The 120,446-nt window shown below is 45.0% G+C and overlaps 1 protein-coding gene across 12 annotated transcripts; it reads right to left on the bottom strand.

Annotated features, from left to right (window-relative positions):
* Positions 1-1,584: 1,584 nt before the first annotated feature.
* RIPOR1 (RHO family interacting cell polarization regulator 1) lies at positions 1,585-119,749 on the bottom strand. 12 transcript variants are annotated; one of them, XM_087877240.1, is made up of 23 exons: positions 119,518-119,749; positions 35,213-35,339; positions 31,887-32,039; positions 30,495-30,573; positions 29,348-29,371; positions 27,591-27,644; positions 26,558-26,710; positions 26,379-26,442; positions 25,438-25,481; positions 24,958-25,083; positions 24,709-24,857; positions 24,083-24,212; positions 19,413-20,111; positions 16,894-17,015; positions 15,624-15,804; positions 14,730-14,865; positions 12,731-12,892; positions 10,528-10,686; positions 9,142-9,338; positions 7,868-7,951; positions 7,050-7,140; positions 6,150-6,213; positions 1,585-2,631 (listed from the first exon to the last, which is right to left on the bottom strand). In XM_087877240.1, exons 2-22 carry the CDS (start codon positions 35,311-35,313, stop codon positions 6,191-6,193), a joined length of 2,931 nt encoding a protein of 976 aa, XP_087733366.1. In that variant the 5' UTR covers positions 35,314-35,339; positions 119,518-119,749; the 3' UTR covers positions 1,585-2,631; positions 6,150-6,190. The 12 variants fall into 12 exon arrangements, with proteins under 12 accessions (XP_087733366.1, XP_087733365.1, XP_034281682.2 ...); XM_087877239.1 differs by lacking the exon at positions 119,518-119,749 and adding an exon at positions 102,670-102,949; XM_034425791.3 differs by lacking the exon at positions 119,518-119,749 and adding an exon at positions 80,192-80,514.
* Positions 119,750-120,446: the final 697 nt, after the last annotated feature.

The raw sequence follows: 120,446 nt of genomic DNA, 5'->3' as shown, positions 1-120,446 counted from the left end.
GATGGGCATGGCCAGATCGACGTCACTCGTGTCGGGGGCATCTGGTGGCCCGTGTGGGGCTGGGAGGATCCTCCCTCCCTCCCTCCCTTTTCTTCTTCCTTCTCCTTTCTTCCTTCCCCTCTTTCCTTCTTTTTCCTTCCTTGCTCTCTTCTCATCTTTCCTTCTTTTTGTCTTTCCTCTTTCCCCTTTCCTATCCCACCCTCTGCCAGCAAAAACTGGCCCTGGTGGGCGCATGTGTTCCCTCAGACCCCATTTTTATCCACAATGGCCTCCCTACAGCCCTCTGCCAACAAAAATGGGGCCCGGGGAGCCACGTGTGCCCCCCTCAGCTCCATTTTCATTGGCGGAGGGCTGCAGGAGGCTGTCGCGGCCAGAAACGGGGCCCAGGCTCAGTTTTTGCTGGCAGAGGCACCGTGGGCCGGTCCTTCACTGTTTTCAGGGCAGCCCCGCGGGCCACATTCGGCCCGCGGGCCTTGAGTTTGACACCCCTGATTTATAGCCTTTTGAAACACACTGGTTAGTTTGTTCTTAACATTCTGTTCCCAACGTTTTCCGTTCAGGCATTGTCATTTATATATTTAATTGAATGTATTAGCTGTCTAAATCCAACGGGCTTCTGAGGACAGAACAGAACAGGAGCAAATGTTCTTGGGCAATCTGAAGTGATCTTAATTTTTCTTCGTGACAGTGGCAAAGATCGGAGACAATGCTCAAGAATTCTCAGCCGGAGGAACCATTTTCCTTGGTTGTTTTCTTTAGGATTTTCTTTTCTTTCAGATCTAGAATGCAGGTAGTCCTCAAGTTACGACTCTTTGTTTAGTGACCGTTTGAAGTTACAACGGCACTGGAAAAAAAGCGACTTATGACCATGTTTCACACTTACGACCATTGCAGCATTCCCCATGGTCACGTGATCCAAAACCAGCCACTTGGCAACTGACTCATATTTATGACGGTTGAAATGGCCCGGGGTCATGTGATCCCCTTTTGCGACCTTCTGACAAGCAAAGTCAATGGGGAAGCCAGATTCACTTAACAACCATGTTACTCGCTTAAGAACTGCCGTGATTCACTTAACAACTGTGGCGAGAAAAGTCGTAAAGTGAGGCAAAACTCACTTAACAAATGTCTCACTAACAGAAATTTTGGGCTTCATTGTTAAGTCGAGGACTACCTGTAGCGGCTCCTGAGAAGTCGTCTTTTAGGGAATCGGTGAAATCTTTTTGTAAGCGGTGAGTTGTGGGGTTTTTTTTTGCCTACATTGTTTTAATATCTTTTTTAAAAAAAACTATTTTGAATGTTTTAAAGGAAAACTAGAAATGAATATTGTATAGTTTTTCAGCCCTGAAAAATAGATATGCTGACTTGTGTGTTCAGTCCTCAAAATTGCCCATCTGCCTTGTGAGGGCAAAAGAAAAAACAAACGAACTTAAATGTCTTCTTTGTTTAATAGATGATAAAATAAAACTATTATGTTTTTGCTGACCAAAATTCATTTGCATTTCCTACAGCTTCTGAGGAAAGCTGCCCCACCCCCAAAAAAGCAAACAAAACAAAAAGACCACAAAATTACACACTTTCAACTCGTTTGCTCAAACTTCTGTTTATTTCAGGCTTAAAGTCAAAATTAGCCAAACCTCTTGATAATTACATTATATATATATATATATTTATAGCTATGTAGATGTACAGATAAATTTATAGATACTTTGTAGAAAACGACTTTTTGCTTCCATTTGGCTGCTGCCTCCCTCCCCACCCCAACACGCACGCAAGCACACACACACACTCACCCACGCACACATGTACATAAAAAAATATTAAAATAGCACAAGAAGAGGCAACTTTCGCCCGTTACGTTTCCATCTTCCATAGCATCGTCATTATAAAGACATTGGTTTCCCTTCCCTCGCTGGGAATAAAGGACTCCCCTTCCTGTCGTTTTTTTTTTCCCCTCTCCACCTTGCAAATCCAGAGGAGAAAATTCTGCAATTTATCCAAAGCCCTAACAGAGGATCTAGCTGGCCCCAATTTCCTGCAAGATTCACAGTCCCCGAAGGGTGGAGAGAACAGTGGAGAACAGAACAGGTTAAACATTAAGCAGGACTTTCAACGTGCATCTTCAATGTAATCTCATGCACTCGTCTCCAGTGTATCTCAAACCGATGACTTTTCCTACCGCTAGTTTTCTCCAGCAGATCCAAATAGAAAGGGATGTGTTTCGGTGGTGGCTATAATGATAGCATGCCCAGTTCAATACCATCCTCCGGATTCAGTAGGCTTCTGTAGGAGGAAGAAAATCGTAGAAGGGATCTCCTGGCCGTGTTGCTGCTGGAGCCAATGAGCATTTCTCCACATAAGGCAGTAGGCCAGCGGTACTAATACTGCTGTGGGCATGGCCCCACAAGTGACAGAGCTGCCCACTCTGCCAGAGGCCGATTTGACTTTCGGTTCGAAGGACTCCGCTGAAGTTTTGCGGCATGCAAGGTCCGTGCCCAACAAAGGATCAGCAGGTGGATGGATGCTGCATCCTTCAGAATGCAGTACTGGCCATGCTGCCCGGGGCAAAGATCCGTGGCAAATTGTCCAGGGATTCTTCTAGCCTTCGATGAGCTGACTTGCCATCGTCCCCTGAAAACACACACACAGAAATCAGGTGCCCATCAGGATAATTTCTGCCTCAACTTTGGACACAAGTCTGCCAATGCTAGACTGCAGGCGCTGACCACGGCGTAGGCCGGGGTGTCAAACTCGATTTCACTGAGGGCCGCATCAGGGTTGTGTTTGACCGTGGGGGGCGGGGTGGGGTGCATGGTCAGTGTGGGCGTGGCCAGCTCAACGTCACTTGTGTCGGGGGCACCTGTGGCCTGAGTGCACTGCCAGCGAAAACGGGCCCCAGAGCTCCGTTTCCGGCTGCGACGGCCTCCTGCAATCTTCTGCCAGTGAAAACGGAGCTTGCGAGAGCAGCGTGCGGCCCTCCCAAGCTCCGTTTCTGGCCGCAATGGTTTCCTGCAACCCTCTGCCAGTGAAAACTGAGCTTGGAAGGACCGCAGAGGCACCGTGGGCCGGTCTTCTGCTGTTTCCAGGGTGGCCCCGTGGGCCAGATCTAAGCACCCCTTGAGTTGGACACCCCTGGTCTAGGCCCTGTACAAAAATCTGACCTGGGCTTTTTTTAAAAAAAATCTCGTACTTTCTTGGGTGTTTCCTTTTCTGGCTGCTCACTTGCAGTCAAAATAGTGGCAGCTTTTCAGGAACATTGTTTATTCAATATAGTGGTCTAATTGCCTCTTGAATTTTGACCGTGGTCCATGATCCAAATATAATAATCATTCACAATGTAAACGTTGACCGTCAAACTCCCTCTTTTAAGGAAGTGTTTGTCTAAGTACCTTGTTTTCCCCCAAAATAAGACATCCCCTGATAATAAGCCCAATCAGGCTTTTGAGGCATGGCAATAAGGCCAAGTGCTTATTTCAGGGTTCAAAAAAATATAAGACAGGGTCTTATTTTCGGGGAAACATGGTATGTGCTCAATTCTTAAGCATTTTTGGTTTTGTTGCCGACTGTCTTATTCTGTGCTAAGTCTCTAATATACTTCTTACATCTTGTATGTGAACACAGAATTTTGTTTGAGAGGGCCCCCGCCAAACATATTATATAATGTGATGCGTGAAGACCTTCAACTGAGCACGTGTTTCACTGTTTCTGCCCTCTCTCGCTTACGTTTCAGCTAGGGCTAGATCTATTTATCATTTGTTCCATGCTGATGTTTCTTTGAGCCACATGCATGTAAATACGGGAAGGATGGTTGGGAGACATACATCATTAGGCTGACAATCTTGAGAACTTGGTGCGTAAACTTCACAGCAAGGGACATCTCGGCATGCTAAGCGGATAACTTACATTTGAGAGCACAGAAAATGGCTGGGTAGACATTGTAAGAGAATCATGTATAGCAGGGGTCTCCAATCTTGGCAACTTTTAAGCCTGGAGGACTTCAACTCCCAGAATTCCCCAGCCAGCTTTGCTTCAAAAGCTTTGCTGGCTGGGGAATTCTGGGAGTTGAAGTCCTCCAGGCTTAAAGTTGCCAAAGTTGGAGACTCCTGATGTATAGCATGTGGATTTGGAAATTACACCTCTCATTTAAATGCTTTGATCAAGCATTTTGTTCAATTTGTACAAACACATCCTTGGGTGGCCCTTAAGTACCAGATCCATGTTTGTTCTTCAGAGATAAGGAATGTTTAGCACAATCACCCAATACTCCGATGTCTTCCGAGACACGTGAGCAGCGATTCTCAGAATTCCTAGGAACTCTTGATAATTTGAAGGTTTGCACTAGATTGGGGGAGGCTAATAATTGGCCCAGGGGAAATTAAATCATCTTGCTTACTTTTCCAAATTCTGTAGAATTTGGGTGTAGCTCCATTCCATATTTTGAAAGGAATTAAATGTCATAAACCTCTTCCGGCTGTCGGCAGACAACTTTAGAGAATTTGCAGATGAATAAAACAGTAGGTAGATTTTACAGGATATTAGTGTGTTGCACTTCTCAAGCCAAGGATCGTATTTGGCTTTTGAGTGGCACCACACCCTAAAAGAGCTGGGCAAGGTCATGAAAAAAAAAATTAATCCAAATTTACTTTAATTAAATATGGTCTCCTTGATAAGTATTCCTAGCATTGACAAGCATGGGGAATTTCCACCCCATTGTTTCCGAGCTTCTTCTTGGCCAGGGTTTAAACTAGCTTCTTTGGGTATCAGGATTGGGAGCAATGCAATTTGAAGGAAGGAGCCAATCTATTTTCCTCTTGCTCTCCCACTCCTCAATAAATGAGGCTCCCGTGCAGAACTTTTACTCTGCCGAACTTTTCTTAAAGTTTCTTAGAAACGCAAAATACCCTGAGTTGAAAGGACTGCAAAAAAAAAAAAAAAGTGCTTTCCTTAAAAATCAAGGGACAATACAGAGAAATTGGGTGTGATTTGCCTTCAGAAGAATTGGATTCAACATCTGACTTCTCTGATTAAAAAGATCAGGTGAAGGTGAAAGTGAGTTCTGGACATCCGAGCATTCAAGTATTGCTTATTTCTTTGGGTCACTCAATGTTTCTGAAATAATCTTGGGATTCTAAAGGTAAAGGTAAAGGTTCCCCTCGCACATATGTGCTAGTCGTTCCTGACTCTAGGGGGTGGTGCTCATCTCCGTTTCAAAGCCGAAGAGTCAGTGCTGTCCGAAGACGTCTCCGTGGTCATGCGGCCGGCGTGACTCAACGCCAAAGGCTCACAGAACGCTGTTCCCTTCCCACCAAAGGTGGTCTCTATTTTTCTACTTGCATTTTTTACCTGCTTTCGAACTGCTAGGTTGGCAGAAGATGGGACAAGTAACGGGAGCTCACTCCGTTATGCGGCGCTAGGGATTCGAACTGCTGAACTGCCAACCTTTCGATCGACAAGCTCAGCGTCTTAGCCACTGAGCCACCACATCCTGTTGGGATTCTACTGTAACTTTCTTTATGATCTCCTTTGATACCGTGCAGTGAACTGAAATTGGTTAGTGTTATTGGGCTGAAGGAAAAGTGTTGTTTGAAATCCTGAATCCTGCTTAAGATGAGGCTTCTTCTCAGTGTGTGGGATCCAATCAAAAGTCACAGCAAGCCAAGGTTGCATAGCATGGGCAATGCAGTGCTAGGTGGACAAATAATCACTCGCTTCAGACCACATGCTAACTCTTAAACCCAAATTAACACAATACAATTTACTGGGTTCGTACCGCATGCAACACCTGCACAACTAAACCACATTTAGGGTGAATGGGAGAGCGTAGTTCACTTCTACTCAAGACAGTTATTAGATTCACAATGACACACACGGTTATCCAATCTCATTTTAGTCGTAGCATCTTGTGTGTGAACCTTTAATCTGGGACTAAAGCGGAGTCCCTCAACCAGCGTGCCATTCCATATGCAACGAAGACAGAGACGTGCACAGCCAGGACACAAGCACAGCTGGAAGATGCCTGCAACTCGGGGGCCACAGGGAAGACGTAAACCCAACCACATCAGGTCCGATGAGACCCAAGACAAGAGACACCGGTTAGACATGCAACGGGCAGGGAAGGGTGGCTAACCGACTGGCTATGAGATCCCGACCTGTGCAGCTGCTGTCGTGACCCAGAAGTCTACTGAGCCCATCAGAGGGTTCTTTCAGTGCCATCTATCAAAGGATAATAAACAGCAAGGACTACATAAGTGCCTTTATTCTCTTCCCAGAATAGCACTAGCACTTAGATCAGGGGTCCCCAAACTTGGCAGCTTTAAAATTTGTGGACTTCAACTCCCAGAATTCTCCAGCCAGCATAGCTGGCTGGAGAATTCTGGGAATTGAAGTCCACAAGTCTTAAAGCTGCCAAGTTTGAAGACCTCTGACTTAAGACTCATATACTGCTTCACAGTGCTTTTACAGCCCCCTCTAAGCGGTTTACAGAGTCAGCCTATTTCCCCCCCCCCCCGACAATCTGGGTCCTCATTTTACAGACCTCGCAAGGATGGAAGGCTGAGTCAACCTTGAGCCTGCTGAAGATTTGAACCGCCAAATTGCAGGCAGCCGGCAGTCAGCAGAAGTAGCCTGCAGTACTGCACTCTCACCACCGCGCCACCGTGGCTGAAAAGATTGTTTTCAGATGGAAACAGGCTGAGCCCACCTTGAGCCCGTCAGAATCGAACTGCTGGCAGTCAGCAGAATTTAGCCTGCAATACTGCATTCTCGCCACGGCTGTGGCGGATCATTTTTTCTTTAAGCAAGTAGTGCTGATATCGTGGGAGGCCAATCTCGGCTGTGGTACCAGCAGAGATCAAGAGAAGGACTGGAGATTTAGGAAGGACAGGGCTTTCCTACAGAAGCACTGCAAAGCCGTCGAGTATAGAGTCAACTGAACTAGTTCTTTGTGTAACGAGACCCCACGCCCTCCGTCCCACCAGCAACAAGCCCTTCTCCTAGGGTAGGAGAAGATTACGGCTGTCTGGAAAGAGAGCAAGGGGAAGCGCACTTACCACACATAAGGAGGCTCTGTTTGGCTGCGTCCCGCACGGCTTCCTTGTCAGTTTGGCACAGATATACCAGCTGTTCAATGCTCTCCTTGGCCTGTGGGTTGGGGGGAGTGTTAAGATAAAGGAAATGACATTGTTCCTTAAGGAACTGAAGGGAGCTTAGGTAGATGATAGATAGATAGATAGATAGATAGATAGATAGATAGATAGATAGATAGATAGATAGATAGATACTGTATTTTTCGGATTATAAGATGCACTGGAGTATAAGACGCACCAAGATTTCAAAGAGAAAAACAAGAAAAAAGTTTTTGCCCTTTCCGGTCTCCCAAACCCTCTGAGTGCCCCATTTTTGCGAAAAACGAGCCCGTTTTTCAGCTCCCAAACCCTCTATGCATCGCGTTTTTGCCCTCCCCAGCCCCCAGGACCACTCTGCAGGCCACCCGAACCTTTTGCGTGCCCTGGTTTTATGAAAAACAGGCCTGTTTTTGGTGAAAATGGGACACACAGGGCGGGGTTTTGGGAGACCAAAAATGGCTGTATTCAGTGTATAAGATGCACCAACATTTCCACCCTTTTTTTGGGGGGGGACTCGGAAAAGTACGGTAGATAGACAGACAGACAGATAGCCGGATAGAGGGACAGACAAAACAATATTCTCTAACATTCAGCTTCTTCCAAGTGCTGTCTCCAAAATTTATTGCTGGTTATTTTGAATATTAAATTTTGAATACTGCAGAATAAACAAATTTATTCTGAGAAGCACCAGCCAGTAAATACCAGGAAAGACGCGGAGCTACAGGTGATTATTCAGCCCTCACCTTAAGGCAGCCCAGAGCTGCACAGGCAGCCACCCGCGTCTGTGTCTCATCATCCTCCAACTGCTCCAGGAAGCAGATCAGGGCCTGAGAAAAACATCAAAACAAATCACTCTGCTTGGCCTCAAAGGAAAGCAGCCTCTTCTTTTCAGAGTGATGTGTGTCCTCGTGTCTGTTTTGGAACCCTTGGCTTTGAAAGTTTATGCAAATAAAGAATAGGGAGGAATGGATTTTATAAATGCCTTCCTTTCTCCAGCGTTAAAACCTACGCCATGAGATCTGTCGATCCACAATACTGTTCCCTATGGCTGACTAACAAGCCTCCTCTCCTCTCCTCTCCTTTCCATTCCTCTCCTCTCCATTAATCTCCTCTCCTCTCCTCTCCTCTCCAATCCTCTCCACTCCTCTCCTTTCCACTCCTCTCCTTTCCATTCCTCTCCTTTCCATTCCTCTCCTCTCCATTACTCTCCATTACTCTCCTCTCCTCCTTTCCACTCATCTCCTCTCCTTTCCATTCCTCTCCTCTCCATTCCTCTCCACTCCTCCATTCCTCTCCACTCCACTCCTCTCCTCTCCTTTCCATTCCTCTCCTCTCCATTCCTCTCCTCTCCATTAATCTCCACTCCACTCCTCTCCTCTCCAATCCTCTCCACTCCTCTCCTTTCCACTCCACTCCACTCCTCTCCTTTCCATTCCTCTCCTCTCCATTACTCTCCATTACTCTCCTTTCCACTCCTCTCCTCTCCTTTCCACTCCTCTCCTCTCCTTTCCATTCCTCTCCACTCCTCTCCTTTCCATTCCTCTCCTCTCCATTCCTCTCCTCTCCATTCTTCTCTCCATTCCTCTCCTCTCCTCTCCTCTCCTCTCCACTCTTCTCCTCTCAGCCTACCTGACTCCGCTGTTACATCCTCAAACCCCCCACAGCTTCAACCTTAAACTGTCTACCATGGATCTCACCCCATTCCTAAGAGGTCCATAAAGGCATGCATAAGCGCACCAACGTGCCTACCGTCCTCCTCCTCCTGTCCCCATTTATTTTAGTCATTTCCTGTGCTCATGTCCATGTTTATACGTATACCTGTTATCTTGTACATGTTTGACAAACTAACTAAAATAAAATATACAAAATCTCCCCAAAATTGCAGCAATCAAATTTCATTGTAAAAGCCCAAGAAATGAAACAATTCCTTTAAGAATGTGTAATGTGGCTGTGTATAAGAATGAGGTATCCGTTCATCTATCCATTCCCAGGCCGCAGTAAAAATTAAAATACTTGCCCGCTCCCGAAAACTGGGGTTCTCCGACAGGTTGCGCAATTGTGCCGTTACAGCCCCAATAACTTTGGTGTTTCCTTCCACAAGGAGCAAACTCAAAGCTTTCAATCCGTCCTTGCGTAGCCGGCTTTCGGGGACTCGCTTCAGCGCCTTCAAGACCACATCTTGGTCATCAGAATTCAGGTTCTGTGCTAGCAGAACTGCGGGGCCAATGAAAAGACAAGCATTGGCGTTAACGACAATACGATCCAAGGTGGATCTTGTCCAAATCGGCTGATAATATTCCAACTGGGGAAATCTCCAACCCAATCCCATCGCTTTCCTTCTGGGAAGGTTTTTAAGACGGTCCACGCTGAAAATTCTCACTTTTTGAGATCACAACCGAAACCAATTTATGGCATTTAATTCATGGCAGCTATTCACACAAGCAAATCAGCTTGCCATCATACCCTTAACTGGTGTCAAGCATACTTGGGAATTCTTGTATCCTAAGAGAGTTATCTATGGTGGCTCTACCGTATTTTAGGGGTGTTCAACCTTAGGTAAAAGTCAAGGTTCCCCTCGCACCTATGTGCTAGTCGTTCCCGACTCTAGGGGGCAGTGCTCATCTGTGTTTCAAAGCCGAAGAGCCAGTGCTGTCCGAAGACATCTCTGTGGTCATGTGGCCGGCATGACTAAACGCCAAAGATGCACGGAACGCTGTTACCTTCCCACCAAAGGTGGCCCCTATTTTTCTACTTGCATTTTTTACCTGCTTTTGAATTCCTAGGTTGGCAGAAGCTGGGACAAGGAATGGGAGCTCACCTCATTAGGCAGCACTAGGGATTCGAACCGCCTAACGGCCGACCTTTCAATCGACAAGCTAGGCATCCTAGCCACTGAGCCACCACGTCCCACCTTAAGACTTCTCAACTCCTAGAATTTCCCCCAAGTCTTAAAAGTTGCCAAGGTTGGACACCTTTGCTTTAGGTAGAACCACTGAAACTCAGTACCAACACACTGATCTTCAGCAATACATTATTTTCCTTTTTTTTAAAAAAAAAATAAAAATTGATTTATATGCCGCCCTTCTCTGGAGACTCAGGGCGGCTTACAATGCGTTAAGCAATAGCCTTCATACTTTTGTATATTTATACAAAGTCAGTTTATTGCCCCCACAAACTGGGTCCTCAATTTACCTACCTTAGAAAGGATGGAAGGCCTTGAGCCTGGCGAGATTCAATCTTATTTTAATTGCAGACAGCTGGTGTTAAATTACAGAGCTCTGTCTGTTGAGCTATCCAGGCTCCAAAATTATTTTCCTTTTTGGCCTATTAGACCTTTTCCTAGTGTCCCCCAGCTGCAAAACAGCTGCCCACCCCACTATAACGTTGGCTAAACACACGTTACCTTCTTCAGCCAGCTCCATGATGTAGGAGTCCAGTGTAACCACAGGCAGAACCTCAAAGTGGCTCCAATATTGAAAGAGGGTGACCTGCTCGACTTGACAACTTCCCTGACGCCTGGGCAGCCTGTGCCCCAAAAGTTCTTCCACCAGCTTTACACACACTGCAACAGGAAGAAGGGCACAAGCAGAGATACTCCGTGCATTAGTGTCATTTCTAGGAACAGAACTCGAAAACTTCCTGGAGCCACACCTAAGTAGTATGTAAGTCCCCATTTGCTCTTCGATAAAACTAGTACCATAGACACGAATCTTAGCAACGAAGGAATAATTGCTTCTTGAGTAGGACTGAAAATATATAAACGATTGTGAATCCGTCTGCTTATGCCTCGAAACTAACAGTATCCAACAAGTATAGGTAGTCCTCACTTAGCAACCAGTCATTCAGCAAATGTTGGAAATTACGACAGCACTAAAATAAGGGACTTTAGTTTAGTTTAGTTTAGTTTAGTTTAGTTTAGTTTAGTTTAGTTTAGTTTAGTTTAGTTTAGTTTAGTTTAGTTTAGTTTAGTTTAGTTTATTTGATTTGTATACCGCCCTACTCCCGAAGGACTCAGGGACTGAGTAACTCACAATTTAGATCAGTGTTTCTCAACCTTGGAAGCTTGAAGATGGGTGGACTTCAACTCCCAGATTCTGGGAGTTGAAGTCCGCCCATCTTCAAGCTTCCAAGGTTGAGAAACACTGATTCAGATGCTTGGCAACTAACTCACAGTTATAGCCTTGCAGCCTTCTGTAATTATGTGACTGTCATTTGTAATCTTTCCCCAAATCAGTGGGGAAGCCAGCAGGAAATCACAAGTCACAGTTCTGTGACACCACACTTGATTCATTTAATTGCAGCCGGAATCGACAAACTGACACCCTAAGTTGCACACGGTCACAAGTCATTTCATGTAATGACCACATCAATTAGCCCGTCCCAATTGTGGTCAGTAAGTGAGGATCCCTTACTTATATTGGCTTAGCTGAACACGTAAGTCTCACAGGCTTCCTATAGGTAATGAAATATTATTTTTGGTAGCAATGTGTTTTGGATCTGTTTGTTGAAATAACACCATGCCAGAGAGAGACTTAAAATTATCCTCAAGGTAATTCCTTTATAAAAGCTGAGCTGGCTACTTATGTGCTTATAAAAAAAAGAAATTCATTAGGAAAGTGTAAAATGTTGTCTTTGGCTCATAATTCAGCTCTTTGGGAGTCCTAGCTTAAAAGAAATCCCAAATATTCACTCCCTTAGGTCCATGGCATAGGACCTAGTTATCTTCGAGACCGCCTGCTGCTACCGACGGCCTCCCATCGACCTGTGCACTCCCACAGAGAGGGCCTCCTCGGGGTGCCATCAGCCAAACAATGTAGGCTGGTGACCCCCAGGGGGAGGGCCTTCTCTGTGGGGGCACCTACCCTCTGGAATCAGCTGCCCCCAGAGATAAGGAGAATTCAAGACCTCGGTGCCTTCCGCCGTGCCTTTAAAACTTTCTTTTTCCAGCAAGCTGGGCTGGCTTAACATTTTTTAAAAACATTTTTAACTGGTTTGTCATTTTAAATTGGGGCCAAATTAATATATATCCTTTTAATTGTTTTTAATGTTTGTATTGTATGTTTTTAGCTGGCTGTACACCACCCTGAGTCCTTTGGGAGAAGGTGCGGTATATAAATTCAAAATAAAATAAATAAAATAAATAAATAAAAATATAAAAATGCAAGCAATTTCTTGCAACCATCCCAAAAGAAGAGGGGAAGAGAGGAAGGAAGGTGGGTGTGGGGTCTTCGTTGCTCTCTGAGTTTGGGTGATTTCCTGCAGATGTTTTATTATCCATCAGTGATCAGTGATGTTACTTAGCTGGGTAATGCAACATCTGTAAGAAAACAACCAAGCTCAGAGAGCACCAAGGACCCCATAGTTCAACTCTAAGCTATACAAATATTCTCTCCTATTGGTACTCAGAAAGCTGCCTAGGACTTAGCAATTTGTCCTTCCCGTGTGACTCTGTCAATCATACATGATCTGCCTGTCCTGCCTCCCAAAACAGATCTATGCTTCCATGGCAGACTAGATTCAGAGCACACCATTTGAAAATCCAGAATCTGGAGAGGGGAAAGAGAGAGAAACAAGCAGGAATTACTTTGAATGTAAAACACACTCACCTGAATCGGCCAAGCCCGGCTGACGGTCATTGATGCGTGCTGCATACTCGGCCTTAAAGTTCTGCATGAACTTTTCTACGGAGCAGGTATACACATTAGGGACAGCCACACATCTGTCCCAGAAAGAGAAAACTCCTTCTTTCCACTTTGAGAACTGTACCACTGAGAACAGAAACAAAGGTCCAACAATTAACCCTTCTGGTTATCCCATCGCCATCCAAAGGAAGGTCTTCGCCTCGATTCACAGCCTTGAGTTTATGCAACGTCTTCCATTGTCCTATGGAAGTACCCAGCTATAAATGTTAATCCCATCCCATTCATGTCAGAGGCACCATTTAAGGGGCTTCCGGATTAAAAAGATTAGCCGGTGACATCGCCATTGCCCGTGGCATATCTGTGGCAGCTCCTTTTATGTCCTCATCAAGGAGCTGGAGCGATTGATGGGAGCTCACCCCCACCAAACAGCACCACTGGGGTCTCAAACGCGGGCTTCAGTGGTGGGTTGCTCCCGGTTTGCCCCGGTTCAGGCGAACCAGTAGTGACGGCTGCGGGAGGCTTTTCCCACCCTCCCAAACGTCATCAAAAACACTCTGCACATGCGCAGAAGTTTCGTGCGAGCGTGCAAAGCGAGGGCATGCGCCTGTATCAGGCCTGTATTGGAAAATGGCTGTGCCCAAAGCTGATTGGCTAACAGTTTTGAGGTCACAAATACTTAGCTTAGAATTGGTCCTAAAAGTTTTTTTTTTTTTTTTTTTAAAAAGTCTCTTGATATGATGTATACAACAAATGCAAGGAGTGGACAAAATAAACAGATGGACCCTTGGAAGGCAAAATAGGAAAGTTCGCCCACCACAAGGAATTATGGCAAAAGTGGAACGGCTAATAACAATCCCAAATAAGTAGATTTTCCCCATAAATAAAAATAAGAGGAAAGCAAATTCCACAAGGAAAGAGACACGTGTCCCTATTGTGTTTTTTGATGCCTTCAGTTACACACCAGGGGTGAAATCTACTTACCTTTCTTACCGGTTTGGAAGTGTGTGCATTTCCAAATGTAAAAACACATTAATTCCTTTTTAAAACCAGGAAGTAACGACACCCGGGCGGATGGGCGGAGACTCGCGCAGCCATCGCTACCGGTTCTCCAAACCACCTGCCACCATCGCTACCGGATCACCTGATCCGGTCCAAACCGGGAGCATTTCACCCAGTGGTGAAATGTAAAATTTGTTACTACCGGTTCTGTGGGTGTGGCTTGAGAGGGGTAATGTGACTGGGTGGGTGTGGCCAACTATTTTTTTTTTTTACTTTTAAAAGCAGTTTTTCTACAACCTCTTTGGCCGAAGAGGTTGTAAAAAAAAAATGCTTTTAAAAGGCTCTGACGATCCCAGCTGAGTTGCCTGATCGTCAGAGGCTTTTGTTTTCTTTTAAACACATTTTTTTTTTGCTTTTAAAAGAAAAAATGCTTTTAAAAGTTAGGTATAGAATATGGAATATTTTATTGTATGTTTGTATATATGTACATATAATACATATAGTATATTTATATAGTATAATGGAAATTAGTCAATAGGTGACGTTTATGTATGGTATATGCAAATTTGTTTCTCAATTGAGAGAAACTTGTATGTTTTTTAAATGTTTTTTCTTTTAAACAATAAAGTTTAATTTATATAAAAAAAAAAGTTAAAAAAAATTGCCTCTGATGATCGCGTGGCTCAGCTGGGCATGTGGGGGGGGGGGGCACGGATTTTTGCTACCGGTTCTCCGAACCACCCGCTGCCAGTGCTACCGGATCAGGCGATCCGGTCTGAACCGGGAGCATTTCACCCCTGATTTCACCCGTTACACACCCTGCATGTTGTCTTCCAGGACAGGTTGGTTCATAAGATATATTCTACAAACATGTTCTGATTGTTCAAGTGTTGATCCCTTCCTTCCCAAGAGAGAGGGATGTCAGGGCTCGATGTTGCCATCTTCAGAGGGCCCATGGTCCTACCTTCCTCAGCGGAGCCGGCCACCCCTGCTCGGTCCACGATCAGACGACTGGCCATCTCCAGAATCTGCACGTCTCTTCCCAACCTGTCAAGAGCATACATTTCCTGGCAGCGGAGAGGCCCAAAGTTGCCCAGCTTCTATGAATCAAGACACACATCGCAAAAGATGGTCAGGAGCAAGAATGAAAAAGATGCGAAATCATATGGTTTTTATTCAGAAATGACAGATCCGGATAGGATATTCACAGGAACAGAAGATAAAATAATTTTAAATATATATATATATAATTACTTACTTACAATTGAATTAGAAGAAGAGCAGGTAAAAGAAACAATGATAGCCTGGGCAAAAAAACTTTGGATACACAACTGAGCTAGATAAATGGCAAGAGTTATGGGAAAGGAATTAGAAATTAACCATGTCCACAGCATATAAGGAGAACCAATATAAATGTCAAGTGGCAGTTATCTTGGGGTTTTTATAGCAATAGCACTTAAGATTTATATACCGCTTTGTAGTGCTTTAACAGCCCTCTCGAAGCTGTTTACAGATTCAGCATATTGTCCCCAACAATCTGGCTCCTCATTTTACCAACCTCAGAAGGATGGAAGGTGGAATCAACCTTGAGCCGGTCAGGATCGAACACCTAGCATTGGGCAGAGTTAGCCTGCAATACTGCAGTCTACCACGGCTCGTCCTTGTATGTTTTCTGTTCTATTCGTCTCTTTTACAGTTGTACTGTTTTTTTGTGAAATAGGTGGCTATAGGAATTGGCCAAATAAATAAATAAATAAACCACCAAATTAGGTCATTCCAGTCCATTGGGAAACTCAGGTTTTAAAAAGATAAGGGCAGACACACGCCGGACGTCAAAAACACACGTCTTTATACTCACTAGCAGCAAGCGGTTGCAGTGGTTCAGGTGCAAGACCAGGGCCTTGTCAAGGAATTCGTTGCCAGTGGTCAAGGGCTCCAAGCTGCCTTCCGAGCTCAGGCACCCAGCGGAGTCTTCAACTGTCGTGTCAGCAGTTCCTGGCATTTTGCCCACAGATGGAGCCTGGCCGTTGCTTGCCACCCTGTAAAGAGAGGCGTTGGGTAAAATATAAGCCACCTTCCTGTCTTCCATAAACCCCACCTGGCCCGTGTACTCGCTTTCCCTACATGGTGACCAGATCCAGCTTAGAAGGAAAACGCAAAGGCTCAACCTGAATAAATTTGCCCGTGATTTCTGTCCACCATCAGGGTGGTGTTGTGGTCTGCCAGCAGCCTGCGGAGCTGACAGCGGAGTCGGACAGAGATGAGGCTGAGGAAGAACATGGGCCAGTCCTGGAGGCTGGGGAAGGCCCGGATGAGGTCTCTGCATCGGAGGCAGAGATGGGGCCAAGGCCATCGGGGAATGATGTGTGGACTTCAGAGCCTCCGGAGGCTGACAGCAGAGAGGCAGAGGAACAGGAGGAGCCTGTTCCTAGTGCACATATGAGAAGAGCTGCCATACTGGTTGTTGGAAGAAATCATTAGGGCACAGAACTGGTTGTTAAATTACTTGAATCCCACCACTGCCCTGGACTCTATGCTATTCTATTCTATTCCATTCTCACTTGCCAGTAGAAGTGTGTGTGTGTAAGAGAGAATGAGAGAGAGAGGGGGGGGGGAAGGAGGGAGGGAGGGAGGAAGGAAGGAAGGAAGAGGGAGAGAGAGAGAGAGAGAGAACATATCTTGGTGGCAATGGCAGCCATTGGCCATGGAGTGGTGCTGCTGCTGCATTTTTTGCTGGCTTCCACCTGTTAGACCAGATGGCTTTAGATGGATTCTCAACAGCTGCATCAGCACCGTGAGAAAAAGTCACTAGCATCCTGTGGCAAAATCTTGCCAAGAAAATTGTTTGGAGGGAGCAGGGTCCAGCCAGACACAGGAGATATACGGGTAGTCCTCGACTTACAACCACAATGGACCCCAAAATTCCTGTTGCTAAGCGAGACCGCTGTAAAAATTGAAGCTATGCTGGCTGGAGAATTCTGGGAGTTGAAGTCCACAAGTCTTAAAGCTGCCAAGTTTGAAGACCTCTGCACTAAATGAACTATTGTAAGTCAAGGGCTACCGGTATGCGGTATTGGCTATGGGCAGTTGCGGGCCACTTTAAACCCGCCTTTAGCCAGTTTACTCACTTGTCTTCATCTCCGTCGGAGTCTTCTGATTCAGAAGCATTAAGGAAGCTAAAACTCTCGAGCGCATGTTCCACCGTCAAGCTGGTACTGGAGGCTCGGCTCAGGCACAGCCCTTGTTTTTGCTTGTGGGGTGGAAATTAAAAACAAGTGTTAGATAGATTCTCTTTTGGATCGAGCAATTTTCCTTTTTTTTAAAAAAAAGATTTAAAAAAAAAGTTTTTTAGTATAATAATTCCATACATATTTTGTGGATGGTGTACTGACTGGGTCAAGTTTTTTTTAAACAACGCTAACAATAATAATACAAAGAAGTATGTGTGAGCCTAATTTTCCAACTTCAGCAACACTTTTCTCTCTTCATAATCCTTTATCATCTTTCCCATTAATTCATTTAAACATAGATAACATTTGTTTGTTATCTCCTACTAAATCACCATCATTTAATATTTTAAGAGTTACTCATTATTCCACCATAACTTCAATATTCCAAATGTGTAGGATTACTAATAACGCCATATATTAACAATTTTTAATCATTCCTGGGTGCGTATCTCAAAATCCCCACAATTTCTAATCCTTAATATTTTAAATTCACAATATATAACACACTGTTATTATTACCCTGTGTCCCCGAAAATAAGACATCCCCTGATAATAAGCCCAATCGGGCTTTTGAGCGCATGCGCCAAAATAAGCCTCCCCCCAAAAATAAGCCCTCCCTGAAAATATTTAACCGCAGAGCTAGAAATCAGGTAAGATGGCAAGAGGAGCCCCATCTTGCTCCATGCGCCCCAAAATAATAAGACCTCCTCAAAAATAAGGCCAAACTTTTATTTTGGGGTCCAAAAAAATATAAGATAGGGTCTTATTTTCGGGGAAACACGGTAATAATACAATTAAATTACTTAATCCTAAATTTCCATCTACTAATCTTAACTTATTTTTAGTTATAATAAATTATATTACCTATTAATATATATACTACTATTGTCCCTGTTTGTATTTTCCCATTTTATTAATATATTTCCTCATTCTCCATCATCTCTTAACCTTTTTAAAATTATTGACATTTTAGCCAGCCTTTTATCTCTCTCTCTTGGAATTTTACTGCTATTCCTTTTGCAATCATCTGTCATAAATCTGGGAGATGCCTCTATTAGAGCAGTTCAGCATCTCAGCAAACCAAGTTTTCATTAAAATTCAAAGATTGCTAGAAAACCGTATTTGTATCATCCTTGGTTTATATGAACACGGAAGCCTAAAACTGCAGTCTATCTACAGCCTATGAACCATGCAGAATTCTCTGCATTTCTCTGCGATGGTTTTTTTGTATGTTGTTTTCCTTCTCAAAACAACCAGTATGGGCCTCTAATGTGTAGGCAGGAAGTTTATCTTGTGAAAAAAGACAGCGGAAGTGTGTTAGTTGAAGATATACCCTACAGTTGCCCTCCAAAGTTCATAGGAACAGATGTGGTGAGAAATTTAACTGAAAATAATTTACTACACACAGGAGGTGTATAGCTACATCAGTCCCTTCAACGTTTGCCTGCCTTCCTAGAACTGGTCAGAATTGTGCAAAACGTACATAAACATAAAACAAAGATGCACAAAGTGAGAGAGCTTGCATCATTCGGGAAAGTTCTCAAAGCCAGGTTTTGGATGGAGGAATTCCAGAACTCCTAAAGGGGAGCAGTCATGCAGAATGGCAATTAGCAGATCGCAAAACAGGAGCGGGGAGTTTCCAAAGTTAAATGCAGCCTTTGTTTTAAAGCAGGAAAAATCTCATGGAATCGCTAACTCTCTTGAGATTTTGACAGATCTCGAGGAGGTGACTCAGAATCTCGTGACGTCTGGAATAACGCCAAAAAATGTCCCCGAGATAGAAAAGCGATTGCTAAAATTTGCAATGTTCAGTTTTATTTCTTCCAAAATGGCAGCCAGATAATCCTTCTGATCTCCACTGATGAATTGTTCTAACTGTCAGGAAATTTCTCCTTAGTTCTAAGTTGCTTCTCTCCTTGATTAGTTTCCACTCATTGCTTCTTGCCTTACCCTCAGGTGCTTTGAAGAATAGCTTGACTCCCTCTTCTTTGTGGCAGCCCCTGAGATATTGGAAGACTGCTATCATGTCTCCCCTAATCCTTCTCTTCACTAGACTAGCCATGCCCAGTTCCTGCAACCGTTCTTCATATGTTTTAGCCTCCAGTCCCCTAATCATCTTTACCGCTCTTCTCTGTGCTCTTTCTAGAGTCTCCACATCTTTTTTACATCGTGGCGACCAAAACTGAATGCAGTATTCCAAGTGTGGCCTTACCAAAGCATTATAAAGTGGTATTAACACTTCACGTGATCTTGATTCTATCTCTCTGTTAATGCGGCTTAGACTTGTGTTGACTTTTTTGGCAGCTGCAGCTCACTCTCCTGGCTTAAAACAGTATGAGAAGACCTCTGGAAAACAGTGTTCAGTTTCTTTGTGTAAGTGCTATGAGAACCCCTCCAGCTTCTACCCACTCACTTACCAAGAGAATCTCCTCAAGATGCTTGAGTTCCTGCTCCAGAACCTGCAACTCAGGGAATTGGCCCCGATAGTCATCCAGAGCAGAAGCCAGTGTGTTGATGGCCTCCTCAAGGCCAGAGTCCACAGGTTTGGGCCTTGGAACTTCTGAGATCCCTGATGGCTGAAGCTGTCCCAAGGTTGATGGGACCAAGGAGGACTTGGGCTGTTGAACCTCTGGGGCTGGACCAGGCATGTCCTCACTCTCCTTTCCAACAGGAGTGGCCCCATCAGACTCATCTTCTTGCTCTTCGTCCTCACAGATCTGAGTGTCTAGTGGTGAACCCACACTTGGGGGTGAGGAGTTCGTTTCCAAGGGTGGGACATCCCAAGAGCTAGACTCCTTGGGGGCAGGGCACTCCCTCTCTTCTGCTATGGGCAAATCTACACTTGCTTCACTGATCTGGCTAAGAGTCCGGGCATACGGCACGTGTCCATTGGCCATGGCGGTCTCCTCTCGGATTGCCGGCTCTTTGTCCTCGGGTTGGGTGAAAGCAATTTCAATGGCTGGTGCAGTGGCCTGCACTGCAGGTTGCACAATAGGCCTGGGCAATGAATGTCGGGCACTTCCGGACAGCTGGGGGCTGGAAGAGTCATCGGACGACTCTGAAGAGATGGACCAGGCTGCCCCGTTCTCCAGTTCCTCCTGCTGCCGCAACATGTTCTGAAGAAAACGACAACATGGATGAGATACAACTGCAGCGAGCATCGCAGGTCAGAATGAGTACACAAGCAGAACCTCTTCCACCCACAAACACACTCATTCTTTCCACAGCCCCAACTTTGCCTTCTTCTGGAACATCAACAGTTCTTCTTCCTTGACCTGATGTGCCAACTCCAGCTAAACATAAGGCTGCAGCTGAGCTAACCAAAACCTGTTTCAGCTGCTTCATGTCATCTTGCAAATGACCCGGGGGCAAATATACATATTTGCATTTTTATAAGATTGAAACTTTACGCTGGCTATTAATAGCATACTTTGAAAACTTCTAATGTTGAGATAGGACAGATGCCATGGAGGTTGGGATAACACCTCCCAATCCCATAATAGTAATCTCAGCCCTATTCCTTCTTATTCTCCAGTTAGTTATCTACACACAGGAGGCTGTTCAGTTTGGGTGGAGAGAGAGAGAGCCAACTGTCAGTGGTTTGATCTAGTCTGGGAGAAGAACTGGCTTCTAATAGAATTCATTTTCTTCCATTGCTCCTCAATCTTTGCATCAGCTTGCCCTCTGGAGAAAACCATCTACCCAGATGTTGATGCTGGCATGTCTCTTGTAATTTGCTCTGCCTTCCATATACATTGGCAAACCCCCAGGGAAGAGTGACCAGCTATTTCTCAGCAACTGAGATGCCCTCCTGAATGATATGGGAGATTCTAGAGTTTTGGGGTAACCATTCCGAGTTGGGACTTGCTGTCTCATGCTTATATCGCCTCCAAAAGCCTTTAGTAAGAAAGAGGTTAGAATAAACGATGGCCTTATTGGTAATATTGAATTAAAAATGGCGTGCGAAATGCAGCCCTGCGAACAAATAAATCCCTGCTCAAAACTCCTATTCACACAATTTAAAATTCTCCTTAGCAATGATCCCTGGTTGGGGTTACATCCTATCTAATGACTCGTTTTAATCATACTTTCTTGAATAGACCTGATTTACCAGCCTCATTAAGCCATACAGCATGGTTGATAAATTACAACAGCTGAATTTATACCCTGGGCTAAGCCAAACCAAACAAGCCAGATTATGATGGTATGTATGATGATAATATGACTGTATTAATATTATTCTTCTCATTTTTCCTATTAAAGGTAAAGGTTCCCCTCGCACATATGTGCTAGTCGTTCCTGACTCTAGGGGTCAGTGTTCATCTCCGTTTCTAAGCCGAAGAGCCAGAGCTGTCCGAAGACGTCTCCGTGGTCATGTGGCCAGCATGACTCAACGCCAAAGGCGCACAGAACACTGTTCCCTTCCCACCAAATTTTTCTACTCTATTTTTCTACTTGCATTTTTTACCTGCTTTCGAATTGCTAGGTTGGCAGAAGCTGGGACAAGTAACGGGAGCTCACTCCGTTGTGCAGTGCTAGGGATTTGAACCGCTGAACTGCCGACCTTTCGATCGACAAGCTCGGCGTCTTAGCCACTGAGCCACCGTGTCCCTTTCCTTTAAGTAATCTTTCCTATTACTTATCTCCTTTTCTACTTCTGACTATAACTTTGTTGCTCGTATCTTTATGCTTTCTGTTGTTTTATTTAGTTTCCTAGTATGATTACTGTATGATACTAAGTGTTGTATGATGATTTATGATGAATTTATTTTTATGATGACTATGTTGATGATTTATCACTTATAGCTTTTATGTTCAATGAGAGTTTATGCACCGAAGACAAATTCCTTGTGTGTCCAATCACACTTGGCCAATAAAGAATTCTGTCCTGTCCTGTCCTGTCCTGTTCTGTCCTGTCCTGTCTTATCCTATCCTACCCTACCCTACCCTACCCTACGCTATATGTGAAGCAGTAACCATGTCTCTTTATCTCATCTCTTAAGCAGACTTAACAATACAAGAGTCAAGTATAACTTTGGGGGAAGCACCATATTGTCTCAACTATCAGCTTGTAGGTGGGTTAAGGTCAAAAATGGGCGAAGAGACCCATTCTTTCTCAGACATCTTCTCGTCCTTCTCCTTCTCCTAGACAGGATGTCATCAAGGAAGATGCAGGTAATCCTCGACTTACAACAGCTCATTTAGTGACCGAAGTTACAATGGCCCTGAAGAAAATGACTGGTGGCCGTTTTTCACACTTACGACCGTTGTAGCATCCCCATGGTCACACAGCCACTTGGCAACTGACTCATATTTACGACGGTTGCAATGCCCCGGGGGGGGGGGGTCACGTGATCCCCCTTTTGTGAACTTCTGACAAGCAAAGCCAATGGGGAAGCCAGATTCACTTAACAACCTGGGCAAGGAAGGTCGTAACATTGAGCAAAACAACTGTCTCACTTAACAGCAGAAATCTGGGGCTCAATTGCGGTTGTAAATTGAGGACTACCTGTAGGTCTTACACAAAGTCTGGATTGATCAACTTCAGAGGGCTTCTGAAAGTATGTCCAGAGTTACTTCTAAGTAGACCAAGGTTACACACGGCCCACGAACTATAGGTTGCCAACTTCTAATTTAAAGGAAGACCTTCCATGCTAAATTGTTCAACCGTGGTCCCTCCCGATTTCCCGGCCCTGCAGGGGTAGCGGATAGTAAACACACAATCAGGAGTGACTGCTACAAGCCAACAGGACAAAGGAAGCCCGTACAGTTCACTACAGTCAAGGACCACTTATCTACCTGAGCTCTGCCAGGTGCTACGGACTAAAGGAGAGGTTAAAGCAGAGGAAGCTCCGTTGTGGGGACACACCAAGCGATGCAACAGTGCGGGCACTTACGCAACCCTGAGACGCCTTTGTGCTGAGCTGCACCGAGGAGACGTCGCTGCACGAACAGCTCCACGGCAGCCTTTCCAGGACGCTCTCTTGGAAGACGTCCATCAAAGCCCGCCTCTGCTTGGGGACCGCCTCCCAAGGCAGGCTCTTGAGCGGAGAAAGAGGCAACCCATCAACACCCAGGACTTACAACCTCAGGTGGGCTCTCTAAGTTACCGCTTATGGCAGGGGTGTCAAAAGTCGATTTCATGGAGGGTCGCATCAGGGTTGTGTCTGACCTCGGGGGGGGGGGGGCTGGGGTAAGCATGGCCAGCTTGATGCCACTCATGTTGGGGGCGCCTGTGGCGGCCCGAGCGCTCTGCCAGTGAAAACAGGCTCCCGTACTCCCGTCCCTCGGGGAGGGCCACGAGCTCCGTTTTTGCTGGCAGAGGGCTGCAGGAGGCCTTCGTGACCAAAAATGGAGCCTGGGAGGGCTCTGTGCAGAGGCACTGGAGGCTGGTCCTTTGTTGTTTCCAGGGCGGCCCTGTGGACCAGATCTAAACACCCCGCGAGCCGGATCTGGCCCCCGGGCCTTGAGTTTGACACCCCTAGTTCAGGGGTGGGTTCTAAATTTTTTTTCTTACCGGTTCTGTGGGCGTGGCTTATTTTGTGGGTGTGGCTTGGAGGTCATGTGACTAGGTGGGCGTGGCTAGCTGGTCAGAGTCATTTCTGACTTACGACCAGTCCTCGCACTTACGATCCGACTCATTTGTTTGCTTTTGACACTGATCAGCTGTAGGATGGCCCTTTGAAGCCCCGCGGCAAGAGTTTAAACAGTTTTTTTCCCTCTAGTCATCAGCTGGGAATCAGGAGGCAGCAATAGATTGGGGGTGGGACCAAATAAAAGGTAAGAATAACGTGGTGTGTGTGTGGAGAACCGGTTCGGTGAAGTCATATCGTCACCGCTACCAGCTCGGCCGAACCGGACCAAACCGGGAGGAACCCACTACTGCCCTGGTTTATGGGATCAGGGTGAAGAACGCCCTACTACTCTGCAATAAATCTAGCTGTCTATTTCCTCCAGTTAGAAAGATCAGAGAATTGTTCTCCTTCCATTTAGCGGTGAAAAAGCTGGTGATGAAGCCGTAAAGACAAAGCGCTTTCCATTCTCCCCACATCTTAATAAACGTAGCACCCACTGAAGGTGTACTCACATAAAAGGCTTGTTCCCTCATGGAAGGGGTATCAGGAGGGCTCTGGTTGTATGTGGAGAACCGCTTGTTGACCGTCGATGTCTTGTTCACAGTACTGGCAGAAGACGGCTGGTCCTCTTTATCAAACGGACTGACGGAAGGAAAGCATCGTAGTTAGTGGAGAAGAAGGAAGAGTGAGCTGAAGGGAGAGGTAGCCCCACATCAGTGGTGGGTTGCTACCGGTTCTCCCCAGTTCGGGCAAGCCGGTAGCGGCGATGGTGAGGTGAGAGTGAACCGGTTCGCTCTGACTGTCAGCTGGGCTCTCCCGCCCGCCCCTGTGCTATACCGACCTATATTTGTTTGTTTTTAGCCCAGCTGATAGGCGCAGCAGAGTGGACTGCCGTGCCTCAGCTGCTCTGAAATGGAATGCGCTTGTGCAAATCGCGTGCACGAAGCGAACTGGTGGTAACACCGGTTGAAACCCACCACTGCCCCACATGCTCTTTACATCACTTGGAAGATCTTCAAGGAGACACTATGGACTCTCTCACCGGGAACCCTTCTCTCATTGTGGCCCCACACAGACACCCAACAACGTCCTAATGTTAGAGAAGAACAGAACAAGCCCAAAGGCCAAGAGAACTCACTTCCAATTGACCTCTAGGCTTAGCTTGATTGTGCCTAGGTCATTGATGTCAACTGCCACCACTTGGGGCAGGGCGGCAAAGAGATCCTTGGTCTCGCAAGAGACATTCCCCACCACTACATGGCTGGCCAAGCTCTTGAGTTCCGTCACCTGAAAGGAGAAAAGACAAAAAAGAGCAGAATTATCGTGAATAAGGAAAAGACATCTTCTTCTAGGTAGGAAGACATCTGACAAAGGAGACATCAATCACCTTGATAGACAGAAATTCTGTGATAAGGGGCAAGAAGATCATCTCCTCGCTATCCCAGACTTGCTTGCTGTTGGCTTCAATGCGACCCCGTAGTTTCCATCGCTGGCGCCCATACCTCATGAAGATCTACCATGAAGGAGGAGGAATTTGGGTATCGATTAGATGATTAGCAATAAGATTCAGACTCACAGGTTTAAGCCAGCTTGACTGCAAGTCTTCCTGTGATAACAAACAGAAGGGACAAATTCACCCGATTCCTTAAGTGATAGCAACTTTCCAACCTCTAGGATGACGCTAGATATGAACATCTGGAACACCAGGCAGTCACCCGCTGTCCACACCCCCAAGGCTGTCAGTGAGCAGAAAACAATCTCTTAACTAGCTCCCATTTGCAAATTCAACATTTTTCTTAATCCTACCCAACTCTAGAACTTGTACTTTTCTATTCCCTCCACCATCACCCATCTTGCTTTTACAAACCTCATACTGGTCGCCTGCACAAAGCCTAGCAAAGCCAGCCAATCCTGCAAGAGAATGACAAGACAAGGCAAGGCATAAGACATAACAAGACAAGACATGACAACTGTCAGCATTCTGATGCTGCCATAAAAAGACGAGGCTTGACTTTTCACCTACTTATTTTCTCTGTAGATAATATCCCCTAGGAGATGGGATGGGAGGGGAGAACATTCCTGTGGGGTGAGGTCAGAAGCTGGGGAGACTGACTTGGAAGATGGCCAATGAGAAGATGAGAATTGGGGAACGGAAAGGGAAGGGTTTGGGGGTCAGAGGGTTAGTATCGGCTACGACGAAGTCGGGGCCAGATCTGTCGTACTCAATAAATGGAATATTTTCAGCAAAGATTAATTGTTTGGGAGTGCAATTTATTTGAGATGACATCGAAACCTGACAACAACATTAGGACTACCTAGATGGCCCATCTAGGTAGTCCTTACGTTCCTTCATAAAGAATTAGAAGGTAATACATTATAAGGTCATCACCATCCCATCGCTTTTCTCCAGATGCACATTTATGAGAAAACTTTGCGATCTGGAGGAGACATCAAAAGGCAAAGTGTCAAACAGCCTTCTCTTTCTACTGCGCCAAACCATCTCCTATAGTCCTCAAGGGTGGTGTGTGAAATCTGGTCCTGAGGTGAGGGGAGGATGAAATGGCCGAGTAGCCTTGAGTCCCTTGTGGGGAGGAAGAGACTGAAGGGAGATCTTCCTTAAAACTTCGCAGTATTTATCTAATAGTTATGCAGTCCGTGCTTTAGTCGGGCAAGATTCCTGTCTATAGGCGAGCAGCAATAGACATACCACTCTAATTAGCTCATTGTATGATTTCTGATTCCTGACAAGGTGCTTTTAAAAATGGCCGACCAAGCTTCCTCAGGCAGATGTGGTTTGTTCCTTCCTACCTTTCATCTTGATATGGAACTCTCCCAACTGGCTTTCCAATTCACTCTCCAACAGACACATATTCTGCATGGGGAGAACATCGACAACCAATTGTTAATGCCGTCAACCCGGGAACTCTCCTCTTGTTCCCCCCCCCAACCGATTTCTTCCTCCCTGAGTGCCAGCCATCTTGACTCACTTCCGTGTACTCCTTGTAGCCCTTGCCAGCTTCGGCCAAGCTCTCCCGGGCCTCCTTGCTGCCAGGGGAACCGGCTGTGTAGGCCTTGACCATGTTGTGAGCTCCATCTCGGAGCCGTCGCTGGATGCAATACGCCTCATAGAGCTCATCGATCTATTGAAAAGAAACACGGAGAACGAGCGTGAGAAGCTGCAAGGTGATTGAGCAGAAAGCCGAGCCGGCTGTCAGGATCGCTGCTGAAGTATCCAGAAGGTGGACTCATAGACCACAGGTGTCAAACTTGTGGGCGTCAGGTTGCCATCATGTGATGTTTCGCGATGTTTTTCCCATTCACAAAGCTGGGGTGGGCGTGGCCTGCGTGTGACGCATTTGGCCCATGGTCCGCCAAGTTTGACACCCCTGTCATAGACCATCATAGACCACACAACAAACTACCCTATTTTTCGGAGTATAAGACGGACTTCTTCCCCCCCTAAAAGGGGGTGAAAATTTAGGTGCGTCTTATACACTGAATGTAGCCCTGCCCACCCACTGGCCCCCACCCTTTGGCCTCAGCCTCCCAGCAATTTACCTCCTTGCAAGCAAACAGCAAGAAAAAACAGTTCCTTTCAGCTTCAGCATAGCCTAATTAGCACAAGTTGATTGGATCGGCCTCCCGACTCTCAGCTGATTTGCTCTCAGCTGTTTTGCGCAGGGCTCTGCTGCTTGCTGCAAAGAGGTAAATTGCTGGAGCAGATTTTTTTTCCCCCTTGTGCTAATCAAGCTATGCTGAAAACAAAACTGAAAGTAAAGCAGTCTGTTTACTGTTTGCTGCAACAAGGCAAAATTGCTCAGAGGCAGAGGGAGATTTCTTTTTCTTCCTTTTCCTCACCAAAAAAGGTAGGTGCGTCTTATACTCCGAAAAATACGGTATGCAAAATTAGGCCAATATTTACACAAAGGAATAATTTATAAAGACATTTTTTAAAAAAAAAAATAGCTTTTCTTGGCACAGCAATCCTACAGGCATGGTAAATTCAGAAACAGCAGGTACCTTGCTAGCGTGAAACTCCAAACGGCGCAAGAAACGCTCGATGGACTTGACTTGCTGTGGAAAGAAGAAAGAAACGCCATTTTGAAGGATCTGGAAACTCAACTGGTAAAAGAATGTAGAAAGATAAAAAGTTTCTCTGTCCAGTCGTGTCTGACTGTAGAGCACGGTGCACTACAATAATGGCAGCGTACAGCATCCTGCAGTCACATGACTGAGTTTTATGAAGTTGCAAAAAATACCCCCAAAACCCCCAGCACTTCCAGTTTTAGGTGAAACTATGCCTGTAGCGAATCACTGGTTCGTTTAATGACCATTGCAAAAAAAGTTCTGATAAAGGAGAATATTTGTGGCTCAGGGTTGAAATGAGGGTTCCTGGATGCTCTCTGAGGTTGGTTGTTTTCTTGCAGACTTTTCATTCACTGGGGATGTTACCTAGTTTGGGTAACGAAACATCTGTAAGAAAACAACCAAGCTCAGAGAACAGCAAGGACTCTGCAAAAAAGTTCTTAAAATCAGATCGGTCACATGACGGACCTGCTTTATGACTGTCACTACATACGACCATAATGGGCAAACTGCATTGCGGTCTACCTGCTGGTAATCACCTCCTTTCTTCTAAACAGTTTTTTTTTTTTTTAAATCCAAAGGAGATAACAGTGGCAGCAGCCATGTACAAAATGAGGACTCAATAGGGAGAAACAGTTTCATCCTTTGCTCTCCATCCATTTAAAAATGGATTTCCAGAGGAAAAATGGCAGACTACAGGAACCATTAGCACTACTCAGGTGACCCTGAGGACACAGATTAAACCTCCAAGTGCTTCAAGGACCCTCCAAAAGGATGCAAATGTCCAGCTGTCTGCAAGGAATATAAATCCTTCCATTCCCCATTATCCTATCAGAGCTGAAGAAGCTTCTTGGATGAGAAGCAAAATGTCTTCAAAAGGAAAAACAATTAAGTCCAGTTGCCTCAGGGGTGAAATCTACTTACCTTCCCTACCGGTTCGGAAGTGTACACGCCCCGCGGCGGGGCCTCTGCACATGCGCAAACCCTTCTGCGCACGGGCAGAGGGTAAAAAACAGGTTACTTCTTGGTTAAAACCAGGAAATAATGATGACCAGGTGGATGGGCGGAGCCTCGTGCTGCCATCGCTACCTGTTCTCCGAACCACCCGCTGCCATCGCCACCGATTCGGCCGAACCGGTCCAACCCGGTAGCATTTCACCCCTGAGTTGCCTCCTGAAAAAGCACCTTTGGGACAACCATGACCTGGATGACTGAGAATCTCTAAAGACATCCATTTAAAACCTTCGGCCTTCACACCAATTTCTCCCAACAAGGGGGAAGAAACCAGGGTTTCTCTTTATTTGCTGCCCAAACACAAGAAAGTTGCACGACTTAGTTCAGCAGAGTTACCCTCGCCCTCATTCAGTTACTGATTCCAAGAGAGAGGAGCAAATTCCTACATCTTAGCTCTTTTAATCCTCTGAGGTTGCTTTGAGGAAGCAAAAGATTGAGGCAGCAAATCCTAGAGGGAGGAGAGGGAGGGAAGGAAATAGGGTGCAGGGTTTCCACTGAATCAATGAACTCAACCAATGTCAGCAAGATCGCTCGGCAAAGGCAGAGAAAGGAGATGGATTCAAGATCAGATGGGACAATATTTTGCATGCAGAAACGTATGAGATGCAAGAGTGAGGAATCCTGTCCCGCCTAACATAGTCCCTTGGGTTCTCCACTTCCTTCCCAGCATGTCTTACCTTGTCAAGGTCGTAGAGGAAGCCCTAAAGGAGAAAAAGAGAAGAAGGGGAAAGTCAGGAACTTGAAAGAACTGCTGAATACATGCCAATAGATGAGAATATTTGTAGCTCAGGGCTGAATTGTGGAGTCCTTGATGCTCTCAGAGTTGGATTGTTTTCTTGCAAGACCTTTTATCATCCAGCTAGTTGAACAATTGATGATGTTCCCTAGCTGGGTAATGAAATGTCTGCAAGAAAACAACCAAGCTCCGAGAGCACCAAGGACCCCACAGTGAATACATGGCATCATATTAAGCATTGCAACACGCTCTTCTGAGCATACTGTTTTAAAGCTGCACCCCCGATGTGGTGGCAAGAGGGAAGGACCATCTTTCCTGCCAGAGCAGTGATTTAAGAGCTGACCAGCTGCTACGATGATGCAATGATGCACTGATGGGAATGAGTCAGCAAGGTTTTTAGCTGTTATCCCTTTAAGAGCCTGTATAATAAGAAGAGGCCTTGTTAGGGCATCTCTCTTTCACCGTGTATCCTTTCCTGCTGTAATTTACCGATTGTTTGACATCTGCCTATAGTATGTGTATGTATAGCATATATTCTTTTGTAGATAAAACCACTATTTATTACAAACCTCTGTTTGCTCTTATTGCTCTTAGGTTGTCTCACATAGTAAAGTTGTGTGCACTCTGACATTTCCACAGACAGTGGGAAGTGTGTACCATATACGCATTATCTATATACATACTGTACAGTGCAATATTAATACAATATCAGGGGTTTTCAACTCAATTGTATAGAATGTGAAGGATGTTGTGTTTGTGTTTTAGTTTTATAGTTATAATATACACTGAAGATGGCATTTAATTTCGTTGTACGAGGTGCAATGACAACAAAGTAAATTAAACTACAGCATATTAGATATATGCAAGGAGGTATTTTTTGTGGGTGTCTATTGGGGAGATCCTGTACACAAAATGCATGTAAATCAGAAGTGTAGCACCATCACCATCTGGTCCACAGGAGTGACTGGAAGGTCAGCCTGTCTGCATGACTGAAGACCGGAGACTCTCCATTGAACTTTTGCAATTTGCAGGGAAAGTCTTGCAACCATCAGAGCTAAGTAGCGTCCAACAGGAACTGCGTCACTCACCAAGCGAGAATTCCTCTTGGATTCACGGATCTGGGTACTCAGCTTCTCCAGTTCCTGCTGGTGCACTTCCAGGTAAGCACTGCGAGGAAGGAGAGGTGGAAGGGACTGAGCACAGAAAGCAGAATTATCTCCCCATCATTTGGAGGATTAGAGCCGACAGCTTCCCGGCTCCCCAATTCAAGGGACTGCCCTAGTTCATGCAGGATGTTATCCTTGGCAGTGAAACCCAACAGCAGAACACTTCCTTTCAGTCGATTCCCAGCACGCTATCCATACTCTTGATCTCCAAGTTGAACTTTAGGGGGTGGGGAGGTGGGGAGGAGAAAATCCAAGTGTCAACTGCATTGACACAAAGCTGAATTGCCTTCGAGTCAATGTTGATTCCTGGCAACCGCCTGGACAAGTCCCTGCAGTTTTCTTGACAAGATTTCTTGTCAAGTTTTCTTGACAAGATTTCAAAAGTGCTTTGCTCTTGCCTGCTTCCTAGGGCTGAGAGAGAGAGAGAGAGAGAGAGAGAGTGACTGGCCCAAAGTCACCGGGTTGTGCCTCAGGTGGGACTAGAACTCACAATCTCCTGTTTCCCAGCTCGGTGCCTTAACCACTATATCGAACTCTTCGTTGTTTACCGCAGCTTTTGAGAGCTGACTAGCATTGCCCCAATACTACAGGGCAATATTTGAGTATTTATTTATTCATGTATTTATATCCTGCTTTTATTATCTTTGATAAACAATTCAAAGCAGCAAATATATCTAATGACTCCTTTCTCCTCCTCTTTTCCTCACAACAACAATCCTGTGAGGTGACTTGGGCTGAGAGAGAGGGACTGCTCCAGGGGTGGGTTCTACTTACCTTTACTACTGGTTTGCAATGGGAGTGCACACATGCTCTTCTGCGCATACGCAGATTGTTCATTATGACATCTGGGAGGGTGGGAAAAGCCTCCCACCAATTTTACTACCGGTTCGCAAGAACCGGACAAAACCAGGAGCAACCTACCACTGGACTGGGCCAAGCTCACCCAACTGGCTTTCATGGCTAAGGCAAGATTAGAACTCAGGATCTCCCCGTTTGTAGCCTGGATGCACTAGATCAAAGGTCTCCAAACTTGGCAGCTTTTAAGACTTGTGGACCTGAACTCCCAGAATTCCCATGGCTGGCTGAGGAATTCTGGGAGTCGAAGTCCACAAGTCTTGAAAGTTGCCAAGTGTGGAGACCCCTGCATTAGACCCAAATGGTTCTCAATATCCTGCCGAAGACACTCCGTTTCACAGTTACCCCTCAGGTACCAACATGGACTAGAAAAGTAAGCTTAGATGTCTGCGAACAGATGAACAGGTATCACTGCATGTCACAGGCTAAGCATGTGGTGGTGCCCGCAGCGAGGCTTACCTTAGGCCTTTCTTCAATGCTTCGTACACTTCATCGAGTCTCTCTGGCTGGGGCACCTTGGGTGGAGGGGACTTATGAGACATTGAAAACATCCTACTGACCCTGGAGCCAGACTTCCTGGAGACCGTGGGTGTACTGAACGCAGGGAAATTCCTACAAAAAAAATAAAATAAGGATGATAAAAGCCCCAGGAAAAAAGAGGATATCATAAAATAGGCTGGCCGGCTGATTCTTAATAATGCAGGATGGTATTCTGCGTAGTAATCTGGGTGGGAAAACAGCAGCCACTGTACACACCCCTGAGATAATACCCAAAAGCCTTAAAAAAAATGTTTCAAGAAAAATGTTTCGGTGAAGAAAGGATGTTTTCCCACGCTTCTCATTGCTAAGTCGATTGCACAATCTCGGACAGGGTTTTTTAAGCTGTGAAACCTGGGTGAACTTGATAGGGTTTGTGGGAGACTAAGAAAAGGAGGTGGGCAGGGAAATTGCCTCAAATGTAGCAATGGCCTTCCGTGGAAAGTTTTCGAAGGAAAAGCAATCAGATGCCTCTTATTGAATCTGGTGAAATTCAACTTTTAATTTTGGGACATTGGAGATGTTAAAACTCTTTTTTAGATACATCATCATTATTATCTATTATTCATTAAACATGAAACCCGATGATGATGATGATGATGATAATAATAATAATAATGTCTAAACAAAAGTTTAACGTCTCCAATTAAAAGTTGAATTTCACCAGATTCAATAAGAGGGATCTGATTACTTTTCCTTAGAAATATTATTATTGTTGTTGTTTTTGTTATCTTTTGTTCATTAAACATGAAACTCAGTCAACTGAACATTTAAAAATGTATCACAAATATTATTGTTGTTGTTGTTGTTATTATTCCATTCAATGGATGGAGGAAATTCTGGAACACTAATTGGGCCATCTGCTTTTGTGAAATGCAAGTAATTTTAATATATAAATTTACATAAAGACACTTCCTCGCGCATGAAAGCTTTTTATGGTTAATTTTTTCTAGGGTTAATTTTTTCCTAGGGTTAATTTTTCTATCACTAAAGTTTTGCCTCTGGATCATGGGGTTAGGGATTTTTCTTTTTCAGCTAACAGGCTTTGAGGTCTGAACAAAACCCCATCATCTAGGAGACTGCATGAACTAGAAAAGTGGCTTTGATCCCCTCTAAAACCCATCATCTAGGAGATTGCATAAACCAGAAAAGTGGCTTCGAGCTCTTCTAAATCCATTAGTGATACACCAAAAAAATATATGTTCCTCATCGTGTTGGAAAGCCAGCCATGTGGTGTGGGATTCTCTCCATGCAGGGAGAAGCAACCCAGAATGTAAGGACAGATCTCCATCCCACACTTGGCTCTGAAAGCTAGTGACAAATCGGCCAATTCTTTCCTTCTCAAACTAAGAGAAGAAATGTAGGCATGAAGATGAGTGGTTCCCACTTCTGCTTAAGAAGAAACCCACCCATCTCCAAAGCGCCCCAGTCAAATCACTCCTCTAGATATCGTCCAAGTCTTGTTCACCCATAGTTTGGTTGTAGGCCAGGATTTACTTGTCATCCCAACCTCCCTTCCACAGTAATTATGAGGGAAGAATCTTGTGTGCCACTTCAAGCTTCTGAGCCGAGACAAGAAGGATTAAAAGATCATAGACAACTGCCGGGCATCAGAGCTGACCTGGTTTCTTCCTAAAATGAGGCTCTCCGTAGGCCTTCAACCCCCAGGTTTTTCGTTGGCCATTGGAGATTCATTATTCTCTTCTTCAGTCCAAATTAAAACCTGGTTTCTTCCATCAGTCAGCCGCACCAATTCGTGCTAAGCCTGTTTACGAGCCATACTAGTTTAAACAGATATGGCTATCATGGGCCATTGTTTCCTGGTACCGCAATCAAGGAAGTCATGGAAGTGAGGATTTTTAATATCAATACTCTCAGCTTTGTGATGGCAACGGCTGCCAAACCCACAGGCACAGCTTCGTGGCGATGTTTGTAAAATCTTTTGAGCTATTGCTTTGAAGCCCTTTGGTGCTCTGAAAAAAATGTGAGATCCAAATACGGATTTGTAGAATGGTGTAATACACGGAGAACCGAGGAATTCTGACTCTGTGAATTTCAACCTGCCATCCCTGAGCAAAATGAAAGGACTCAGCTCTGCCTATATATAATGCAAGATCATAAAAAAAATTGTGGCCTGATGGTGTCCATTTGCTTCTAAATACACGCTTTAACTTCTGATTAAAGAAGGGCATTGATCTTCCTGCTCTGAACGATATCCAGCTTTTCACCTGTGCCGCCCACCAGCCTCCTTCCTGTGACACCAGACTGGCCTTTGAATTGATTTTTTTTTTCTCAGTAAAATAAATCATTGGCCATCTAGTTATGCATTCGTTTCCAAGATTCCCCCTAAGAAATAATACAGGCTTCACAGAAATTAAAAAGGATGCAGGAAGGTGTCCCAGGATTTTGGAAAAAAGGCCCCACCTGCCCAGAGGAATCAATGAAGGTGTTAGTTGGGAGGGGTGTGTGGAAAAAAAGGATTTGGAGAAACAGAGCAAGAGAGAGGCAAGAGGCAAATTGAAAATAATTTTGCTTTCTGGGTAAGAGAAATGTTGCAATTGCAATGGAGACCCAGGGGTCAGCTGCTGGGGGTTCGCAGGAGTTTGGGAGAACCTCTAGCTAAAATTCTGTGCAGTTCGGAGAACCCCCAAATCCCACTCCTGGCTGGCCGCACCCACCTCACCCCACCCCTCCCAGGAGTCCCTACGCGGCCCGTTTTGGATGCAGGTAAGTACAGGGCACGCACGGAGGCTCGAGGAGGGCGAAAAATGGGCCTATCGGAAGATCTGAAATGGGCCTATTTCGGGCCTCTAGATGGCCTCCAGAGCCTGTTTTCGCCCTCCCAGAGGCTCAAAAAAAGCCTCTGGAGCCTGGGGAGGGCAAAAACGCTTTCCCCGCCTCCCCCCCACCCCGCTGTGGTGCAGGAGGCCGACTAGGCCACACTCACCATGGCCATGCCCACCCAGCAACCGGGCAGAGAACCCATTGCTAAAATTTTTGAAGCCCACCCCTGTGGAGACCGTTTGGTAGGCACCTGTAAAATGTTCTTAAGTGTGTTTGAAGAAAACAAAGAGACCTTTGCAAAACTGAACAGGCCTGTCTTCTTATCCGGTTGCATTGGTTTCGTCCCAAAATATCCAATGTCTACCTCCCCGGGGCTTCCTTAGTGCCATTCACCAGCAAGAATCATGCCGTAAATCGGAACTTGATGATCTCCGTTGCCTGGAGACCTTTTTTGCTAAGCCTACCTGAAAGATTTGTCCTGGGAGGAGTTGACCCCGGCAAACGACTGGCTCCTATTGATCCTGACCACCAGACTGCGCCGCTGGGGTCGTACAGAGAGGGACATCGTGGAATTCCACCGGGAGGGACTCCCTACAAAACAAACCAGGAAGATTGAGCTGAGCTTCCAAATCGGTCACAACATTCCCCAAGCTTTTTCCCCACACATGGCAGTTTATGTTAATGGCGATAGCACTTCAGATTTATATACCGCTTCACAGTGCTTTACAGCGCTCTCTAAGTGGTTTACTGAGTCAGCATATTTCCCCCCCAACAATCTCATTTTACCAACCTCGGAAGGAGGGAAGACTGAGTCAACCTTGAGTCGGTCAGGATTGAACTGCTGGTAAATTGAGGAGTACCTGTATATTGTTATGCTATGCACAGAATTAGATGGGCAGCCATTTACATGTAGAGGCAGTCCTCGACATACGACCACAATTGACCCTAGGATTTATCTTGCTCAGTGAGAAATTTGTTAGGTGACTTTTGTCCCATTTTATGACTTTTCTTGCCACAGTGCTTATGTCAGGAGTCAGCAACCTGCAGCTCTGGAGCCGCATGTGGCTCTTTCACTCCTCTGCTGTGGCACCCTGTCACTCAAAATATGCATCACAACCACCAATGTGCGACACCTGCCAGCACGCGATTTATTGAGCTTTTCAACCCCCGGTAGGCCAACCATGGATAAATCCAAGAAAAGAAAAGTTTCAGAAGAAAGCAGAACGTTTAATTCAACTACATAGGCTAGTTTTGTGGCCGCTCAAGAAACAGTCAGGCACGGGAAGGGTTTTGTGGCTCCCGGTGTTTTCTTTTCTGTGGGAAACCGGTCCACATGGCACTTTGAGTGTTTAAGGTTGCAGAGCCCTGGCTTATGTCAATCACTGCAGTTCTTAAATTAGAAACACAGCTGTTATGTGAACCTGGTTTCTCTGTTGACTTTGCTTGTCAGAGGGCCACAAAAGATGGTCACATGACCCCGGGACACTGCAACCGTCATAAATACGAGTCAGTTGTCAAGCATCCGAATGGTGACCATGGGGATGCTGCCAACAGTCCTAAGTGTGAAAAATGGTCATAAGTCACTTGTGACGTTGTAACTTCGAACGGTCACTAAGCGAACTGTTGTAAGTCAAGGACTACCTGTATTGTCCTTTATGGCTTGCAGGCAAAGATATCCTTCCCAATCTCCACATACATTATCAAGAGTTGCTACCAGGAGTGAAATCTACTTACTTTCCCCACCGGTTCGGCAGTGTGTGCGCGGACCCTCTGCCCATGCGCAAACCCTTCTGCACATGCGCAGAGGGTAAAAAACAGGTTACTTCCTGGTTAAAACCAGGAAGTAACGACGACCGGGCGGATGAGCGAAGCCTTGCACTGCCATCGCTACCAGTTCTCCAAATCACCTGCCGCCATCGCTACTGGTTCGGTCGAACCGGTTCAAACTGATAGCATTTCACCCCTGGTTGCTACCCAAGCCAAGAGTCAAAAACCAGGCAAGAGGGAGAATTCAATCTCTTCCTGGATGAAGAGAACAACAGGCATGTTATGACCAATTCAGCAGAACTCCGGAGAAAAACATCCCAGCCGGTCTCTACAAACATATCCTCAGACACCTCATGCTGTCTTAACAAATTTAAATTTAACAGGGATGAAAATGAGTCAGTAACAAGGAAGGGGCCAAAAAAGCACTCTATGATTTTCCCATCAATATTTATAATCCCCGTTTCTCAGCTGGGAAAGTTCCGCCTCTTCTCGAACGATCTGCAGGGTGGGGTTGAGCTTGCCAAGAAGCAAAGACAAAGCACAGATGGACAAAAAGAAGACCCAGCACTCCATCAATTGGGTTTCAGGCAGTCCTCGATTTACGGCCACAGAATTCCCATGGAATTCTCATGGAATTCTGTGGCCGTAAAGGGATGTATATCTACAAAGGGGGTGTATTTTCAAAACCGTCAAGAAGTCTTCAACAACTTGCGGCCTGTGCTAACGGCTGGCCACCCATCAACTTAGCAATGCTTTGTTAAGTTGATGGGTGGCCAATTTTACGAATATATATATATATATTTTGGCCATGGTTGTTAAGCCAAGAGGGGCAGTTGTTAAGTGAACCATGCAGTCAAGCGAATTGGGCTCCCCTCTCCATTGACTTTGGTTGCCAACGGTGACCACGCGAGCCCATGTTGTGGCCCGTCAGCGGCCTGTGCAGCTAGTAGCTGATTCCGACAGCGAGGAGGCCGGTATGGTGCTGTGCCAGCAGCCTGTGCAGCTGGCACTCGAGTCGGACAATGAGGAGGCTGGGGAAGATGTGGTGCCAGAGGCGGGGATCCAGCCAGGGCCTTCAGAACCTCCAGAAGCTCCCTTAAGTGAAGAGGACAAAGAGGAGGAGCCTCTTCTCGATGCACGGGCACGCAGAGCTGCCAAAAGGCAGGAGTGGCTCCTCAGGAGAAGGTCTTCTCGAGAGTAAGGCTTGGGGCTAATTGGCCACTCCCTTAGCCTATTTAAGGAAGGACGACGACTGAGGCAATTTGCAGGGAACAAATTCGTTCACTCTCCTTTGCGTCCTGATCTTAGTTTTCTTATCAGTTTCCTGCAAATTGCTTCTGGGCTTTCTGCCAACCATAGTAAGATTACGATTATTTATTCTTTGGATTCTTGTAGGCTATTAAGAAAGTTAATTAACAGCCTTTGTTTGAAAAAGACTGATTTAATTTAGTAAACTAAGGTTTGTACAGACTTTGCGTGTGCTGCGTTCTTTGGGGTCCGTAGCTGGGGCAGAACAGCCCAGCGCACTGCAACCGTCATAAATATACACCGGGTGCCTGAGTTTTGATCACGTGACCATGGAGAAATTGTGACAGTCGTAATTGCAAAGACTAAGGTTCTAAGGTATTTTTTAAAGTGCCATTGTAACTTCAAATTGTCACTACCTGAATGGTTGTAAGACAAGGACTGCCATTATTGGATACCCAAATTCTTCTATTTCAGTGCTTGGGCCATTCTCTAATTTGCAAAGGTAGGTGATTTTTCACCTCCAAGCACGAGACATCTTTTCGGTGTCTATCTTAGTTTCTAAAATAAAAAAAAGCTACCCAAAGTTTAAAAGGCCAGGTTCTGTATCCACTGGTATGGTGAGCGTACAAAACTTACAACACACATTCAGCCTTGCACAAAGCAAGCAGTCCAATGAGAACACCCTTGCCCAATGGCATGAACCGAAAGGCAAAATAAAACAGAGCATCGCATGATGCCACATTAGCTTGAGCCATAAGGATGATTGATGATGTGTGTTTAGGAACAGACTGAAGTACACCGATGACACAACAGGAAGTAATATCGCTACAGTTTCCTATCAAGTATAACCTGTAAATCGAGTCTAATTATAGACAGTCAGATTTATTTTATGTATTTCCTACATGTATCCATCGAGATGTTTGCTTAAACTGTATTTGTTTCAAGTCAATACCGGTGCTTTCTGTATCACTTATTTTACTAAGCAGTCAACAGATCAAGTGTTTCTAATGAATGTTTTTGTTCTGCTTCTGTCTGGAATATTGTTTCATTGTTTTCTTTCCTTACCAGTTATTTGTTTCGATAATGCTAGTTCTTAGCCAGAGAGAAAGAGAGAGAGAGGGAGGGAGGGAGAGAGAGAGAGAGGGAGAGAGGAAAAAGCCGCCCATAAGTTTAACATCCTTATTGGGCCCTTCATGTGATGGCATTAAGAAGAGAAGGTGCTCTACAAAGGACAGATAGCAATTATTTCCTTTTTCTAAAGTGAGAAAGAAGGCCGGCAGATGAAGAAGTCCATTAATTCAGGTAAATGCACCCTTGCTTTCAAAAGAAAGATAATCCGGAACAGTCGAAGACAAAAGTCGGTGTGTTTTCCAATCCAGAGTCGGAACCGAGAAGGTGGCAATGCTCTTAAAAGCGAAGGTTTCTATAGCTATCAAGCAATCAAAACCAAGTGGCCTACTCAATGAGATGGATTACGTGAAATTGTTCTGAATCTAGCTCTTTTTAAAAAAATACTGATTGTATTTTTGTGGATTTTGGTGATCATGAGGATATATCCGAAGAACCAAATCTTCCTTTCTTATGTATAGCACAGGGTGAAATATTGTATATGTTGTTTGTAATGTTAGTAATTTAAAATAAAAAATTTCTAAAAATTAATATATATATATATATATATATATATATATATATATATATATATATATATATATATATATATATATATATATATATATATATATATATAAAAATACTGATTGAGGGAGGGAGGGATCCAGATAAAAGAGCAAATGGTGCACAACCAACACCAAAGTCAATTTACTTCTGGTCCAGAGCTTTGACATCTGAATAACGCCTTCTTGGCTGATAGAAGGAAATGAAGAGACAGCAAACCATACAGAGAAGAGCTGCCTTCTTCCTACTTACCCCTCACTGTCCCATAGAGTTGAACGACATCCAAATCAAGCTAACCCCGGATACCCAACCAATACACTTTGTTCAACGAACATCTCAGCTACCTCATGACAATCTAGCAGAGAACAGGGCCACGGGTATGCTAGCCTCCACCGCCCACAGAAAACAAGGCCCTACAAGAATCTGTGAGCCAACACGACCTCATTCTCGGTTTAATCAGAGCTGGAACCACGAGTGAAGCAGCGTTGGATCACACGTGCAACAGTGGCCCAATTAAACAATTAAGGAGGAGTAGCAATTCCGAGCAGGGTTTGACAAATAGCTTTTAGTAGTAAGCCTTTTAATTAGATCGCTCGGCAAATTGTGCCTGGTTTCTCCAACCTCTTCATCCTTACCTCTCCAATTTTTTTCGCCCCACTAATTCCAACTGGTCTTCAGAGGCTACGAGTTAGAATGAAAATATTACAAAGTCTGCATAATTCCATCGGCTGGCCTGCTCTGGGTGCCGGAAGCTTGCCTTGTACAGCAGAGAGCAAACATAAGAAACCAGCTTTTTCTTAGGTACAGTCTTTATGGGCCCAGCGTAGTCAACCAAGCGTGTGAAAGAAACAAGGAAGTAACTGTAAATTCCGAAGACCTACCTGGACGTTGAAAAAAATACCTGTAAGATCCTCGGGGGGGCCCCTAGGATGTTGTAGGACCTCAATCTCAAGGAGGTGAGGTTCTAAGATTTACTGCGCTCTTCCAAGTTCAGCGAGGAAAGGCCCTTTCCCATTTCTGAACCTACAGCATGCATACCGTTTGGCAAGTAAGAGGCCTCCTGGTGCTTTCCATCCAGGGCTGGGCTCCACTCGTACATTCTTAGCATTTCATAGATAATCAGCAACTGGTACTGTCAACAGCAGAGGTGTGGAAGGCCAATAGGTCCTCCTGGCAGGCTGACTAAGAGGCAGGTGAGTAAAGCACCAGCATTGTAGTTTACTACACTAAGAATAAGTTTCAGAGGAGTGGATTCTTTTGGACCGCAAGGATTTCTACATATTTCTTTAAAAAAAAAAAAAAAGTTTAGAAAATGATAGCTACAAACCTACTTGTATTATTTTATTTATTTATTTTATTAAATTTCTATACCGCCCTTCTCCCGAAGCACTCAGGGCGGTGAACAGCCACAAGATAAAACACATAAATACAAAAATTTAAAATAGATTGAAAACGAATTAAATAATTTGGCTGAATTTAAAATACCCCATAATTTAAAACAAATTAAAATTTACATTTAAAAAGGGGAGAAGATTTAGGCCAGGCCAGCTTGATGAAATAAAAAAGACTTAAGCGCGCGATGGAAGGTGCGCAGATCTGGGATCCTCCGTATCTCCGGGGGGAGCTCGTTCCAGATCGTAGGTGCCCCCACAGAGAAGGCTCTCCCCCGAGGGGCCGCCAGTCGACATTGTTTGGCCCACGGCACCCAGAGGAGCCCCTCTCTATGGGAGCGTACTGGCCGGTGGGAGGCTATTGGTGGTAGCAGGTGGTCCCGTAGATAACCAGGTCCTAAGCCATGTATCAGGATACCTTGGCAACAGGAGTTCATTCCCTGACCGTCACCTCTTTCGAACAGGGCTCCCCAACCTTTCGGACCTCAGGGACCACTAAAGTCATAATTTTAAATCCCGCGGACCGCTAATATGATCTGCCTAATGACCAGCTGGGTGGGCGTGGCTAGGTGGTCATGTGACTGGGTGGGTGTGGCCAACTCGATGTCACTCACATCGAGTGGCACCTCGACAGCCTCTACTCGCCCCTCCCCTCTCAGCCACTCCTCACCTGCCCGCCCGGGCTCCTTAGTGACCCAATAGGAAGCAGTTTTTGGGAGCTAAGCAGCCACCATGAGAAAGAGTTGGCAAAACAGCTCAGTTCAAATTGGATCTGATCAAGAAGGAGGCTCGGCAGAAGCACCTCACTGAGGACTAGGAGCGTAGGCTTTCCAAGCAGAGGGAAGACCTGCGGGAGTACAAGGCCAGGTACCGGAGCCTGGAGGCTCAGTGGGCTGAGATGGTCAGCCAGTTCCAGACCATGATGCAGTCCCACTGGAACAAGGCTTCCCTCCAGCCTTCGCCCAAAGCCCCCCACCAGGAGGCTGAAGCAGACCCCAAGTTAGAATTTCTGCCCCCCTCTGACCCGCACAAAAAGACCCTGAAGGGGGAAACTCTGCAGCAACACAAACGTTCATTGCACGTATCCGGCCCAGGGGCCGTAGTTTGAGGACCCCTGATTTAGTGCAATATAAAAAATGCAAATACAGAGAAGCCAATGACAAACCCAAAAGTTGGGTGTGATTTGCCTTCAAAAGAATTGGGTTCAATATCTGACTTCTCTGATTAAAAAGATCAAGTATCAGGTGAAGGTGAAAGTGAGTTCTGGACATCCGAGCATTCAACCGTTGCTTATTTCTTTGGGTTACTCAATGTTTCTGAAATAATCTTGGGATTCTAAAGGTAAGGTTCCCCTCGCACATATGTGAAGATGGGCGGTGCTCATCTCCGTTTCAAAGCCGAAGAGCCAACGCTGCCCGAAGACGTCTCCATGGTCATGTGGCCGGCATGACTCAAAGCCAAAGGCGCATGGAACGCTGTTATCTTCCCACCAAAGGTGGTCCCTATTTTTCTACTTGCATTTTTTACCTGCTTTCGAACTGCTAGGTTGGCAGAAGCTGGGACAAGTCACGGGAGCTCACCCCGTTACGCGGCACTAAGGATTCGAACCGCTGAACTGCCAACCTTTCGATCGACAAGCTCAGCGTCTTAGCCCCTGAGCCACCACGTCCCCTTTTTTCTGCACTGATTACCTTTCAAATCCCATACCGACCAGGTACCAGAATGCCTGGTTGACCATCCCTCCTTCCTTGAAAAGTTCACGGAGCACAGGCTGGATAAGAGACCTTCACGGTCATCTCCATCCCGACTGAACCTTTCAGAAGTAGGGTTCAAATTCCACACCATGTCAACGTGTTTTGGAGCCTAGTTGGCTGTAGAGACCCATCCTACGAATGATTTCATTTATATTAGTTTTTATTCTCGCTAGTGGGGAGTGTTTCCCTTGGGACTTGGCTGCCTTCACCACCTGAAATCCGTCAGGCGAAAAACAGGGTCAAATTTTTTTTTTTTTTTTTTTTTAAAGGGAGAGATAACAAAGAAGTCTCCATCCAGACAAAAAGATGTGGCCCAAATGTATTGCGCTGAATAATGTAGAGATGGATGGAAGGGAGGGTAAGGAACATGATCTCTCCACCCTGTGCTCCTTTTTGGAATTTATGAAGAATGAAATCAATCTCACTCCCCCACCCTTCCCTTAATAAGAGGGCGGGATGAGATATGGGCCTAGGTGTTTTCCTCTCTCCGTTTTATAATGGAGTGCTAAGAATTTCCAGCTGCTTAGCAACCAGGAGTTTAACCAGCAGCCCCAGGTTCACCTCTAAAATAAAGGAAAGGAAGAACGGGTGACTCTCTGGAGAGAGAAGCAAATCACCTCTATCAGCAACATGGCACCCACCCCAAGAAGATAAATACATGAGCCTTGGTAGTACAGGGGTTTAAGGCACCCTGTTATTAAGCTTATTAAGACCAGGTGCCTGCAATTACTGCAGGGTTCGAATCTCGCCAAGGCTCAAGGTTGACTCAGCCTTCCATCCTTTCTAAGGTAGGTGAAATGAGGACCCGGTTTGTGGGGGCAATAAGCTGACTTTGTATAAATATACAAAAGGATGAAGGCTATTGCTGAGCACATTGTAAGCCGCCCTGAGTCTTCGGAGAAGGGCGGCATATAAATCAAATTAAAAAAAAAAAAAAGATGTTTGAATAATTGGGTGTCAAACCCAGGTAGTCCTTGACTTACAACCATTTGTTTAGTGACCGTTTGAAGTTACAAAAAGAGAGGATTATGACCATTTTTTCAGGTTTACGACCGTTGCGGCAATCCCCCATGATCAAAATTTGGATGCTTGGCAACTGCTTCATATTTATGACCGTTGCAGTGTCCCGGGGTCATGCGATTCCTCTTTTGCGACCTTCTTCTGACAAGCAGAAGGGACGCGGTGCCTCAGTGGCTAAGACGCTGAGCTTGTCGATCGAAAGGTCGGCAGTTCAGCGGTTCGAATCCCTGGTGCCGCATAACGGGGTGAGCTCCTGTGACTTGTCCCAGCTTCTGCCAACCTAGCAGTTCGAAAGCAGGTAAAAAATGCAAGTAGAAAAATAGGGACCACCTTTGGTGGGAAGGTAACAGCGTTCTGTGCGCCTTTGGCTTTTAGTCATGCTGGCCACATGACCACGGAGACATCTTCAAACAGCGCTGGCTCTTTGGCTTTGAAATGGAGATGAGCACCGCCCCCTAGAGTCAGGAACGACTAGCACATATGTGCGAGGGGAAACTTTACCTTTTACCTTTACCTCTGACAAGCAAAGTCCATTGGGAAGTCCAGGTTCAGCTAGGAACTAAGTGTTACTAATTTAAGAACTGCAACGATTCACTTAACAACTGTGGCAAAAAAGGTCGTAAAATGGGACAAAACTCAACAAATACCTCCCTGAGCAACATAAATTTTGGGTTCGATTGTGGTCATAATTCGAGGACTACTTCTATCGTAGTATTTTCCCCGTTTGGGCTGCTAGCTGAGCCATGGTTCTGCATTCCCACTGCTTCTCTCTTTTACCACCAAAGGAGACACGCAGATTTTTATCTGCTGAAAAAGGTTCCACCTTGCTCCACTCTTTCTAACACATTGTGGCTTCAATTTGCATCAGGCTTCAAAGCCTTGTTTAATTAAGTCAATGCAAACCCTAAAGCCTGCTGAAGCTAAACACACACACACACACACACACACACACAAGATGTTTCAAAAGATGTGCAAACAAAGCTTCAGAAGGCTTAAGAGGCAGCACATCTTCAGATGAATGCAGTCAAACCAGCAAGCTATCTATGTTTGCTGACACTCAATCAGCCCATGAATTAATTGCTACTCCAGGCTGAGCCACCCAAGCAGTTTGGGGACGAACTGTGAAAACACAAAGCAAATTTTAAAAACTCACACCTTTGGTTTCAAGACTTGCTGTCTCTTTCTTCTTTCTTTCTTTTTTTTTTTGTAAAAGAAACGTGTTTGTTGTTTTTAAACATTGTCTAATCACCACAAACATTTAACTCGAAAGGAATACAATTAAAGCATATTTAGAACTCGACAACCACACGGAGGCTAAGCCACAGTGGAGTTTCTTAAATTTTGCACCTAACATCTTACATAAATCCATGGTTGGTAAATAATGGGTTCGTATGATTTATCGTGCCAGCCAACTATAAAGCAAACCATGGTTTAAGGCAAAAAAAGTGGACTTAACTATAATTATCGGTCTTACTGGGGCAATTACGAAGTAGAAAAGGTTTTTAGAGACCAATATGAGCTGCAAGAAACAATCGTGCCAAGCAAGGAGACAAAAGCATAATTTTCCTAGATATTCTTATTGGCTTTTTAGCAAAGGAATACGACTGTGATGGTGAACCTGTGGCACGCGTGCCACAGGTGGCACGCAACACCCTCTCTGTGGACACGCAAACCGTTGGCCCAGTTCAACTCCGCCGTGCATGCGTGTGCGCCTCCCACTGGCCAGCTGGTCTGTGGGTCTTTGCCATGCATGCATGAGGGGTAGGGTGCATGTGGGGGGCTGCGTGTGCATGCGGGGGTGGGGGGTGGGGCACACATTGCATTTTGGGTGTTAGGGCATGCATGCTCCCCCTGCATAGGCACACTTTGGGCACTCGGTCCGGAAAAGCTTAGTCATCAATGGAATGAGTTTGGGTAATGAAAGACATTGGGTATTTGCGGGACCGCCTTCTGCCGCCGATAGCCTCCCACCGACCAGTACGCTCCCACAGAGAGGGACTCCTCAGGGTGCCGTCAGCCAGGCAATGTCGGCTGGCGACCCCCAGGGGAAGGCCCTTCTCTGTGGCAGCTCCCGCCCTCTGGAACGATTTGCCCCCGGAGATTCGAAGGATATCGGATCTCCGGGTTTTTTGCCGTGCCCTAAAAACTTTTCTTTTCCATCAAGCAGGGCTGGCATGGAAACCCCCCCCCCCCTTTTCTAGCTTTTTTAGTTTTTTTTAATTGTCAATGGGCTTTAGTTTGAATGTTTTAAATTTTGGGGCCAAAGTCATGAAATTCTTTTAAAATTTTAAATTTTGTATTGGTATGTGTTTTAGTTTTGGCTGTGCACCGCCCTGAGCTCACTAGGAGAAGGGCGGTATACAAATTGAATAAAATAATAAATAATCCATAAGTTTTTTAAAATGAACCCACCTATGAGAGGAATCCAAAATACGATCCTATCTTTAACTGAAAGTGGTACAGGGAGTGATTATATTACTATATAGGGATCACTTTAGGGATTATTCTCCATACTATTTATGTTGTTTTGTATTTTCTGTTATGGATTGCACCAGAGAGGCTAAACCAATTTCGTTATATATATCATGTACAATGACAATAAAGGATGGACTATACTATACAGTCTATCTCAGGACTACTACATATCCCCTCATCCTGAGGCTTAACTCAGGGCTTCAAAGCCTCCTAAATAAATCTCTGAATAAGAAAAACTTCCCAACGGCTGGCACTCTACTCTAAGGAAGAGGAAAGCTGATTAAGATGGGATTTATACTAATTCAGCCTGCTTCTTTGCTCATTCCAAGTTTAGCTGCTTGAATAGACCGTCAAAGGCAATCATTTGGGGGGAAAAAAAACCTAATGTAGTTTTTTACTAAGTCCAATGAGTCACTAATCCTGATTTAATCAAAGACTGGCATGAATCATCCAGGGATTTTTTTCCTTTTTAAGGGATAGTGGGGGATGGCGAAAGGTGGGGGGTAAACAAGGAAAACGTGAGAAGAACAGGCTAAAGAAATTCTTGACAAAATGGAAGGGCAGGTCGTGAGCTCTTTCCATCCACACCCAGGGGCTTCCCTTATGAGTCCTCTGGGGGTTTGCAACTTAGGCTGTAGATAGAAAGTATGAATTTACTTCCAATGCTAGCAAAGCAAATGTGAGCCAACATGCCTATCTTTTATGGACATCAAGAAGGAGAAATGGGAAGTGCGAGAGAAAAAGGCCTCCAAAGAAGGGGTGAATGAAGAGCAGGGATGATCACTTGACACAGATACAGATTAACAGAGTTGGAAGGGACCTTGTAGGTCATCTAGTCCAACCCCCATCCAAGCAGACCCTGACTACATTTTTGACAGATGGCAGTCCAGTCTCTTCTTGAAAGCTTCCAATGATGAAGCTCCCACAACTTCCAAAGGCAATTTCTGTCCATCAGTTGATTGTTCTCACTGTCAGAAAATTTCTCCTCATTTCCAGGTTGAATCTCTCCTTGGTCAGTTTCCATCCATTATTCCTTGTCTGGCCTTCAGGTGCTTTGGAAAATAGCTTGACCCCTTCCTCTCTGTGGCAGCCCCTCAAATATTGGAACACTGCTATCATGTCTCCCCTGGTCCTTCTCTTCACTGGACTAGCCATGCCCAGTTCCTGCAACCGTTCATCGTATGTTTTAGCCTCCAGTCCCCTAATCATCTTGGTTGCTCTTCTCTGCACTTTTTCTAGAGTCTCAACATCTTTTTTATAGTGTGGTGGCCAAAACTGGATGCAGTACTCTACTGTAGGTGTGGTCTTACTAAGGCTTTACAGACCAAGCCCATCTCAGTGTATCTCCACGTATCTTCAGTGAAGCCTATCCTGTTCTTATTCCGCAGATTTACAATATCAATAAAATAACCGGAAGGTAGCATCTGCAAAGCACCAGCTCAAACTTTATCTTTCTAAATTATTACCCCTGAGCTTTATATACACCATTGATTGACAGACTCTACAGAAGCTGATCTTTGCAGTTACATGGACTACTTAGTACCGGCAGTAACAAGTTATCGCAGGGGTGGGCTGCTGGGGGTTCTCAGGAGCCCACCCCTGGAGTATTCTCAGGAGTACTTCTAGCTAAGATTCTGTGCAGTTCGGAGAACCCCCAAATCCCACTCCTGGCTGGCCCCACTCACCCCACCCCGCCCCTCCCAGGAGTCTTCACACGGCCCGTTTTGGATGCAGGTAAGTGCAGGATGCGCATGGAGACTCAGGGAGGGTGAAAACCGGGCCTACTGGAAGTCAGGGAAGGCCAGAAATGGGCCTGTTTCTGGCCTCCAGAGGGCCTCCGGAGCCTGGGGAGGCCTTTTTCACACTCCCAGGGGCTCAAGGAAAGGCTCTGGAGCCCGGGGAGGGCAAAAACACCTCCCCCGCCATGGTGCAGGAGGCTGACTAGGCCACGCCCACCATGGCCACGCCCACCCAGCAACCGGGCAGAAAACCCCTTGCTAAAATTACTCTGTAGTGCAATTTGAATTCCTAGTAGTCCAAGAGAAAATCATTGCAGTCGGGTGGATGGAATTTTTGAAAGCCGGTGTCACAGGGTCTGAGGGGAATGATAGGGATTAATTTTGCTGGTTAAATAGTTGGGAGTTTTCTTTTTACTTTGCAACATGCCGATCTTGTTTTCTCCGCAAACAAACGGCTGCCTTCATTTCTGCAGAGTATTTCTGTTTTTAAGGTCAAGGTTGTCTTTCAAAGGAGCCCTGATTTCTCCAGGAACGATGTGCTTAAAAACGCTGAGCTTTCTCCCTCGAGAACAGCTGGAGAAGGCAAGTAGAGGGGGGGATGATGTGCTGTGAATATGAACTGCTGGCCCGGTGGCTTCGAAAAAGAAGATGCTGTCATGCACAACACGAGTTGTGACCTCGGTGCACTTTGCTCCCAGGCCTCTCTTACCTTGGGAAAGGCATTCAACACCGTAACACATTCTCTGCCTGCACCGTAACACATTTTCCGAACCTGTCGTCAGTCATAGGTTCAAACCTTCTTTGCTTTCAGCTTTTTAAAAAAAAAGATAGGAATAACAGTGATTGTCCAGAAGCCTAACCTAATGGAATACCATGGCAGGACTCACCACCGTACATACATGACTAAGAAGATTTTTTTTCCCCGTGAGTTGCCCACTTGCCTGCTTTTCAGGTTTATGACCACAAGGAGTTCCAGAAAAACATCTACTTCTGCTTCATTGACTATGCTAAAGCCTTTGATTGTATGGATCACAACAAATTGTGGCAAGTTCTTAAAAGAGATGGGAGTACCAGACCATCTTATCTGTGTCTTGAGAAACCTATATCTGGGTCAAGAAGCAATAGTGAAAACTGGACACGGAACCACTGATTGGTTCAAAATTGGGAAAGGAGTCCGGAAAGGCTGTATACTGTCACTCTGCCTATTTTAACTTATATTCAGAGCACATCATGAGAAAGGCGGGGCTAGAGGAATCAAAAATTGGAATTAAGATTGCCGGGAGAAATATCAACAACTTCAGATATGCAGATGATACCACTCTAATGGAGGAACTAGAGAGCTTTTTGACGCAGGTGAAGAAGGAGAGTGCAAAGGTTGGCTTGAAACTCAACATTACGAAAACTAAGATCATGGCATCTGGCCCTCTCAATTCCTGACAAATAGATGGGGAAGAAATGGAGGTAGTGACAGATTTTATTATCCAAGATCACCGCAGGTGGGGACTGCAGCCAAGAAATTAAAAGACACTTACCCTTGGGGAGGAAAGCAATAGCAAATCTAGATAGCTTACTAAAAAGCAGAGACATCACCCTGCCAACAAAAGTGCGTATAGTCAAGGCTATGGTTTTCCCAGTTGCAATGGATGGCTGTGAAAGTTGGACCATAAGGAAGGCTGAGAAGGCCAAAGAATTGAGGCCTTTGAACTATGGTGCTGGAGAAGACTCCTGTGAGTCCCTTGGACTGCAAGGCGATCAAACCGGTCAGTCCTAGAGGAGATCAACCCTGACTGTTCTTTAGAAGGCCAGATCCTGAAGATGAAACTCAAATACTTTGGCCACCTAATGAGAAGGAAGGACTCACTGGAGAAGAGCCTAATGCTGGGAACGATTGAGGGCAAAACAAGAAGGGGACGGCAGAGAACGAGGTGGCTGGATGGAGTCACTGAAGCAGTCGGCGTGAGTTTAAATGGTCTCCCGGGGATGGTAGAGGACAGGAAGGCCTGGAGGAACATTGTCCATGGGGTCGTGATGGGTCGGACACAACTTTGCAACTAACAACAAACCGCAAGGCTACACCAGAAACAAGAACTCCAGAAGCCAGAAGAGAAAAACCTGCAGTGGGGATAGCAGATCAAATCACCCGATCGACCAAAAGTGGTGACTGCAGCCCTGAGATCAGAAGGCATTTGGAAGAACTGCAATGTCTAGGATGAATAACATCTGGAAGATTAAAGACATCAGCCTCACAGCCAAATGCAGATGAGTTCACCCGACATTTTTTCCCTCCCTCCAATTGCTATTTATGGCTACGAAACCCGGACTCTGGAAAAGGCTGATAGGAAGAAGGGTGGATGCCTTTGAATTGTGATGCTGGAGGCGACGATTACGCATCCCACGGACTGCAAAAACAACAAAGAAAAAAGTCCTAGACTCAACCTCACTAAAAATATCCCTTGAAGCCGAGATCGCCGAGTGGAGGCTGTCATACTTTGGTCATGTCATGCAAGCTGACTCACTCGAAAAGTCAATCATGCTGGGAGTGATCAGTGGAAAAAGGAAGGGCCGCCCTAATACCTATTGGCTGGACACGATAAAGGAAGACACTGGGAGGACCATGGTACAGGGGTGTCAAACTCGATTTCATTGAGGGCCGCATCAGGGTTGTGTTTGACCTCAGGGGTCAGGAGTGGGTGTGGCCAGTTCAACGTCACTCATGCCTGTGGCGGGCCGAGTGATCTGCCAGCAAATACGGGCTCCCGTGCTCCGTTTCCGACTGTGATGGCCTCCTGCAACTGTACGCCAGCGAAAACGAAGCTCAGGAGGGCCTACTGAGTTCCGTTTTCGCTCACAGAAGCACCGTGGGCTGGTCCCTCACTGTTTCCAGGGTGGCCTCGCGGGCTAGATCTAAGCACCCTAGGTGCCAGAGCTGGCTTACAGGCCTTTGATACCCCTGCCATGGTGGATCTGAAGGAGGCAGTGCGAGACAGGGGGGCATGGAGAGTGCTGACCCATAGAGTGGCCAAGGGTTGGACACGACTGAACGGCTGACGACAGGCATAGCAGAAAGAAAACAGGTTCCTGAGGAAGGACAATGCTTCTTATTCTTCTTAAGCGGTCATGAGCTCTCATTTCAACCTCTCCCTTGCCCAGTTCCAGGCTCTCACTGAAATGAGAGAAACCCAGTAGAGAAACTCTTTTTACAGGTTTTATTGGTTTATCATCTAAAGTACAAAACTACAAAAGCAAAGAGTTGGAAAAATAAGGGAGGGAAAAGGGAAAGGAGGAGTGTAGAAAAGTAGGGGGGGAAAAGAAGAAAAAAGACATTGACTTCCGACTTCCTCTAGTGAAGTAGAATAAAACAGTAACATCAAACCTCAACCTTTTTACTTTTACATAATAGTATAAACTAGCCATTTGTATAACAACCAATCTATCTAATCGGTAAAAAAACAAAATCAAAGTTTCCGATTTTTTCCCACCTCAAGTACAAAGTCCAGAAGCGGTTTCCAAGTAGATACAAAAGTACTTATGTTTCCCCCCCCCGCTCTTGGATTAAAAAACAGTCAATTTAGCCATCTCTGCTAGTTCCAGTTGTGGTATTCAGCCGGTTCGGGCGAAACGGTAGCGGCGACTGTGGGTGGATCAACCCACCCACCCCGGCGCTAGGCCATCCTATTTAGCCACGTTTTTGAGGCCAGGTGTATGCGCGGAAGGCACGTGTGCGTGCAAAGCACATGTGTGGAAGGCTGGGTGCATGCGCAGAAGGAATGCATGCGCGTGAAGCGAGAGTGCACACATGGTGTACCGGTGGTAAAAATATATGAAACCCATCTCTGGTTAGTTCCATCAACTTTTGCAGCCATTTGTCTATTGCGGGGATCGAAAGGCAGTAGGGTAACGGATGCAAAGGTGAATTGTGGGTTCCTGCCATCCAGTCAATTAAACCAGTGGGAGTGATAAGATCACAAACTTTGGGGTGTGTGAGAATGAAACAAGGGAATTGGGTTGGGAGGAAAGGCTGGTCTCCCTTTTAGCAGAGGGTAGACAAGGTTTTGTTTTTTTTTAAGAGGGGCCTCTCTCTCTCCCTCCTGTCTGGCTAAGTCCTTGCAAGCAAGCCGAACAATGGGAGGAAGTTGGGGCGTCAACAGGAGGCCGGCAGAGCGAAGGCGCCTGAGATGCTTGTTCTTCCTGCCGCACCAAAGCTTAAGTTACACCACCTTCTTCCGGCTCTGCTGGTTTGCTGAAACTCGTCTTGAAGGAGTCTTCTCCCTCCAGGCAATTTCACAGTCCTAAGGCCAACCATGTGGAGCAGAAAAAACTGAACTGCGGTCCCTGTTCAGTTGTGGAATCCCGGTTTTGCTCTGTTGCGTTTCCTCTCTTTTTCCGTAAAATGAGAACAACGTGTAAAATTTCTCCAGCTGCATGGACCTCTCCTCTGCACAACAGCTGATGCTTTTAAGGATCTGCATCATACCGTCCATCTTCCATTGCAAAGATTACCACTGATCACGTATAGGCAACTCAGATAATACTGCAATCTCCCAGTATCCCCAATTTGACCCATGATGAGGGATGCTGGAAAGGCTGTTTAGCATGATCTACAGTTGTGATGGCGAACCTATGGCACGCATGCCGGAAGTGGCATGCAGAGTCATTTTTCTGGGCTCACGAGCTGTCGCCCTCCCGGAGGCTCGAGAAAAGCCTCTGGAGCCCAGGGAGGGCAAAACGTCCCCCCCTGCCATGGTGCAGGAGGCCAACTACGCCACGCCGACCATGGCCACGCCCATCCAGCAACCAGGCAGAGAACCTCTTGCTAAAATTTTTGAAGCCCACTCCTGGGTGAGAGACAACTGGACCAGTGTGGGTTAGAAGGACCGGGTGTCGGATAATGCAGGTACAGCTGTAACCCGGGAAAGAGACCCAGGTTCACATTAAGAGGAGGCCAGCTTGTTCCCTTGCAGCGGAACGAGACTGCCCCCCCCATTCCTGCCAGCAAAGCTGAATCTCCTTGCCAAGAGGCCTGTCCATCTGCCATGGCTTCTGCCAGCGTTTATTATTGGTAACTAGCAATTTAACATGGGATGGGGGAGAAGCCTCCTAGGAAGGCAGGAGAGAGAAAATACTGTAGGAAGAAATATCCTTCTGGGTTCTGTTCCAAGTGGGGAAAAAGACACTGGAAACATGGGGACTGCTTGGAAAGATGGTTTAATGGTGGACAGGATCACATGGCTTGAGTTCCTGAACAGAAAAAGGGATGAGATACAGCGAGTCCCCGGGTTTTATGCCCTCTCTGGCTTTGAACTTCCTGGGGCCCCGAAAGAGTATCCTGATTGGTTTTCAAACTCCCAGGGGGTGGGGGTCTTAGCTAGCCTTGCTGGCTGATGTAATCTTCCCAGGTGCCATGTGGTGAGTTTCTGTCCTAGATGGGTCCCATTGTGCTAGTTTCTGTTGCTATTGTGTTGCAGATGGGTCCTATTGTCAAAGATTGAGTTTCTGCCTCTGGCCCATTAACAAAGGGGGGGGGGGAGGCAGGAAGGTGGGAGTTGCTTTGTCTTTAAAACATGATTCTCCATTTCTCAACCAGGGAAACATAATATTCTGCCTTTTTAATATTTCCTAAAATATTTCATTCTTCCAGGAAAGGGGTGGGTGGTAACTTCCTACAATACGAAGGGAAATTTTAAAGCAATCGATTCATAAGCATACCCTGGATTGCTGTCTTAACTATCGGGACAAAAATGGAGCACAGCTCTCCCTGCCCCTTCAAAATGAGACACACACACAGAGAGAATTGGTTGGAGGCAGCCAAAGGAGAGAAAAAGCAGGCAGTGCCAAAGAGCTGGCATGGAGAACATAGATCTGAAACCAACGTGAGGTTTTCAGTTCTACCAGTTGGAGGTTGTGGTCCACGAGCAAACAGAAAGGGGCCACCAAAAGGGCTTTTGTGTCCTTCTTTGCCTTCTTTCTGAATTCAGATCTCCGGCCACCAAACTGCAAAGTTCATAACGTTCATGATTTCCCTTTGTTTAATTTGGCAGCCAAGTTCAAAAGCTCTGCAAGACTCCTTTTCTGGATGCAAATTAAAGTTTAGGATCTGATCTATGAAACGTCCAAATGGCCTGAGAATCCTTAGGCCCATCAGAAACTGCCCGGCTATTAAGATCTTCTCTGCGAAGCTAACACCAACATCTGGCAGCTACCAGCACCCCACAATTCATAATGCGATTCTCTGCGGATGGCCCACCTTTATTCTCCACATCTCACCATGCCTAACATTCTGAGTTAAGACCACAGAACTTCTGCATCAAACACTAAGCGCCAACCCGGAGCACTGTAGAGATTTAGAAGATTGGATAGACTTGGCATGGCCATATTTTTTGGAGGCCTCCAATCACAATTATCAGGCACATCTGGCAGAATAAGAGGTCTACGAGAAGACACTTTGTTCCTCAATTCTGGAGTCAGCCCTGGCTCTGCAGACCATTCTCTTAGGGTTTCTACCTCCAGGGCTAAGGTAGGACTTTCTTTAAGATGGTATCTTAGAATTAGAATTAGAATTAGAATTAGAATTAGAATTAGAATTAGAATTAGAATTAGAATAGAATAGAATAGAATAGAATAGAATAGAATAGAATAGAATAGAATAGAATAGAATAGAATAGAATAGAATAGAATAGAATAGAATAGTAGAAGTAGAAAGAGTTAATGCTAATTCTTAGAGGGAAATGGTCAAAAATCTCTTCCTTCCTGCTACTGAGCACATCCTGAAAAAATGTGTTCTTTGGAGAGTTAGGATTAAGATACAAAGATATCTGAATTCTCACCCTTTCTCCAAAGAGAAAGAAGGAAGAGGATATCAAAAACGAACTGCAAGGACAATAGGGTTGAAGAAGAGATTTCAATCCTACCTTGTTCATCGGATTGCAAATACTACCATTTCCTGAAAATAAGACATCCCCTGATAATAAGCCCAATTGGGCTTTTGAGTGCCTGTGCTAAAAAAAGCCCCTCCCAGAAAATAAGCCCTCCCCGAAAATAAGCCCTCCCCAAAAATATTTAAACACATGCACAGCCGGTCCCCGCCATTTCCTCTGGCTAGGGTTAGGGAGACAGAACTGGAAATCAGGTAAGATTGCAAGAGGAACCCCGTCTTGCTCCACATACCCCAAAATAATAAGACCTCCCCGAAAATAAGACCAAGCACTTATTTTGGGGTTCAAAAAAATATGAGACATGTCTTATTTTCAGGAAAACACGGTATTTTTATTGTTCCTCAGTCAATTCTGTCTGCTGATAACACCAAGTAATTATCATTTGAAACCGATGCTTAAAAGCTCTGAAAAACTTCCCCTAAGGTTAACTCCTACACAGAGAATGGCCTTTTTAACATCAGGCTACGCCAAGGCCAATTATTAATTCTGTTGCACTGAAGCCAAGTCCTCCTTTATGGTCTTATTTCCTTGTGATGTTTTATTATACCGTGTACAACATAATGTAAGCTCTCTTGAATACTTTCCAACTCCAAAGGTGGGATTAAAAAAAATAAAGAAAGAACAAGCATATCCTGAAGACTCTTTTTCCTTCTTCAACAAAGTTTGGATCAGGCAACTTTTAAGACCCGTGGACTTCAACTCCCATGCTGGCTGGCTGGGGAATTCTGGGAGTTGAAGTCCACGGGTCTTAAAGTTGCCAAGGTTGGAGACCCCTGGTTTAGACGCTTCCAAGAATCATCTAGTCATAGGAGCTAAAAACTTCTTCTTTTCACAAACTAATAGATGACTTTTAGTGCTGTGTCTACTGTGGCCAGTGTCCAACTCTGCAGTCATGGAAAAGAATCACATAAACTCACAACCCTGGAATTAGCTAGTTAGCAAAAAAAAAAAAAAAAACACAAAACAAAACAAAACAAAAACCAAGAGACTTGCAAAACTGATGAATCAATGGATGCCTCATTCTTCATACTTCTTTTACCACCTTAAAGCCATAGTAGTTTATAGCAACCGCACTTACGACTTAAATACTGCTTCACAGTGCTCTCTAAGCGGTTTACAGAGTCAGCCTCTTGCCCCCAACAATCTGGGTCCTCATTTTGCCGACCTCGGAAGGATGGAAGGCTGAGTCAACCTTGAGCCTGGGGAGATTCGATCTGCCAAATTGTAGGCAGCCAGCAGTCAGCACAAGTAGCCTGCAGTACTGCGCTCTCACCACTGCGCCACCGCGGCTCTTACAGTTTATGCAGTGTTTATTCTCTTTTAAAAAAACATGGTAATTTCGAATGGTCACTAAACGAATGATTGTAAGTCAAGGAGTGTCTCTACTACATTGGGGAAGGGAGAGGAGGGAAGCCCTATCTTCCTTTAAAAACCACGGGGAATTTTTAGATTTTTATCCTTGATCATCTTGATGGATGGGTCCTATTGAGGAATAGGAAACGCAGCCCTATGACTGAAACTGAACATGGATCTTCCTGGAAAAATCTTCACCACGACACAAGACCAAAGCTCTGCTTGCTCATAACCTAAGTCAGGGTTTGTTTGTCCAACAAGCCATTGTCACAGCCCGTTCTGCTGATGAAGAAAGCAATCATCCTTTGTTTATCCAAACCCTGCCTTGTTTTTTTTTCCCCTTCCTCTGCCGGTGAATTGGGTGGGAACCTAAAAACCATAAACAACCTGAGGGACATGACACGATGCTGGGTTCAAACACAACATGCTTTAGATAAAACAAGTTCTGGATTGAGAAAAGAAACCCGGGGTTTAAATTCTGGTTTGTAGCCCAAAATAAACCATCCGCCCTTAAAATGGGCATGCGTAACACCTTCAGACAAAAGCAATTTTCCCTTTATAAATTAGCCCTGGGCATGAACGACAGATGCTCCTCAACTTACAACTGGTTGGTTTAGTAACCATTCGAAGGTACAGCAGCACTGAAAAAAGCGACTTATGACCACTTCTCACACTTTACGACCGTTACAGCATCTCCATGGGCATCCGATCCAAATTCGGGTGCTTGGAAACTGGCACGTATTTATTATGATGGCTGCCCTTTCCCAGGGTCATGCGATCACCCTTCGCGACCTTCCCCGTCGACTTCTGACAAGCAAAGACAATGGGGGAAGCCAGATTTGCTTAACGACCACACGATTCATTTAACAACTGCAATAAATTGTTTAACAACTATGACAAAAAAAAGGTGGCAAAGAGAGGCACGACTTAATCGACTGCCTTGTTTAGCCAACGGAAATGTTGAGCTCAGTTACGGTTGTGGACTCTCTGTAAATCTACTTCTTGCTCTTCTACCCTTCTTCTGCCACTATTCTGCCTTCTACCTCCCCAAGGAAACATTTCCTGGGTAGCACCGAACACTTTTCTACTGTTCATCAGTCTCAGCTAGTCGTGCCAGCACTTTTGGCAACCTGATCTCGTCCCGCCCAACTGGAATGGGGCTGCGCTAGTATCACCAGAACTCCCACGACGCTTCAAAGGAGCCCAACTGAATATTATGTAGGGATCCTGGCAAGGGCCAAGGAAAAGGCACAACAGAACTGGCACTGAAAGGATCCTGCCTTGAAAAACACAGCAGTCTCGTGGCATCTTGGAAGATCAACAAGTCCATTATGGGAGAAGCTTTGGTGCCAAGGGTTTTTGCCACATGGCCTTGTGCTTTTGGCCTGACCCCCCCACCCCCTGAAAAATGTTGGGGGGCAGAATCAACACTATAAAAATCTGCATGACAACCCCCAAAGAGACAAATGCATCGTATTATGGCCTAATCAGAGGCAGAATAGCGCCCTATAACCAATGCCTCTATAATACCCTCAGGGTCAAAATTTCCCCATCCCTCACTTTATAACCCAAAGTAATAATAATAATAATAGATCCGACTTGAATGCCACCCAATTCTCAACAACTCTTTCCTACCACCTTCTTTCAATCACCGGGAAATTTATACCGTTTCTCCAAAAATAAGACCAAACTAGAAAATAAGCCCTAGCATGATTTTTCAGGGTGCTTTTAATATAAACCCTAACCCAAAAATAAGCCCCTGTTAAGATCGTCAGCAGACAGAGGCATTTAGTACTGTATTTCCCCCAAAATAAATCCTAACCAGAAAATAAGCTATAATGCGTCTTTTGGAGCAAAAAATAACATAAGACCCGGTCTTATTTTGGGGAAAACATGGTAGATTCATATATTTACAACGATAACATGCATCTGCAGATAAACACATACCATTAAGCGCAATACAAATTTCATGTACCAGCATGCCACGAAAGGCCACATTTTAAACTGCCAACATTTATTTCATTTATTTGTCGCCCTTCTTGTAACCTTAACAACTCTGGGTTTACTGCAGCATTAAAACATTTAAAATCCTAACTTTAAAAAAGTTTAAATCATGGCAACTGGACCGAAGTTTGTTAACCTGAGATGTTTCGTTACTCATCCAAGTAACTTCTGCAAGTCAAAATAAAAAAAAAATAGTTAGGTAGAGAGTCAGAGTAGTTGGAATGTACCAACTCTTGCCACACCAACTACAGAGGTTTCTCCCCAAAACATATTGTAATACATCAATGAAGACTCAATCATCCAGGCCAAAAGTAACTAAAGCAGGTTAAAAATCATGGCAATCGGAACAGTGTGTGTTAACCTAAGACTTTTTGTTACTCATCCAAGTAACTTCTTCAGCCAAAATAAAATTTAAATGCTAACAAATTATCTCTAAAACCATAAAAGCAGGGAGCTTTTCAGCAAGAGGGCATCTCCTGTGTGAACTGTGCTTACTTCTTCAGCCCTCCCGATTTAAGCCAAGCCGAACGGGTCTGACAATTTAACACTACAAAGGTCTATCAATCTCTTGGGAGCAGAATCATCTGTATAGATTACCATTCGGAATAAACGCCCATGGAACATTAAGTGACAATCCACCAGCCCAAATTCTGTAAATCTGAAACAGCAACAGCATTTCGACTTTATATAGGTTGCTGCTGAATGATTTCCCCTGCAGGGAGGATGCTTTTCCATCTCCGTAGCAGAGATGACACCGAAACAAAACTCCACAAATTGCAGGATTCCAGTGCTTCAAGAACGCAGCTTTTGCTTTCCTAAAGTTCATCCCACTTTGGATTTGGAGATGGAGGGGGGGGAAAAAAGTCCTACTTTTTAAAGGAGCCACCATTACCTTTGTACTTCCCTCTCATCCTGAAGCTGGGGCTTACTTAGTCCATCCTCCTGAATTGGAGAGGAAGGGTCTGTCCCTCAAGGACCAGCAGGGGTGTCCTGAATGCTGGTGCCACAGCTTCTCTGCATAGTCCCCGCGAACTGCAGCAAAGACAGAAGTTCTGGCCGGCCAGTTTGTCTGTGTGTCTCCTCCCCATCATTCCTGACATCACCAGAGTTCCTGCTGCTCCCAGGGTGAGTCAAAAGCCACAAAGCCGTGGAGGAAGCCAGAAGAAAGGAGAATGGAACAAGATTTCCCAGGAGCAGTTGCTCTTTTTTCCACCACCTTCTACTGAAGACGTAGTTCTACGTGGAGTTCAGAACACGGCTCAACCATTTTTTTCCCCTTCTTCCTGCATCATTTTTAAGGAATTTTTTTAAAAAAAATAAAATAAAATAAAAGTCCTGGTATCCAAGATATGAGTCTGATATCTATTATTATTATTATTATTTTTTGGAAAAGTTCTAAAAATGAGAAGATGAAGCCACAGGTCTCAACACAGCCTATATTGAATAATGAGCATAGGGATTGAATGAATTATATACAATCCATAGTTCATATGTGTATGAACAGTTTTTCCTGCTAATTAGTTTTTCTTTTCTTGCCATGTTTAGACTTTAGTTACCATAATGTATCTGAGCTGCTTTTTCTTCTTTTTCTTCTTCCTTTCCTTCTTTCCTTTCCTTTCCTTTCCTTTCCCTCCTTCTTTCTTTCTTCCTTCTTCCTTCCTTCTTTCTTTCTTCCTTCTTCCTTTCTTGTTTTCTTCTTTCTTCCTTCTTCCTTCCTTCTTTCTTTTTCTTCCTTCCTTCTTTCTTTCTTTCTTTCTTTCTTTCTTTCTCTCTCTCTCTTTCTCTCTTTCCTTCCTTCCTTCCTTCCTTCCTTCCCTTTCTTCTCGGTACAACCACTATTTATGTTCCTTTATTTTTTTTTTCCCCTGTTGGTGCTGCAGTTGTTTGTTTTTTGCTATTAATATTTTTTAATACAAATACTGAAAATTCTGTAGTTTTTCAAAACTACATACGGGTGTCATTTCCAGATACCCAACGAGATTTAATGCACTGACCCTGCGTGCATTTGGATGAGATCCAGATGTGGAAGAGACCCCTGAGAATTTTAATCATCTTGCTTGGAGGCCAACAGGCTCAGGGTTTTGCTTAAGGTGACCACATGCAAAGGAGGGGAAATTGGCTTTTCAATAGGCATAGAAAAGCGAGACTTTGTTGGGTTTTTTTTTTTTTGTTTTCTTTAATCAACCAAGCTCATTTTAGAGGGGCGAGAAAACCACTTGTGAAAAACATCTGCTTCCGTTCAGCATTAGTAAAGGTAAAGGTTCCCCTCGCGCAAATGTGCTAGTTGTTCCTGACTCTAGGGGGCGGTGCTCATCTCCGTTTCAAAGCCGAAGATCCAGCGCTGTCCGAAGACGTCTCCATGGTCATGTGGCCGGCATCACTAAACGCCAAAGGCGCACGGAACGCTGTTCCCTTCCCACCAAAGGTGGTCCCTATTTTTCTACTTGCATTTTTTACGTGCTTTCGAACTGCTAGGTTGGCAGAAGCTGGGACAAGTCACGGGAGCTCACCCCGTAATGCGGCACTCGGGATTCGAACCACTGAACTGCCGACCTTTCGATCGAGAAGCTCAGCGTCTTCGCCACTGAACCATCGCGTCCCTTCTTTCTGTTCAGCATTAAAGATCGAGAAATACTGTCCTTAATGGATTCCATCAACAGCAGCTGCTTCTTTCAACTAAAAATCCCTTATCAAAGGAATTAATACTGATACTAATGAGGAACAGGGGGAGGAATGAGGAACGATGTTCTCCACCTTAGGGATGGGCACAATCCAGCAGTGAATCCCAGCATCTCTCTCTTCATAAATGAGATGTCCAGTTCTGCTCTCGTAACTGGGAGAAATAAATCTTCCCTGGGAATGCCACCCAATACCATCCAAGATGCTGCCCAAAATCAAATCTTATCAGACGCACCATGCTCCGTTTTGCTGAACACAACTCTACGCCTCCTGCCCATTTTATCAGAACAAACAGAAATAGAATTGAAACGATGCTTCAGATCGCTTTAGAGAAAGCCAACAGGTCAAGGGGGAAGAACAGGAAATCGTCGTTTCTATTGTTATTGAAGGGACAAAAGGAAACAAGACTTGGAAAATGTTGCATTTTAGGAGGCAATAATAACTTTTACCAGCCTGCTAATCCTTACTGGAAGGCCTCTTCTGTCAAGTTGCCAAAATCCTTCCAGGACAAGTCTTCGTCATCCTCAAAAAGGAAAAAAACAAACAAACTATCTTTCTTTGGAAGAGGAAAAAAAAAAGGCATTAGGGACCAATTGTGGGGGCAATAAGCTGACTTTGTATAAAAAAGAACACTGCTTATCGGGGGGCCGAAAGCCCTACTAAGCAGGTATATACAAAAAGTATGAAGGCTATTGCTTAACGCATTGTAAGCCGCCCTGAGTCTCCGGAGAAAGGCGGCATATAAATCGAACCAATAAATAAATAAATAAATTGTACTCAGAGGTCTCCTTGCTCATTTGCTGTGTAAAGCTAGAGCTGAGCTAGTTTTTTTTTTTTTTAATTTGATTTATATGCCGCCCTTCTCCGGAGACTCAGGGCGGCTTACAATGCATTAAGCAATAGCCTTCATTCTTTTGTATATTTTATACAAAGTCAGCTTATTGCCCCCACAAACTGGGTCCTCAATTTACCTACCTTAGAAAGGATGGAAGGCTGAGTCAACCTTGAGCCTGGTGAGATTCGAACCTGCAGAAATTGCAGGCAGCTGTGTTAATAACAGGGTGCATTAAACCACTGTACCACCAAGGCTCTGGCAGTGCTCCAGGTAATTCATTGGTAATTCTCCAATTCCTGCCATAAAATGCCACGGCTATTCTTTGCACGCAGCAATCAAGGTCCACAATGACAGACCCCAGATTTAAAATTCTTACAGAGTAGATGAGTGTTGCTTTCACCGAGAGGGGCACAATTTGAAGTACAGGTAGTCCTCGGGTTACGATGGCAATTGGGACAGGAATTTCTTGTCACTAAGCAATACGGTCATAAAGTGCAGTATCAAGTATCCGTATTGCTTAGTGACAGAAATGCTGGCAGTCCCAGTTATCGTCGTAATCTCAGGAGCATACGGGTCATTAACTGAGGACGCCAAGTGACATGGGAAGAGGCAGGGATTCCCAATTCAACATGCTGGTAGATAAAGGCTACGGATGAGAGCTACAGGCAAGGACACTATGGAAAGCGAATGGGTGAGAAAACAGGGTGGGGACAGGAAGAAGTGTGATTTCCTGCTGGCTTCCCCAATGTCTTTGCTTGTGGGAAGCCGGCAGAGAAAGCCACAAGTGGTTATCACATGGCAAGGGAACGCTGCAACTATCGCTAAGTGCAAGCAGGTTAAACCAAGCACTTGAATTGTGATCGTGTAAGCAGGAGGACACTGCCACAACTTTGAGGACCGGTCATAAGTCTTCCTCGTTCAGCACCACTGTAACTTTGAACGCCGCAGGACAGAGCCTGCACACACTGTTCTGCGGTTGGAAAGGATGTTTAAAGAGCAGATCAACAAAACGAACATCTGTCTGCCATGGGCATGTGCTCAACTGTAGATACAGGATGGAGAGACAGATGGAGAGCTAGAAGATCAAACATGCACCCTGTTCAGGCAGAGGAAAAAAAAAACTTTTGAAGTATAAAGAGAGCCACCAAATGAACATCCATAACCAGATGTCCAACCAGCCAACTACAAACCCCTTGAGGGGAGAGGGGAATTAGTACTTAACTCATAATACCTACTTCAGTCCTGGAAGTGACACAAGGGCACTTCTTGTCACTTTCTCCCATTCTCTGCTACTTTGGAGACATTCTCCTTAAGTAGTGAGATCCCAGAGCAGTGGTGAAATCCAATTTTTTTTTACTACCGGTTCTATGGCGTGGCTTGGTGGGCGTGGTGTGGTGTGGCTTGGTGGGCATGACAGGGGAAGGATACTGCAAAATCTCCATTCCCACCCCACGCCAGGGGAAGGATACTGCAAAATCCCCATTCCTTCCACACTCCTGGGAGAAGGATACTGCAAAATCCCCATTCCCACCCCACTCCAGGGGAAGGATACTGCAAAATCCCCATTCCCTCCCCACTCCTGGGGGAAAGATATTGCAAAATCTCCATTTGCACCCCACTCTGGGGCCAGCCAGAGGTGGCATTTGCCAGTTCTCCAAACTACTCAAAATTTCCGCTGCTGGTTCTCCAGAACCTGTCAGAGCCTGCTGGATTTCACCACTGTCCCAGAGACTCAATTTTAAACCGCAAATAACAACCTGGGTAGCGATTCTACAGCTTGCAAACCCGAACTGGCCAGTCAGCAAAGCTTCCTTGAAGCTCCAAAGCTTAGTTCTCCCACGATAAAAGCCAGAAGAAAACAAAAGCTGCTTCCTTCTCATTTGCAATCCGCGCCACCTTAAACCACACACATAGGATAGCTGAGCTGGCCCACCCTGATTCGCACAAACCTGATTGTCCGGAATCTTGTCGGCTGCCAACCAAGGGTTACACCTTTTTGCTAAAAGGTTAGCATTAAGTCAAACGTCTCCTTTTCTCAGAAGCCTCCCCTAACCAAGAAGCGGGATGGCACAGCGCTGTCTGGAGACACGCAAAAATTCAAGCAAAATGCAAGTCGCTCTTTGTGGGTTCTTTGAAATGCTTGAAGGCGGAGGAGAGATTAAAGGCGCCCCTTTTTTCTTCCTGGCTCACAGTGCCATCTAAAGGTTGCAGTCTTTCACCATTTTTTTTATTTTGATTTTTATTTTATTGAATTTGTATACCGCCCTACTCCCGAAGGACTCAGGGCGGTGAACAGCCATAGAATAAAACATACAAATACAAAATTTAAAATAAAAATAAAACAAATTAAATAATTTGGCTGAACAAATTTAAAACCCCAATAATTTAAAACCAAATTTAAAATTCCCATTTAAAAAGGGGAAAATTTAGGTCACGCCAGCTTGATGAAATAAGAACGTCTTAAGCGCGCGACGGAAGGTACGCAGATCTGGGATCCTCCGTATCTCCGGGGGGAGCTCGTTCCAGATAGTAGGTGCCCCCACAGAGAAGGCTCTCCCCCTGGGGGCCGCCAGTCGACATTGTTTGGCCGACGGCACCCGGAGGAGCCCTTCTCTATGGGAGCGTACTGGTCGGTGGGAGGCTATTGGGGGTAGCAGGCGGTCCCGTAAATTTTTAGGGCCAGTGGGGAAAAAAAATCACCTTCTCCAACCTGGCGCTCACCAGACGTGCTGGATTTCAACTTCCACAATTAATCATCCAGATGGCCGGGAAACATGAGGGGATGAAGTACAAAGATATCTGGAGAACATCTGGCAAGGGAAAGCTGAATCGAAGCATTTGGAAAGCCATTTCTGAGTTGTATAAGGTTGCAACGTGAAGAAAACTGAGAAGAAAAGATCTGAGATGTTCAGACCAGCGTTGGGTTTCAAATTTTTTTACTACCGGTTCTGTGGGTGTGGATTGGTGGGCGTGGCATGGCATGGCTTGGTGGGCGTGGCAGGGGAAGGATACTGTAAAATCTCCATTCCCACCCCACTCCTGGGGAAGGTTACTGCAAAATCCCCATTCCCTCCCAATCAGCTGGGACTTGGGAGGCAGAGAAGAGATGGAGGCGGGGCCAGTCAGAACTTTTACTACTGGTTCTCCGAACTACTCAAAATTTCCGCTACCGGTTCTCCAGAACCGGTCAGAACCTGCTGAAACCCACTTCTGGTTCAGACATAAAAATATATTGCTAAGGAGGAGGGAGGAGTGCTTATTAAGTGCTAATAAAAATGTATTACTGTTGACCCAATGCATGTCAGAAAACAAGAAAGACACAGTCTTAAATATGCAGTAGGTTATAAAATACAGTATGCATATATTATGAATCACTGGTACGGTATTGCTTATGTGTGTGCAGGTTTATCACATCTAATTTTCTTCCTTTAAATATTCAGTTTTTTCTTGCTAAATATTCATAGACTTCCTTCGTGTGTACAATTTTTCTAGTTAACTTGAGCAGCCCCTAAATTTAAATTACACTAGTTCTCCGATTTAAAAAACAACAACAAAGAACAAAAATTATTTTCATTATCTTACATGAGTAAGACTGAGGCATGCTTCAATAAAAGGAAATCCTTTGGGTGTTACATATCAACCAACACCAGCAAATACTTAAGAGGTCTCATGTGATTCTTCTTCATAATTCCTGGAATATTAATGTATTTGTATGTTTATTCACCCACAAGTCAGAACGGGCAGCAATTTTTAAGATCGGGCAAGCTCCCTGTAGATAACAAAAATTGCTTATATTTGTGGTCCATAACAGCTGCTTCTTTCTATACCTTTTATTTTAAGACTATAGCTGGAGCTGGCTGAACAAATACAAGATTCTTGTACCATGGTGGGGTTCAGCAACTCCCTAGTACAGGTCTCCTGCGTGAGCAGGGGGTTGGGCTAGATGACCTCCAATGTCCCTTCCAACTCTGTTACTGTTAACTTGTAAGATGTGTGAACTCCAACTCCTCCCAGAATTCCCCAACCACCATCGGAATTCTAGGAGCTGAAATCCACACATCTTAAAGTCGTTGAGGTTGAAAACACCACTAGAGAAGACTCTTTTTTTTTTTCATTTTGTTATCAAGCCATAATAACATGAGCCGTGGTGGCGCAGTGGTTAGAATGCAGTATTGCAGACAAACTCTGCCTACAGCCAGGAGTTCGATCCTAACCGGCTCAGCCTTCCATCCTTTCATCCTTGGTAAAATGAGGATCCAGATTGTTGGGGGCAATAAGCTGACTCTGTAAACCACTTAAGAGAGGGATATAAAGCGCTATGAAGCGAAATATAAGTGCTATTGCTATTGCTAAGCACACGTTTCCCAGTCAAAAGATTGCCCTGCGCTTTGAGCAGATGAGGCCAGGGCAAAGCTAAAATTAAATTTCAGTTTGACTTCAATTGCATTAAAATTAAATGTAATTACTATATCTGCTTCTCCAATTGCCTACTTATTTTTTTTCTTCTTTGGCAGTACTCAGAGTTGAAATATGGCAACAATTTTGGGAATCCTAAACTGGACTCCTTGGTGTGCTCTCTAATCTTCGCTATCTGCTGGCAGATGTTTCATTATACAACTAGATCACTTCAGTGCTACTGATCCTGGATATATTCAATGCACAAGACAGAGGGAACCCCAGAAATTAAGGAAAATGCCAACTTCGTAGCAGACACCGAGGAAACAAAATTAGGCTGCTCCAGAGAGTTATTTTGTTCTCCCACTGCTTCCAAGTATTTTATTTGTTAGATTTCAGAAGTTCAGGTAATATACCTAGCATCCCCTTCTCCAACTGTCACCTAACCTTGTGAGGTGGACTGAACTCAAAGGCCCAAAGTCATAAAACAAGGGTCCATGGTTGAGAATGGACATAAATCTGATTCTTCTCCATCTTATTCTAAAGACTTAAGCACTAAGTTCTGAAAACACAAGCTAAGAAAAAACTTGGACTGTTTAGGATCTGCATAATGTAGGTGGACAATCTGATACTAGTCCAATGGAAAACGAGAGTTCTCCATTCCCTCTTGCTGTATTAACGGCAATAATACCAAACATGGAAATTACATTTAGCTGGGGTGATCAGAACCTATCTAGCAGAAACATGTTGCGTTCCATAAGCAACATCAACAACACAACATCCTTTTCGCATTTCCTGAGCAAAGCAATTTCACTCGTAACAATTTTTCCAGTGCTAACAAAGAGTTCCACCAGGCTGTATGTAGATGCACCTATTTGATATGGTACATAGCATCAGGGGTGGGGTTCGCAGGGGTTCGGGAGAATCTCTAGCTAAGATTCTGTGCAGTTCGGAGAACCCCCAAATCCCACTCCTGGCTGGCCCCGTCCACCCTGCCCCGCCCATCCCAGGAGTCCCCCACACGGCCCGTTTTGAATGCACGTAAGTGCAGGGCGCGCACGGAGGCTCAGGGAGGGCAGAAAATGGGCCTACCGGAAGTTCAGGAAGGCTGGAAACGGGCCTGTTTCCAGCCTCCAGAGGGCCTCCGGAGCCTGGGGAGGCTGTTTTCGCCCTCCCAGATGCTCGAGGAAAGCCTCCAGAGCCCAGGGAGGGCAAAAACACCCCCTTCACCACGGTGCAGGAGGCCAACTAGGCCATGTCCACCATGTCCACACCCACCCAGTAACCAGGCAGAGAACCCCCTAGCTAAAATTTTTGAAGCCCACCCCTGCATAGCATGCAACATGCCACTGGTTCAGGACGCACATCGTAATTCCAAACTTCTCAGAAGTCACCTGGCGACACGTTGCGTGTCACAGGGATTGTGCAACACACAATCATCCCAAATTTTGAAACCTGCCTTCTCTCCCTTAAAATGGGCACAAAACACACTGCTGAAATTTAGCTATTTTGCAGCCAACTTTCCCTCTCTTTTTTTTAACAGTTTATTTATATTATTTTCACATTACATACGTAAGTGCTTAGTGAACAACGTATTGTCTGGATTAATTTATTTATATACAATAATACTTTTCCCACTCCTAATTTCTACCTCTACTGTCCAACCATTTATAAAACAAGTCCCATGCTCAAAAATACTCTGTATCTTCTTTTTCTTTTCTTTTTAATAAATAAATAAAATATTTTATTTTATTTTTAATAAAATCTGTCCATTTCTGCACAATCTAAAATTTTTTTTAATTACATCATCCTCCAACTTTCTCAAGCAGGCTGCGTGGATTGCAAATAACCCTCTGGGAAGCCGTGTGAGATGCTCACTCACTGTTATACAGAGATGACTAGCAACAATGATATAAAGACTATGTTTATGTAAATAATGATGCAATGTAACATGTGAAAGCAATAACAGGGCTGGTTTGGTTTTAGCTTCAATTTGTGTGAATGTTTGGCATTCTGGTCTGTAAGCCATTATTTATGAATTATTGCTTGACACACACACTGTACGTCCCCAGCTGATGGTGAATTGTTCAATGTATCAGAGTTAATCATAATGTAATTATAAATCCAGCCAATTGTGGATTAATCTACAAACCATGCTTTAGGATGCCACTGGTTAAATGCCATCTGGGCAGGTTGTCACTTAATGTAGGTATTGTAATCCACGCCTAGCCATCATAAAGGCCTACTCTTGTCTATAGTTACTGCCTGTCTGAAAAATGCTGTTCTTGAATGCTTTATCGCAGCAGGTGGCAGCATCTACCTGACCTTGGATGAGTCCAAACAATGTTAAGCAGGACCTGATTTGATATTTGTATCCTATGACTAGGACTAAGTGTTGTATCTTATGATTCATGATGAATGTATTTTTATGATGACTGTGATCATGATTTATCACTTATAGCTTTTATGTACAGTGAGAGCTTATGCACCGGAGACAAATTCCTTGTGTGTCCAATCACACTTGGCCAATAATTCTACTCTACGGTATGCTACGCTACACTTCCATTCTGTATTCTGTATTCTATATTCTATTCAGACCTGCACGGGAGATCAGTGAAACACCCCACAGCTAGAAAACCAGGATAATCACAATAAAAACAGCAAGTCCTATTTCAGCCCTGCTATCAAGAATACAGGTAGTCCACGACTTACGACCACAATTGAGCCCAACGTTTCTGTCGTTAAGTGAGACATTGGTTAAGTCAGTTTTGCCCCATTTTACGATTTTTCTTGGGTCCTGTTGTCAAGTGAATCCCTGCAGTTGTAAAGTTAGCAACCTGATTGTTAAGTGAATCTGGCTTCCCCACTGACTTTGCTTGTCGGAAGGTCGCAAACGTGTCAATCGAAAGTTCAGCGGTTCGAATCCCTAGTGCCGCGTGACGGGGTGAGCTCCCGTTACTTGTCTCAGCTTCTGCCAACCTAGCAGTTCAAAAGCAGATAAAAAATGCAAGTAGAAAAATAGGGACCACCTTTGGTGGGAAGGGAACAGCGTTCCGTGCGCCTTTGGCATGCGCTCATGCCAGCCACATGACCACGGAGACGTCTCTGGACAGCGCTGGCTCTTCGGCTTTGAAACGGAGATGAACACCGCCCCCTAGAGTCGGGAACGACTAGCACATATGTGTGAGGGGAACCTTTACCTTTACCTCAAGTCAAGGATTCTTATAACATCCAGGTCTAGATGTCATTCATATCCAGGAGTTAACATCTACTTGTTGTTGCTATGGAGTGATAGAAATAAAAATTTGCATAAATTAAAAACCAGACCAGGTTTCATATTCTTCCTTGAGAAATCCATAAAGTTTTCTCAATGTTCTACTTAGTCTGGTGTTTTTTTTTTGTTTTTGGATGCAACAGTGAAGCTCACACTGTAATCACAAGGATTGGCTCCTTCCAGATCCGAAGCCTATGGAAAAAAAACAAAAAACTTTGATCTACGGGCAAAGCTTCAAAGCAGCTTCTGAGACACGAGCAGCTGCAGGATGGAGAACAGATTGCAGCTTTTGCAAATCCCTCTTTTCCTCCCATCTCATCAAACCTTGTGGGGGTGGAGAAAGCGAAGGAGAACGGAGAGACTTTTTCCAAGAAAACCAATGGGCCATAATTTATTTTAAGTGCTAGCTACGGACCTGCCTCGGAGGAGCTGCTAATTAGCTATCTACTCCTATATTTATTCTGAGTGGAATGGCTCAGGACTCTCACCCGTGAAATTCTTACCCAGAAAACACAATATAATTTGAAATAGGGGGCAGAGGTTGTTTTTTTTCCCCCTAGGATGGCAGTGCCACCGAGCCGCCAGAAAAGGTTAATGATTTCAAATTGGCTTCCTCCCTTACCACTAACTCCCTCCAGATGGCTTTAAGAAGACAATGATATTCATTGCACCTTCACACATACACACAAAACTCATTGAAGCCCGTTCCTTGAATGTGGAACACTTTCCTCGACTTACAACCACAATGGAGCCCAAAATTTCTGTTGCTAAGGGAGACATTCATTAAGGGAGTTTTGCCCCATTTGATGACTAAGATTCTGCACAGTTCGGAGAACCCCCTAATCCCACTCCTGGCTGGCCCCACCCACCCCCTCCCCTCCCCTCCCCGAAGTCCCCACACGGCCCATTTTGGATGCAGGTAAGAGCAGGGTGCGCGTGGAGGTTCTGGGAGGGCGAAAAACAGGCCCACCAGACATTCAGGGCCTCTGGAGCCTGGGGAGGCCATTTCCGCCCTCCCGGAGACTCGAGGAAAGCCTCCGGAGCCCAGGGAAGGCAAAAACACCCTCCCACACCATGGTGCAGGAGGCCAACTAGGCCACGCCCACCGTGGCCACGCCCACCCAGCAACTGGGCAGAGAACCTCTTGCTAAAATTTTTGAAGCCCACCCCTGGATGCATCCACACCGCTCCTAATTTTATTTTCTCTCTGTGGCCTAACATAGTATTGGAATCATTGCCACATCACGGACAGTTCTGATCTGAGCACCCCAAAGGTTGGGGAGAAAAAAATGTCCAGCATACACACATTCAGAAGAGCAGCCAAATGGATTGTCATTAGACAAATGATCCTCAGATGGAAATAGTTGTTAAGCTCCGAGACAGAGCCGCACAAGCTGCAGAAGATTAAGAACAGGAGACGTTCAATGTACACGTCAGTAATTCTTATAGCAGCTCTATGAAGTAGGGCAATATTCCATTTTACTAAAAGGTCCAGGCAAAACCCCTATTATTTCAGCTTCTGACTTTCCTCCAAACTCGTACGACAAGAGACACAGTCTCATCTACCTTTGACTCAGGGGTGAAATCGAGCAGGTTCTGACAGGTTCTGGAGAACCGGCAGCGGAAATTCTGAGTAGTTAGGAGAACCGGCAAATGCCATCACTGGCTGGCCCCAGAGTGGGGTGGGAATGGAGATTTTGCAATATCCTTCCCCCAGGAGTGGGGAAGGAATGGGGATTTTGCAGTTCCTTCCCCTGGAGTGGGGTGGGAATGGGGATTTTGCAATATCCTTCTCCCAGGAGTGGGGAGGGAATGGGGATTTTGTAGTATCCTTCCCCTGGAGTGGGGTGGGAATGGGGATTTTACAATATCCTTCCCCCAGGAGGGGGGAGGGAATGGGGATTTTGTAGTATCCTTCCTCCAGGAGTGGGAAGGGAATGGGGATTTTGTAGTATCCTTCCCCTGGAGTGGAGTGGGAATGGGGATTTTGTAGTATCCTTCCTCCAGGAGTGGGAAGGGAATGGGGATTTTGTAGTATCCTTCCCCTGGAGTGGGGTGGGAATGGGGATTTTGCAATATCCTTCTCCCAGGAGTGGGGAGGGAATGGGGATTTTGTAGTATCCTTCCCCTGGAGTGGAGTGGGAATGGGGATTTTGCAATATCCTTCCCTCAGGAGTGGGGAGAGAATGGGGATTTTGCAATATCCTTCCCCCAGGAGTGGGGAGGGAATGGGGATTTTGCAGTATCCTTCCCTCAGGAGTGGGGAAAGAATGGGGATTGTACAATATCCTTCTCCCAGGAGTGGGAAGGGAATGGGGATTTTGTAGTATCCTTCCCCTACCACACCCACCAAGCCATGCCTACCAAGCCACACCACGCCCGTCAAGCCAGGCCCACAGAACCGGTAGCTTAAAAAAACTGAATTCCACCACTGCGTTGACTGCATTTCCTCTTCAGGGTTCCCACTCTAGAAAGCCCTAGTAAGTCCATATCTGGTTTTGGTCACCACATGATTAAAAAAAAAAAAAAAGTAGAAACTTTGGAAAGAGTGCAGAGGAGAGCAACAAAGATGATTAGGGGCCTGGAGGCTAAAACATACGAAGAACGGTTGCAGGAATTGGGTAGGTCTAGTTTAATGAAAAGAAGACGTGACATTCTAGCAGGGTTCCAATATTTGAGCAGCTGCCACAAAGAAGAGGGGAAGAGGGTCAAGCTATTCTCCAAAGCACCTGAGGGTAGGACAAGAAACAATGGATGGAAACTGATCAAGGAGAGAACCAACCTAGAATTAAGGAGAAATTTCCTGACAGTGAGAACAATCAACCAATGGAACTGCTTGCCTCCAGAAGTTGTGGATGCTCCACAGGGTGGATTTGATTTAAATCGAGTTGATTTAAATCACAATTTAAATCATGATTTAAATCGCTAGTAAAAAGGCTTGATTTAAATCAACTCGATTTAAATCATAATTGTTAAAGAGCAACTGTCATCTCTGCTACTCCTTTGACCCACTGTTGACTCACCGATAGTCCCGGTGTTGCAGAATATACAGCCTCATGCTACATAACCAGGGTGGATAAAAATCAATGATTTTTTAAAAAAAAAATCAAAAAAATCAGATTTTTTTGATTTAAATCGGATTTTTTTGATTTAAATCGGATTTTTTTTATTTTTATCAAATTTATTTTAATAAAAAACTTTTGGGGTAAAAATCTATCGTTTTCTATTTAAGATACATAAATAATTTAGTTTCTTCAGCATGAAATGGAGCTGAGTTATGTAGCATGAGGCTGTATATTCTGCAACACCGGGACTATCGGTGAGTCAACAGTGGGTCAAAGGAGTAGCAGAGATGACAGTTGCTCTTTAAAAATTATGATTTAAATCGAGTTGATTTAAATCAAGCCTTTTTACTAGTGGTTTAAATCATGCCGAAAAGGTTCACCAACACTGGTATAGGATCTCCTGCTTGAGCAGGGGGCTGGACTAGATGACCTCCAAGGTCCCTTCCCACTCTGTTCTTCCGTTACTCACCCAGAAGGACACCAAAGCACACTTTTCTTTCCTGATTAGCTCCCTGGACTCCAAAAACAGTCAGCTCCAATTCTGGAACGCCCTCCCGAGAGCGCTGCCACAATTATGTCACCTCATTAGACTGTCACTTGGTGGAATCCACGTGGCTCTTCTATATAATCAACCGTGGCGGTATTGTGTGGTATTGTGTCGCTCAAGATGCGACTGCAGTCTAATTATTCTCAAACCTCCCATTAAAAGAGCAAGGGAGGGGAAGGGAGAAGGAAAAAAAGAACTCGGATTCAGAGAATATTTAAAATCAGCCTTTGCAAAAGCCAGAAGTATAACAGATGGCAACTTCCATAAAACACAAGATAGTTGCATCCCTGCACATGTTAAAAACTGCGGTCTCCCAAAATTGAGTTAAATATCGGAGGATTCCACGAGCAACAGCTATTCAAATCTGCACTGTATCCTTGTTTCTCTGTATTTCAATTAGCAAAGTTATCAAACAGACCCGGATTGTGGGGGCAATAAGCTGACTTTGTAAAAACACCGGTTATGGGGGGGGGGCAAAATCCCTAATAAGCAGGTATATACAAAAGAATGAAGGCTATTGCTATAAGTGCATTGTAAGACGCCCTGAGTCTTCGGAGGAGGGCGGCATATAAATTGAACAAATAAATAAATAAATAAATAAATAAATAAATAAATAAATAAATAAATAAATAAATAAATAAATAAATAAATAAATAAATAAATAAATAAATAAATAAATAATCGGCATACATTAAAATTTCATTTTAATGTATGCCGATTAGTGTACCTTCAAAGTGACAATAAAGTTATTCTAAGTCTAATCAATACATTTAATAAAGGAATATGGGGCTGCCCTTGAAGACCACCTGGAGGCTTCAGCTGGTGCAGAATGCGGCCGCGCGGGTAGTGATGGGAGTGTCCCGATACTCTCATGTTACACCCCTCCTGCGGGACCTGCATTGGCTACTGGTTGCCCTCCGGGTGAGAGTCAAGGTGCTGGTAATTACCTATAAAGCCCTACATGGCTTAGGCCCGGGGTACCTGGCGGACCATCTGCGGCCAGCGACAGCTCCCCATCGCCCGGTGCGCTCTCACAGGGAGGGCCTCCTTGGGGTCCCGTCGGCCACACAGTGTCGACTGGTGACTCCCAGGGAGCGGGCCTTCTCTGTGGGCGCACCTACTCTATGGAATTAGCTCCCCCTGGAGCTCCGGATGGCCCCTGACCTTCGCTCTTTCCGCCGTGACCTCAAAACATGGCTATTTGGCCTGGCCGGATTGGACTGAAGGGGTTTTTAAAGGGGATTTTATTGGTTTTTATATGTGAATACTGAACTTTATGTGTTTTTTATCGTTGTGAGCCGCCCTGAGTCCTTTGGGAGAGAGGGCGGCATACAAGTTTAATAAAATAAAATAAAATAAAATAAAATAAAATAAAAAAATAATAAAATAAAATAAAATAAAATAAAATAAAATAAAAAAATAAATAAAAAATAAAATAAAATAAAATAATAAAATAAAATAATAAAATAAAATAAAATAAAATAAAATAAAATAAAATAAAATAAAATAAAATAAAACAAAACAAAACAAACAAATAAATAAATAAATAGCACCATTTCACTGAAGGAGTTGTATTCCTAGGACACTTGCTTCCCTGCTTCTCCACCCCCCCCCCCCAAAATCTTCTTCATTCAAAGCCGGGTGAACAAATCAACAACATTTGTCATTTCTCGACTACCAACGTCTGTGGGACAAGAGATCCGTTTGGGCTAACCCTTTTGTCCTTCTCCAACAAGTTCCTCCATTTTGTAACCAACCTAAAAGACAGAGCTATCCCTCACTCAGGAGCAAACTTGTTAATGTTTAGCAGGAAACAGACATTTGTTCAGACAAACCAACTTTTGACTTCCCCCCACAGCTGTCTTCTTGGCAGGCACAGACCGGGGGGGGGTAAGGGGGGGAGAAGGAAGGAAAAAAAAAAAACCCCTGAGCCCAGCGAACAAAGCGTGGCCTATTATCTTAATTCCCACCACAAATCAGAAACCGCAAAAGAGAAGAAAAAGTGGAACTAAGCCCATGGGTCAGGCTGCAAATTAGAAATGCTCTCCCTCCCTTTCAATCAGTTGGAGAGGCTCCATCCTCAATGGCCTCACTGTATCTTTACATCACCAGCTAAAATTGAGATGCAGCATTATTGAAAAGGTTAAGGTTCCCCTCGCACATATGTGCTGGTCGTTCCTGACTCTAGGGGGCGGTGCTCATCTCCGTTTCAAAGCCAAAGAGCAGCGCTGTCTGAAGACTTCTCCGTGGTCATGTAGCTGGCAGGACTAAATGTCAAAGGCGCGCGGAACGCTGTTACCTTCCCACCAAAGGTGGTCCCTATTTTTCTACTTGCATTTTTTAACCTTCTTTCGAACTGCTAGGTTGGCAGAAGCTGGGACAAGTAACGGGAGCTCACCCCATTACGCGGCACTAGGGATTCGAACGCTGAACTGCCAACCTTTCGATAGACAAGCTCAGCGTCTTAGCCAATGAGCCACCGCATCCCTGGTGGATTACCTGTAGCTAATTCCTCACTTTCGAAAGTCAGATATAGGTAGTCCTCAACTTACAACCACAATTGAGCCCAACATTTCTGTTGTTAAATGAGATATTTCTTAAGTGACTTTTGCCCCCATTTTACGACCTTTCTGGCCACAGTTGTTCAGTGAATCACTGGCAACTGTTAATTTACCAACCCGGTTGTTAAGTGAATCTGGCTAACCCATTGGCTTGGCTAGTCAGAAAGTCACAAAAGGGTATCATATGACCCTATGACATTGCAATGGTCATAAGTATGAACCCGTTGCCAAGCCTCTGAATTTTGATCACGTGATTGTGGGGAATGAAGGCTGGGACAAGTAACGGGAGCTCACCCTGTTACGCAGCACTAGGGATTCAAACCACTGAACTGCCGACCTTTCAATCGACAAGCTTGAAGAGCCTGTAGTACAGTGGACTAAAGCACTGTTATTAACATCTGCTGCTTGCAATTACTGCAAGTTCAAATCTCACCAGGCTCAAGGTTGACTCAGCCTTCCATCCTTTCAAAGGTAGGTAAAATGAGGACCCAAATTGTGTGGGCAATAAGCTGACTTTGTATAAATATCCAAAAGTATGAAGGCTATTGCTTAACGCATTGTAAGCCGCCCTGAGTCTCCGGAGAAGGGCGGCATATAAATTAAAGCCAAAAAAAAAAAAAAAAAAGCTCAGTATCTTAGCCAATGAACCACATTATTTACATTATTCACATTATTATTTAGCATTATTTACGTGGTTCTAAATTGTTCAGCATCTCAAGCTTTTTTCATGGGGCGGTTCAGATGTTCAGATCTCAGTTCCCAGAATTCCGAACCGGCCTGGTCATTTTCAGATTTTTTGGAAGTTGAAATCTACCCTGTTGTGGGTAGGTCTCAAAAGGTGATCTGATTCTCTCTCTCTCTCTCACACACACACACACACACTCCTATCCAAAGACATGTGGCGAAAAATTATTTTTTGAAGACTATATTGGGAAGCATGCGGTAAGGATTATAAATGCAGCAGCTGAACGCCTTGTATCTCTCCAGGAGTTCAGAATTTTCTGCTGTATCAGTGAGAAATACGCCAGACAGAGAGGCTCTGTTTCCCACTTAAAAGTTGCCAGCTCATGTCTTTAAGCATAAATTCGAACTGAGGATCTCGGTAAGTTGATCCTCCCAAGTTCCTCTCAAAACCGGGAACCGTTTAACCATGCTTCTGTTTCCTATACCAGCTGTCACCAATTGGTGGTCCATGAACCACTTGATGGTCCGTGAGAAAATTTTGGTGGTCCGCAGAAAAATTATTTGCATTTTTTATATTGCACTAAATCAGGGGTCCTCAAACTACGGCCTCTGGGCCGGTTCCGTGCAATGAACGTTTGTGTTGCTGCAGAGAGTCTCCCCCTTCGGGGTCTTTTGTGTGGGTTGGAGGGGGGCAGAAATTCTGACTTGGGGTCTGCTTTGGCCTCCTGGTGCCAGGGCTTTGGGCAAAGGCTAGAGGGAAGTGTCTCTGGTGGCGAAGAGCCAGAGGACCTTGTTCCAGTGGGACTGCATCATGGCCTGGAACTGGCTGACCATCTCAGCCCGCTGAGCCTCCAGGCGCCAGTACCTGGCCTTGCACTCCCGCAGGTCTTCCCTCTGCTTGGAAAGCCTATGCTCCTAGTCCTCAGTGAGGTGCTTCTACTGAGCCTCCTTCTCGGTCAGATCCAATTTGAACTGAGCTGTTTTGCCAACTCTTTTTCGTGGTGGCTGCTTAGCTCCAACAACTGCTTCATGTTGGGGCGCTAAGGAGCCCGGGCGGGGAGGCAAGGAGTGGCCGGGAGGGGAGGGGCGAGTAGAGGCCAGCGAGTCGCCCCTCGATGTGAGTGACATCGAGTTGCCTACGCCCACCCAGTCACATGACCCCCTAGCCACACCCACCCAGTCAGTCATTCGGCAGATCATATTAGTGGTCTGCAGGATTTAAAATTATGAATTTAGTGGTCCCTGAGGTCCGAACGTTTGGTGACCCCTGTCCTATATGACATAGTTACACCAGGAAGACCCTGCCTGCCCTTTAAGTCCAAATTAGCATGCCCCCCCCCATAACACATGATGGTTCATTAGGGATTTATAGCAGAGTGAAATGGCTGATGTCTACAGTAATGGCCAAAATTGTGGAAACCTTTTGGGAAAAGTGTTATTTTTGAGGTTTGATGACTAATAACACCACTTTTTTTTTTTTTTGGAGTTTCAAGATCATCCTATTCCACTGCTGGAACGGCCTGGGAATAGCCCAGACCTTAACCCAATTGAAAATCTATGGAGCCGACTAAAGAAATTTGTTAGTCAGAAGTGACCCAGCAATAAAACCCAGTTAACAGAAGCAATCCTTCAATCTTGGTTTCACATTATAATAGCTGCAGAACTAAAAGATTTGGTTCACTCCATGGGAAGACGTTGTAAGATTGTAACTGATGCTAAAGGTTACCTAATGAAGTATTATCTGACACAGTGGTGATTTTTGTATATCTCATTTTTTCTACAGTGTTTCACTTTTCTTCTTTATATTGTAACTGCTATTCTAATAGCAAATCCTTCATGAAAGTTATTGCATTGCATTCTTGATTAAATTATCTTTCCATTGATACATAATTTTATGGTACTACTCCAAAAAAAAAAAAAAAAGACTGGTGTTATTAGCTAGTTTTAAAAAATACACTTTTCCCAAAAGGTTTGCACAATTTTGGCTACTACTGTACACTTATCAAGAGGACTAATGCCAACACACGCTTCTTCAAACCCACAGCAAGGGACCTGAAATCTCTAAATGCTGACATATCCAAAGTTAGATTTTTTTTCCCCCTTGACCTTAACAAAAATAGTGGATCAAGCACGTCCTTCACTAATTCTCCTGGGGTTGTGCCGATTTTTCTCGCGGCGAGAGATTTTCTGCCTTCAGAAATACGTTCTGTCATATCACCGTTATGCTTTATATTTCCTTCCTCCAACTCAGGACAAAGGCAATAACGGTTTCTATGAGAACCGAGGATGGGTTTGATTAGACAAAAGATAAATCGCCGACTGGAATCGTCCTCTGGCCTCCCCCCCCCCCCGTTTCCCCCATGAAACAGAAACAAAAAATGTGCTTATGATTTAAGACAGGATAGATTACAGAGAGAAGATAGCCGTGATGCAACTTTAAAGGAAAGAGGTACATTTGTGATTGTCCTTAAAACTGCTATAAGAAAGATCAGAAGCTGCTCTTTTGCATTGTTTTCTTTCCCTTCTATTTCCCTTTTATTCTTTTCTTTCTTTCTTGCATTTTTAGCCCCTGGCTTCTCTCTTTTTTTTTCCTTCTTCCTTACTCTGTATTAGTTTGTATTCGCTTTCACCTTGGCTTTTAAAGCTTTTAATAAAATTATGCATCATGTGTAAAAATTAAAAGAAGCAAAGGTTGCAATGGACTGTCACGTCCAAACTAAACCCTGAAGTCTATAAGGTGAACAAATCTTGGGTTCGAATTACTGCGTGACTCGATTCAACGGACAATATGATCTTATTTCAAACCTCTCGCCACCAAGACCGAAGAGTTAGATACATGGACATGAAAAACCCTGCCTTATTTATTTATTCATTCTATTTATTTATATCTCACCTTTATTATTTTTATAAACAATTAAAGGCCATGCACATATCAAATATTCTTTCCTCTCATTTTTCCCTACTACTTGTGAGGCGAGATGGGCTGAGATTGTGTGACTGGCCCAAGGTCACCCAGCCAAGCTTTCATGCCTAAGGTAGGACTAGAATTTACGGTCTCCCAGTTTCTAGCCTGGTGCCTTCACCACCGGACCAAATCGTCTGTCTACGATATGGGAAAAGATTGGTCTGCTCTCAGGGTTTTGTCTCCCCATCAAAGATAAATCTCATGAGGGAAACTTTGTGGCTAAATGATCTGATCTTCTTTATCTACTGTCGACAAGAAGAGGGGGGGTGGAAATCAAATCATCTTCACTCTATCAGCCTCAACTGGGCTGCTCTGGAGGAAGAGAAACACAGAAACATGGTTTTAGAAGAACCAGGAATAAGCAAGTCACCAGGGTTTAAAAAATCAAGGCTAACTGGAAATAACAAAACTGAAATAAGTTTTCCCCATGACCCCGTGAAGGAAGGGGGGGCAAAGAAAATCCATTTGAGAGGACACTGGTGCAACTTGACCACTTCGGAAAAAACGGTTGAGATTTCCACTCTTAGTGGTGCAGATATTGTCCCCCATTCCTGCCAGGGGGAGATGGAGAGAAAAAGCTGTTAGAATCCAATGGATTCTGTTGTTTTTTTTTAAAGTCAATAAATGCCAAGATTGGTTTTAAAAACCTCCTAGATCAAGTTCTTAGCTACTCAAGGACACCCCCCCACCTTGGTGGACACCTGTGCCCTCACCTGGATTTCGAGAGAAACCAGGAAGATATATATCTGTATATAGTACATCCCGAATGCCAGAGTGATTCCCTCCAGGCAGAGCAATAACAAAGCTTTCCACCTATCCAGCTTGACAGTGTCCTCCAGGTGGTAGAGCTGACCGCCTGGGATTTACCTGCTTCCAACACCAACCTTTTGCACACACAAGCACACATACATCTCTGCTCCAAGCTCAAAAGAGACCCTACCTACAACTATAGAATTGACGTTCAGAAGAAAGCAAGAGGATCAAAACCAGGGACCCCATCAAAACCAGAACTCCTGCCCCACGAAAGAATTTCAGACCCTCCAAAGGTTCTGGAGATGTTGGAATGGGGGAGAAGACTTACATATCCACGTCCGGGGGGGGAAGAGTAAGCAGAAAGGGAAAGAGAGAGCGACAGAGCAGGATCCAGCTGTGATATTTCCTTTGTTCCACACTATGGACAGTGTGAAAAACACTGAAGTCTTCCACACGTTCTTGCTCCGGAGCAGCGCCCATCAACCCCACCTCCTTGCCTTCGCCATGGAAACCGGCCAAAGCCACGTGATTAAGGCAGGAAATTAAGGAGAAGCGCCTCCTTCCCACTTCTCCCGCTTCCCATCCGTCCGTCCGGATAGAAAAGAGAAGAGGCCGGAGGCGTCTGTCACACCACACGGAACGTTAACAAAGGAAGGCTTCTTAAGGAAGATCTCCGGAGATTTTCCAACTATCTGCACCAACATTGGGCAAAGCGTAATGGAAGAAACAAGGATGGACACACCTACCACCCATCCCATTGAATTTCAGGCATCCTGGTGGCCTTTTGCTGGAGGATCAACTTTAACCAGCTTGGAAGACAAGGGGGGAAAAAAATATTGGGGCATTTTTATCATGTTGTAAGAATTTGTGTAGCATCAGCATGGATGGGAAGGATTAGTTAGGATAAAATTCGGTCTCCGGGAAATAATTTACCTTCCTTCTCCAATTGGCTCAAATCTACAGGGTGAAATTTGGGATGGGGGGGGTTTCTGTAGGTGTCATCCCATATTCGTCTGACTCATTTCGTAAAAGCACTGAGCTTGCAAGGTACTCCTGATTTATTCTGGTACTCTGATCGTAGTGAGTATGAATAGAGGTACTTACTCTCGGAGGCTGAATTTGGGCTGTTTTTTTTTTAAACGTCCCTTTGACCCCCAAAAGGTTGTCCATCCTGACTTAAGAGCAAAACCCACAAAATTCTCATCAGATAATTTTAAACACAACTGCAAGGGCTTTTATAGTGTGTTCTTGCAAAGCAGGAGAGAATGGAAATTTTTATTCAACCATTTTTTTCCCCTGCTTTTAAGCTACGATTCCCAGCTGGAATTTTACCCCTATCATGGGTGCTGTGTAGAGGTTGTCCTCGGCTTACGACCACATTTGAGCACAAGATTTAGGTGGCTAAGTGAGACATTCGTTAAGTGAGTTTTGCCCCATTTTACGACTTTTCTCGCCGCTGCTGTTAAATGGATCGTTGCAATTGTTAAGTTAGTAACACGGTTGCTAAGTGAATCTGGCTTCCCCATCGACTTGTTGCTTGTAAGAAGGTCACAAAAGAGGATCCCGTGATCCTGGGGGACACTGCAAACATCATAAATATGAACCAGTTGCCAAGCATCGGAGTTTTGATCCTGTGACCATGGGGATGCTGCAACGGTCGTGTGACAAAATTATCATAAGTCCCTTTTTTCAGTGCCGTTGTAAGTCGAGGACTACCTGTATTCTCTTAAAAATGCAGCAGGAAGAAAAGCTGAAAGAAAAGGTACCAATTACCAATTCAAGGGCACTCAACTGAGAACAGAGTCAAGGGGAATGTGCAGGACAATCAACACTTGCCAGTTACAAACACAAAACTGAACCGAGGCCAAGAATTTGGCCATGGGCAGCCTCCAAGTGACTTGTGCGTGGCTGGCCGATGACAAGTTTGCTTTAAAATCGAGGCCCTGTGCCAAGCTTGGCCAACGAACACTAGCTTGTTAACTTGTGAATAAAAATAAGCATGCATCCACATCTCTCTCAACAACACACATGCAAACTTAGCAACCCAAAGCAGAATGTAAACAATCATAAAAAGAATCTCTTGTGGGCAGGAAGAGAAGCTTTCTCTTTCTCTCTCTCTCTCCTATCTCATCTATCTCTATCTCTATCTCTATCTATTATCTCCTATCTATCTATCTATCTATCTATCTATCTATCTATCTATCTATCTATCTATCATCTACCTATCTATCTATCTATCTATCTATCTATCTATCTATCTATCTATCTATCTACCTATCTCTATCTATCTATCTACCTATCTATCTATCATCTATCTATCTATCTATCTATCTATCTATCTATCTATTATCTCTATCTATCTATCTATCTATCTATCATCTATCCATCCATCCATCCATCCATCCATCCATCCATCCATCCATCCATCCATCATCTATATCTATCTATCTATCTATCTATCTATCTATCTATCTATCTATCTATCTATCTATCTATCTATCATCTATCTATCTATCTATCTATCTATCTATCATCTTCTTTTAACGACCCCATAATTCCTTGCAGGGTGGAGTCTGGGCAACTGAATGGAGCTAGTGGAGTGTTTTAATGGCCAGATGCCCTTCCTGTTGCCAATACGGAATCTATCTGTTTGTCTTTCTGTCTGTCTATCTATCACCTATAGATAGATAATCTATCTCCTATCATCTATCTCTATTATTTCTATTATCCATCTATCATCATTGTCATCATTGTCATCATTTCTCTCTCTCTCTCTCTCTCTCTCTCTCTCTCTCTCTCCCACTTGGAACTAGGGAATGTTAAACAGAGTGCTTCAACAACCTGCTGCCCAAATTTCTAGACACAACTGCTGAACATATTTCTGTAGGCGTAGTCCACCCACTGTTCCTGAGTTAAGACATGCCTAGCAGCTGGAAGTCGTGGGCATCGGTAAAGCATCGTTAAGCAAGCTTCCTTACGTGCAATTAGCAGCATCCTTAAAAATCTAGGAACAGGGATACTCTGTTCCAGAACCACATTTATTTATTATATTTATTTATTAATTGAATTTGTATACCGCCCTTCTCCCAAAGGGACTCAGGGCGGTGGACAGCCAAAATTAAAATACATACAATACAAAAGTTAAGATTTACCCAGAAGAAGGATGCTAACTTTTGGTAAGGTATAATGAAGCATCTTCCTCCACTACCAAGAACAAAGGAGAGTCCATAACTAAATGCAGGAACTGCATTTTCCTATTCCAAGTTGCAAGTAGCAGAAAGAGCTCACCCTCCTGATGACAACACCAAGAATTGACAACCCAGGGCCCAAGGTTTTATTTATTTATTAGATTTTTATTTTTATTTATTTGGGTTTATTTATTTAGGTTTGATGACTCTTGTTGACCCCTACAAGATTTGGAGTACCAATACCAAGAGATTTCAGCATTCTTGTTCAAGATCTCCGAGATGAGGCTCTCAATTTTTTCACATGGTTTTAGGATCTCGAGAACATTTTAAGTCACTGGGGAGAGCACCTGAACAGGCAATAGCTCAAAAGTCTCAGGTGACATAAAATAAGTTTCCTGCAATATGTCAAAAACAATACTGCCACTATTAATTTTAAAGTAGTTATAGCTACAGGTTGACGTGCACACATGTACCACTGTCTGAAGGAAATGAAAAAAGGACTAGTGGTGACATGATAGCAGTCTTATAATATTGGAGAGGCTGTGATAGAGAAGAGGTGGGAGGACAATCGATTCTTCAAAGCACTTGAGGGCAGGACAAGAAACAATGAGTGGAAGCGTAACAAAGAGAGAGCCAATTTAGAACTAAGACGAGATTTCCTGACAGTGAGAACAATTAATCAGTGGAATGCTTTGCCTCTAGAAGCTGTGGATCAATGGAGGTTTTTAAGAAAATATCAGACAGCCATTTGTCTGGAATGGTATAAGACCGTGATGGGGAACCTATGGCACGTGTGCCACAGGTGACACGCCAGCTCAGCTCCGGCGTGCATGAGCGCACGGGCCAGCTGATTTTCCCCCACCAGAAGTAGGGAAACAGGCTCCGGAGGGCCTGGGGGGGATGGGGAAGGCCCATTTTTTCTTTCTCACCTGGCTCCAGATTCTCTCTATGCATCTAGGGAGGGCAAAAACAGCCTTCCCCACCCCCTCGAAGGCCCTCTTTAGGAGTCTCTGGAGGCTGGGGACAGCAAAAAATGTCACTTCCTGTCCAACCGGGAGTTGGGAAATGGGCCGTTTCAGGCCTCCAGAGGGCCTCCGAGCGGGGTGGGGAAGGCTGTTTTCGCCCTCCCCAGATGCATAGAGAGGATATGGAGCCAGGTGAGAAAGAAAAATGGGCCTACTGGGCCATCGCGTGCCAGGAGTGGGGCGGGGAGGGGGGGTTGCGCGCGCATGCACAGAGTGGGGCACATAAAATTATGGGTGTGGGCATGCATGCATGTGAACCTTCCCCCCCCCTCCTGGTACGCGATGGCAAAAAGGTTAGCCATCACTAGTATAAGATCTTCGGCTTGAGTAGGGGGGTTAGACTAAAAGCCCTCCAAGGCCCCTTCCAACGGTGTTATTCTGTATTTGATTTTTATGGGATTCATCCCCCCCCCCCCCGCAATTTTTCTGGGCTGTTAGATCTCTTCCTACATATGTGTGATTCTGTACAGATCCTCCTCTCCTAGCCAGTCTAAGCAAACAATTTCTCAGGAAAAAAGGTATGAGCAGCTGAAAGCAGTGCCAACTCGGCTTATGGTTTTGCAATCCGATTGTAGACAAAGCAATAGTTAACTTGACCTTGAAGAGCTGAGACAGCTACAGACAGGACGATCTTGTGCACATGGAGAGACCCACAACAACACAAAATCACTCTTCTTCCAAAAGGTCGAGCTTTGTAAACGAAGCTCTAATTAGTAGCATTTGCAAATCAAGGTATACGGAAGTGCCGAACTGCACCTCTGCAAACATTTTTGTTCGTGATTCGCAATGGCCGTTCGTTCTCACCCTATCTGCAGACATAGGATACAAAAGAGGCACCCCAGAAACCATAATCCTCTGGTGATAAACCTCCGTTCTCAGCTAGCATTTTATACATCAACACAAAATGTGCATGATCTTTATTAAAAATTAAAAATCACAAATTACTTTGGGGGTTAAATTGTTTTGGAACATTGACCCCCCCATGTCGACAACTTCGAGAGCAATCTTTAAAAGGGAGAAATGTATTGGCTAGGAAACAGCGTCTGTATGGGTGCCTTTGGCTCAGTAAAACATGCTGGTACTTCAGATCAGTACAGAACAGGTAATCCTCGACTTACGACCACAATTGAGCCCGCAATGCCTGTTGCTAAGCGACAGGGTTGTTAAGTGAGTTTTGCCCAGTTTTACGACCTTTTTTGCCACAGTTTGTTAAGTGAATCACTACAGTTGTTAAGCTAGTAACACGGCTGTTAAATCAATCTGGTTTCCCCATTGACTTTGCTTGTCAGACGTTCGCAAAAGATGATTGCATGACCCCAGGACACTGCAGCCGTCATAAATAGGAACCAGTGTCCAAGTGCCTGAATTTTGATTACATGGTGGGGGCGCTTTTGCCCTCCCTGGGCTCTGGAGGCTTTCCTTGGGCCTCCGGGAGGGCAAAAACGAGGGGGAAGAATGCAGCAATGGTCGTAAGTGTGAAAACGATTTAAAAAAGTCATTTTCATTGCTGTTGTAACTTCGGTCACTAAACGAACTGTCGTAAGTCGAGGACTACCTGTACTGCAACATGGCTTGCTTGTATATAATGCTTCATTGGTCCACACCTCCACTTACAAAGATCAGATAATTATAAGAAAGAGATAGCAAACGTTATTAGAAGATTTCTGCTGAAGATTCCAGACCTATAACTACTTTAAAATTAATAGCGGTAGTATTGTTATGGACATATTGCAGGAAACTATTTTATGTCACCTGAGATGTTTTGGCTATTGCATTTTCAGGTGCTCTCCCCAGTGACTTAAAACAGGGGTGAAATGCTACCAGTTCGCTCCAGTTCAGGCAAACTGGTAGTGATAAAAACTACCAGTTTGGGCGAACCGGTAGTAAAAAAAAGCTACCGGTTCAGTTGAATCCAAGAAGATCCTGCACCGGGAATCTAGTTCCTTCTGGGTGACTGTTTCCTGTGGAGGTGGGGGGGAGGCGGGGAGAGCCCCTTTCCCAGTTCCAGCCCTGGCTTGCACATTTGAGACCTCCACTGACCAGTCGGTGACCAGGGGAACTAGATTTCTCTTCTGCCTCATTTTTCAATAACTTAGCAGATGCAGTTACGCTCCTGATCCAGTGTGCGGTCGTACCTGTTAGGTAACTGCTGCAGAATCGTCTTACCTCAGCTGGCCTAGAAATCTTGTTATTGAAGAAGCAGTAACTTTTGCTAGATAAATATTAACTTGGTGAAGCCTTTGCATTCTCGATTCACAGGGTACAGGCTGTTCTGTGATTAAACTCTCTCCTGTTAGACCTTTCAAATGAAGCCTGCCTGCAGGAGAAAACTCCGTAGCAATCGTGTGCTTGAAATGTTCAGAGCTTAGGATAGGGAAACGATGCCTGTCCACACAGCTGCACTTTCCATCTTGAAGCTTGGATGAGAAGAGAAACGTTTCTTCAAGGAAACGTCCATCTGCCTGTCACCTTGGAGACAACCTTGACCTGGATGGCTGAGAATCTCCAAAGACAAGGGAATTTAATGCAGAGTTTTCCCATGCTATGAACCAGTTATGAAATGAGCCATCCAAGACTCAGGGGCAGAAACTACAAACTTTCCGAAGAAACCTCAAATCCAGGACATTTCACAGAGTGGACAGAAAAACCAGCAAGCAACCAGCCAGACTGAGAAACGGACAGTGCATTACAACAAAAAGGAAACTCCCATCTCCTATCAGAACTAAATGTTTTGTTATTGTAGAAAGTCATCTTCATCATTTTAACTACAGTTGCTTGTTAATGACAACCAAGTATCTTATCTATCCCAGCCAAGAGTCCCTGTTATGACATCACGCCACTGAGTTCCTGGAGAAAGAATCATTAATTAAAAATGCTTTAGAGCCTGATTTCTCAACCTTGGCAACTTTTAAGCTGTATGGACTTCAAAACAATGCTGACTGGGAAATTCTAGGAGTTGAAGTCCATACAGCTGAAAGTTGCCAAGGTTGAGAAATACTGGCCTAGAACAACTTTTGACTCTTAGTCTGGGAAAGAAGAAAGAAATCAGATGCCTGGGAACACAAAATCTTGAAGGAAGCTTTTACAATCCTACAAGTCCCTTGGACTGCAAGGTGATCAAACTAGTCAGTCCTAGAGGAGATCAACCCTGACTGCTCTTTAGAAGGCCAGATCCTGAAGATGGAACTCAAATACTTTGGCCACCTAATGAGAAGGAAGGACTCCCTGGAGAAGAGCCCAATGCTGGGAAAGATTGAGGGCAAAAGAAGAAGGGGAGGACAGCGAACAAGGTGGCTGGATGGAGTCACTGAAGCAGTCGGTGTGAACTTAAATGGACTCCAGAGGATGGTAGAGGACAGGAAGGCCTGGAGGTACGTTGTCCATGGGGTCACGATGGGTTGGACATGACTTCGCAACCAACAACAACAAAGCAGAAATGTCATGTTCCTCTCCTTCTACCAAATTTACAAAGATGTCCAATGGTAGGCCTGCAGGGAAAAAAATGTTAGGACTAAACAAAATGAAAGTGCTTGTACCAGACATAACATCAGACGCAAGAAGAGTCAGCAAACAACCAAACAGAAGCAAAGAAACAGGAAATGTATGTGAAGGACCTCTTCCCTTTTCTAGTAGGAAGATGTCCAAACTGCAGGTTCCGTTATGCCTTATTTGACAGAACATGGCACGGAAGAAAGCACCAGAGCTCTCTTTATTTCACGTTTTAGACATTTCTTTTGCAGAACTTCCTGAAGAGTAGAGAAGAACTGAAGGTAAGGAAGATTACAGCTCCAGAGCTCAAGATACGAAGGGTTGCCACAAAGAAGAAAGGGTCAGATTATTCTACAAAGCACCAGAGGGCAGGACAAGAAACAATGGTTGGAAACGAATCAAAGAGATAAGCAACCTGGAATTAAGGAGAAACTTCCTAATAGTGAGGACAATTAACCTGTGGAACAGCTTGCCTCCAGAAATTGTGTGGCTCGGTGGCTAAGACGCTGAGCTTGTCGAGTGAAAGGTTGGTAGTTCAACGGTTCGAATCCCTAGTGCCGCGTAATGGGGTGAGCTCCCGTTACTTGTCCCAGCTTCTGCCAACCTAGCAGTTCGAAAGCACTTAAAAAATGCAAGTAGAAAAATAGGGACCACCTTTGGTGGGAACAGCGTTCCATGCGCCTTTGGTGTTTAGTCATGCCGGCCACATGACCACGGAGACGTCTTTGGACAGTGCTGGTTCTTCGGCTTTGAAACAGAGATGAGCACCGCCCCCTAGAGTCAGGAACGACTAGCACCTATGTGCAAGGGGAACCTTTACCTTTACCTTTTACATGATTTTTGGAGCACCCATGGATGTTTTCAAGAAGAGTCTAGACATCTAAAATGGTATATAGATTCTCCTGCTTGAGCAAGGGGCTGGACTAGAGGACCTCCAAGGTCCCTTCCAGCTCTATTCTGTTCTAAATCCAATCTTTGATCAAGCAGGAAAGTGACCGAGAAGGAGTCCTCCTCCTCCCTCCCTCCCTGAATTTACAACCTAAGCAAAACGTCTGCATCTGGCCTTGGGAAACGACGGAAGCCAGCCCCACTGGACACCAGAAGGAATGTGAGAAAAATCCAGCTCCAGCTGCCACTTCTAAAAACAGAAGGCAACTGTTGCCTGGTGTTGGCCGCTTCATCGTGTTGCAAAAGAACAAAAAAGAAAGAAGAGGAGGCAAGCTATTTTAGTTGCCTTGGAGTCTCCCTGCTGCCTCTCCAGCCCACGGCGATTTCTTCGGGCTACTTGAATTGTTTTGAGCGCCAGTTCATTCGGTGGGACAAGAATTACAAACGGGTAGAATTGGGGCTTAGGCAGGGTTCCCGAGAGGCTGATCCCAAAGAAGAGAGGGGGTGGGGGTCAGCCTATTCTCCGAAGCACCTGAAGGCAAGACAAGAAACAATGGGTGGAAAACTAATCAAGGAGAGAAGCAATCTGGAACCTAAGGAGGAGTTTCCTGAACTCCTCTGGAAGTTATGGATGCTCCATCGCTGGAGGTTTTTAAGAAGAGATTGGACAGCCATTTGTCTGAAATAGGGCAGTGATGGCTTAACCCAGTGTTGGCTAACCTTTTTGCCTTCGTGTGCCAAAAGTAGGGAGGAGTGGGGGGGGGTCGCACAGGTGTGTGCCCACATCCATAATTCAATGTGTCCCAGGCCATTTCCGGCCTCCGGGGTGTGTGGGAAAGGCTGTTTTCGCCCTCCCCAGGTTCCTAGAAAGCCTCTGGAGCCTGGAGAGAGCGAAAAATGGGCCTTCTGGTCTCACCAGAAGTCGGCAAACGGGCCACTTCTGGCCTCGGGGGGGGGAGGAAGGCCGTTTTCACCCTCCCCAGGCTCCTAGAAAGCCTCTGGAGCCTGGGTAGGGCGAAAAACGGGCCTTCCTCCCCCCCCCCAACGGAGGCCCTCTGGAGGCCGGAAGCGGCTTGTTTCCCGACTTCAGGTGGGCCCAGAAGGTCTGAAAACCATTCAGCCAGCGCGTGCATGCGCGCTGCAGCTGAGCTAGGTCAATGCTCACGTGCCCACCAATATGGCTCCGCGTGCCAGCTGTGGCACACGTGCCATAGGTTCGCCATCATGGGCTTAACCTTTTTCTCTTAGTGTGCTGAACACGTGTGCATGCTGGCAGCCATAATGCAATGTGACCCCCGCGCATTTGTGCACGACCCCATCTGCGCCCCCTGCATGTGCACACGACCCCCCCACTCCTTCTGCCCCCCACGCATGCATGCATGACCCCCCCACACAGCCCACTTTGGGCCTAGGAGGCCTCCCTGCAGCCTCCTGGGAACAAAAATGGGCCATGGGAGGGACTGCACCCCCCCGCCCACACACACACGCTCCCCCACATGCATATGCAACCCTCGTGTATGTACATGCATCTCTTGCATGCGCCCTGCCCCCACTGCACATCCCGAAAATCAACTGGCCGGCGGGAGGTGCGCACGCATGCGCGGTGGAGCTAAGCTGGCCGACGGCTCGCGTGCCCACAGAAAGGGCTCCGCCTGCCACCTGTGGCACACGTGCCATAGGTTCGCCATTACAGATATAGGGTTTCCTGCTTGAGCAGGAGGTTGGACTAGAAGACCTCAAAAGTCCCTTCTAACTCTGTTATTCTCCTTCCTCATCTCATTTCTATGTCAAATCTTTTTTTTTTCCTATTTTTTTTACTCGTGTCTGAGAACAAGGATTCCTCACCTCAATTCTTCATTAGCTGCATTGAGAAGGTTGGGTGGATGAGCAAAGCAAAATCAAGAAGGAGCAACTTGAAAGAGGACTTGGAGGGGAGAGGAAACTACCCTGATTTTCGCTGTGCTTTCATCAGCATAATGCTACCAATACCTGGAGAATCTCCTCTGTAGAGTTGATAAGTTAAGACATAGGGAAAACAGTGCAGCCTGGAGTCCGTGTGTTGCCTTTACTTGGCCTCCACAATTTCCCCAAAAAAGAACAGAACCAAACATTTGTACATATTTCAGGGGGCTGCCAGGTTTAGGGGCCAAATGGGTTCTGTAAGAATAAGAATAATTTTATTTCTATACCGCCCTTCTCCCGAAGGACTCAGGGCGGTGTACAGCCTATTAAAAGCACAAGACAAACATCAATTAAAATAATTTAAAATTATTAAATAATTCGGCTCAATTTAAAACCCCAGAAATTTAAAACACCCAATTTAAAATTATTATGTTGATAGCCCGACCTGGCGGAACAACAGGGTCTTGAGTGCACAGCGAAATACCCGGAGGTCGGAGATCTTACGCACTTCCGGGGGCAGTTCATTCCACAGGGCTGGGGCTCCCACAGAGAAGGCCCTCCCCCTGGATGTCGCCAGCCGACATAACTTGCCAATATTTAGCCCAACTTCTTAAAATGCTCACTTCCCTATTCAGAATGATCCACCCGTCCCCCCATGAAGTAGAACCACACAAAGCCTTGGTAATCCCCAAAAGAATAGGAATTATCCATCGGAGTTCTCCAACTCTTTGACTGTCACATCTCTTTAGTTCAGAAAAGCTACCTGGAAGACTGCTGAAATCCTAATTGAGCTGAAACCAAACTAAGCCTCTTTAATCTCAGCAGGGCTGATGATACTTGATGACCTTTTAGAGTTTCGCTCGCTTTTATCTCCATTCTATTTTTCTTTGTCTTTTCCTAATGTGAATAAGTCCCATAAAGTCACCAGGAATCAAGTCTGACTTGAAGGAATCTAAAAACTTACTTTACCTTATTTTATTTTTTTTCAAATCCACCAGAGAGCCACTTAACATCTAGAACTTTAAAAGAAGATAATGTTGTCTTCCAAGAATAAAGGGAGTGAGAGATTTTTTTCTGCCGTTCTTTTTTGCGATATTATTCCCTTAGGGAAGCCTTCAAATGTTACGTTGACCTTTCAACAGGCCTAATCAAGATTATTTCATTATCATGGCCGCCATGACTACCTTGGCATTTCTCATCTTCATCATATTTCTGGAAAGAGCTCAGCTGGTCTGACAGGATCTTCTTCGTTAGGTTTCTTATTACGCTTCTCTGAGTATGGCTAATAAATGAATTGCCCGAAGCAATATCTGGAATATGCCACGTGTGTCAATCGCCTGGTAATCTGTTGTCATGGGAACTAACTGGCTAGCCAATTATTTCTCCCAAATGAGCTATTTTGGGAGAAATCTGAATAAAAGAAAGATGGCTCTGAGAATTCGAGGCAGATTTTAGAATGATGTAAGTGCTGCTCATCTGATTTGCCCATTGTTATCATTTAACCTGTGACTTATTGAGTTAAGTCGGTACTAGGGTTCACGCAATTTAAATTATAAGCCCTGTATAACAAATCCCATTTAGCATGTTGCATGAATCCATCGATTACTACCCTGTTTCCCCCAAAATAAGACATCCCCTGATAGTAAACCCAATCGGGCTTTTGAGTGCACGGCAATAAAGCCAAGCACATTTCAGTGTTCAAAAAAATATAAGAGAGGGTCTTATTTTCGGGGAAACACAATAGTTAGCTCAAACTGTGAATCTTGCAATCTTGCAATGTCTATACCATGATTTATAGATTAATGTATTGGGTAAAACTAGCCACAAGTGAGCATATCATGTCTTGGCATTTTTTTTTTTCTGTACAATTTTTTTTTTAATTTGATTTATATGCCGCCCTTCTCCGGAGACTCAGGGCGGCTTACAATGCGTTAAGCAATAGCCTTCATCCTTTTGTATATTTATACAAAGTCAGCTTATTGCCCCCACAAACTGGGTCCTCATTTCACCTACCTTAGAAAGGATGGAAAGCTGAGTCAACCTGAGTCAACAATCTTGTTCCATTCTCTAAGATTGCCAAGGCAAGTTCCTGCAGTTTTGTTGGCAAGGATTTTCAGAAGTGGCTTGCTATGAGCCGTGGTGGTGCAGTGGTTAGAGTGCAGTACTGCAGGCTATTTCTGCTGACTGCCGGCTGACTGCAATTTGGTAGTTCAAATCTCACCAGGCTCAAGGTTGACTCATCCTCTCATCCTTCCGCGGTGGGTAAAATGAGGGCCCAGATTATTGGGGGACAATACGCTGACTCTGTAAAACCGCTTAGAGAGGGCTGTAAAAGCACTGTGAAGTGATATACAAGTCTAAGTGCAATTGCTATTTTCTAGGATTGAGAGAAAGAGGCTGGCCCAAGATTATCCAGCTAGATTTGTGCTAATTCAGAACTAGAACTCCCAGTCTCCCAGACTGTAGCCTGATGCCTTATTAACCACTGCACCAAACTCAAAGGTCCTTTTTCAAGAGGCAACTGGACTTCCTTGTTTTTCTTTGAAGACGTTTTGCTTCTCATCTGAGAGGCTGCCTTCAGCTCTGACTGGAGAAGAGCTGAAGAAGCTTCTCAGATGAGAAGCGAAACGTCTTCAAAGGAAAAAAAAACCCAGGAAGTCCAGTTGTCTCTTGAAAAAGCACCTTTGGGACAACCATGACCTGGATGACTGAGATTCTCCATAGACTGCACCAAACTGGCTCTCTTAGCAAAATATTTGAACCTAACTACCCTGCTTCCCCAAAAATAAGTCCTAGCATGATTTTTCAGGATGCTCGTAATATAAGCCCTACCCCCAACATAAGCCCCAGTTAAGATTGTCAGACAGATGGTGCATTTAGTACCATATTTCCCCCAAATAAGACCTAACCAGAAAATAAACCCTAATGCATCTTTTGGAGGAAAAATTAATATAAGTCCCAGTCTTATTTTTGGGGAAACACGGTATTGGGAGGTGAATTTGATCTCAGCAAAAGAGCTTATGGGGTATCAGTGTTCCTAGAAGATTAGAGGCAAAGTCAGCAGACATTTCCTACACTGCCCCTATGCTGATCCTGAGGATCTATAACAAATATTTACACTGGGGTAAGCACTGTGGTTTCTCTAACCTCTTTCTAAAAGTGAGTCCAACCTCAATAAGCATGGAAGCCATGAGATTCTCAGTTATCAGAACTGTTAGATTTTGCCAAAAGCAGAAGTTTTTCCTCTTTAGTTCCTTCTTCTAGAAATGCTGGGTCAATGAAAGACGATGTCATCTTATCTAAATGATTCTTATCGGTTACAAGACAAGATACTTGTCTTCTCATCCTGCATTGCTAAATCAGTTGTATGTTGTAACCATATCACCCTACTTCACATTAGGATTTCTACTAGTATTAAGCCTTTACTGAGATATGGGGAACCTGATTAGCAAATTGGATAAAAAGGTAAAAGTAAAGGTACCCTTCGCACATATGTGCTAGTCGTTCCCAACTCTAGGGGGCGGTGCTCATCTCCGTTTCAAAGCCGAAGAGCCAGTGCTGTCCGAAGACATCTCCGTGGTCATGTGGCCAGCATGACTCAATGCCAAAGGCACACAGAACGCTGTTACCTTCCCAACAAAGGTGGTCCCTATTTTTCTATTTGCATTTTTTACGTGCTTTCGAACTGCTAGGTTGGCAGAAGCTGAGACATGTAACAGGAGCTCACCCCATTACGCGGCACTAGGGATTCAAACCGCTGAACTGCCAACCTTTTGGCCAACAAGCTCAGCATCTTAGCCACTGAGCCACCGCATCCCTTTTAGCAAATTGGATAGAACACGACAAAAAAAACCCACTATACTATACTATACTATAAATAAATAAATAACTTTATTGTCATTGTATGTGTATACACAGTATACCCATACAACGAAATTCACTTAAAACCCAAAGACCAAGTCCAACACGCATAACAATCCCCAAATACACTCCCACCCACCACAATTCTCCACCCCTAAACCACCCAAACATCCACACAACAGATACTATACTATACTACACTGAAATCCAAATTGATTTACTACCAGTTCTGTGGGCGTGGCTTGGTGGGCGTGGCAGAGGAAGGATACTACTTAATCTCCATTTCCCACCCCATTCTAGGGGAAGGATATTGCAAAATCCTCATTCCCACCTCACTCTGGGGCCAACCAGAGGTGGTATTTGCCAGTTCTCCGAACTGCTCAAAATTTCCGCTACCAGTTCTCCAGAACCTGGCAGAACCTGCTGGATTTCACCCCGATGCTATTCCATGCCATGCCATGCTATGGGCTAGATTGGAAAGTTGAAGATATATCTGAGGGAAAGGGTGAATTCTGTCCTGTTAATTCACTCAGAGTTGAGCTTTAACCCAGAGAGTATTTTCTGTTCCTTGAAGAAAGCAGAGACAGATGAGGTCTTGGAAAGAACAGGAACGTCATTGCCCGAGCCAAAATATCTTCCCAGATTGTTCCAAGGCAGCTGCAAAATATTCCACTGGCTGAGTCTTATTTTAAAAGCAGTTATAGCGAAGATAAAAAGAAAAGGTCAGTTTATCCAGCTGCAGGCACGTTTCTTTAAACAATTATTTGAAATTTGCTTTTTCAGCGAATAACAGAAAAGATATCTGTGTCTTGGGCAGGCAGCCTTCTATCCTTTTCAAGACCGTTGGGCCTTCTCAAATAACAATCAGGAAGGAAGCAATAAGATTAAAAACTGACAGCAATCTCAGGCAGACGGCCCACAAAGAATGACTGAACAAGCCATGGGGGTTACTCAAGAAATCCTCACCTGGAAACAGATTTGCTTAAAAGCATACAGGTAGTCCTTGACTTTCAGTAACTGTTCAAAGTTACAATGGCACAAAAAAAAAGTGATTTATGACCATTGCAGAATCCCCACCATGGTCATGTGATCAAAATTTTGAAGGCTTGTCAACAGACTCATGTTTATGACGATTGCCGTGTCCCAGGGTCATGGGAAATCTGTTTTGCAACCTTCTGGCCAGCAAAGTCAACGTGGGACTTAAGATTCGCTTTACAACTGTGTCGCTAACATAACAGAACTGCAGCGGTTCGTTTAACAACGGTGGCAAGAAAGGTTGCAAAATGGGACAAAACCTCACTTAACCCCTGGCTCGCTTCGCCACAGAAATGTTGGGACTCCATTGTGGTCGTAGGTTGAGAACTACCTGTACTGAATTTTTTTCAATCCTTCCAAGGGATGTCCACATCCATTTGTCCTTTGTTCCACGTTCGTATTACTTTTCCACGTTCTCCCACAGTTGGTTTCTTTCCACGTTCTCCATCCCTCCCACCCCCGAATATAGAACCAACCTGCCCAAAACCACATTGATTGGGAATTTAAAAACTCTAGTTTCAATCCATATGTAAGCAGCAGGCTGGAGAAGTAGGACGTGTGATCTCAGAAAGAAAAATTTCCGTTGTCACCAGATAGGAACACGCTGGTGTTAGTCCTCTCTAAAATAAACCAGCTGGAGAGAGAAAAGCTTGCAAGATGTGAGCTACAGATGAATCTCCTGTTGAAGGAAAGGAGACTTGAAGAGTACAGTCATAAAGAAATTGACTCAGTCTTTCTCGTATTTGTCCACTTAGACAAATACACTATGCTGGCTGGAGAATTCTGGGAGTTGAAGTCCACAAGTCTTAAACCTGCCAAGTTTGAAGGATTCCGACTTAGAGGGCCATCTCCATATCTTGAGCTTTGTCACACAGCCAGGGGTGAAATCCAACAGGTTCTGGAGAACCGGTAATGGAAATTTTGAGCAGTTTGGAGAACCGGCTAATACCACCTCTAGCTGGCCCCAGAGTGGGGTGGGAATGGGAATTTTGCAGTATCTTTCCCCTGGAGTGGGGTAGGAATGGAGATTTTGCAGTATCCTTCCCCTGGAGTGGGGAGGGAATGGGGATTTTGCAGTATCCTTCCCGTGCCACACCCCCCAAGCCACACTACACCCCCCAAGCCATGCCCACAGAACCGGTAGTAAAAAAAAAAATTGGATTTCACCACTGTACACAGTGACTAAAGAAAAAAGGACAACTCACTTTAATTTCCTAGGCACAGAAGAAGCCAAGCAGCACAGTAATTCTTAAACGAACAAAACTTGGAAAGAGAAAAGGGAGCGGGCTCTGTCACCCCCTTCTCCCTGTTTGAATTTGCAGCTCTCCAATGATACTTGACCACAACTCCCAATTTAGACAGAGGAGAAAGGTGGTGGATGATGCCATTGAGAATCTCTACCCATAAGGGCTACGTTTGCACATCTGTGGATCTCTTCCCTTTTGCAAGGTGCTTTGTTGGGCCCAAGGCAGGTCTTTTCAACCCGCTTCCTCCAAGATCTTAGAACTTTCATAATTGCTTCATTCTAGATCTCCACTTTGGCAGCTCGAAGACGTGTGGAGCCTGGATAGCTCGGCAGACAAGGCACTGTAATTTAACACCAGCTGTCTGAAATTAAAGTAAGTTCGAATCTTGCCAGGCTCAAGGTTGACTCAGCCTTCCATCCTTTCTAAGGTAGGTAAATTGAGGACCCAGTTTGTGGGGGCAATAAGCTGACTTTGTATAAAATATACAAAAGTATGAAGGCTATTGCTTAACGCACTGTAAGCTGCCCTGAGTCTCCGGAGAAGGGCGGCATATAAATCAAATTAAAAAAAAAAAAAATCCCTAGAATTCCCCAGCCGGCATGGCTGGCTAAGGAATTCTGGGAGTTGAAGTTCCCACGTCTTCCAAGTTGCCAAGGGTGAAAAACACTGTTCTAGATTAACGAGAAACAAAGGAGCAGTGTTGCTTTTACTCATTGGCAAACTGCTTTACCTAGATTCCTCCAGCATGCTCCATCCGGCGACAGGAAAAAAAAGAAGAAAACATGAAAGAGCAAAAGAGCCAGCTTTGGCATCAAAATCACAGCGAGAACGTACAAAGCTGGGAAGCCAAGCAGCGGGGATGCCAAAGGTCTTTCATCTGAAAATTACACCCTGCCAATCTCCTCGTACCGTGAAACCCACGCTTAAAATTACATCCTTCACGGAACACGTTGCAAGTGGGTAAGCAGCGAGCCAGTTACAGCCAACTGACAGCCAGGCAGAGGTTTCGGGTACCAATAGAAGAGAATATTTGCAGCTTAGGGATGAACTGTGGGGTTGTTCTGCCCCAGCTCTGGATTCCCAAGGATTGTGACACACACCAACGGTCCTTATCAAAGTTATAACATACCAAGAATAAACAAAGTCCGGCAAAAGTTGGCAACCAGCCCAGAAAACAAGATGCGATAAGACACTCACTCTCCAAAATGCTCTGTAATAATTACACGTTGTTTCCAGCAAGAAATTACTAACTGCGTGTGACTTAAATAGGCTAAGGGAGTGGCCAATTATCCTCAAACCTTACTTTCAAGGAGACCGCCTCCTCCTGAGTAGCCACTCCTGCCTTCTGGCAGCCCTGCGTGCTCGAGCATTGGAGAGGCTCCTCCACTTCACTCTCTCCACTTGAAGGAGCCTCTGGAGGTTCTGAAGGCCCTGGCTGAGTCTCTGCCTCTGGTACCACATCCTCTTCAGCCTCCTCACTGTCCGACACGAGCGCCGGCTGCGCCGGCTGCTGGCGCGACCCCACACCAGCCTCCTCATCGTCGGGATCAGCCACGATCCGTGCAGGCCGCTGGTGGGCCACAACAGGGGTCCTTGGTGATCTCTGAGTCCTCCCTGAGGACCCCGGAAGCTTCAAGGATGTAGACATTTCACCGGGTGCTTGCAGAGGTTGGCCATTCAGCCACGAAACAGGGGAAACGAAGAACAGCTCAGAATAACCACAGTACAGGGATTGCACACTATAGGTCCTGAACCCCCCCCCAAAAGGCCACAAAGCAACTTAAAAGGCAGAAAAATTACACTAAAAAAAAAAATTGATCAGCCTCGCACACGCAGTGAAAAATCTCTCACAATTTCTGCTGCCTTGGTTTAGCCGTGCAGACTGCCCTGAGCCATTAAAAAGGTAAAGGTTCCCCTCGTACATATGTGCTAGTCGTTCCAGACTCTAGGGGGCGGTGCTCATCTCCGTTTCAAAGCCGAAGAGCCAGCGCTGTCCGGAGACGTCTCCGTGGTCATGTGGCCGGCATGACTCAATGCCAAAGGCGCACGGAACGCTGTTACCTTCGCACCAAAGATGGTCCCTATTTTTCTACTTGCATTTTTTACCTGCTTTCGAACTGTTAGGTTGGCAGAAGCTGAGACAAGGAACGGGAGCTCACTCTGTTACGCGGCACTAGGGATTCGAACCGCTGAACTGCTGACCTTTCGATCTACAAGTTCGGCATTTTAGCCACTGAGCCACCGCGTCACCCTCCAATGCCCTGAGCCATTACAGGACTGCAAATAAGCACCCCCTTTAATTATTAAAAGGAGCCGATGTATTTCTCGCCCAACTTTAATCTAAAAACGAATCTTTGATTTTATGCACAGGAGGTCTTGCAAAGTCATCGATCACCTCCGCATGACAAAGTTAGAGGATCACATCTGCTTCCCGCAACAGGCAGCAAGATCACTGGCTGGTGGGTATCCATTCATCCAAACATTTAACCATATGGAAGTTGTATCTCAACAGCACTGATGACATTACCTAGTTTGGTAATGAAATAGCTGCAAGAAAACAACCCAGCTCAGAGATCATCAAGGACCCCTCATTTCAACCCCCGAGCTGCAAATATTCTCTTTGATGGGCTCCATAATTTTCTTCCTTAGAATGGATTGACCTTTATCATTGAGAGCAGTAGTGGGTTCCTCCCGGTTCCGCCGAGCCGGTAGCGATGACGATATGATGTCACCGAACCGGTTCTCTTTGTTCGGGAGCTGCCCCCCTGCCCCCGCGTTATTCTTACCTTTTATTTGGCCCTACCCCCAATCTATTGCTGCCTCCCAAGTCCCAGCTGATCGGCTAGAAGGAAAAAAACTGTTTAAATTCTTGCTGCGGGGCTTCAAAGGGCCGCCCTACAGCTGATCAGTGTTAAAAGGCAGTGTGGTGGTAGACCGGTGCCTCCAAAAACGAATGAGTAGACCAGTGCCTCCAAAAACGAATGAGTAGACCGGGGCCTCCAAAAACGAATGAGTAGACCGGGGCCTCCAAAAACAAATGAGTAGACCGGGGCCTCCAAAAACAAATGAGTAGACCGGTGCCTCCAAAAACAAATGAGTAGACCGGTACAGCTCTGCAAGCAGTTAAAAGCCTGGTAGACCACTACTTCTGCTAAATCCTAAAGAATTGTCACATGACCATCAAGCCACGCCCACAAAATAAGCCACGCCCACAGAACCAGTCGTAAAAAATTTTAGAACCCATCCCTGGTTGAGAGGTGTTCTTTGTGGCTTGGTGTTACATGGGGACTGTGGACCTCCCTTTGTTTATTGTGTTGTGAAAACCCAGCCAATTGCAGTTTATTCAGCAATCATGATTCAGCAGGATGTGTGAGGCCAGCCACAAACTCAAAACCAGCCACTCCGTCTCAATCTCTTTCTGCCTCCCATCATCACATCGCTAAAATCACAGGCACCTGTCTTCTCCCTTTTTTTCATGAAACACATCCTGTAGAAACACCAATTTGGAGCGATCCGTTTCTAAAATCCATGCTCCAAACATGGGATTCAGCTCCCCAGGGACTCACAATGCAACAAAACAGTGAGTTCCTGAACATACACAGAGCACCATCCACAGGAATGTCTTCCCCACATTGCACATCATTTGGCTGTCACCACAAATTTACTACAAAAACAAAGAAGTGAATGTGCTGAAATGAGCAAATTGGCATTTGAAATTAGAGAACAAGAAGATAAACAATATTATAAGATATGGGATTGATTTTATCAATGGCTAGATAATAAAACATGGAAATGAAATAGGGATGAGACCATTAACTGTAGAAATATACAAAATATAATACAAAGTTGTACGACTCCAGGATGAAGAAATGAATGCTATAATGTAAATATTTGAAAATAATTCTTATAAAAAGAGGGGAAAGCCATCGTTAATTAAATGATTAATGAGGATTATATTACAAAGATATTTATTAGACTGGTAATATGAGAAATTAGATAATTAGTAAGTAATGAATATGGTGAGGAAGCACAAAAGATTTGTAACCAACCGACACACTGTTTGCAATTGTATTGATGATGGATTTATGTTTTATGTTTTGTTTTAAAAATAAAAAAATTCTTTCAAAAAACAAACAAACAAACGACTTTGTTATATGCTTTCGCCTCCTCGGAGAGAATAACATTTTCCAACTCCAAATTTGAACACAGGATAAAAGAGGAGAAAAGACCTGTTGAGTTGACATCACACACTGGACTAGAAAAAGTAGAATTGGGTGATATCTGATTCACTGTTGTGGGAAATCCACGTCCTCCTAGCATGTACCCCTGGCATTGAATTTCTGAAAAATGTTTTTTTTTACATTAATAAGGAAAATAAATACCTAACGAAGATACTACAGATAGTACTTGACTTACAACAGTTCATTTAGTGGCCGTTTGAAGTTACAACAGCACCTGTATGCTAGCTAGACTCTAGATTAGCTTTATTATGAGCATTTGAGGGAGTAAATAAGACTGGCTGCATTAAAAAAAAATGAACATATTTTTGTTAGCGGCTGCTACGCAGTTGATGATTCGTCATGGAAGATGGAATAATGAAACTGATGAGAAACAGAAAATAGCCTCATAGAGCTGAAGATGATTTTCCAACAGTTCAATACCATTTTATTGATGTATCTATGAAAGTATCAAACTATATTTTCCTAACAGACATATAATGATCCTTCCTGGGAAAATCCCTCAAAGTCCCAACTCAAGGAGAAAGTTCTACGGATCCCAAATAATAACCATCTTCATTCCATTGGTGACACAGATCCCTTCTTTTTCAAACCTAGAAGAGCAGCCCCCAGATTGAAGGCCATTCCGGCTCCGAGGGGAATCCACCAGACCCTAAAACCAGCCCCCCCCCCAAACTAGGCTTGCAAACCACGACTTATGGCTTCTTCAGTGCGCTGTCTCAACCCCGTCACACTTGCGCCTTAATCCCTCAATCCTGGCGCTGGTGCTGCAGAAGAGATCAGGAAGCCTTGCTTTAAGAGCCCCCCTACCTGTCCTCCCCCACCCCAACTCTTTCCAACTCTCGATCGCCTTGCGCTCTTTGGGCCAGACGGGCGGCTACACAAATTTGATAAAGGGATGCATAATAAACATAATAAAACCAGGAGGAGGAGGAGAAGGAGAAAAGGGAAAAGGAGGGGAGGAGGAGGAGGAGGAGAGGAGAAGGAAGAGGAGGAGGAGGAGGAGGGGAGAAGGAGGAAATGGGGAAGAAGGAGGAGAGAAGGAAGAGGGAGAGGAGAGGAGGAGAGGAGGAGGAAACAGAGGAGTAGAGGAGAAGGAAGAGGGGGAGGAGGAGAGAAGGAAGAAACAGAGAAGGAGAAGAAAGAGGGGGAGCAGAGGAGGAGGAGAAGGAGGAGAGAAGAAAGAGGGGGAGGAGAGGGGGAGGAGAGGAGAGGGAGGAAACAGAGGAGGAGAAGGAGAAGAGGAGGAGGGGGAGGAGGAGAGGAGGAGGAGGAGGGGAGGAGGAGGAGAGAAGGAAGAGTGGAAGGAGAGGAGAAGAAGGAGAAGAGGAGAAGGAGAAGGAGAAGAAGGAGGAGAGAAGGAAGAGTGGAAGGAGAGAAGAAGGAGAAGAGGAGGAGGAGGAGAGAAAGTAAACCGAGGAGAAGGAGAAGGAAGAGGGAGAGCAGAGGAGGAGAAGAAGGAGGAGGAGAGAAGGAAGAGTGGAAGGAGAGAAGAAGGAGAAGAGGAGGAGAAGGAAAGAAGGAGGAAACGGAGAAGGAGAAGGAAGAGGGGGAGCAGAGGAGAAGAAGAAGGAGGAGAGAAGGAAGAGTGGAAGGAGAGGAGAAGAAGGAGAAGAGGAAACGGAGAAGAAGAAGGAGAAGAAGAAGAGGAGAAGGAGAAAAAGGAGAGAAAGCCCAAGGACGGCCGCCTCCCAGGCCGAGCCAGCGAGCGCCCTCCTCATGGCTGGGGCTCCGGCGCGCACCATCCCCAGCCAGCGTGGCCCAGGAAACCGGGAGCTGCAAGCCAGACCCCGCCGAGGGAGGGGCGCCTCCTCCTCCTCCTGCTCCAGGGTCCCCGTAGCCTCCTCGGGGTGAGGGGGGGGAAGCCAGGGAGCCCCGCGAGCGCCCCCGCTCCAGCTTCCAGGCAGGCAGGCCGGCCGGGACCCCCACTTACATGGCTGCCGAGGGTCTCCGAGAGCCGCGCGGTCAGTCCCGAGGCCGCGGCCGCTGCATTCACCGCCCGACGGCCAGCCAGCCAGCCACCCACCCAGCGATCCAGCCGGGGAGGAGCCGGAGCCGGAGGAAGCGTCGGGAGAGCCAGCGAGCGAGCGGGAGGCGGGGTGGAGCTTCCCCCCCCCGGGCGGGGTTTTCTGGGCACTAAGCGGGGCGGGGAAGGGAGGTGGAGGAGGGGGGGGAATGTCCTGCGTGGCGCCTGCTTGGGAAAAAGGGGTCCCGAGAGTGGCCTACGGCTCCAGCCGACCAGGCAGGTCGTGGCCGCCGTGTGGCTTCCACCACCAACATATTTCTTTCCCAGAATAGAATAGAATAGAATAGAATAGAATAGAATAGAATAGAATAGAATAGGATAGGATAGGATAGGATAGGATAGGATAGGATAGGATAGGAAAGGAATAGAGGGTAGACATGGAATAGAATAGAATAGAATAGAATAGAATAGAAGGTAGGGATAGGATAGGATAGGATAGGATAGGATAGGATAGGATAGGATAGGATAGGATAGGATAGGATAGGATAGGATAGGAAAGGAATAGAGGGTAGAAATAGAATAGAATAGAATAGAATAGAATAGAATAGAATAGAATAGAATAGAATAGAATAGAATAGAAGGTAGAAATAGGATAGGATAGGATAGGATAGGATAGGATAGGATAGGATAGGAAAGGAATAGAGGGTAGACATGGAATAGAATAGAATAGAATAGAATAGAATAGAATAGAATAGAATAGAATAGAATAGAGGGAAGAAATGGAAGAGAAGAGAAGAGAAGAGAATTTTTTTAAAAAATAAATTTTATTAAAGAATAGAATAGAATTTTTTATTGGCCAAGTGTGATTGAACACACAAGAATTTTTTTTTATATATATATAATAAATTGTTGCAGCTGCAAGCTAGCAAAATGAGAAGACTTGATTAAAAACTTGCTTATTCAACCACGATACGGGTTTGGTTGTTGATTAAACGATCAGTGGGACGACTTGCCTCGGGAACTTGTGCTTGTGCTTCCATCACTGGAGGTTTTTCAGAAGAGATCAGACAAGCCATTTGTCCTGAATGGTGTAGGGGAGGTATAGGGTCTCCTGCTCGAACAGAGGGTTGGACTAGAAGATCTCCAAGATCCCTTCCAACCCTGTTATTCGGTATATCTCCCAACACTCAACGGCTGTTGGGTGGCTCGTAACAAGTCACAGGAATTGCAATCAATTTGGCTCCGATTGGCCATCGTTCCACATCTTCATTCCTACTGAAGGTGGTGGAAAGAAAATTGCCACTCTAGGTCTGTAGAGATTCTCAGTCATCCAGGTTGTGGTTGTATCAAAGGTGCTTTTTCAAGAGGCAACTGGACTTATCTTGTTTTTCCTTTTGGAGACATTTCGCTTCTCATCCTAGAAGCTTCTTCAGCTCTGACTGCTATCCTGTCTACTATCCACTATCAGAGCTGAAGAAGCTTCTTGGATGAGAAGCGAAACGTCTCCAAAAGGAAAAACAAGATAAGTCCAGTTGCCTCCTGAAAAATGCCACTCTAGGTTTACAGCTACAGTATCCTCAAACTGCTGTAATTAAATAATGGGATGGCAGGAACCTGAGTGAGATTCCTGACTGTACTTTTAAAAAAATGATTCCTTGGTTTCTAATCTGTTGGGAATCTAAGATTTGGAGACTCTAGAAAGAGTGCAGAGAAGAGCAACAAAGATGATTAGGGGACTAGAGGCTAAAACATATGAAGAACGGTTGCAGGAACTGGGTATGTCTAGTTTGATGAAAAGAAGGACTAGGGGAGACATGATAGCAATGTTCCAATATCTCAGGGGCTGCCACAAAGAAGAGGGAGTCAAACTATTCTCCAAAGCACCTGAGGGCAGAACAAGAAGCAATGGATGGAAACTAATCAAGGAAAGAAGCAACTTAGAACTAAGGAGAAATTCCCTGACAATGAGAACAATTAATCAGTGGAACAACTTGCTTCCAGAAGTTGTAAATGCTCCAACACTTGAAGTTTTTAAGAAGAGGTTGGATAACCATTTGTCTGAAGTGGTGTAGGGTTTCCTGCCTAAGCAGGAGGTTGGACTAGAAGACCTCCAAGGTCCCTTCCAACTCTGTTATTCCATTCTATTCTAATCTGGATTGATTGTGTCTTCCAACTGAATTTGTTTTCTCCTGGAGGCAGAAGAAGACGAAGGATCGTCAAGAAATCACTGCAAACCATAGTTAGTGCTCTACAATCCAAATGGGCAAGGTTTATTTCAAGCTAACATTAAACCTTATCCCTACGTTTCTATTGTGCGAGAGGTTAAGATCCAAAAATATGAAACAAGAAATTCAGTAAATCCTCCTGTTTGTAAACTAGAAAAATCTGCAGAAATTAATGCATGCCTTCGCACACACCAAGACACACATACAAAAACATTTAAGGGAGAAGAAACATTTCCGTTGATGCAGTCAAGAAAAGGGAGATGTTGTCCTAAACCAGAACAAGTGACAAGTGATCAGAAGAGCATGCAGGCCGAACAGAATAGAAGAGAAGACATGACGACAGAGGATAAACATCTGCAGTTTTGATTTTGCTGCCTTCAAGTCGAGGCTGCAGCCTTTGGGCCTTGTTATTCTCTGGATGGAAGCAGAAATTCTTTCTCCAAAGGACGGCCGACTTCCGCTGCCCACTCTCATCGCCAGAACCAAACTCCTCTTTCTGAGTCCTCTTGTTATTCTCCAGCCCTCTCCTTCATTCCCGTTCCTGTAATGGGGTGAGTCACGCTTGCTTTCTTCTCCTCCCTTGTAAAGATTTTTTATTTCTCCCCCTCTTGAACGCTGTTGTGAAGCATCCAGCAAATGAGGTATTTCCATAAGGAAGCCTCGATCGAATTGCAGAATGCTACATCATTCTGTCCGTTTTTAGAGCCGTCATCCAATTTAGAATCACCCTCTGGCCAACTGGTCACACGGATTCCTTCAGCGTTATGCCAACTCGATTATCTTCCTCTTTGCTTTGCTCCTTGGTGCTCTTTGGTATTCCTGGGCTTTTATTTGTACCCTATGACTATCATTAAGTGTTGTACCTTATGGTTCTTGACGAACGTATCTTTTCTTTTATGTACACTGAGAGCGTATGCACCGAGACAAATTCCTTGTGTGTCCAATCACACTTTTTTTTTTAAATTAGATTTATATGCCGCCCTTCTCCAGAGACTCAGGGTGGCTTACAATGCGTTAAGCAATAACTTGGCCAATAAAAAATTCTATTCTATTCTATTCTAGTCTAGTCTAGTCTAGTCTAGTCTAGTCTAGTCTAGTCTAGTCTAGTCTAGTCTAGTCTATTCTTCTCTTCACTTCTACTCTATTTTTTCTTTTCTATTTTATTCTATTCTCTTCTCTTCTCTTCTTCTCTTCTTCTCTTCTCTTCTATTTTTCTCTTCTCTTCTCTTCTATTTTTCTTTTCTTTTCTATTCTATTCTATTCTATTCTATTCTATTCTATTCTATTCTATTCTATTCTATTCTATTCTATTCGCTTAGAATCCAGATTGGCAGTCAGTATGAAGAACATAGAGAGAGGTACAGTTAATCTTCGACTTAGGATCACAATTGAGCCAAGAATTTCCACCCGTTAAGTGAATTGTTATCCCATTTTTACAACTTTTCTTGCCACAGTTGTTAAGGGAATGGGCTGCGGCTGTTAAGTTAGCAACACAGCGGTGGAGTGGAATCTGGCTTCCCCATTGACTTTGCTCGTCAGAAGGTCCCAAAAGCTAGATTGCATGACTTAGGACATTGCAACGGTCATAAATCCATGCCAGTTGCCAAGCTGTCTGAATTCTGACCACATGACCGTGGAGTGCTGCAAGTGTAGAAAACGGACTCATAAGTCGCTTTTTCTAGTGCCGTTGTAATTTTGAACTGTCACACAACGAATGGTCGTAAGTCAAGGACTCTCTGTGGCTCAACAGCTGATAACATCTGGTTGATCTTCTCTGGCCACAGAAGCTCAAACAAGACAGACTTTGGCTAGTAAATGAACAGGAGAGATTACCAGACACTAACAAGGCTGGGAAATCAAAACACATTCCGGAAGAAGGCTGTATAAATGTGTTGAGTAAACAAAAGGAACAAATAAATAAGGCACTTCTTTAAAACACTTCTAGCCTGTTGCCAAAAAATCCCCACTACATTCCTTGTAATCCTTGAGACTCTCATACAGTGATGACTAACCTTTTCCGGACTGAGGGCCCAAAGCCTGCATGCATGTGAATCCCCCCAAAATTCATTGCGTGTGCACCCACTGCACATGCGCCCTGCCCCTGACACATATGTGCACCCCCCACATGCACCCCACCCCCACATATGCACACATGTCTCCTGTGCATGTGCCCTGCCCTTGCGCATATGCCCTGGTCCCCCACACATGTGCGGCAGAGACCTGAAGACTGGCCGGCGGGAGGCACATGCACATGCTCGGCGAAGCAGAGCTGGGGCGACAACTCGCGTGCCCACAGAGAGGGTGCTGCGTGCCACCTCTGGCAGATGTGCCATAGGTTCACCATCATGGCTCTAGAACAGTGTTTCTCAACCTTGGTAGCTTGAAGACGGGTGGACTTCAACTACAAGAATCCCCCAGCCAGCAGCGCTGGCTGGGGGATTCTGGGAGTTGAAGTCCACCCGTCTTCAAGCTTCCAAGGTTGAGAATCACTGCTCTAGAACAATTCCAAGGTATCTTGATCTTCTGATATTTTAGTAAACCAGTGGCTCGGTTCACATATCACGCTCAGCCATCCTCTGTTTGGCTCGTCCTACAATATTGTCTGAATCCAATTGTAGCTTGTTTAATGAGCCATACGGAAACTGTGGCTTAGCGCGGTGCCCAGACTTCGGTTCCCACCAGGCCGGAGGGTTTTATGGTGCTGCCTTCAAAATGTCTAAGAAAAGCTGGAGCAAAACCGTAAGGCCGCTGGTATCAAATTTCTAAACTGCCACAATCGACTGACTCAGGAAGGTACAAAAGTAATTAGAATATATGCAAATGTGAAATATCCACAGCACAATAATAAAACTTCAGAAAGTAAATATAGTAACTTAGAGCAGCAAAATCACGTACACGGTGTTCCCGCAATAAATTAAATTTGCAAAGCTGTCTGGGAGAACTCAAGTTTAAATTTGTTTCTGGGAGGACAATAACATGTCCTGTGTTATGTGCGGAATTATGCATGGACAAAGTGGACAAGCTATTTGCCACTTCCCAAAATATTAGAATCAAGGACCATCCAATCAAATTGAATCCTGGGAAGAGTCAAGACAGACAATTCTTTTTACATAAGATGTACAGGTAATCTTCAACTCATGGCCAGTCGCTTAGTAGCTGTTCAAAATTACGATGGATCCTGCCAAAAGGGACATAGGACCCAAATTCAAAAGGTTAATGGCCATGCCCCTTTCTGCAGTCATGTGACCACATTTTGGGCAACTAGCCCAAATTTAAGAGCCAACCTTGGTCTACTTTGGCAACCTGCCAAAGGCTTTTCTTGGCAAAAGTTCAGAAGCAGAAGACGCCGACCAGAAATAAATGCAGCAAGACAAGAAACAAATCTATCAACGTTGTTGTCCGACAAAGAGCCCAAGAGGCGTTGCTGGTCTTTTAAGCCTTAGGGGAGGGGCCAATCATCTCTTGGCCTTACTCCCGAGTTGTCCTTTTTGCTTCAGCTGCTCTCGCCTTTTGGCAGCTCTTCTCATTTGTGCACTAGGAACAGGCTGCTCCTGTTCCTCTGCCTCTCTGCTGTCAGCCTCTGGAGGCTCCGAAGTACACACATCGCTCCCCGATGGCCCTGGCCCCATCTCTGCCTCTGACGCAGAGCCCTAGTCCAGGTCTTCCCCTAACTCCAGAACTGGCCCATGTTCTTCCTCAGCTTCCTCACTGTCCAACTCTGCTGCTGACGGACCACAACAATTTCAAATTCAATTTCTGCTGGTTCGAATCTCTCCAAGGCTCAAGGTTGACTCAGCCTTCCATCCTTTCTAAGGTAGGTGAAATGAGGACCCAGTTTGTGGGGGCAATAAGCTGACTTTGTATAAAATATACAAAAGGATGAAGGCTATTGCTTAACGCATTGTAAGCCGCCCTGAGTCTCCAGAGAAGGGCGGCATATAAATCAAATTAAAAAAAAAAAACATTTGAGGATTAATATACCGAGCAAATGTTATGTACAGTAGAACTAGTTTACAGTTTGGAGTTTTAACATTTGCTGTGAAACCAATCAAGTTTACTTTATCCTGTAAACTGTAGTTAAGCAAAGCAGGGTTTTGTGTGAGTTGGGAAAACCCAGGCTCAGAAAAGCACAATGCTGTTAGCCATATATGGATTCTGTCTTTGTGCACGCATATCTTGCATTGAACGGTTCCCTAAGAAACCGCAGTGTGCCAAATACACAGCCTGCAAACCCAGCGGCTTTGATCCAAGAGTGGGTAGAGAGTTGCGAAGGTGTGCCAACGCAGGCATGCAATCACCTGGGGTGCTTCAGAGGGCAACGCGGGGTGAACTTAACTGCTTGAGGAATGCACTGTTGTGCAGCCAAGAGAGAACACATTCTGGTATCCAGCAGGTTTCGGTATGAATAACTTGGGAGAGAAAACAAACTGAGATTTATGCCAGATGGAATACTTATTAGAGAAGTACTGGCTGTCCAACGTGATTAAAAATAAATGCTGAGAATGGAAATTTCTATTATTTACCTATTTCTTATATTTAGTGTTTCTCAACTTTAAAGATAAAGGTAAAGATTCCCCTCGCACATATCACCCTACTTCACATTAGGATTTCTAATTTCCTTTACTGAGATATGGGGAACCTGATTAGCAAATTGGATAAAGGGCTAAAGGTAAAGGTTCCCCTCGCACATATGTGCTAGTCGTTCCTGACTCTAGGGGGCGGTGCTCATCTCCGTTTCAAAGCCGAAGAGCCAGCGCTGTCCAAAGACGTCTTCGTGGTCATGTGACCAGCATGACTCAATGCCAAAGGCACACGGAATGCTGTTACCTTCCCACCAAATGTGGTCCCTATTTTTCCACTTGCGTTTTTTACGTGCTTTCAAACTGCTAGGTTGGCAGAAGCTGAGACATGTAACAGGAGCTTACCCCATTATGCGGCACTAGGGATTTGAACCGCTGAACTGCCGACCTTTCGATGTCAACCTTAGCCACTGAGCCACCACGTCCCTTTTTTTCTCAACTTTAGCACCTTTGAAATAAGGGGACTTCAGCTCCCAGAATTCCCATGGCTTAAGATAAGCAGGAGAAGTCTGCTTATCTTAAAACTTGCCAAAATTTGAGAAACACAGCTCTGAGCTTTTAGTAGCAGCATGCTAAATAACTAACTAGCTTTTCGTTTTTCACTGTTATGTGCGTTTCAGTGAGATACTGATAAGAATGGATGAATTGCTGGCTGAAAGTAGAAATTTAAAACTAACATTCAGATGAACATTCACATATTGCCCTGAGCACGACTGATTGAGTTTGCATATGGATCAAGCCACAAATCGTGGCTTCGAAGACACCCTGACTGGGATCACAGGAAACATTGAGCCGAAAGAAAGTAAATGACATTAATTACAGCATGGCAGCCATTCCCTGCAGAAATATTTCTAAAATTGGTTTTACTTTCGTGCCGTTGGTTTGATCTGTTGAATTTTCCACCCTGCATCAGTTTCTCTTTTTTGCTTCCTTGATTACTAAACAAACCCCGGTGCAACTCCCAGGGCCTAAAACCAACACTGTTTGTTTCCTCTTCAGTTTGCAAAGCTTTGTAACAATCTGGGGTGATGCTAATTTGCTAAGTAACTACATTGGGAAAAGCATACGAAAGGTAACTTTGGAAGCTTACTCTTCTAGGGTGGCTTGAATGAGTTTTAATGCTACCAAAAGATACGACCTTCAGGGTCAGGGGTTTTTATTTTACGTTTCATTCCTGAAGCTTCCTTGTTTACCCATCCCGGGTTTTGGAGTCTACCCAGAACAACCACAAATGAGTAAAAAGCCCTTTTATAATATGTTAATTGGCCCAAGCCTATCTGGTTAGTTCAGGGGGTCTGCAACCTTAAATACTCAAAGAGCCATTTGGACCCATTTCCCACAGAAAAGAAAACACCGGGAGCCACAAAATCTGGGTGGGCGTGGCCAACTCGATGTCACTCGAGCCTTGATAGTACAGTGGTTTAAAGCACCCTGTTATTAACACAGCTGCCTGCAATTTCTGCTGGTTCGAATCTCTCCAAGGCTCAAGGTTGACTCAGCCTTCCATCCTTTCTAAGGTGGGTGAAATGAGGACCCAGTTTGTGGGGGCAATAAGCTGACTTTGTATAAAATATACAAAAGAATGAAGGCTATTGCTTAACGCATTGTAAGCCGCCCTGAGTCTCCGGAGAAGGGCGGCATATAAATCAAATTAAAAATTAAATTAAATTAAATTAAATTAAAAAAAAAAACTCACTTCCACCAGTCACATGACACCCCCCTAGCCATGCTTACCCAGCTGGTCATTAGGACAGAGAACCAGTTGTTAAAAAACACCGGGAACCACAAAATCTTTTGACATCTCTCCCTCCCTCCCTCCCCCCCCTCTCCTCCTCTCTCTGTGTCTCCCTGTCTCTGCCCTGGCCGCTTCTCCATCCCCCACCGTCGTCCTTACTTTCTCAGGTCAGGCAAGGAGTGACTGGGAGGGGAGGGCGAGGGGTGGGGCCAGCCAGTGGTGGGATCACCTGTCAAGGAGCCACAGCAGAGGGCCCAAAGAGCCGCATACGGCTCCGGAGCCGCAGGTTGCTGACTCCTAGGTTAGTTTATAGTAGTATAAGGGTAGTCTTCAACTCACTAAGTTTATTTAATGACCATTCGAACACAACGGCACTGAAAAAAGTGACTTATGACCGTTCTTCACATTTACGACCATTGCAGCATCCCCAGGCTCACGTCATGCGATCAGAATTCAGACGCTTGGCCACCGGCTCGTATTTATGACGGTTGGAGTGTCCTGAGGTCATGTGATCCCCTTTTGCGACCTTGAAGCCAGATTCATTTTGTGACCACGTTACTAACTTAAACCGCGATTCGCTTAAAAGCTGTGGCTAGAAAAGTCGTAAAATGGGACAAAACTCACTTATCGACCGTCTTGCTCAGCAGCAGAAATTTTGGGCTCGATTGTGGTTGTTGAGTCGAGGATTCCCCTGCGTTGTGTGAACGCATACAATTGTGTCGTTCGAGTAAACCCTGATTCCATGAACTACAGAGAATTATGATAGCCGACAACAACAGTCAACAGCGATCTCTCCATATTTGTAGATGAACCTTTGGCAGTTTTAAGCTGGATGTTACTTTTAGCCTGTTGGTGACTCTGGTCCCTTCCTTCTGTTTGCAATTACTGAGATAAAAGTCCTTTTTCCAAGCCACTTTATCATCCAGTGACTTATTTAATCACATGCTTGTTTTCTGTCTTTCCTGCTAGAGACACATTTCCTTTTGGAGCACAGTTTTATTTATATCCTGCCCTTGGCACACACAGAAGCCTTATCTGCAAAAAAAAAAAAAAAAAAGGGGGGGGGGAGGGTAACCTCAAGCAGCAATGAATGGCCGCCCAAGGACACTTCTGCAACCCTGCTAAGCCAGGTTAGGCCGGCCTGTGACCTTTTCAACTCTCCATCCGGCGCTTGGGTTCAAACCAGGGATGAAATGCTCCCGGTTCGGACCGGATCGCCCAATCCGGTAGCGATGGTGGCGGGTGGTTCGGAGAACCGGTAGCAAAAATCTCTGTGCCCCCCCATCATGCCCAGCTGAGCCGCACGATTATCAGAGGCTTTTTTTTTTTACTTTTAAAAGCATTTTTTTCTACAACCTCTTCCGACGAAAAAATGCTTTTAAAAGTGAAAAAAAAGCCTCTGAGGATCGCGCGGCTCAGCTGGGATCATCAGAGGCTTTTCAAAGCATTTTTTTTCCTGCAATTTCTTGGCCGAAGAGGTGGTAAAAAAAAATGCTTTGAAAAGTCTCTGACGATCCCAGCTGAGTTGCTTGATCGGCAGAGAGGTATTTTTTAAAAAGCCTCTCTGACCATCCCAGCTGAGTTGCATGATCAGCAGAGGCTTTTCAAAGCACTAGAAAAAATGCTTTGAAAAGTAAAAAAAAAAAAAAAAAAGTTGGCCACGCCCACCCAGTCACATTACCCACCCACCCCACCAAGCCACACCCAGAGAACCAATAGTAACAAATTTTACATTTCACCCCTGGTTCAAACACGTTCGGCCATGCAAATGGTTTATACCAGGGCTGTGAAGCTCGATTTCATTGAGGGCTGCATCAGGGTTGTGTTTGACCTTGAGGGGAAGGGGATGGGTGGGTGTGGTCGGGCTGGGCATGGCCAGCTCAACATCACTCGTGTTGGGGGCACTGGGTGGGGCTTGGGGCAGTGATGGTATTCAGCCGGTTCTATCCGGTTCAGGCAAACTGGTGGGGGCGGCTACGGGAGGCTCCGCCCACCCGCCTGGACGTCATCACGTCCCGTTTTTGATGCTCTGTGGATGCCCAGAAGGTCGTGCGCATGCGCGGAGATGGCACTTGCACTCACATTTGCGAACCGGTAGCGAAGGTACGTGAATATCACCCCTGGCTGGGGGGATCTATTTTCGCTGGCAGAGGACTGCAGGCAGCCGACGCGGTGAAACACGGAGCACAAGGGGAGCTCCATGTAGCCCTCCTGAGCTCCGCTTTCACTGGCAGAGGTACCGTGGGCTGGTCCTTTGCTGTTTCCAGGGTGGCCTCACGGGCCAGATCTAAGCACCCTGTGGGCCAGATCCGGCCCGCGGGCCTTGAGTTTAACACCCCTGGTTTATACGCTAACATGTGTAACCGTAACAGAGTTGGAAGGGACCTTGGAGGTCATTTAGTCCAATCCCCTGCTCACGCAGGAGACCTATACTAGGGATTCGAACCGCCAAACTGCCAGACCTTTCAGATCGACAAGCTCAACGTCTTAACCACTGAGCCACCTAGCCAGGCTAAGTGTTAGGCATAGCCATCAGTTACATTTATGCAATTTATTAAGTTAAAACAGGGTTTGCTAATGTTTGAAACAGCAAGTTGTCCAAATTGAGGCAGCTGAGTTAATTCAGTAAACCAACAGATTAACAGATCTTGGAAAGCCTTCTTCACAAGTACACGGTATGCCTGGATGAGGCAGTGACTTGAACAAGATTTCCAACAAGGTTGCCAAGTTGGGCTTTTGCAGCAAAAATGATTTTTTATTTCCATTAAGGTTGCGGAGGAGGGAGGGTTTGTTGGGAATCTATTGTAGCATAAGCTTTTGTAGGAAAAAAAGAAAAACACCACCAGGAAATGAGCTGTCAGTGTTTATCTTGAAGTTGCTGCCATCTGCTGATTTCTGACAGTATTATTATACCGAGATCAATGTGTTTTTTTTTTAAATAAAGGACGTAGTAGCATTTGATAAAATGGACGCTGGCGTACAAAAACATGTGTTTTAAGAACTCTGCTTAGAGTTTAAGAAGTTTAGAATCATTTTAAGCACTTCGACACTTCCTCAAATCAATTGTACAAGTCGTACAATTGTAGAAATAGAATTTTTTTTTTTTTAATTTGATTTATATGCCGCCCTTCTCCGGAGACTCAGGGCAGCTTACAATGCGCTAAGCAATAGCCTTCATACTTTTGTATATTTTTATACAAAGTCAGCTTATTGCCCCCACAAACTGGGTCCTCATTTAACCTACCTTAGAAAGGATGGAAGGCTGAGTCAACCTTGAGCCTGGTAAGATTCGAACCTGCAGAAATTGCAGGCAGCTGTGTTAATAACAGGGTGCATTAAACCACTGTACTACCAAGGCTCAATTGCACAAATTCATCGACGGTATGCAATTGATGCCAAGTATTCTGTTATTTTCTTGGAGCAATGAATGTTTCCTCTGATGCGAACTCTTAGGGTGGAAAAATAAGTCCCAGAGTTAGATTCAGATCAAGTATCTATCATTAAGCAACTCTATTTAGTCGTTTGCCCAAACAATTACGACAGGGAACTTGGTTTTTATGTTATTTATAAATAAATGCTTTGATGGGTTGGTTTTATTGGTGACTAATATGTCTGTGATGCTTCATTCCAAATTGTTTTATACTTTCTAGGTTATTGGGCAAAGCATCACATACTAGAGGGCATAAAATGTAGGCCAAAACGTATATATTCATTTGCATTTGTTTAGCTAACCCAATGTCCCTCCCTTCCCTAGCACTGCCTGAGGCTCCAGGAAAACAAAGATAGAACTCAAAAAGAAATGGAAACAATAAACATAGATCACATGTGCCCCAGTAACACACTTGTACAGCTCGCACTCCAACAGGAAGAGAGAATGTGTCAGCGTGCCCCAACAAGGGAGGATTTCTCTGCACATGGCTTGGGGCAAAATGCTGCCTGAATCACAGCAACAGTCAGCAATTTGATGCCCGCTGGCCATTGGGCCCCAAAAGTGGGTGAGACTCTCTGGATATGCATTTTGTTCATGAGGACTGCTCACTCTGAAGTCGAAGAGCAATAGCGCTTATATACTGTTTCCTAGCGCTCCTCTCTACGCGGTTTACAGAGTCAGCCTATTGCCCCTAACAATCTGAGTCTTCATTTTCACCACCACGGAAGAAGGAACGGCTGAGTCAAACCTTGAGCTGGTCAGGATCGAACTCCAGACCGTGGGCAGAGTTTGCCTGCAATACTGCATTCTAACCACTGCGCCACCACGAATCATAGAGTTTAGAGGGACCTTAGAAATCTTCTAACTGAATCCTCTACTCAAGGTAGGAACTTTATAGCATCCCGGTCAAATGGTTCTCCAGTCTATTTTTTGAAAACCTCCCACGATGGAGCATCCACAATCCCAGAAGACAAGGTATTCCACTAATGAGTTGTTCTGTGAGGAAATTTCTCCTCAGGCTGTATCGCTCTTTAACAAGCTTCCACCCATTTGTCTGTAGAGATTCTCAGTCAGATAAACCTCCAAGTGCTTCAATGACCCTCTAAAACAGGGATCTCCAAACTTGGCAGCTTTAAGACTTGTGGACTTCAAACTCCCAGAATTCCCCAGCCAGCCAACTTTAAGACTTGTGGACTTCCAACTCCCCGAATTCCCCAGCTAGCATGGCTGGCTGGGGAATTCTGGGAGTTGAAGTCCACAAGTCTTAAAGTTGCCAAGTTTGGAGACCCGTCCTCTAAAAGGATGCAAATGGCCAGCTGTCTGCAAGGAATATAAATCCTTCCGTTCCCCCACCATCCCGTCAGAGCTGAAGAAGCTTCTGGGATGAGAAGCGAAACGTCTTCAAAGAAGAAAAAAAAAACCCCAAGAAAGTTCAATTGCATTCTCGAAAAAGCACCTCTGGGACTTCCTAGTCATTGCGTCTTATCCTGCCCTCGGGTGCTTTGGAGAATAAATCAATCGTTTTAGACGAATCCGTGAGGCAATTTCTGGCTGAAGTTAAACCAGCCGAGATTTTGTAACCTCTTAACGATGCCATTGCTAGGATGTTGGTCTACGGCATCTGCAATTGTTATTCTGGACATGTCAGCCGTAGTAGGAGGGTTGGGCTCAGATGGCACTTGGACTCCTCCAGGCAGCAGGGCAGGGCAGAGTTAATTTCTGAAAGGACGAGGAATTTGTTATTTGCTGAGCCGCTTCCTTTCAGCTAACAATAATAAATCAGCCCACAAGGAAGGGCCCACGTGGGATCTGGGCTGTGGATACAGGCAGGCTGACCCAGGGCAGGCCAAAAGGAAGCCTCTGGCATTATCTGCCGTTCACATTTGGTCTCCTTGGCAGGCTGGGCTTTTGCAAACGGTTGCAAAAATCAAGATGTGCTTCCTTCCAAACAAGGCCAGCTCTCCCCAAGGCCTGTCTCTGCCATGGCAACCATCTCTTCTCTATCCAACACCACCCCTCCTCGTCCCAGTCTTTCCATACACAGATGCTGTGTAAGGCAGGATGCCAGACGGACACAGGTTCACACACGCTCGCTCGCTTTCCCAGAAAAGCCGCTTGCAAAGTCATCTACCTCAGAATGGCGGTTCAAGGCACTCGGCAGGTCGAGCCAGAGAGGTTTGGTCAAACAATGCAGGGTTGACGTCCCACATTTGAGAGTGGAACTATTCCTCAAGGTTGTTAGCCTGGGTTTAAAATTGCGGGGGCGGGGGGACCCGGTCTAAGTTGTCAGTCCACTAATTCCATGATGGCAGTGTTGGACACAATGCCAGTGAGTTTAAAAGGATGAATTGCCACAAAGAAGAAGGAGTCAAGCTTTTTCTCCAAAGCACCTGAAGGCAAGACTACTGATTCCCAGCCTATCATGGTTGCAGGAACTGGGTATGTCTAGTTTAATGAAAAGAAGGACTAGGGGAGACCTGATAGCAGTGTTTCAAGATCTCAGGGGCTGCCACAAAGAAGAGGGAGTCAAGCAATTCTCCAAAGCAGCTGAGGTTAGAACAAGAAGCAATGGATGGAAACTCATCAAAGAGAGAAGCAACTTAGAACTAAGGAGAAATTTCTTGGCAGTAAGAACAATTAATCAGTGGAACAACTTGCCTCCAGAAGTTGTGAATGCTCCAACACTGGAAGTTTTTAAGAAGATGTTGGATAACCATTTGTCTGAAGTGGGGTAGGGTTTCCTGCCTAAGCAGGGGGTTGGACTAGAAGACCTCCAAGGTCCCTTCCAACTCTGTCTATTCTATTCTATTCTATTCTATTCTATTCTATTCTATTCTATTCTATTCTATGCTATGCTATGCTATGCTATGCTATGCTATCCTATCCTATCCTATCCTATCCTATCCTATCCTATCCTATCCTATCCTATCCTATCCGCAATATAAAAGAGATGTGGAGAACTTTATGGATCGCGAATATTTTCAGAAATGTCCCTGCACTGGTCTTGGGTTCTCCTACAGTAAGAAATAAACCTGTTGTGGGTTTCAAAAATTTTTACTACCGGTTTTGTGGGTGTGCCTTGGTGGGCGTGGCAGGGGAAGGATACTGTAAAATCTCCATTCCCACCCTACTCCAGGGGAAGGATACAGTAAAATCACCATTCCCTCCCCAATCCAGGGGAAGGTTACTGCAAAATCCCCATTTCCTCCCGATCAGCTGGGACTTGGAAGGCAGAGAATAGATGGGGGTGGGGCCAGTCAGAATTTTTACTACCGGTTCTCCAAACTACTCAAAATTTCCGCTACCGGTTCTCCAGAACTGGTCAGAACCTGCTGAAACCCACCTCTGAAATAAACCCATATGCGGTAAATCAGAGTTGGGAGATGTGTAGTAGCATTTCAGATGTCCAGAGAACTCATTTTCCTTGGGTACGTTATTACTACCCATGCTCATATGTTAAGATCTGATTTGGTTTTATTGAATTAATTACAATCGGCTGAGTTCGTTTGGTGCAGTACATTAAGCCAAACTAAACAGCCCACTCAACTTGGAAAGGGTCTGGTGGCTCAGCAGACTGATAGCAGTGTAATTTAACACCAGCTGCCTGCAATTACTGCAAGTTCGAATCTCCCCAGGCTCAAGGTTGACTCAGCCTTCCATCCTTTCTAAGGTAGGTAAATTGAGGACCCAGTTTGTGGGGGCAATAAGATGACTTTGTATAAATATACAAAAGTATGAAGGCTATTGCTTAGCGCATTGTAAGCCGCCCTGAGTCTCCAGAGAAGGGCGGCATATAAATCAAATTAAAAAAAAAAAAAGCTTCCTATGTCGCGTGTGAGCCTCATTCTAGTCTGTTCCACCACATATAGATCTTCCAGTTTGTCTTTGACCACAACCTTCTGCGCCTTCCCAACAACATCCACCAAATTGCCTGCTAAATGCAGAAGATGGGAATAAGAATCCAGCATTCGCAGATGCCAAACTGGGAAAGATTGCTCTGTGGAACATCTACCAAACTAAGGGAGTGGCCGGGGGCGGGGGGGGGGGGAAACCACTTCAATGGACCAATGTTAGTGTACATGTTTTCTTGCAAGCCACGATTCTAGTTTTCCCCATGATCACTTTTTTTCTTTTAAAGCCAAGCCCAGCAGGTCCCACTGGCTCCAAATCCTATGGCTAAGTTTCATAATGTTGATTCTGATCCGTTGCAACATTTCAGTCCCCAAATGTGTCCCATATCCCAGTGCTAGCCAATAGACATTTGGGTCCAAAAGATATGGATAATCTATAGCTGGAAAAAAAAAAGGAGAAACCCCACATATACACCAAAAGATAAGAGAGAGGGGAAAAATGGATCCTGGATGGATATTGCTCTCAGGTGCACTGATACCTGCTGATAGTTCTGTTCTGCTCCAGCTCTGGATTCCCGAGGATATTGACACATACCAACAGTCCTTATCAATAACTTTAGAGGAAAGCAGTATAATAATAACCTAGACCTGAGCCCCCATTTCATAGCCCCAGGGAGTGTTGGGTACCCCTTCAAAGATAAGCGAAAGCTGCTTTACAAAGGAAAACACGGGACACGTCTGATAGACAAGACTTCAGGTTAAGGAATGGACCATTCTACAATGCCACACGAGAGAGATAGTTGGGCACTAGATTCCAATGAACATCAGCTTAGGGCTATAAGCACTTCAGTCCAGCTTATCCCAGCATTCTGGTCTTCCTCTACAGACTCTGGATGGAAATCCACTGGGAACCCAGGTTTTCTCTCTCCTATAATCCAGCATTTCAGAGATTTGGTTTGGTCTTCCCAGAGGGACCCTTAAATCAAGTACTCACCAATCCCGGGGGATTTATTCCAGAGGCTGAAAATCCAATTTATTCTTGAGATCAGCTAGGGCTTGACCGTTCGACGTGTTAAGTCTTCTTTTCTGGTCTGGATATGTTCGTGATGCATTCCTTTCCCTCCGATTAAAACAAGGCAGGCTGAAAGAATTTCCTTTCACTCTGGACACTGCCGATTTGCCTCTTGCACTTGAACGCTCCACCTTCCGCTGAAGTATTTTAGTTTCTATCACATGGAGAAAAAAAAATCAGAGGGGTATTTCCTGGTAAGAACAAGAATTAAAAATACCACACTGTGTGCTCCAGTCTGTAGCCTCGCTTCTGCCCTTATTCCATTGCACAACAATTAAAACATGACGCTGCACCATTATATATCCTGAAACAATAAAAAAAAAACCTTCTTGCATTATTCATATCTTTTTCTGTCCTGTTTCCATCCCCAAAGTAATATATATTTGTTTAATGGGTTTAATGGACTAATGCCTTGCATATTTCAAAAATGATTCAGGAAAAGCACCGCTCACCTCACTGCATTACTGCAGTTCATTAAAGCAGCCACCTCCTATTTCAGGCATCGGTTTGTCGACTTAATAAGTCCTACTAACCTCAAAGTGTTTGTATCCATGAGTGATGAGATGTTCTGCTTGGAATGGGATCCTAAGTATAAACATATTCTATACATTGGGATGTATAGATGGGTTAGGGTTAGGGTTAGGGGTGGTTCAGGGGCTAAGATGCTGAGCTTGTCGATCGAAAGGTCGGCAGTTCAGCGGTTCGAATCCCTAGTGCCGTGTAACGGGGTGAGCTCCCGTAACTTGTCCAAGCTTCTGCTCAACCTAGCAGTTCGAAAGCACATTAAAAAATGCAAGTAGAAAATTAGGGACCACTTTGGTGGGAAGGTAACAGCGTTCCGTGTGCCTTTG

The sequence above is a fragment of the Pantherophis guttatus genome, chromosome 11, assembly GCF_059756535.1.
Source record: "Pantherophis guttatus breed Tessera chromosome 11, ASM5975653v1, whole genome shotgun sequence".
In the NCBI taxonomy this organism is placed as follows: Eukaryota; Metazoa; Chordata; class Lepidosauria; order Squamata; family Colubridae; genus Pantherophis; species Pantherophis guttatus.
The sequence above is the reverse complement of the archived record's forward strand: the minus strand, read 5'-3'. Positions and strand labels throughout refer to the sequence as shown.

Excerpts from the sequence above, each read along its gene's own strand:
- RIPOR1 (XM_087877235.1), bottom strand. The coding sequence starts at position 56,725 with ATGGTTACTAAACCAACCAGTT. Across the intron at positions 35,340-56,703 it reads GGTTACTAAACCAACCAGTT|GGAGTCCCTCCCGGTGGAAT; the intron begins GTAAGTTGAGGA and ends TTTGTTTTGTAG. Across the intron at positions 17,016-19,412 it reads ATCTTGAGGAGATTCTCTTG|CAAAAACAAGGGCTGTGCCT; the intron begins GTAAGTGAGTGG and ends CCACCCCACAAG.